Here is a 144,179-nt window from a genome sequence, read left to right as displayed (position 1 = left end):
CGATCGGCAAGGGCGCAGACATTTTTAGGGTGCAAGATTCTTACTTTCTTATGGAAAAATTATAAAGAATTTACCTTTTGTTTGAATAATGTATGTAAATAAAATATTTATATAATATTTATGAACAATTCTAAAAGGTATTTAATATTTATATATTAGAGATAGTACATATTGTTTTGCCGCCAATTAATGCACAATGAATACTAGGTATGGCAGGTTTAATCACTATAATATTGTCTTCAAAATATTTGAACCAAGTTCAATTTTATATATTTTATAAAAATAATTTGTTATTTGAACAATATCATAAAATTATTATCAATACACTTTTCAAGATAGATACTCAAAATGTTGGGCAATGAAAATAAAATAAAAATATAATATAACTCATCTGGCCAGCAGTGATTCCAGCTTGCAATCTAAAATATATTATATTCAATTAATGAAAAAACTAATGATCAATAATAATTAATACCACACAGATTTTAAACAATTAATACAAAATAAATATTTAATATTTATCAATCAAAAACTGTATTGAAACCAATAGTATGAGTACGTATTAAAATAACAAAGTATGCTATAAAAATTCTATTCATGTCAACTTGACACATAAAATGTTCATAATAAATCATAGATTCTTAACCTTTTCTGATCCATGGACCCCTTTGAAGTATAAAATATAATCACGGACCCCCCCCCCCCCAACAAAAAAAAATATATTTAAATAAATGTAAAAATGAAATTTTTATTTTTATTATTTTTTAATGATAAATCTAATACATAATACTACTAATAACGAAATCTATATTAGATTATTTTGAATAATCACTTTCTTATAGTCAAATACAATTTCTAATGTGACATTTGTTGTTGTTTTGATTGCAATATTGCCTTGAAATCTGGGACCGTATTGGACAGAGCAACGCGCATATCGTCCTTAATGTCCAATCGATTTCTTGATTTAGTTTTAATTGTGACCATTGTGGAAAATCCAGACTCACAAAGATAGGTAGTAGCGAATGGAATCAAAAATTTCATTGCCGTGGATACAGCTCGTGGATAAGCCATCGTCAACGAACACCAAAATTCGATTAGATTTTTTGTTTGAAAGTCGTGGCGTGCCATTTCTTTTGATCTTAAATCATTTAGTTCATCTTTAACGAGATCTGAATCATCAATTGTATTTAAGTCCACGAGAAAAGGATTGCGTAACCATATTTCTGATTTCGAAAATGTAAAATCGAAATAATTGCCAAATGAATTTTCGAGCACATCAAGATGTTCACAAATTTGCGCTTTCATGGAACTGGATAAAGCAATATTATTTTTTGATAGCTCCTGTTCAATTGTTGGAAAGTTCGGTAAATTTTCCGATTGAAGTCTTCTTTTCCACAGGGAAATTTTACTAACAAATGCGTTTATTTTTTCGGGCACGTCCATAATTGTTACTTCTTTTCCTTGAATCGATATATTTACTTCGTTCAAATGACTAAAAATGTCTGTTAAATAGGCCAATCCATGAACGAACTCAATACTATCAAAATATTTTGAGAGTGAACTTTGCCTTTCTATTAAAAAATAAGAAATTTATTCTCGAAGTTCATACAAACGTTTCATAACTTGTCCTCTGGAAAGCCAACGCACTTCTGTGTAATAAAGAAGAACTTCGTGTTCAGATCCCATTTCTTGACATAAAACTTTGAAAAGTCGGTGATGTAAGGCTCTAGCTCTGATGAAATTTACAACTTTGACTGCAGTCGTCATAACTTCTTTGAAATTGGTTGGTAGAGTTTTTGATGCCAAAGCGTGCCGATGAAGAAAACAATGAGTGATTATGATATCGGGAATTTCCTTCTTTATCAACGCTGTGAAACCAGATGATTTACCAAGCATCGAAGGAGCACCATCCGTGCACAGCGAACAGTTTTTTTTTTATAATTTAATTTATGTTTAGAAAAAAAATTAGTAATCATTTCAAACACGTCAATTGCCCTTGTAGTTTTCAAAAGTGGTTGACAAAATAAAAATTCTTCTTTACTAGTTCCAGAATATATGTAACGTACAAAAACTAATAATTGGCTGCATTGAGAGATATCTGTACTTTCGTCCAACTGCATACTGAATGGGAAAGGGGTTGAATCTAATTCCCGAATTACTTGTTCCAAAATGTTAGTGGACATATCAGAAATCCTAGAGTTAATAGTATAATTTGATAAAGGTATAGCTTCAATTTTTTTTCGTTGTTCCAAACCACATACTAATTCTACCATTTCTAATGCACATGGTTTTATTAGTGACTCGCCAATTGTATGTGGTTTTTTACTTCTATCAATGCGGTAAGCTACTTTGTAAGATGCTTCGAGACACGGTTTTTGCGGAGGTACAAATCCAAGTTTGGGTAATGTACCGGATTTTTCAAAACGTGCTTTTTTTATTTGAAATACTTCCAGACTATCTGACGCATGTTGAGGATGTACCGAAGCAAGATGTTCTTTAAGCTTTGTTGGTTTCATGCTGCCATTTGCTAGTATTTTTCCGCAGATAAAACATTGTGGTGTTTGTGTACCATCGCGTTCGGTAATAGATGTAAAACCAAACGACGTATAAGAGTCATCGTACTTTCTTTTTTTCGACATTGTAATAATTATTAAAATGTCAAAAATATAAAAATAAAATGGTGTGAAAACTAGAGTGACTATTATAACGACGGCTGAGACGGACAATGCACAACGCGACGGCGACAGGTCAACTGAAGTGATGGGTATTGGGTTTCCATGTTCAATTGAAATGCTCGTTAGATTGTATTGTTATATGCCCGTATATTATTTTACGATTCCGATAACTTTATCGTTTATATGACATAATATAAGATTATCTTAATCTAAATTATTTTTCATATGGCAGAATGCGGGCAAGACATTTTTATTGTTATCTTAAAAACACTATCAAAACAAATTTAGTTTTGGCTTTTTAATAAAAAAATTCACAGCCACTCCGTGGACCCCCGAGTAATCATCTACGGACCCCCGGTTAAGAACCTATGAAATAAATCATTCAAATACAATATTGAATAATGGATTACTTATTTTTTTTTTGTTTTACTTATTAGGCATTTTTATCTTATGAGTATTTATCCTATATTTTATACCGAAATCAACTCAATGTTGAATTACTACTCATAATTTTATCAAAATTTTTTTCATTGTATACAATCATTTATTCTCCTTAGCTTAATATTATGTTGGTTGCTAACACAAAGTAATAAATTAATAATAATTTGAGATATATAGTTGTATTAATCATAAACAAATGTTATGCACAAATATTTGTTATAACTTATAATCTAACATTTTTTAATTTCCAATTCTATATGTTTCACATAACTAACTTCCAAGTTTCATACAGAGAATTCAAAAAATAATAATATTATATTGAATTTTAAATGTGTGCTAATAAGCACAAATACAAGTTTAAAATTTTGTATGTATCAACATTTAATGAGTGTAAAAATACTTTTATTTGAATTAAAAATTTTATATTATAAAAATGTCTTATGATTTTAATTATAATATATATAAATATTTTTTAAAACAGTGTTCATATCTTAATATGTAGAATGGTATTATAGTTGTGTAAAGTTCTTTTGATGATAAACTTTCAAATAAAAAATAAAATGTTCAATAAATGAAAAAATTCTACATGAAACTGACATCTATTTATAACAATAAAAAAAATTAACAATTACGAAGAATAAATTAATAATAATAATAATAATAATAATAATAATACTATATAAACAAACATGGGAATAACAGAAGTAGTTTGTATCTACCCAAAAATAAATAATATACTATATAGGGTAATGTTTCAAAATAAGATTTAATTATATTATAAATATTTATTTTTTCATTGTCAGCATGTAATACAAGCTGAAGACATTTATGTAAACTAAAATAAAAGTGTATTAACATAAATTACTAGGAAGGTAGTTAATTTACTAAGATTTTGTCTTATACATTCATGAATTTGTCTTAACAATATTGAAAAAAACACTGCTTTCATTAAGACTAAAAATAAATTAATTTATATAAAAAAGAATAAGCACATATATATATCATAGTTATGTATAAATTTAAAATAATTTTAACCTCATGTTAATCACTTTATTAGTGCATATAATATAAAGATTTACTTTTAAGTTATAAAATAAATATATATCAATACTAGTTCAAATACTGGAATGTTTTTTCACTTAATAGTTTTTTTTTAAATTTAGGAATGTATTATTTAATTTATTTATGATAGGTGATCTTATATTAGTTTTAGTTTAACATGTTTGATATCACATAAATTAGTGGCTCTTAATTTCTTTACCTACAGCAATACATATTAAATTAGCTTTGTGAATTAGTAGAAACAAATTACTATTAATATAAAATTATTATGTTTTGACCATATTATAAACATAAACAAATAATATGTAACACAATTATTAATCATAATTAAATTGCTGCAGGTTGAACATAGTTAGCTGGTAGCATACCAGATTCACCTGTCCTCTGTACAACACCAGTCATCCAACCATCATCTATAGCGGCACAATTGACAATTAAATCTCCATCAGTAAATGAAACTTCATCCAGATCTTGAGCTTCATAATCGTACATAGCCCGGTACACTCTCTATAAATAAAATATATTAATTTAATTATTATTAAGTGTTGGTTAAAGAAATAATAAATACATACCCCAAGGTTATAGTTTTGACTTTCAGAATTGTTAGTATACTTAATACCACCATATGATGGTTGTTTTTTAATAGGATCATAGTCAGCTATTGAACCAATGTGATTGTTGTATGAACTGGTAACTGTAAATGTATTATATTATATAATATGGTATTAATAAGTTACTATATTTTTATAAAATTAATAATATATCATGTGTTACATAATGTATGTTGTGAGCAAATGGTACATGGATAAAATACATGGCTACATAGTTATACATTATAAATAATACAAAACTTAACTAACAGACAGTGACAACTTACTTAAATCTCCACTATCAGATGAATAAATTAAAGTAGAAGATTGACGATTTAAACATGCAGGAATTTTAGCTGAAGAGTCTTCTACTCTAGGGTGGTGTTGTGTATTTTCAACTTTTTGAGGCGCATACCTAGTGTTTCCACTGTTATAACTTTGCTGTACTTTATTTGGTTTAACAGTGTTACTATGATTGATTTCTTGAATTGTTTTGTTCACAATGACATTTTTTTCTATTTAATTTGAATACATAATAATATTATAATTTAAATCAACTAAATAACTTATATTTTATTTTATTACTTAGTGGTTCATTATTATTTGCTGCATTGTTCCCATTAGATAAATGCCTACGTTGTTCCATCTCTGCTTTCTTCAGAAAATCACCATGATACTCTGCATTACTAAATAATAATAAAATCATATGAATGATTAAAATAAATTATATTCATAACTAAAACTACCTATACTACCTTATGTTTTTTGAATTAGCTTTTATTCTCAATGTTTCTGGGTCATCTGCAACTTGCGTTAATTTTCCTTTAGTTTTTTCAAACTCAGCATGATATTGCGCCTACACAACATACAATTTATAGATAATAAAGTATTTTTAATTTTTAATTTGTAACACTAAAAATTTAAAAAATAAAATAAACACTTCTTTAATTACCTACTTATATTTACCTACATTATAATATAAATATAAATCAAGCGATTCTACATGTTCAGGCAAAATAAGATTCATTTAGTATTTAACTATTCAAACACAAGTAATTAATTAATATAATTACTTTTCATTTTTAAAAACATTACTACTCAATTACTTTTAAGCAAAACATATCTATACATTATTTAAAATACATTTTTAGACAACTAATTTTAAATCACTTACAGTAAGTTGTCTATCCATAAAGATGGCATGAAATAATTGTTTTCATAAAATAATGACTGAAACATTTTAATTCCAATAACATAAATTAAAAATATTTTATGTACTTACATTTGATTGTAATCTTGTATTTTCAGCAATTCTTTTTAACTCTGGTGTTTCAGCTACAGTTGTATGTTTTGCTTTTGGAATATGTCTGAAATATGTTATGCAATTTATTAATTAATAATGTAGAATAGAGACATTAGTCATACAGTAAATAGTATAAAATACAAAAGTCATAGGATTCCTTTTATTATTTTAGGATAGTTTTTAAAGAAAAAAAAAATGATGATTGTCTGACATAAACGTAGCGTGTTACTCAATATTTTCCACTTCGAAGAAAATGTATAAATCATAAATATGTATTAATAAGTAACCATTAATTGTATATAATGAGAATTAGGTAATTTTTACATTTTATTAGTTTCTATGGTGATAAACAAATAGTTACTCAAAATTGGTTAGAAAATAAAAATATCTGTACCCAGCCCAAAAACATATTTATGTTAAGATTATGGATCTATTTAATGTTGTAGTTTTTAAAACATGTTGACTTTAAATTAAGTACTGATACATTTGATTAAAATGTAAGAGTTATTGTAAAAGCCAGTAGATATTAAATATTAAGGGGATTCGATACTGTGATTTTCTGTTTTTATCTAACACACTCGTGACATGGTATTTTAGACGTGATTTTTGCCAAACATACCAATTGATCTAATAAAGCGATATGAATTCTGAAAACGATTTGAATTTGTCGTCAAGTCTACTTGAAATTGACTTTCCCAAATTTTTTATATTATCCCCCAAATTCCTAAAAATGTCATATTAAAAAAGATCATTTAAAAATTGTTGTATTTAATTTTCGGAGAAGTTAAAATCAAAATTTTGGGAAAGTCAATTTCAGGTATACTTGACGACAAATTCAAATCTGTTTTTAGAATTCTTATTGCTTCATTGGATCAGTTGGTATGTTTGGCAAAGAACCATTTAAAATCCTATGTCGTGCGTGTGTTCGACAAAAACAGAAAATCACGGTATCGAATCCCCTTAACGGTAAATTATATAAATTGAATGGTACACATTATGTTGTTGACAAGCTTATGAATATTAATGAAAAAGTATTGTATCATTTTTTTTTTTTGAGGGACACAGCCCTCAAAACTTGAATTGAATGTTTTGTAGCGTCATAGTTTGAAAAATTTTCCCGTCTCTTTGAATTATTTTTAGATCAGCTACTGATAGTCAGAATCACAAAATTATAGAAAGTGTTATAAATTATAATTTTTGAACTCCTTTTGCAATAAATTCTTTCATAATATTTTCCAAAAACGTCTAGCACTTAAATTTAATGTCAAAAACGCTATTAAAAAAAATATATATCTATGTCCGCTAATGAATATATGTTAGATATAATTTATTATAGGAACAGTTCTTAGTCTAGTATTATTTGAATATATTAATACATTTTCACTTTTAAATTTATTCCTGTCATAAAACAATAAGGTTTAATGTTGTATTATAATATATAAATACCATTTTTATTTACTTATATGGACATTGTTATAGATGAATAAATTTCATATGCTCATTAGTCATTTTGTTCAATGACGAAATGAAATTTACTAAATTTTAACTAGATCAAAATATATCCACTAAATAATACTTACATGTATGTTTAAAACAATATGAATATACATTTTAAAAACATATTATGCAAGAAACAAATAGCCCATAAATAAAATTGATAGGTGGTGTGGTATCAATATTACTGCTATTAAAATATTATGTGATTATAAGATTAGTGCACTAGTGCATGTTTTGATATCTTTATGACTAAAAAAATAACAGCATTCAGTTGTATTTATTATTTATACAATAATGAGCGTAGTTGTGTATTATATAACATGATCAATATACATTTAATTTGTTTTACTGTCAATTGTTCATTTAAAAGATAAAAATCAGTTCATTAAAACCACAGATTGAGAAATATTAAGTAAGTTTAATCATATAAGAACTATAAAAAGTAATATACCAATAACATTTTAATTTGAATAATTTAAGATTATTTTAAATCAAAAATCATCTACTTTTTAATTGTAATCTTTTTTATAGATAAAAGGTATTGGTAAAACATTTTTAAAAACTAAAATTTGACCACAATAATTTTGTCAAGAAAATATATAAGTAAATGCATTCATCAAAAATATTTTGTGTTATTGTATCTAATGCTATTTGTATGAATATACAATTACACAAGGTAACAAATTATTCAAACCTAACATACATATCATATAACATATCTATTAAATGTATCATTTATGACTACTAATATGAGAACACTAAATTATCAGAAAAAATTTCATATCATACTCTAAATTAATTTGGCTATGCAAATAATCGCTAACATTTACCTAGTTAAACTGATAATAATTTAATATTAAAATATTTATTTAATATATTGTAGTTATTCCTATTTAAATAAAAAAAAATTGTCAATACATCATATTCTAAAGAACCTAATGTTAAACAATTTAGTTATTAATTATATTTTAACTATTAAGTAATGCAATTATTTAAATATTTATTAATTTAACCGGTTATACTGTTTTTCTGCTAATCATTTTATCTTTGATAACATTATAAATAAGTTTAAGGTAATGATTTGCTATAGATTTGCTACGTTTAAAGTTTTTATTTTAATGACATATCACGTCCGGCTTTGTATAAAGCCTTAACATCAAGCAATGATGAATAAGTCTAAGACAGGACCAGATAATATGCTTGTAATTAAATTTAATAATTTATCAAATAAATCAGAACCTATACTTGAAACAGATTAAAGATTTTTCATATTATGCTTTAATTATATTTAAGAACTTAAAAAGTATTAAATAAGTGACTTCCCCTCTTCTAGATTAAATTAAACTTAAGTAATATTGTGTTGAATTAAGTTTATGTTAGCTATTTTATTATTTCTGAAACATAAATATAAAAATTGTATATCATAGGTACATTTTCAGCTGGATTTTGAAACGTCTGTTATTTTGCTTTAAATATTCTGACCTTCAGTATTAGGTTCATTCTATAATTTATTTGACAATATGTCTCTATGAATAGGTTGTTAAAATATGGTTTTTAATTGCTTAAAATATTTTTTTTAAATAAAATAAATAATTATAACAGATTAAATAAAAACAAATTAATAAGCATTACCTACATACCTAGGAATACATACATGTAGGTTATCTCTCAAGAAAAATATCAGGAAAACAAATTGATTTAAACATTAAAGATTAAACTAATTGTAATGTTTGTACACCTAATTGGAATATAGTCTTTATCTATTTGTTTTTAACTGTTTTACAGTCCATTTGAATTGGCTGTAGCTTAGTGATAATCTAATATTATAATTTATGATAGGTAATATATTATATTAATTATTTGAATATTTTATTGCAACCAAAAGTTCTATCTCCGTTAGCAGTCTATAAATAACTAAATAAGTCTAAGGACTATGATAAATAAAAATAAGCAACATATAGTACTCACGCTTCACAGTAAGGCTCTTTATTGAATCCTTTGTAATTTCTCATGTTTAATGTCATGCCACAGGACTGGCATTTGAAACATTGTTTGTGCCAAGCCTATTAATAAAATAAAATTAAGAAAAATTTAAAGTTAATTTAAGTCAGCACGCTAAAGTGTGTACAAGACTTTCTGAAATAATAGATAGAAATGGGTTGTTAAGTATGAAACAACTAATGTACCTTATCAAGACATTTGAGCTCTTCAATGGGATATACAATTTTCTCACATCTGGCACACTTTTTATTCATCTTCTAACCGTCGCCAATATTACGACACAACGACAATCGTTTAAGACGTTAATATGATAAACGTTGCAGCAGTATATTGTAGATGTATGGACATACACTACCACTACTGTAAGTGTCTGCTACACAACAAAACTTGCTGGATTCGATTTTCTCGTTCGCAATAAAGTACGGAGTATAGTACCTACACAGTAAACGAAAACTGTATGAAAAAAGAAAAATATAAGTACGTAAAACGTGTCAGACATGAAAGATCATATCGGCTGGAGTCCTGGCAAAAGTAGGCGGATAAAATGATGTAAGTACTCACCAGACGAACAATTATTCGAAACGTTTAATATTCGATGTTCTTTTGTGCGCGTCGGACACCGCTCTTTGGTGATTTCGTTAGCTAAACGCCCGAATACAACTGTTGAATCGAGAGCGGCGGAATATTTATTACCTACACGGCATTAACAATAATAATATTGATAATGGAACGGTGCGCCTACAGTGTCTGTACTACAGCGATGGACCAATATCGTTATATTATTATTATAGATATAGTTGAATAATGATGATAATAATAATATTAATAATACGATTTTCCCTTTCACTTCTCTTAGACACACCGTGCCCGATGATCTCATCCGGGCAATTGGGGGGGGGGAGCTGGGTGGTGTCGGTGACTGCAGCAGTGCAGCGACGGCGGCGGCGGCGATTGTGTGTACACATCAAAATTATCAAATACCTAAGCACGGGCCGCCGCCCGACGACCGCGACGTTGCTGCAGTCAGTACGGGGCCGGAGCGACGAAGGTACGCTCGTAGTCGTACTGAAACGCGTCCTGATTGGAGAGATCGGCGGCGGCGGCCGAGGAGAAACGGTGTCGACCGATTCGTTTTGAGCTAAACATTCTTGTCCATAAAATGTCAAAATGATTATAATATGTCCACTGCGGTCAAGTCTGAAAATGTCAACACTTGACGTCCATTTATCAATGACATCCTATTTTCATGTAAAATATTAATAACCTAATATGTTATATATATTTTTGTTCTATAGATTATGATAATAATAAACATATTATACGATCTTTATTCTATAGGTACCAACAGTGTTGGGAAGGAACGCAGCTTGAAACGCGTTCATTTTAAAATATTAGAACGAGGAACGGGAAAGAGTTCCTATTTTTAAAGAATTTGAACAAATATTTCCGTTCCTCGAATTTATTATGAAAAAAAAAAATGAAAATATTAAACATGTTGTATTTAATAATATTTTCTAGAATATATTTAGTATTTTAGGGTTGGTAATTTAGTATCACTTCATCAGTCACTAATAAATTACCATAGATATATTATAGAACAAAGGTATATGTCAGAAAAGGTAGCGAATATAAAAATGAGTCGATTATTTTTGGTTTAAAAGTTGTCCGCAAAAAACATCATCGACAACCGCTCAGATCGTAAGAAAAATTTAAAAGAACGGGAACGCGTTCCTTTTTTGTAACAGGAATGAGGAACGAGTAACGAGTTTCTTTTTAAAAGGATTTTTCCCAACACTGGCTGATAACATGCTTAAGTTGAAACGCTTTTAAATCCACGGGTACCCAATAATTGAGTTCCTACTAAATTAAATTATTCAAACATAAGTATGAAAGTGAGTATCTGCAGCTATATAGGTAGCCATCATAGATATAGAATGAGGTCCATACGATCAGTGGTGTATACAAAGGGGGGACGTGGGGATCAGATCCCCTCTCATTGGATCGGAGTGGATAATCTTCCATATTGTGTTTGATGTGAATTTTGAATAAATTCAAATTATATTCTTTGTTCCTTATTGTTAAATATTTTACTACCAAAGTAAAAAGTTTTGAGAGGGTGGGGGATTTTCCAATTTTCCCCTCCCATTTAGCCATGTCGTTTTCTTTTTTATCCCCCCCCTCCCACTTTCAGAAATCATGTCTACGCCACTGCATACGACCTGCATACTTACGTTTCAAACGTTTTGTAGCTATCACGATTGAATACATTTATTTTTATATTATCTTTTTTAATCTTTAATCGTGTTAAGGCTAACTATACATGCAGGTATTATTGTGAAAGTCTATGTACATTTTTATAATAAATTAATTTGATTGGAGGAAAGACTACGGTTATTGAATACCTAAGCATTTTGGTTTTTTGTATGTGGATTTTTGTTTGAGGTACTTTCCAGGGCCTAAAATTGTGTGCAGTAGCACACACTATGTGCAGCGTAGCTAATATTAAATGTGCAGTAGCAAATTTAAAAGTGTGTAGTAGGTACTTATTTTTGGCTTTTATAAATTTTTATTTGATTAATATTCAATATTGATTATTGAAAATTACTAATTAGCAAATTGTATTCGTTTAAAATTCATAACACTAAAAATAATACCGACTAAACCATATTCTGGGTGGCTTATAATATAATAAGTAATAACTAATAAGTATATTAACCCAAGCTATTTCGTTTTTAATTTTAAAATGTTTAAAGACTTTTATAGAAGATTGTCTTAGATTGTATTAATAACTATCAAAAACAATAATGCAATGAAGTTATATCACTTATATGTGGCATGTGCACCACTAGGTCTATGTTCATTATTTTAAAATTTTTTGGTGTTGAATTAAGCGATGATTGTAAACTGCGCCCGAGTTCTTATCGTGAGTAAAAAGGTGATATGTAAACTGCGCTCGAGTTTTATCAAATGTAAAAAGGTGACATAATATGTAAACTGCGCCCGGCTAAACTTTTAAAAATTGAATAGCTATATTTTTGCCAAATTAAACAAAATTACAGAATAACTTATCTAAAATTACAATCTTTAATACATTTAATTCGTTACATCCATAATATTATAGCATACATAATTAATAGAATAAAATTAAAAATTAAAAAAAATATATAATCTTAAAAAGTACAAAATGTTGTAACGTTTTGCGTTTATTATTTTTATTTTTTGTCTTAGAATTTTGGTATTTAAAGGGTACATTTATACTATTTAGTTTAATATATGTAACTCAGAGGCCGATTAGTTTTCCGAAATTTAAATTTTTCGATTATTTTCAAGCTTTTTTCGCGCTGCGAAACAAATTGTTCGGCCATCGTGACTTTACTGATTAAACTGAATACGAAATGTACTAAGTAGCCCCATGCCAGATGTAGTGATTGATAAGCCATCAGTAGATGCCGTATTACTGCAATAACTATTCGATAACGTGTTGGTATTTTTAGACAACAATATAATTTCTGTGATATAATTGCAAAAGTACACAATCATAGTAACTTTAATAATTCAAAAGTTTTATATATTTTACAAACGGCGCACAGCTTAAGTTGTAAGTACCTTTTAACATAGATAAAAATTCGGGCGCAGTTTACGTATGCCCGAATTAAGTGTGCAGTAGCAAAATATCTTAATTTTAGGCCCCGGTGCTTTCCAGTTACCTATTTGTTGGGCGTGAAATTCAATACCCACCTACGATATATTTTTTTACCTAAAGAAAACTATTCATACAATAATAAAGGTAGCAAACATTTTGAATTTCAATTGTCACTTTTCGACACCACCCCGCTGTTTTTTGCTAAGTATTTAGTTTTACCGTTTAACCAATGCCGTATCTGAGGGGAGCCAGCCCCCCCCCCCCCCCCCGAAATGTCTTCAATATGTCTTATTTTTAACCAAATATCAAAATATAAATTCAATAAAATTACAATATGCATGTTTTGACGTACGAACTTGAAATTTGAAATAGTGATTCCTCTAATAATCTAGATGTGCAGTCAAAAAGATTTTCCGATATTCACATTTTAAAGAGGTGGTCAAACAGGGATCTTGCCATCTTAGGATTCATTGAGAAATTTAAAATTTTTTTGTTTATAAATGGTTGTAATTGGTTACTCGGACAGATAAGGTACAAGCATGCATAAAATTGTTAAACTTATGGTCTCGAATGAAGAAACTACCTACTTATATTTTATAACCGAATGTACATGTGTAGCCTATATAGGAACTCAAAAACTACTCAATCAAATTTACCAAAAATCTCAGAGATTGTTTTTGGATATGTCAGAAAAGTTTAGAGAGTAAACTTTCTAGTGGTTTCATCACGTTAAAAAAATATACAAAGTGCTAAATCCAATCAGCGACTTGTAGTTGCCCATCTAGGTTGAATTAATCCACGAATCTAGGGTAAACTTACACCGATTTGTCTGTAAACTGAGCCACTACAGTTCACTAAAACCGAGATACACCTATTTCGGCAAAGTACAATTGGGCATAATATACCGTGTTGGCAACACTATTGAGCATAGAATATTATTTTATGCGACGTTGCCACATCATGCTATTCAATTTAATTCGTACCATATTTTGATTTTATAATAATTATAATAATTATTATTATTATTATAGTATTGTTATTATCAAACAGATGTATAAAATGTGGGTATTGACCATGAAATCATGTAATTTTTTAATTCGTACCATATTTTGAATTATTATAATTATTATTATTTAAATAAATATTTTTTGTATAATATAGTTCAAAATTGAAAATTACAACGTTGTAGAGTTTTTTATGCTTGATCGTGTAGGTTTTCTTTTGTATTTCTATATCCTTTGATAAGCCGACAAGTTTGCTCAATCGTGTCGTAGCTTATTGAGCGTATATATTATTTACTATAGTTTATAGGATTTTTTACAAAAAAATCCACACACGGGCGAAGCCGGGATATTTAGCTATAGTAGGTACAATGTGCATATAAATTATAATACATAATATTATTTTGTCATAGTTTCTATAAACATCATAATAATAATAATAATCATTTTTTTTTATGTAATTGTCAAGCTATCATAGTTTATACTAGATGCTTTAAAAATAATAATAATTCAAAAGTCAATTCTAAAGTTACTATTGTACATGAATACATAATATTTTGTTTATTTATTCATCGTAATTAAATGCAACACACTTAACATGCTAGTAACGCCATATAATATAATTTTCACTAATATCTTAAATAGTCCTAGGTAATAGGATACATTTTATTTTACTACCTACATTTTATTAAAGTGGAATTTATTTTTTTGAGTGTTTAGAATATATAAATTGTCGCTAATTATTTTAATGTAAGTGTCCGTCTGATAATTTTCAATCAACATTTTTAAAAATATATGTAGGTACTCATAGTTGGGCGTAATTTATAAAACAATTTATTTAAGTGCAAATGAAACGATTCACAATTGTTAGTAGTTCGATATAAACCTTATGCATCCCATATTTTTGGAGGAAATTTTATTCAAAACTTATATGTACCTACTTAAAAATTCAAAATGTCCAAATATTATAAATTTTCTTGTAGGTAGGTACATACGTTTCTAATAAATAATCAGTATATTGTAAACATGTTGTCTGGAATATTTCAAATTAAATCAAATACAAGACAATCGAATACATCTTCTGGATTTAAATATGTACATCAATCCAATGAGTGTTTTAACCAATTTTTTTTTTTATATAAGCTACAATTAAACCAAGTTCTTGAATTTGTTTCTACTTTATATACCATGACTGAATTAAATGAAATCTACTGCATTTGATGGCATAATTAAGCTATACTAATTTAACAGCATATGTTAAAGCATAATAATTAACAGCATAATATTATGAATCGCTATTTCAAAATCAATTACAATACTTTTTTGATTTTACCATAATAGATAGATTGGCCGAAATGATAATACACGCTTAACTTGGGACACAAATGTGAATTTGGAAATTTTCGCTATAAATTCTTTTGTTTTCACGATACGATAATATTTGATAAGGATAATTAATCAACACAATATTTGTCAAGCCATTAGATGATTATAAGTTTATTATATCTCCATTTATAAAAATTAGGATTTTATTAACATCTTAAACACCATCAAATCAATCACAATTTTCTAATGTAATAATTGACTTAACGTAAATTTTGTCAACAACTTATGAAACATATTTATTATCTAGTATCTACGTCAGTATATAAGCATAGAACAATTTTTTCTATGGTATAAGAGATTTAAAAAAAAAACACCATTGTATATAAAATATTTCAAAAGTTATCGATGTTTTTTTAATTTTAGGCGTTGGGCCTAACATAAAATAATATATGTATATTTGAAACTACCTCAAGTAACCCATAAAAATCAAATTTTGGACGAGTAGTTTATGATTTATAAGTATTTTAATTTTTAAGTTATAACTTGTGTAACTAATAAATTACTTCTCTGTATTGTAGTATATTATACATCAAAATACTCCGGAATAATATTCTACATATAGGAATATGAAATTAAAAATGGATGTTGACGTGATGTCATTCAAAAGAGTGAAACAATTTAAATACTTAAATACCTATGATAGTTTTCAAAAAACGTAGTATTATGGAATAACTTAAAATTATCTAAAACAAGTATTTCACAAACGTTATTTTTTGTATGAAATAATAAGTGTCATACGTTAAATATATCACTCCGTATATATTATAGTATTATACCCACGATTTTTCCCAGTTCAATATTGAACCTTCTGAGTACTATATATAATATATGTGTGTGCTTTATATAGCATTCGATGCCTCTGTAATAAAACAAAACTTTTAAATATTTATTAGAAATTAAAAAATATAGTAAAATTAATAAAGTAAAATAACATTTTAGGTTTAAAGTTTCTGGTAGAAAGGTTGGTAAGGGACAAATTTAAACCAAATTGATCCCAATCTCCGCGTAAATACGTAGATAGCTAATGTTGTAAACGAATATCAATGCTAAACTTTAAAACTACAAATAATGTAAAACTGTTTATAGAAAATTGCATTTTTTTAAATTTATATTGCAAAATTGAATTTTTCTGAAAATTTATTTGAGTGGTTCATTGCTTAAAAATAATAAAATGTCGTACCTATTCGGCTATACACTATGCAGCAGCGGTCGCCAAATAGCAGCCCGACGGCCCTCGGACAAATTTTATCCGGCCCGCAGATAATGAAAAAAAAGTAAAAACCTATAATTAAGCTAGTACATAGGTAGCTTGCCAGTTTGTTTGATTTGCCACCAGACAGTAGCTGCTTTTTAAGTTTTCAATATTAAACGTTATTATGAGACTTCACATAAATCATTTGCCGAAAATGTCCAGTAATTTGTGAACTTCGTAAATCAAAAATTGTGAACCTGTATATAAAATATTAAGTGCACGAATCATACACCAAATTGCATGCGGTTGAGAGCAAGACTTGCCATTTTTCCCAATAATTTCAACCCAATTTTCTATTTATATTAAAATTATTATAAATATGTATTTTATTTTAATTTTATTTATTATTATTTTATTTCCACTAGGCCACTATGTTACTTTTGCATTATAATATAATATGTTAAGAATATTTGCTTTGAATTTTGATGGCTCCATAAAGTTTTCAAAATTCCTAATGTGGCTCTCCAAAAGTATTAATTGGTAAGTGGTAACCCTTGCTAAACAGTATACAATATACATTTGTATAATATATTCATCGACGTTATTTTAATATAGGTTTAGGTACCAGCTACTTCCATCATATGATTTGTTTCAAACGGGACCATTAATCTTTTTTTACCATATTTATTATGATCATATCCTCTAAATTCGTCGTCGACAATTTTGTTGTCAAAAGTGTATGTTGTAAATGTGTCATGAGTATACATATTTATTCTACTCCGACGAATTCCAACTATATGCCCTTTGGCATACACACTGACACTGTCACCTGTTTCTATACTCCAACAAAACTTAACCTACATGTACATACTATATTATATAAATATCAAATACAATTAATGTAAACTAGAATACTGTGAACACTAGGCACACATAAATTATTATCATGACAAAATAATTATTCAACAATGCCGTTAAACTTGTACCTATAGTAACTAGGTACCTACTACCTACTATAAATGGTAGATAATTCTAAACTATTTGCTTCGACACTTCGTGAAATTTTAGGAATTTAGAAATGTGCTTCATATTTTATAGGCATATTGGACAATTTATAATACACTATTTCAATCACTTTATATCATAGTTACAACATACGTGTTAACTATATTAATTATTGTGCTGTAAACTTAATATCGAAATAACTAGTAAAACGAATAGGATTCAGCTATACATTCGAAAAACTACGAGTACCTATAGATATAATTGTATAGCTAAATATAACTACATAAGTATGTATGAAGGATATGCTTAAAACTTTAAACTTTGTGGTTGAAAATCACTAACTTGCACAGGGATATAAACTTATTTATAAAATATTTACAAAATACAAGAATATTTAAATTATGTACCTATGATCCATAACAATAAATTTACATTCGGAGAGACTGTCCGATTTATTATATTTTACATTATTATTGATGGACCAAAGACAGTTGGTCAAAAAATTGTCCTCAAAAAATAGTTCGTCGAAAGCAATTTGTCAATAACACTATTTGTTGAAGGACTGAATAATAAAAAATATTATTTAATCTAGGAACTTAATGTCGAATGAGGTTTATATTTATTTCACTAAAATTAATTATAGTAATAAAAATATTAATATTTTTATCAATTAAAACTGTTAACGTCAATATAGTTTTATATAAAAGTATACATTTAAAATGAATATAGTATAATTGTTTTCTGTAATTGTATAAAATAAATATCAATCTATTTATTTAAAAAAAAAATATAAATGTTTTTTTTAAATTTAGATATATAATTTTATAATTCTATACAAAACAACTGGTGACTACGTGGAAAACTTGGAATTTAAAAACAAACCAAAAGTAAGTATTATAATTTGATCATCTGCAGTAATTTTGATAAACTATAGATTTACCAATAAACATTTTTACGAATTGGCCTTTTTGACGAATATTCAATTAGTCGGGATACCATTATTGATAGATAATAGATCAAATAGGCAATAGATCAATAAATATACATTGGTCGGTATTAAACATTTTTACAATAGTAAATAATATGTTTTAAAATTAAAATTATAACTAAATTGTAAACATTTTAGACTGCTGCAGCTGAACATATAAATGATGGTAGACTTATCCATAAAGAGAGCAACTCCATGACAGTGTAGTTAAAAATTATACTGTCGACGGATAGCTCTCTTGATAGTTCAAGTCTTTGTTGTTCGACGATCGGGTGGACTGCAAATAAGGCTGACGCTGGTAATACTCTGCAAGACACTGGTTTTTCATAGATAGCTGTTTTTAAATCGATCCCACTGTAGGCATATCTACGTTAAAAGAACAATTTATTATTTTACTTCACTCAATTACGAATGGCAGGCGTCAATCATTATAAAATACTATCTTACGTGATATTTTAGTCAACTTCAGATTTTAAATACAGACATTTCTATATTATGTATCTAATATAACTCATAGAAATGTCTGGGCATAATTTGATTTCAAAAACTCCACCTTATTATACCTTATGGCTTATACTAGTAAATAGTAATAATTAGTAGCAAACTCATAAACTATATAATATAAATGGTACCTAAAGTAGATTTTGTGGAAAAAATTATGCCAGGTAGGGATTATAATGTTTGTAAAGTGACATTGAACTATAAAAATGAAGAAGATACAAGTTAATTGAGAAAATGGCGGTTAACCCGGTAAATCTTCCCTAGAATGAAATTCAAATATTTAAATTTAAATTATTTCTGTGCTCTTGTAAAATCATTCAAGTACGTGTTCATAGTCCCAGACTCGATTTTTAGAAGCCACTCATCTTTGAATAGGTAATTAATGTTAATTATATACGCGTTCCATTTAAACATATTACATGCATACGCATTATTGTATATGAGTTTACATAATTATAAAACGTTTATAATATGCGTGTACACATAATATAATATTATATAGCTACAATAATCATGCATAGAAACTCTTATTATTAAATCGGTAAAAATTGTTCATTAGGTATAGATAAACGGCAAATTCCAAAAGTAAAAAAAAGATTATTTATGACGATTAGAAAATTATCATATGACATAAGTACCTACATAATAATATAATATCGAATATTCATAAGGGTTTTCGTCGCAGTTCGTATTACAACGGGTGTAATAAATGTATTATTATTGAGACATCGAATCAAGGATGAGGCCTGATCTAAATACTATAGGTATACCTATTTTAAAATGAATAAGTGTCATATTCATATAATTTTAGATAATATGACACATGGTTATTAAAAATATCTAAGTACCTACCTATATATTAAATCGTCATCCACATTTTATGTCAACGTATATCCTTTATGAATAAGCAATTTAGTTTGTTCGTTTATCTTCAGGGTCGGAGGGACGTGTTCGGGCAGTGCTTGACGACTTTGAGAAGAAATAGTATAAGTTAATGATACGTACTTAAAAATGCTCACAAATTGCTTAAAATAAAAAAAAACCAAAGCATGACAATATGATAATAGGTCAATCCACTTGAATCAAAGCTAACAGTATAACATTGATTTTACTGAATACTGAACGAAATTTGTTATGTTTTACGTTGGTAAGACGGAGACAACATACGTTGTGGCCTTGTGAGTTGTTGGTATGGTTAACACGACACTAAATACTAAATATTATATTATTACACATTTTGGTTGTATATATTTTCAACCCGTAGGTATGCCGTTTATCTATGGAAGTACATTTTAATCTACATACGTAGCAATTAATAGCAATTCATTTAAATTTAGATCACTATACTTCCGTTATTATTTGTAAAATATGTAGTCAATTAATTACAAAAATATCAACTATTTTTCAAGTTAGCGCATCTATCTTTCTCAACTCCCTACGCAAAATATGACTAAAATACCAAATAAGCTTTAGAATAAGCCCTAACTCAGGTTAACACGGCAGCAAGCTGTTATACTGTTACTGTTAGTGTACGGTTTTAGTTTGTGGTGTTACCATTACATAATATAATATATAAATTATTATAAATGTATAAACGAAGAAAATATACGTAGCTTTATGATGAATGTGTTCTTTTCTTTCAACTCGAGCACTTAGTTCAAATATACTGATAATCAGCCCGTCCTCGCTGTAAATATTATATTTCCGCCTCTGAACTGTAGGTCTACAAAATAACACAATTATTTTGATTTATTTAAGTATAAAATAACTAACAAACTATGATAAAATTAAAAGTATTTATTTATATGTGTTAATATGTCATATCAAACGCGTAATCGGACAGCAGTAACTACCTAGTATAATAGTAGGTATATGTTTAGTTTTACTCTAATCTCTAGACTGTAATCAAATATTGAAATATCATCCAAATATACTAACTCATTTCTTTTAATATATATATATTATGCAAATCTACTGCAGGTAGGTTAATTGTATAGTTTACATTCTAAAAATAATTAAAATATCACCACGCTTCCGTGAAACTTAAACATTATCAAATAATGTTCTTAGATATCACATTACCAGTTTGTTTATAAGCTAAAACTAAATGACTAGTTAGTAAATTACGTGCTGGAATGCGAATGCCCTATTGTATACTATAAACAATTTATTTTATATTTTTATGCAATATTATAACAAAAAAGCTGATATGTTATATGCGTGATAAACTGATAAATTAACAATAATAATTTTATATTTTTGATTTTGAATAGGGGTTTAAATGATGGTATTGATTATAATGTGTTACAATTATGTGTGTTTATTTAAAAGGTTTAAATATTAGTTTTCGATTCAATATCAATTTTGTTAAAACATACTACAGTAAAATTCTTTGAATTCAAAAATGAATAACTGTAAAGAGACTTGTATATGCGATGAATATTGCGCTTGTATACTGCGATGGCCGATTAATGTATTGTTTTTACAATGATGTGTGTGTTTTTTTCTGTCTTACATCAAATTTTGGGGTAGTAAAAATGATCCGATTTGAAAATACCCAGTGGTTTTTGAAAGCTTCAGAAAAAAAAAAAATTCAGGAAATGTGAATTATTACCCAAACTCAATTTTTAACAAAATTGATATTATTTTTTTGGTTTAACTAGAAACTAATAAGTTATAACCATATGTAAAATAACCATAAAAAATTCTAGTTTCGACACTAGAATTTTTCACTAAATGTGCATAATACTATTTTCCATATCAAAATATTCTGACTCTTTTTGAGCCACGATTTATATTTAGTCATTTATAGCCATGAGAATTTTGTAAATTTTTTTTTAATTATCATCGATAAAAATGTTCTCATTTGATAAAAAATCTTGAAAATTAAATGCAAGGTTAAGTTTTTTTGGAAGTAGTTAAAAAAAATTAAAGATAAATAGGCATGATTATTTTGTATACCTATGCATTTAAAGTTAAAGTTTAAATTTTGACAAAATTCATCCCGAAAATTTGCAAATAATTTTTCAGTTTCAAGTTCATAAAAGTTTTTGTTTTTATAGCTAATATTAGAAATTTTGATGTAAGATTCCCCATAAGTTTTTCTAATTTTAACAAAAATAAAGTATACTGGAGAGTAACATTTATTTTTTATGAGCGTTTGAATTTAAAATGTTTACAATATTTGACATTTAACGGTAAATCAACGAATCGATATAATCAATTGTTGATATCTTGTAATTTATTCAAAAACAAATAACCGTAGAAACTTGAAATTTTGAAATTTGTTTTTAGTTAAAAATGTATTAAATTAATTGTTCAGTTTTTTTATGACTTATAAAAACTTAAATATGTTGAAAATACAAAATTACGATTATATTTTTCAAATTTACTTTTTGGAATATACCTATTATAATATGAAATTATTATCTTTAACTTGTATCTATATTATTTTTATTATATACACAATGAAACTTTCAATATATTTGGATTGAGTTCAAGCTATTGCCTATTTGTACGATAGGTTACGGCACGAACACCTACACTGTTATATGGTAAGTCGGTATTGACTTTAAAATTCAAAATGTATTAACAATAGTACTATTATTATAATAATTAATAATATAAAAAATGCTATATTTTTGGCAAACATTAATTTAACCTACCGTATTACTAATAGTAAAGTAAATTACTAATAGCAATATAAATAGATAACAAAATATATTTAATAATATAGGCCTCCACTCAGAATTATTTTTCATACGCAATGGTTATTAATTATTTTCATTGAATTTAAATTTAACACATCCACTAACGACTACAGTGACCTACTCAATGACGAGGTAATCTCGATATTTACTATATAATAGAGGAAGTTCACCGATTTCTTATTTTATTTTTTATAATACTAGTGGCTTTTGGCTACAGTAAATTTTGGACAAATCCATAGTATTAATTCGTATATTCCCGATTGTTCGTGCTCATATATATAGTAATTAATCATGACATATTATGAAATAAACTGATAATAATATAATAGTTGAGATTTAATATTTTTTCAATCATACATTGAAGATTGATAAGTTAACCATATAAATAGTATACAAAATATAGACATATTTAATACTATACACTTATTGCAGACCAAATTGTTTTTTCATATTTAATTTTTTTTTTCAAATCAAATCTATAATATAATTTATTATATAAAAATTACGGTTTTCTCTTACTGGTTTACTGTAACTAATAAGAATATTAAGAATTAACTATATTATTGTTTATAATGTTTTTATGTTTTATTTTTAGATGAATTAAATAAATATAAATTATGATCCACGATCACAATATTTATAAACAAGAAGTTGCCTTTTAAAATTTAATTTCCATACTAGCCATACTTATCTCATAAAATAAAAGTAATTAATAAATAATCTTCTAATACTTATATAATTTATATAGATACAATACGTTTTAGTTTACTTTACATAGGTACACTTCACACATTAAGTTCAAAATCGTTATGAATGAAATGAGGTTTCTTTTAAAATGTTGAATCGATCTTTTGAGAGTGAACTATGGAGTTTCGCCTTTCTAAAATAAAAAGGTATTCTTAAAAAATACATCTAAACATCAATCGATAGAAGACCTTTATAATATAAATTATTTGAAAATGGTCATATATGTATGAACATAATATTTATAAACTAAAATAGACATCTAATTGTATATAATTCAATATTTATGAATGGAAACATCACCTAATAGCTTCAAATCTGCTGAATTAAAAATTTGTTTTTATGAATTAATATATATTTAACTATATCAGTATATCCACATTGTTCTGAAACTTATTTTTATTTATAATTTATTTTATTTTATAGTATTGTTTTGTCTGTATAAATAGTGAAATAAATACACATGTACAATGTATAGGCACTTATAGCCTATTATAGATAAATTTATTGTATTAAATCATGATTTCCGTTTTATTCGAAAATTTTAGGTTTTGTTTGAATAATTCTAAATATTATTGTAATATCATTCAATACAAAATGGTTACAAAAACATTTTAAAAATAAAATAAACACCTATATTTTGGATCGAACATTTGAAAGTGCAGTGTATTATGATTTATCAAATGTATGGTCATGTACCATACAGATACAAAATGTAATAATAAAACAATTGATAAGTATGGTTTCGTTATTTTGATAGAAAAAAGATATTTTCTACATATTTATTTACACATTATTATATTTTTACCTATAGTCTCTTATAAAAACGTTAAACTTTTTTCTAATATTTTCCCAAATATTATACATACCTATATTTGAATCCAATCAAACAGCCAAGTATATGCAACGTCCAATAGTGTTCAACATTTAAAAAACATGTAAAAAATAATTTCAAATAAAAATATAAATTATGATAAAAACACTTTTTTCGTTCTAAAATTATGCATTTAATTTAAGACCAAACTATATAGCCGTTCCAAACGAAATTTAATTTGTCTTACTGTACAATTAAATTCTACGTAGGTACACAGCATGTACCTCTGCGTTCTCCGAATAACTTATTGCAACGAAAAACTGTCAGGACCACAAATGAAAATGAAATGAACCGTTTTCATAATTTACTGGGGCAGTTATAACAGCTTGCAGTAAAAGAAAAAAAATCATACCACGCCCATTTTTGTTTTTTTCGGCCTGTAAGGTTTGGTGCCACACGTCATGACTATGATCCACCTACCTTCAACAGTATTGAAACACAATACATATATAAATATTTAACTATATATTATGTATACGTTTACCTTAATGTCATATAAATATCGATTGCGACTATATAGTCAATTTTTTTAACATATTCCAAAATGCACCTAGATATGTACTTTATTCTAGAACATTGTTTACGTTCTGAGGGATTGTTAGTAGTCTACTATAGTTTATATGTGTAAACTACAAATTGTTCAATAAGCTATATATAGGTAACCATATTTTTGTTTCACAGTCAAGTCCTCCGCCAAGTCTACTTCAAAAGCTTTTTATAGTGGTCTTAAATAATTTTAAATCTCCAGGGAAAACGAGCTTTTAACAGTCTTGGACCTTGGTTATTAGTAAATACAGAAAGTACAAATGTTACGAAATTAAGTATAGAGATGTTATACCTACACATTATGTGTCTTACTGTAACCTAACGATTTTAACTGTTAAGTAAACCAAAAAAATAATCTAACATATCCAGCTTAGATATTTTGGTACACAGTGTGTGAATATTTATAAAACAAAAATCATACTGTTATAATAAATAAAAAAAGAAAACAATATTATAAGTATTTCTAAAAGTATTTGAAATGCTAGGAAAGTATTTATATATTATTTATTGAATAATTTAAGAAGAATATTTATTCCTAATACTTATAAATACATTTTAAAAGTATTTTACTCTTATATCATAATTTCATATATACATTAGACTGACATGATTCGTTATTAAAAATATTTATTATTTTACTATGTAACTTATACAATTATTTTATATTTCATAAAAATAAATCATGTTATTATTATACGTAGAAATATTAATCACAATAATTATTATATAACGGAAAATAATTTTATTGTTTATTTGCCAACCTGATAAGAGTAAAGTAATTTACACAACACTAGTGCCTTTATTCATGATTTACAGAACTATAATACCTATAGGCTATAACTAATTAATAAGTATTCAAACATTTTATTTTCAATAGAATGAAATAATATGGTTACGATATAAAAATAACAAATTTGAATAAGCGTATATGTAAAATAATACATTTTTTATTTGAGTGTCCCATTATAACTTACTGTAACTGTCATACACTCATACACGATTTGTTGGCTGAACTAGGTAATACAAAATATATATTAAATTATTTTAAAATACCATATTGTCCAATTTCTGTATACTTAGAAGCTAAGACATGCACCTGAAAATATCTAAAATTTTGGAGTTTATAATATTTCCATAAGTCCAGTTAATAATAATACAATTTTTGACGGCATATATTTTATTGTGTACCTATAACTATGTAAGCATTGCAAACGCATATTTACATTTCTTATAGGTACCAGTGGGTCACATAAACAATGACTTAAAATTTAATGAACCAATAATGAGCTTAATGATGATTTGGTGGCTAATGATTTGTCCATTAGGTATATTATTAGTGAACCATTAAATCCATAAATTTTGTATACTTCTGATAAGTATGGATTAATAATAAACATAGTGATAAGGTAATCACTATTGACACTAATAATTTCGATTTTTTAGTTTTGTCTCTTTCTCATAATCTTAATTTAATTTTCAAAGTCATTTATTTATCGTAATTTATTTTTAATATATTTTTTTGAACGACAACATACACTTTAAATTCAATATACCTAAGGAGAGTAATTTTCTGATTATTTTAGAATATTTGTTTTTTTACACAAAAATCAAATTTTGAACGAGTTATTAATAAGTCATTACCTACCTAGTATTTAATGTTCTGATAATCAATGTTGAGTGGTTGCCTCTCAAAATGTTGGTCCTCTACTTATAAAAATTGGCATTCCAAAAAATTATTTTGTTCTGTAGGTAAAATGAAATTAAAAGTATATATTATCTTTCAGTACATTTGAAGAATTTGAAAAGAAAATATAATTGTTTATCAAAAATGTTGTTTTGCCATGAAATAAGATCATTTGAAAAAATATTTTTAAAAATATTAAAACTTTTCAAAATAATGAGTGTAGAATGTGTATACAATATATAGAGGTACAATTTTAAATGGATCACTCTATATGACTGTATATAAATATTATTTAGTTACATAACAATAGGATTGTGTGCATACTATTGTACATTGTGGTGTCAGAAAATAATAATAATAAAATAATAAAAATATTTTAGTTTAAATAGTTTGATTCATTATGTTACAGAACAAATAACATAGAATAACCAGACATTTCTTAATTGTTTTTAAAGAACTTAAATACGTTTGAATATTTAATTGAATTAACTGAAACACACATTAAGTTGATAACACTACGTGGCCCATTTGCAAATTATGTGCGGCCGCACTAAAAAAACTGTAAGTACATTCTAAAGTGTGAAAAAATAAAAATATATATTTTTGCCAGTAGTATTATATGCGGCAATATGGTTTGCAAGAAACAGAAAGATTCTGTCCATCAACGTCAAAATAACATAAAATCAAATATTTAACAATAAACTAATACAATCGTACAATAATAATTTTTCTTATATGCTATAATAAATTTAATGATTACTTATTATAGTATACATTGTTTGTGAAATTGTAAATTTATTTTTAAATTGATTAGGTCAATTAATAAATTAATTTTAAATTTTGAATTTTAAAAAAAAGATTGTCAGTAAGTGTGTACAGTAGGTGTCGAGTGAGTCATCGCAGTAATGGATGTGTTAAATTTGAACTCAATGATAAATCATTGCAAACGAAAAACGATTTTGAGCGTAGTCTGTCAGCCTATAATCTATATTATTAAGTATATTTTATGATATTATTGCTATTAAAGTAATTTATTTTACTATTAGCTATGGGCATACTAGGCAGCTAAGCCTGTAGGTTAAATTATTTTTTGCCGAAAAAATTGTGCTTGAAAATGTTTTTGTATGTATAAATTATAATAGTATACTTCAAACGCTCATAAAAAATTAATGTCGACTTCCGGGAAATTTTCCTTTTGCTATAGGTAAGATAACTTATGAGGAAACTTGTTTTAAATTTTCAAATCTTAGATATAGAAAGAAAATTTTGTATAAATTCTAACTTCAAAACAATTTGTAAATTATCGTGATTTTTATCATTTTTGTCAAAATCCTATAATTAAACGTCTATAAAAAAATATTGTGACGATAATTCTAATTGGTATAAGAACTACTTTTAAGGAACCTTGTATTAAATTTTAAAACTTTTTGACCCATCAAATATTTTTTTATTCACAAAAAAACAAAATAAATGGAAAATTGAAAATATCTATAAATAGCTTAAAATGTTAACATGTAAATGAAATGCTAATCTAAACCTTTGGTAAAAATCGCAAGTATTTATACGGTTATTAATTTTTGTGTTAACCAATAAAACAAAATTGATTTTGTCAAAAACTAGTTTTGCATAAAAATTCCCGGTTTTCTTTCTTTATTTTTGTTTTTCCCGACGCTTTTGAAAAATACTAAGAATTCAAATTTGGTCTTTTTTAATATCCTAGCAATAACCGTGACTGGTGACTGTTGTTTGAATTTTCTATTTTGTTATGTAGGTACCCTACACTTTTTTCGTTACGAAATTTAAAGGTTTTGTTTTACACTTACCTGCACATGCCATTATGCCAATGAAAATATAATGTCAACACAGTTTTATTATTTAAAATTGTTCATAATATTACATCATGTCTTATGAACATGTTCACGCACTTATAATATATTATATAATAACGCATTTTGGCATCAATGAACACTGTTGACTGCAGTTATCCACGGTGAAATAATAATTTAGTATTGAACGTTGACTAAAATAAGCAACTATAGACTACCTAAATTATATTGGTATACCTACCTACCGCATGTTCAAGTACAATAACGTTTATGTATATATAATGTAATACGTAATATATAGGTACCTATAATATATTATTTATGTGTGAGTAGGTATTTTATGGTGAACCACTATGTTTATATATTTTTTTAATTGTACAAGTGTTTGAAAACACATTTTATGAACTATTAAACGTGTCTTCCGCAAGCTAGTAGGCTGCATGCCGGGAAATCTGTGTTTGACTAAAATATATTATGCATGTTCGTAAATCGCACCCTCTCTACACGATTTTGACGGTCTCATAAAAAAAAAAATAGTATAATATACTTGGCCAAATTTATAACTATATACCATGGCCATATTCTTCGATTAAGGGACATTATTAATATGATTTTTTTCTAAAAGTATAGTTGCTTAGTGCTTATCAAAACAAACTACTGTGACGTGGTTATTTTGTGAAGTTATTTAATAATTAATAGTCATTAGTCGTAATATATTCTGTTAAAAAAATTGTTATGAAAAATGATCATATTAGTTTTTAAGCCGTGACGGAAATATGTATTTTATTTGTATAAACAGGATAATTTTGTCAACAGTAAAATAGGTATCTACTACCTAGCTACTAGTGGTTTTTTATTACCCCACTATATTCTTACAATGTTTCGAACTAAAATTAATTTAAATGTACAACTATTATGTATGTGCTTGAAGTGCTGTGTTCTGTGGTTTAATATACGAATTTTTGTGTTAATCACTTTTAGCGTTTGACTATACATTTTGATTGGTTTTAATTCAATCAACAGTAGAAAAATATTGAATGAAATTTAAAAACAGCTCGTCCACTGCACGATAAATTTTCTACGGAACGTTACGCCATGTGACAACGCAAGCAGCAAAACGACAATCGACAGAGATCGTAAAAATTTCAACTATACCTATACAGATATTATTGTAATTTCAATAAATTTCTTGTTACACTTCGAAAATAAACCCAACCACCTAAATATGTTCCTATAAGTATTATATCTCTTTTTTTTTTTTTTTTGGTAACTGACAAGTGTCAACGTGGGCGTTATTCCAAGAAACCAAAAAGTATATATTATTATGTATAAAATTATAGCAACAAATTTTAAGGAATATTTCTTGGATAATGCTATCTGGATATTTCTATTATTATGTATAGTAATCATAATATATTGTAATATTTAGAACATGATCATTAGCTCAGGCTAATACAGTGTTTCTTGGGATGTATTATGTAATATGAATTAACTTAATAGGTACCTATCTAATTTCTCTAATTTACTTCACTCATAAATCAATCAAATGGCTAATATGTTAGTTGACTAAATATTAAATAACTATTATCAATAATTATTAATTATGATAGTTTTGCTGTGTGCATGTGACACATTACAAAGGCGTATTTTTCGATTTTTGCTAGAGCGCATTAGGTAGGGTATTTAGATCTGAATATCTGATCAATCAACACAACATGTACCAAAAATTATTTAGAAATTATGCATAAACCAAAATATGTAATACAATTTAACTATATAACGTCATGATACATATTATTTTGATTTCGTCAAATATTCGAAAAATGTTACGCGTTGGTAAAAAATTATTAAAACGTTGTGCAAATGTTGAATGTTTCATGAATTAAATAATCTATAAGACTACCTATAAGTAACGTGTGATAAAAGTCTACCATTTTTGATATTAAATATTGATACGATAACTATAAATACTAACTAATATACATTTTATTAATAATATTTATCATGAAAATTCAGCTCCATATATTTTTAGTCTAGGTAATTCATAATTCAGTGCGGTAAAATCATAATCCAAATACAATCGATTAATTATAAGTTTTACACTTTTATAAGGAAATTACATAATATTGTAGTGTTTATTGCTGGTGCCTATCCAAGTATGAAAAATATACTTAAATTATTATACTTGAAAAATATATGCAACTATAAAAGTATAATAAATAACATGCTAAAGCCTAACATGACCCTTTGTATGAAACATGTGCAAAATAAAATTTTTATGTGCAGTATAATTATTATGTAGTACACTATGCGTAAAACGTATTTTGACGAATTTTATTCCTTCTAGAAAAAATAGCATATATAGAAGCATATACGAATACATTGGATCACAGCCCCGACTGATCAGCTATAGTGGTACCTAACTATAGTGTTTTGTTTTTTTTTATAATATTATTGTTGCGGAATGCGGATAGAAGCAAAACGAAAAACGACAAACGACTATAACCGAGTGGTTGGTTACATAATGATATTACAACAATAAGAGTCGGTTTCGAATAGCCGTTATGAAATTTTATTGTATATATACAATACCTACCTACCTTGCTACTATTTTTTTGTAAATATATATATAGGTAGGTGCATACTAATTACTGATATGTATTATGCATCATTGTGCGTTAAGGATAAAACAAGAACCGAGTGGACTGTTTAGCATTTAGCCAGAATATTTATATATATGTATAGATTCATTAGGGTCTATTGTAGTTATTAATAATTGTTAAAATATATTTAAGCGTGTCGTATTCACAATTGTCTCATATTGTCAACGAACTCCCTTTGTCAACAGAATGTTTGTAATGAAAAAGACTCGCTTCCCGCATCGTCACAATTAAACAGTTATAATATGGGCCTATGTGTCCATAACATAATATATTATAGTTTCCACAAAACTTTTATATATTTGTTCGTGTTCGTGTTATTCTACTCCTTGACGGAAATAGGTACATATATCGTTAGAGAAATTTTTCACGCAGTACAAACTTCATTTAAATGTTTAAATACTGATCAAATAACTATAATAGTAGGTACCTACCCAATACACATTTATTATGTATGCCTGCAATGTCGGTGACAAATAACAATAATGGAAATGCACTCAAACCCTTAAACCGTACGAAATATAATAGTAATTATATACGACCAAACGGCTACCACTGCGACATGAGCGTGTGTGTTTTCACTTGTGAATAAAATTTCATTATCTAACTATCTGAAAAAGGCTACTAATTACTAAACACAAGTGTAGTTGAACAGTGTTATATAATATAATATGGCATTATAACAATCCTATCATGTAAATTAAATAATTATTGCTGATAATAAATGACACAAGAAAGAAAAATATTTAATGTAGGTACCTACCTTTAATATAGTTAACATTAAATCAGGCACGTAGCTAGAAAATTTCTATTAGGGGGGGGGGGGGCAATAATTTTGGACCCTTGTGACATTTTTTATAATTTGTTTTCTATGAGAAACTTGTAGAGCATGTTGACGGTTTCTATCTCCATACTCCCGCAGCCCCTTAGGCTGAATCCCATACCAAGAATTTTAATAATTTAAAATTTACCTTTGGTTGGTTATAAAAATTAATTTTCATATTTAAATAGGTACTGATCAATAGTAGTTTTTAAGCAAAGTTAAATTTATTTCAACCAAACGGGATGGAACTTATATTTTCAGTGTCGGTAGCATCAGATTATGTTGAACGATTTCTTTTTAGTTTACGAGGTTTACAATGTCACTTGTCGGAATATCTAAAATCGTAATGCAATCTAATATTAATGTGTGATCAAGTTGTATACCTACCAATATGTATATCATATTATCATATACATATAATAATTATTCGATGAATTGATAAATAATGTAAATAAATAAATAGATATATAGCTGGTGTTGTAAATCAGGTGTCTCCAACCTAATCCGGATCCGGGCCACCAAAGGTTTTAGCCCGCCAAGCTAATTAATGTTTTGAAAATAATATAGGTTGTCCTCTAAATGGTGCAAAAAAAAACATAGAGGTCCGGTTCGTCAACATCTAGACAGTTTTTTTATATTTTAGTATTTTACCTATGTCAATAAACATAATTTTGCTTTTTATACTATATTACTAGCTGATCCCGTGCACTTTGTTGCCCGTAAAAAATTTCAACTCTTAAAAAAATTATGATCGTTCAACTTCTTTTGAGTGTAACTCGCTGAAGTAAGTGCAACTCGGCCACCCTGGTGGCTGGTATAGGCTATATCTGACTACGTCGGATCGCGGACAAAGTGGAACTCATCCACCTTGGTATAGGCAATATTCGAAAATTCGATTTGATGCAACCTTGTGCCTGATCTGCTCGAATAACCAATGGCAACCAATAATAAATAAATACTAATTTCTACTAACTATTTCTACTATAGCCAATATAGCAACCATTACGTCTATTTAAGACTATTAGGTATAACTTATTGGGAGAGAACATTGTCACTTGTTGTGGTCTATATGATGGATCTTGTTTTCGTAATATCTGCGTGTTATTTTTAATATTATCACTACATATTATTATATTGTCATATTACAGCCGCTGAGCTGTAACCTACTGGCTACTACTAGTTACTACGACTATGTAGCTTACTGTTCGATTGTAAATTTTAATATTGTTTAGGCTGTTGAGAGCGAACCATATTTAAGGGGTCCGATTTAGGCAATACCCATCGTGAGTGTGATTGTGTGTGTAGTGACTGATTATTAGTGTGCGTGTGTAACGCTTTATGTAATTAAATAATATATAATATAAAAGACAATATGTGTAGGAAAACTAGATGACAGATAAGTAAGTTGTAATGATATAGGTTTTTTGTAAGTAAAATGTATGTGTAAAATATATGTTCGAGCTTAGCGATAACATTTTTTTTTTTTTTGGTTATTCACTTGCAAAAGATGGCGTATACTGAATTAGGGGCGTCATATTTATGTTTGCTCCCCCAAACATTGTTTCTTAATACGGTACTGGGCTTTGGGGGAGGGAATTGGTAAGCTCTGGATAAATACACTACCAATATTATCACTCTCCGAGATAAAACCTAATTTACGATTTACACCACTGATAATATTGTGTGGCACTAGGGTCAAAATAAAATATTATATCGGATATGACTGCAATAGGGCTCGTTGCACGTGCAGCTATAAACGTGTAGATAAATCATATGCTTTGAGCACACCCTTAAACACAAAAATGTCATAGTTGGGATAAACTGATAAAGAGACATGATCAATTCATTTGAATTTGAGAAAATAACTTTGAGTGTTTGAGTATTTTAGAGCGTTAAAAAATAGCAGCCACTACTACTACCGATACGAGAATGTCGGGAACTATACCTAAACGGTCTAAATATTAAGGACATTTCATCGCTTTGTGACACCTTGTAAAGGATTACGATTACATCCTGTGGTTTCCTTAGGTCTTCAATTATTTTAAATTTGCATTATCTGGTATAGTGGACAGTGGTATACCTTTGTAAAGTGATATCGATCCAATCAGTCATATTACTTAGTTACCTATAACTTATTAGTTATTAGTTATTACTTAACATTAAAGTCACACAATGTGTTCTGTTTTACCGAACAACGACAGAAAAAAATCCAATTAAGTAATATTAATTTTCTATTTTCCACTTACGTCAATATCGTGATCGGCAACACCGCAGCTAGGTGTATAATATAACATGCCTATAATAGCACTATAAATAATGTCTTATGCTATTGACGCAGGAAATCGTGGGCTTACTTTGTTTATATACATATTATGTTTCAACAGGATATAATGGACGCGCACAAATGCACAATGATGATGATATAATATATCATTATGCCCATATAATATATAATATTATATTTTATATTAGATTAGTATTTTCTATTTTCCTCGTACTTCTTTTCTCGCAATCCATTAAATTACTTAAAAAAATTAGAGTAAGTAAAATATCAAATAATTGAATTACTTAGGTACCTACTGAATTATTCGAAAACATACACTGTAAATGTATCTAATTTTTTTTCAAACTACAATTATACTACCGCCATTATCGTATAGAGGTATACCTACTAGCGTTGGCATTTTGAAATCTTAAAATTAAAACGCTCATTTTTCGACTTTATTCAAGGATTTATATTTTCCACTTATTTATTGCAGAACGTGCATTTAGATAATGTCACAATAATTGTCACTCCGAAATATATTATTGTATATAATTCACAGTTATATTTGCATCGTATCCGTGGTATACAACAATACAAATACCTGTATAATTTGTTATCATAATATTATACTATTAAATATATATTTTTAAATACCCGAAAGGTACAACTTATGAGGAATCTTGTACTCAATGTTCAAGTGTTTTGACTGAGCATACAATAATACAAAATTTATAAAAATAAAAGTTTCAAAATTTCAAAATTTCAAATAATTAGAAATAGCTAAAAAAAAATCAAAATATTTTGGAAATTAAATATGTATAGAAAATTCTAATGTAAATAGGTACCTAGCTGTTCAAAGTTTTAAGTATCTACGGTTATTTGTTTTTGAATTACAACAAAATAACGAAATCAATTTGGTTAAAAACCATAGTAGGTATTCATGAATATTCCGTAATTTTGTATTTTCGTTTTTCTCGATTGTTAAAAAAAGAACGGAGTATTTTTTATATATTTATACATAGTAAAATAATAGTAATTTAGTAATTTTTATATATTATATATTTTTTATAGTTGTGCAATTTATGTAAAATGTTCGGAGAAATAGGTAGATCTAAGAATATAGTGTGAAGGTATAGGTACAATGATATATTATGAGCAAGTTGGTTAAGTACCAAGGTAGATGGACATTATTGATACCGTTTAAATTATAATAACATTTTTCAACCGTGAGAATGTGACAGAGCGAGTGTGTTTTGTTATTATTTTATGTATTAGGTAAGTATATTATATGTTTATTATAAACGTATTATAGTATGTAGACTAAACTCGTACCTACGCATTCTATAATATTTATCTGTAATATATAATCTATTACCTAAGACACAACTATTGGCATATGCCAAGCAATAGCCATACTTAGTGCTGTATCAACGTTCATAAATATATATTTTGTTTTTTATTTTTAATTTTTATTACGGCTCCAACAATAAAGTCATTAGTTGGGAGAACAATTTACATTCTATATTTTATGTTATAATATATAATATATTCATAATAATAATAATAATACAAAGGTAGGTAACTAAGTTATAGGTAAGAATAATAATAATACCTATAATAGAATATTATATTTCTATTTTGTGAAATATTTAAATACAGTTGTACATATTGTTTTTTTTAAAGAAATACATAATAAATTAAAGGTTTATTGTAGATTCGTTGGATGTGGAAAGATTTTTCTCTCTTCGGCTAAGCATGGTCATCCAAGGCGGAGGTGTTTTATGGATATTAAAGATATGTCGCAGAATCCGCATGTGGTTCTCGGTTCTTATTTCACTAGATGTACGCGAGTGATGTTTATGAGGATAGAACTAAGGGAATCACTGGCTATTAAAAATGACTCAGTATTTTTCCAATTCCGTTCGATTAATTCAAGCGCTGTCGGGATAGCATTCAAGTGTAATTTGAATACTTCTTCACCTGAAATTATAGCTAGTCCTGATTTGTCTTTGGATATCGTACATATTGTTTTTTTTTCTAATATCGTATACTATAATATACCTATTCATGTCCGACTAAAATGCATCTTATAACCTGAATGTAGTAACATTATGTATACGCGTATACTCTTATAGACGTACCTATATATTACTTTTCTGTACCTATGTTGCATTATATGTATATGCATGGTTTTTACTCATTCGGTGAAATTTTTATGTATAGGTACGATAATATTATAGAAAGGTACTATCGCCGTATTTGTATTAACGCGAGTTTCTACCAAGAAATTTTAATTACGCATCGTATATGGTATCGTCCTATTATTATATAGGACAACGTATCGTCGTCTTTGTTTGTGCGATTGTCAATAGTTGTTATAATATGTACCTACACTTTTAAGACAACTACATGCAGCTCAAGGCATTTTGACTTGAGCCCAATTACAATATTTCTATATTATATTATGATTGTATTTGTGATCGACGGTTATCGTATTATAAAATACCTTTGATGGGATACGTGTTACAACTATACCATTTCTAATAATTAGGTATTTAGTCATACCTAAATTCAAATTCTATAAGATGAATATATTGGCTTAACAATGATGTGTACCTATGTTCTGTATGTGTCCGTTTGAATCAGTAAAAATATTTCGATCATTGACTTGAAAAATATGAGAAAACGTGATTTTGACAAAATGTGTAAAAATCACGAAAATGTGATAAACTTAATATTATAATTTATAGATATACGATATACCTACCTACTATTCAAAATTGAAAGAATTATTTAATTTGTATATAGGTTGAACATTACTTATAGTTATTTCCTCGTAAGATTTTCTTACTGGGATTAAAAATAAAAGTTTGGCGTAAAGTTACGTTATAATTTTATATGACCGTTTGAAGTTTTAATATGATGAAATATTTTAAATATTTTAATTTTAAACATATAACAACTATTTATCCTCAAATTATTTTTATTATTTTGTTGAAGTTCAAAAATATTAAAACTTGAAGAATTCGACTATTACTTAAATCCTATACTTAAGAAAATGTTCGAAACATTGAGACAAGTTCTATGCTACCTATAATAGACATTTGACATTTTTAACTTTTTTAGTTTTTATTTTCATAAATAATTATAAGAATATTTGTCTAATCAAAAAACTTGACAATAAAGTACAATTTTCCTCATAAGTTGTTTTTACAGCAACCAAGAAGTATCAAAAACACATATTATTATGCAGAGTTTTTTTTTATAGACATTTTAAGTTCAAAATTTGACAAAATAAGATATAAAACGAAAAATACTGAGCTATCGGGCTATCCCTTAAGAAACTATCAAGAGTAACACTTTCTTGTTGTAATTCAAAAATATTAATCATCATAGGGACTTATGGTTTGTTCTAATTTTGAATTTTTTATTGAATCTTACCTACTTATGTATTACTCGTGCATTAAGTATATAAAAGGAAGTTAAAATGTATATATTTTATTTATCACAATATATATCTTAACGATTCAAGCATTTATTTTTTTTTGTTAGTTTACATTTATTACATATTTATTTTCTCTTATAAATAAATTATACTGTACATAGGTTGGTGTACAAGTTATTTCGATACAATTAAGTTCAAGTTATTGTTTTAAATGTATTAATATTTACATGAATATTGCAAATATTCATTGGCCATCGTAAAATTTACTTTTTACTGTTTTATTTCTTAGGAACTCAAAAATAACGTTATAGCAAGTATCTCATGTTAATATGAATTTACGTATTATTAGTTTTTAGAATCATATATAGTTATATCTTAGAAGAATTTAGTCGTATACAAATTTAGCGTCCCTGTTTTTCCCCTGGTTCCCTTTAGCTACATCCTATACGTATATGTATTTTATTATTTTTTGTTCACAATGCATTTTTAAAAATATTTAGACTAATTTATAGCTATACGGCCTATACTTATCTATGAACCTATTTACACTTCTGTTGTAGGTATACATCTCGCGTCGGTATTAACTTATAACTTAATAACAATACAGGTATATGGTACGATATAATATTATAATAAAAAAAGTTATAATTAGACCATTTAGACCATGTTTTTGAAATAAATTCAACCTAGGTACCTACTGGTTACTACTTACTATAGTACCTATAATATAAGCAAATTATAAAATTTTGTCTCTGCTCAAAATAGTTTTTCGTATGTAAAGATTTGTCCTTGGATTCAAATTTAACACATCGATTATAGTAACCTACTCAATGATGACAGGTACACTCGGAACCTACTAGGTACTACCTACCTACCTATTATACTACAGCACGCAGCAGACAGACTTTCCCGGTTTTTGTTCTACACCTGATACATCGGTGGAGTTTAAATTTTTTATAAGTACACTTGGGGTTATCCAAGGATATTTTAAAACAAAAGAAAGTAGGTTCCCATGTTTGAATTCACATACAATGATAACTTTATAAAAAAAATCATAGTTATATTATAGGCTTATAGGCATGGTTTGGACACATACGGTATTCGGTTTTGCTTCATTCGCCTCGTCGCGAGCCAATATAATTATATTGCTTGTTATTATATAATATTATTGCTCTGTGTTGAAGAATTTCACTGCTGCTTGAATATTGTATTTGTCTTTTAACGTTTTCCCGACATTTTACGATAGGTAGGAGGTACCTACGATCTGTGTTCCATTAAAATTATAGAGAATTACAAGTACATGTGTATTGGGTATAGGTACTAACATGTGAATAAAATATACACGTTATTATACACATAGCCATAATATAACAGTAATTTTTTTATTTGAAATCTTGATTTAATATTATTTTATCTCCAAATTTTTCTGGACCACCTTGAAACGCTGATGTCTAAAGTAATAACAATACGCAACTTGTGTGCTTTATAAACATAAGATAATATATTATTATACTAATGAGACCTAATATAAATAATCTTAATGAAACAAATATATTTTCCGCGTCACGTCAGTTAACCAGAAATGCATAACGAACAATATGAACGTGTGTCGTTATTAAGGATATTCAAAAAAAAAAAAATGTCATAGGAACTTACATTTTGAATATTCATTTCTCATTATGTACAAGCCAGAAAACAAAAACTAAACAATTAAGTATTGAAACGTCTAAGCATTACATGATATGTATACATATACACATACAATATAGTATATACATTATACATATTATATATAAGGTACGTATTATATTATTATGTGCATACTTACTCGTACACGTGAATAGATTTTTGTATGAAATTTAGAAACTGTTTTTAGTTTCAATTATACATGGAACGAAACTACCAAAGGACTTTACCAAGAGAATAGATCATTATTATAATTAACCTGGACATTTAAAAAAATATGTGAAGTTTAATCACGCTAAACATTAACTTTCGGTTAAACTAAGCCGAATATATATTATATATTATATAAATATAATATAAGTTATGTATGATAAATAATTATAATGTTATCAAGCAATAAGCACACGAGTTTTATTAATCGGCAATATTATGTACAAATGTATATAATTAGGTAAGTTGAAGAATATCAGATTTAGTGATGTAAAATATTTAACAGACTTAAATCGACCTATAGAGGGGGGGGGGGGTGCAAGAACGTGTCATTTTTGAGGAAAGCAGCTTGAGTGCTGTTAAATATATCATATTCAAAGAAGTAACCAAAATTGTTCATATTATAATATGTAGGTACATATTTTTAAATAGTTTTTGTTAACTATAATAACCGTAGTCCCTTAAGTACCCTCTTGTTTCGATTGCTGAAAATGTTTTTAATATTATTTATTATCTATATACATATAAATATCCTTTTAAATATTAAGGGCCAGCTGGCTATGTCGCGTTATTAACTGTTATTATAAATACAAGGCATATAGGAAATTTGGGAAACCACCCTAGCTCCGTTGACATAATATAACACCATATATGTAAATATTGACGAGCGTAACCTTAATCTGGTCTATATTTTATATTTTTATGGTGTATAAAAATCAGCTGCACACTATCCTAAACACATAATATAATGTCAAAGTTTATTGATATATTCGACAAGCTTATAGATAAACTAAGTAACTAAACCATACTTGATAAATTTACTGTCACTGAATATAAAAATAAAATAATTTAGATTTTAGGAAACAAGTAACAGTAAACTGTAATAAGTGTATAATTATTCGTGTTGTATAATTGTGTATTATTATACGAACCATGAATTAAGCGGCAATCTACCTATGCTGTGACCAACTGCAGTACAATAATTATTGTTGTCTTAATAATAAAACACAATATTTGAAAAAAAAAACATTTGAAGCTATAAATGAAAAAACGGGAGAAATCATTTTTCAATGTCCATGAATTTGACCCACCCACTTTCTATGATAAGACCCAAACCAATACCAAAAGTTAGCAAATAATAGCAAATTTACTATAGAAGTTAGCAAATCATTATTGAGGCAGTTATAAGCATTATTTATTTGGGTGGGCCAAGTTCAGGTAACCCACCCACTTTGTCCGATCGTCTCCAAACAAACGACGTTAGTTAGCAAACAGTTAGCAAATAATAGCAAATCATTTTTTGAAGTTAGCAAATCAAGATTCTATTTTTGGCCGATTTTAGAAAAAAAAATTCCAGCCCACCCACTTTGTCCGATCGTCTCCAAACAAACGCCGTTAGTTAGCAAACAGTTAGCAAATAATAGCAAATCAATTTTTAAAGTTAGCAAATCAAAATTCTATTTTTAGCCGATTTTAGAAAAAAAAATTCCAGCACACCCACTTCGTCCGATCGTCTCCAAACAAACGCCGGTAGTTAGCAAACAGTTAGCAAATAATAGCAAATCAATTTTTGAAGTTAGCAAATCAAAATTCTATTTTTGGCCGATTTTAGAAAAAAAAATTCCAGCCCACCCACTTTGTCCGAACGTCTCCAAACAAACGCCGGTAGTTAGCAAATAGTTAGCGAAATAATAGCAAATTATTAATTATTATTTTTGCATTACTCTTTTATATTATTTTTAGATTATGAATTACGATAATATCCATAATAAAACTCATATACTCATATACGATATTAGTTATTACTTATTAGGTGTAATTTTTAGTGTTTTATAAAATAGATACGTGTATGAGTATGATTTTTCGTATCCTTGGTGATATGACAACTTCTAAAATATTCTCAATCTGCTTGAGTAGCGTACATAAACCTTTTTTATGGGTGGGGCGTTACAAAAATATTTTCATATCTACATTATATGGGATTTGACCATGTTATAAATAGTATAGTTAATACCTACATCACTTTCACGAAATTCATGCCTGTGTATTATTTGGCTGTAATAATATTATATACTAATTAGTGACATAAAGCAAATAAACGTGTTGTGTTATTTTACCACCTCAATCCAAACTAACACTACGACCGGATCATGATCAACCAGTGTTCAATCATCGTGTATGCATCCCACTCTGTAGTCTGTGTTTTTTTCACACGATTAATGTCTTCTGGTATCATCACATATCGTGGTTACTGCTAATAAGATGAACACGACAAATGTAAATCTATTAACGGACTAAGATATTAATATTAAACAGGATTATGGAACACAAATAATATTTGTTGGGGACTTCAGCACTTCACCACTAGTTTGGATTGAGGTGGTAAAATAACACAACACGTTTACTCATACTCATATACTCATACACGTATCTATTTTATAAAACACTAACAATTACACCTAATAAGTAATAACTAATATCGTATATGAGTATATGAGTTTTATTATGGATACTATCGTAATTCATAATCTAAAAATAATAATATAAAAGAGTAATGCAAAAATAATAATTAATAATTTGCTATTATTTCGCTAACTATTTGCTAACTACCGGCGTTTGTTTGGAGACGTTCGGACAAAGTGGGTGGGCTGGAATTTTTTTTTCTAAAATCGGCCAAAAATAGAATTTTGATTTGCTAACTTCAAAAATTGATTTGCTATTATTTGCTAACTGTTTGCTAACTACCGGCGTTTGTTTGGAGACGATCGGACGAAGTGGGTGTGCTGGAATTTTTTTTTCTAAAATCGGCTAAAAATAGAATTTTGATTTGCTAACTTTAAAAATTGATTTGCTATTATTTGCTAACTGTTTGCTAACTAACGGCGTTTGTTTGGAGACGATCGGACAAAGTGGGTGGGCTGGAATTTTTTTTTCTAAAATCGGCCAAAAATAGAATCTTGATTTGCTAACTTCAAAAATTGATTTGCTATTATTTGCTAACTGTTTGCTAACTACCGGCGTTTGTTTGGAGACGATCGGACAAAGTGGGTGGGCTGGAATTTTTTTTTCTGAAATCGGCCAAAAATAGAATTTTGATTTGCTAACTTCAAAAATTGATTTGCTATTATTTGCTAACTGTTTGCTAACTACCGGCGTTTGTTTGGAGATGATCGGACAAAGTGGGTGGGCTGGAATTTTTTTTTCTAAAATCGGCCAAAAATAGAATCTTGATTTGCTAACTTCAAAAAATGATTTGCTATTATTTGCTAACTGTTTGCTAACTAACGGCGTTTGTTTGGAGACGATCGGACAAAGTGGGTGGGCTGGAATTTTTTTTTCTAAAATCTGCCAAAAATAGAATTTTGATTTGCTAACTTCAAAAATTGATTTGCTATTATTTGCTAACTGTTTGCTAACTACCGGCGTTTGTTTGGAGACGATCGGACAAAGTGGGTGGGTTACCTGAACTTGGCCCACCCAAATAAATAATGCTTATAACTGCCTCAATAATGATTTGCTAACTTCTATAGTAAATTTGCTATTATTTGCTAACTATTTGCTAACTTTTGGTATTGGTTTGGGTCTTATCATAGAAAGTGGGTGGGTCAAATTCATGGACATCATTTTTCATTCACTTTAAGTGTACTTACCTATAGGAATTGAGTCACTGGCCACTGCAAGGATGTGTTACATTTATTTTTAATTGAATTATAAATCATTGTATACAAAAAATGATTCTGATTAGAAAGGACGTGAGCCTATAATATTACAAAATACCTTCCTATATTTTGTAATACATTTATATTGCTATTAACTATTATAGTAATTTATTTCAATTGGTAGTTTGCAGTTTAGTTTAGCTTGTAGGTATATATTATATTAAAGTATTCACTGATCACATCAATATCAAAGAACCCAGTTGTATTAATTAAGGGTACTTTAAAATTATTTGTATTATTCGTAATTTTTTTTCAAAATTATATTCTAAATTGTTGAGAAAAAAAATCGTTAAATCAGTTGAATTTTAAATGAATGAAAGTAACGTGTTTTCAAAAATGCAGCATATTACCTATGATTGTATACTATAGTAAAATTGTATGGTACCCGTTGGTTCCCACACTTAATAACTAATGCTAATCCAATAGGTAATAAAGGAATTCCTTGAAATTGTATGTATTATTTAGTTATTTTGTTTTTATAATGCTGTACAATATTGAACGTTCAATATGGCAATATAATATACCTAATCCACCATCCTGAACTACTGTACACAAGTTAATTGTATAGACCCATGATGACATGATTTTTGTAACGAAATTATAGAGGTAAAATAACCTATATTAGGTATTATATTTATTTTAATTTTGTATACATTTAACCATTAAAACAGTATAATATATTTTTTACCAAAACAATTGTCAAACTGTGAAATTATATTTTGTAAAGGCTGTACCTATACATTATTTAATTTATATTAACTTAAATAAATTGGCACAAAATAATTCTATCTACTAGTTAATAACATAATACGTTTACGAGATTGGAGTCATGATGTTAATTGTACACGGAAAATAAAATTACCAATGTAAAAATCTTTATTTTTATTTGTAAAAGGGCCCATTAAAAATTATTGTGTGGGGGGCCCAATCACTAGCCATAACGACGCTATGGTCAATCAGGGGCCTTTCGGAGTGGTTTTCTTGAGAGCTGACTTGGCATCCATTGAAGTTGGCAGATGCAGATCCTTGATGCATAGGGCACATTTGGCGAGACTGTTACGGTCTCTGCTGTACCTACATATCCGTATGGTGATTGTCACTGCAAATTTTGGCGCATAGAGACTCTCGTATAGTGGAAATTTAATAGTTGTACGTGTGATTGGCAATTATGACACTGTGATGGGCTGCGACTGTTCTTATGTGGTTTCTCAATTAAAATTTACTAGGTACTCTATAGGCTTTGAAGTTTTAAAATAATCCAAAAATAAATTATGAAAATTAGGTTATTTAGTTCTTCATCTCACAATAAACTAAAAAATAGATACATTTCAATACATATTTTTACTTTCAAACATCAACGTACCCAGTTATTCTATATCCCCCTATTATTTCCTTCATTAATAAATATAGTCGGTATCATCTATAACAATGGAAAAGGGATCATTAAAATTATGTTATTATACTCAACATTTATATTTTTTTTATGTATATGTAAACAATTGATTTGTTAATTTTTACCCAAAAAGTTTATTATTTTATTTAGATTTTGTAAATTTACAATTTGTTTACCTTCCAAAAACTGAAAAAATCACATTCTTTACTGATTAAATGTATCAATTAATAACATACATTTTATACAATAACACACCTGAACCATACTAAATAGTAAATACCATTAACACGGCACCGTTAATACTAAAATATCCTAACAAATATTTCGCAATGCTCGACGAATAAAGCAGTAACTAATTTCATAGATAATAAATATATTATTTTTATTTCAATACATATATGATATATAATATAAATCTTAAATAGTGACAAACATTATAAAATAACTAATAAATAGGGGGTTATTTTGGAAACAGAAAATTATTAAAGTACCTAGCTCCATCCATTATATTATATGTATAAGATTGTGACACTGTAATTTTAGTAATTTTATACATACAGATATAAGAATATATTTTTCCATAACCTTGAAATTAAAATTGTCACAGAATCACGACCGATGTGGTGGAGTTGGAAAGTACAGACTGTATACAATTAAATACATACAACACATTTTTAAGTTTAATACTAGCTTTTATTTATTTATTTTTTTTTAAATTACAAATAAAAATTACAAATCATATACTTAAATATTTAGTCTTAGGTAATTTTTTATTAGTAGAGTCTTCAAGTTCTTTGTCTTCATAGAAATCAGACGTAGCCATCTACTTTCAATCTCAGTGACTTGAATCAAATATTCTTTAGTTGTTAATACCAACTCATGGCATAAAATCTATCTTGGAAGTTCTTCAAATAAACTGATATTTGGATGAATAATAACGGTTTGATTATGTTTAACAGTGCGATAATCACCTTTTGACAATCTTACAATGTGATAAAAATAACCAGCAGTTATGGCCTTAAACAAATAAAATATATTTATGTAAAAAATTCAAATTTCTCATGTAATTTGTAAACATAATATTGTCATACTTTTCAAATATTAAGTTTCGGATGGATTTGATACTATATCCATTTCAACACGTTGCAGTAAATCAACTAATTGATCTCTGCTATCCCGAGCTCTGCACATTGATCTATATTGAATATAATTTTCATAACAAAAATTTGGTTAATTGACCCTTGTGATTCGATGCTCCCAATGCATAAAGTTGTTCCAATGCAAGCACCTTTAAAAATAGGGATTTTAAAAAAAAAATTTAGATTTTATAAATTAAATTAACTTACTAAGGTTTCATGCGGTGGTGGATCTAAAAAATCAAAATGTATCAAGTTGTGAATACCAAGAGCCTTTAACACATCAACACAGCATTGCCCAAATTAATTCTTTGAATTTCTGGAACTGTATTGTCTTCAGGTTCACTTTTATAAGCCCATGATGTATATAAGCGAAAACATTTACCAGCAGCTACTCGACTAGCTACTCGACCAGCTCTTCCAGCTCTTTGATTAGCACTTGCCTAAAGTATTAACATCAATGAAAAATAGCATAAATGCAAATCCATTTTTACAAATAATTTACCTTTAATATTGGTACAACTATTAAAGATTCCATGCCAGTACGTGAATTGAAATTATTTTATTTACAAAAACCTGGGTCAATAACATAATTAATATTGTAAATTGTTAAAGAAGTTTCTGCTATATTCATGGCTAAAACAACCTAAAGTATAATTCATAATATTATTATTTTTGATTAAATTTATTATTAAGAAAAAAAATTAAGAATTACTTTTCTAGCGTTGGGAGGTGTAGGCTCAAACATTTTGGCTTGCATCTCAGTAGGTAAATTACTATAAACTGGTAATAAAATCAGTTCTTTGATTTTTGAACCAAGTCCACGAACACACTCCTGAAGTAGTTAGTTACAAGTTTCAATTTCTTCCTGGCCAGTTAAAAAGACAAGTATATCTACGAAGGGCTGTGTTACTTGTATCTGTAATATAGATACAACACAGGCATCAATATAATCTGCTTCAGGCGCTATTGTGTAGTATATATCTACAGGGAAACATCTTCCTATAACAGACAACCAAAATAGATTTAGTATTTACCCAAAGAAATTATAAAATTTAAACAATGTTTACCAGGTATTCTAAATATAGGTGCACCATCAAAAAATGCAGAAAACTTCTGGGTGTTTAAAGTGGCACTTGATATTAATAATTTCAAATCAGGTCTGAATCGTATAACATCTTTTACTGAACCAAAAAAAATATCAGTATAGAGGGTTCATGAGCTTCATCTACAATCATCATACTATAAGACTGTAAATCTGGTTCAGACAAAAACTTTCTATGCAATGTTCCATCAGTCATGTATTTGATTATAGTACGCTCTGAAGTGCAATCTTTAAAACGTATACTGTAACTAACCTAAAATTGTATCAAGTGTCAATATATTAATTTGTATTTCTTTTTAAAATATAATTAGATTGTTTACTTCATTTCCAAGTCTAACAGACATCTCTTCGGCTACACGAGCTGCAATTGACTTAGCAGCAACTCTTCTAGGTTGAGTGCATCCAACTATTTTATTATTTTCTGTGAAACCAGCTTCGTGTAAATATTGAAGAATTTGTGTTGTTTTACCAGAACCAGTTTAACCTTCTATGATAAGTATCTAAGTAAAATAAAAAATGTATATTTTAAGGCTTAATTAAATTAAGTGTTAATTCAAATAAAATTATTACCTGATGGTCTTTAATAGCTCTAATTAGATCTTTTTTAAATTTATATATAGGCAAACTCTTTTTTGTATCTACTATGTTAAGTTTTTTCTTTTGTTTTTCAGTAATTTCCGGTTTTTTCTTAAAAGCAAAAAAAAAAAACATTAAATATAAATTATTTTTTCAAAGGGTATAACATACATCTTCATGAGTGCCAGGTAAATTTGCAGTTTGAATAAAATCTATTTGATTATCAATCAATAATTCATATTTTTCTTTTTCTTGTTTTTACCACCAAATTTATAAACAGCAGAAGACATTTGTTCTTCTTCCCATTTTTGTTGTTCAGTAATTATGGTGCCACTTTCACCTCATACTCCATCTGGTCATCTATGATATCTTGAGGCATCCGATAACGTTGAACATTTTCAAGTTCTCCGGCTATTTCGTGTTCTTTGGCGAGATTTAATAACGTCTTTTTGTGTTAACGATGAAAAATTTCACGTTGCGATAAACTAAATAAAATAGATTAATTTAATAGCATATTTTACAGTATAAACCATGTTAAATTATAACAAAAACTTACACTTCAGCATCAAATAAATATTCATCGTCTATAATATCGGCTTCAAGTTCAGTAACCGTGTCATCTTTTCTTTTTTCGAGATATTTACGACGAGACTCAATACGCAGTCGATGAATGACCATTTCTTTCTCATATTCATTTTCTAATTTTAATTGTTTGGCTGCTTCTTTGTAAGCTTTCTTATCTAACCAATTAATCAATGAATTATACATTTTTTCATTAACCATAAAAACCATGATATTTATCTAGTAAATATAAAATAGGTTATTGTATTATTATAATTTATATGTAAATTATACATCGAAAATTATTTGTACATACAGAATACCTACCATTATTTTAAGCTTTCATTAAATGTATTATATTCTATTAAAATAATTTGTGTGTATTTCTAAGCTTAGCGAATGAATGCATTGTGTTTACAATGACGTGTGTTTTTTTTTTGTCTATCATCAACATTTGAGTTAGTAAAAATTATTGTGTTTTATTTCTTATTCCTTACAGTTTCTATTATTCATTATATCTGTCTGTTAACTATCTATGTTCATTATTTAATATACGTCGTAGTAAACGGATATGATCCGTTACAGATGCATAAATCATGAGATAAATCATAAATTTTTTATTTTGTCTAATAGTTTTATTTGTGTAATATTGACATATGGACTTTTAATACAATTTTAATGTTATCTATAAGACTTACAAGATCGAGGAATAGCAATATTACGAGTTCTGTCTTTGTCTTTTCTTTTGAGCCTTTCGGCCAATTTATCACGTTCTCTACGATCCTCATCAGTGTCACTAGAAGCCATCGTAAATCTAAATGGTTAATAAAAATAAATAAATGCTAAGCCAATTGTTTTGTGAAAAATTAAAATTTATAACGTACGATATTGTAATTTGTATGTTTATTGTTTACACTTTACAGTTTATACAGTCATACAGATAACTTCGGCGGCCAAAATTGTTATCCTCTTTTTCAGTTTAAACGTCGTACAGTGATAACGTTGATGGCGGGCGCGCGCTTATACTATTCAAAATTATAATATTTTACTGATACCTGCAGCCCCTATGACAGCCCTAATACAGTGGTTACCAGTGGTTAGAATAGTACCTATAGAAAACTAATAAAACCTAACCTCGGTGATTCAAGGTTGCTACGGACACTGGACAACGGACGACTTCGGCACTTCGCAGCGGATTTGGTAAATTGAGTCCTATATTATTATTTTTAGGTAAACTGAGTCCCCTGTAAAAAAATTAAATCGGTGAATTGAGTCCCCTGTAGAAAAGTTAAAGAGGTGAATTGAGTCCCTTGTGAAAAAAAATGAAAGTGGTGAATTGAGTCCCTTATAAAATATTTATTCTAGTAAATTAATAATGCTTATTAAATAGGTAATCAATGTCAACTTTTAAATGAATAATAAATACCTAATACATATAATAATAATAATAATAATAGGTAATCAATGTCAACTTTTAAATGAATAATACATAATACATATAATAATTAATATTTTCAATAATAATAATAATAATAATAATAATAATAGGTAATCAATGTCAACTTTTAAATGAATAATACATAATACATATAATAATTAATATTTTCAATACCTAATAATAATAATAAATAATACTCTTGATACTAAACGGGTAAATATTTTAATGATACGAGCTTAATAAATTGAAGTCTACTAATTTCATTATTTTTGTACTTCGTCATTTGTTCTCTTAATATATTCTACTTTTCTATGTTTTGTTTTGATTTTTTGCATAGCTCTTTACTTCTTATTTGAATATATGTATTAGATTGGATTTCTTTGAGTGCATCAATAAAAATATAAATATTTGGATGTGAAGTATAATTTGTAACCATTAGAAATAAAAATTGTTTTATTACGTTCACTTTTCATTACGTCCATTATTAATGTTGATATAGATGTGCTTTATACTCGCAATAACTAATGGTGCACGACTGTTGACTGTATGTATAGGTAGTTTTGAAAACTAGTCTACAGTAATCGCGTCTAAATACGATAAGATAAGTATCTTATTAATTGGTGTGCTTATATGCTTGCAATAACTAATGGTGCACGCGCGATTACACGTATAGGTAATTTTGAAAAACTAGTCTAATAATATACGAGGGACTCAATTCACCGCTTTCATTTTTTTACAGGGGACTCAATTCGCCGCTTTAACTTTTATACAAGGGACTCAATTCACCGCTTTTGAAAAACAGTAATTTTGTTTGGGACTCAATTTACCTACGCCCCTTCGCAGGACACCAATGCGTTGTTGTTTCAATTTAACCATCGTTTTTATTCAGATTGTGCCAAAAATTGCACAAACAGCATTCGAAAATGGCGAAACCGAAAACAAACAGGGATATTAAATACGCACGACGCCTTAAGGAATTGAAAAAAGTACGTACCTATTATACTGCAGTATATAATAAACGAGATAGGTATCTTACGCCGTGTCCTAGGTGAATCCGACAAATGCGATAATCGTTATACGACGTGATCGATACGATTCGCGTTGTCGTCCGTCAATCCGACTGTCGCGATGGTGTCCAATGTAAATACGACGAATACGATAATATTATTGCGGTGGCCGGCGGACACTAGTGGAATATGCAGCAGCGCAGTAAACGGTCGTGTCCTAATATTCTAAAGTTGTATTATTGATATATACATTATACCTATATATATACATATATATACAGACTACAGTGTTGGTTAAATATGTCGTCTCTGCCATTAACTTTCTTAAATAAAATGGTTCTAACTTAAAATACAGCACTTAAGTATTTATTATATAAAAGGTATGTTACAAATTACAAAAATGTATATCAAATAAATGTGAAATTATAAATATTAATATGTTCAGGTACAAAAAAATGAAAATATCGTTTCATACCAATTCAGACATTTTAAAAAACCGTTTTGTTTTTTGAGAGTTTTACCATTTATATAATCAACTCCGGAATAATGACGTTTTGTTTCGATCGTATACCAGGATGACCGTTGAAACATTTGACTACTTAGTAGAAATGATAAGACAAGAATTTAACCTTAAACATACAAATTTTCAAGATCCCGTACCAATCGAAGAAAGATTAATTGTAACGATCAGGTAAAAAAGTAATGCCATTTTTAATTAAATTACAAGTTTATAAACCTATACATTAAAAAAAAAACAAAAAACTCAGTATAGGTATATAACAGAAATAGTTAAACAATGTGATTGTCAAATATGCAAATTTAAACAAATAATAATAATTCAGTGTACTTTCACTGAAAATGATTATAATTATAAGAATAATAATAAAACAAATTCTTAAAAAAATAAACAATACTTTTACCTTCAATAACAAATTATAAGTTATAACCTATATAATATTTTAAAAAAACAAAAACCCAATATAGGTATATAATAGGAATAGTTAATAAACAATATGATTGTCAAATATGCAAATTTAAACAAATAATAACAATTCTGTGTACCTTCACTGAAAATGATTATAATAATAAAAAATTAAACAAATTTTTATTGAATATTAGATGAATGAATGTAATGATAACCTGGTTCTTGTGAAGTATATTGTTCAGCGTTGTAAGTTGCTGAAGCTGATATTTGAGGATCTGGAGTAGATTCTGCGATGTTTGGTGGTATTAAACGTATATTTGAAACATTTAATGTTCTCGAATCAGAGATAGTTATTCTATTAAAATATTTTGAAACTTATTTCTAACTCGAAGCTTTTGGATTGAATCTAATTTTTTAAAATATGGATTAAGACACTGAAAAAATAACATGTCTTCATCGATTTCTGAAGTGGTAACATTATTATTAGACTGCTGTAATAATGCCACTTTTTGGCTCTCGATGTTTAATAAATCTTCTAAATATTTATCTTCATTTTTTTTTTCTTGCGAGGAAGTGAGTGATCAGCAGTATTGGTAAATAAGTTTGTTGTTGACATTGATATTGATGGTGAACTGCATGATTCAAATGTTGGAATACATTCAATTCTTTGAGTAGTTCCTGTTTCAGTTTCCAACACATTTAATATATTCATAGTATTTGAGTCATCGTTATCAATATGGTCTATATCACTATCATGGTCTTCATAAGTGGCAGGACATTCTTGAAGTGTATCTTCTTCGTCCGAAATATTTCCATCTGAAATTCTCGGATTAGTTGTGTCTTTTAAAAACATCATCGTTTTATAATAGGACCATTTTCCCAAATACACCTCAGCCCCTTCTTGCGAATCTCCGGAACGACTTTATTTAATTTTTTTTTTCTCTCAAAAATGTGTCCCGTAAACTTCTCCATTTTTTTTTTTACTTCTTCCTCTAAAATTTAAATTATTTAAGAAATTAATAAACTAACGCGACTAGAAGCAACGAAAAATAAATAAACACACACATCATTATAAAATCAATACATCCATCACTCCGTTCAGAATCTAAAATAATACATTTTTTTATTATTTTTTTTATGTAGGTACTTGGCAACAGGATTGGCATTTCGACAATTAGCGCTAACATTTCGAATTTCAAAGACTGCAGTATCAAACATAGTCATCGAAGTATGTATCGCTATTTGGAATGCATTAAAAAAAAAACATATGCCTATTCCTACAGTTGATGATTTTAAAAGTGTCGCTAACGAATTTTTCACACAATGGAATTTTCCAAATTACGTTGGAAGTGTTGACGGGAAACATATAAGAATAAAATGTCCTCACAATTCCGGTATTATGTTTTATAATTATAAATAGTACTTTTCTATTGTTTTAATGGCTGTCGCTGATGCCAATTCTAAATTTTTAATGATCGACGTTGGTTCATTCGGCAAAGATAGTGATGGCAGTGTTTTGTGTAATGCATCGTTTTACAAACGTCTTGAAAATGGTACTCTTAAGCTACCGAGTCCATGTAATTTACCGAATTCATATCAGAAAGTTCCATATGTATTTATCGGCGACGAAGCTTTTCCGTTGAGAAATAATATTATGAGACCGTTTCCAAGAAAGCAGTTGGACGACCACAAATCATATTATAATTATCGACTCTCAAGAGCAAGGATGACGATCGAATGTGTTTTTGGTATTGCATCTTCGAAATTTAGACTTCTTCTAAAAGCAATAGAAACTAAAGTCGAAAATGCAGATCACATCGTTAAAGCCATTTGCATAGTACACAATGTGATAGTTGATAAGGAAAAAGAAATACCTTCATGTCAAAATCACTTGTCAGACTATTTGTATAAAAATGTACGTGAAAAAAATAATGCTATGTTGGGACTTCATGGTGGTAGATCCAATAACCGTGCTTCGCGTACTGCAATTGACGTAAGAAATACGTTTGTAGATTTTTTTTAAATTAATAAATTAGCGTAAAAATAAGTGTTTATAATAATTGCAAGGTATGTAACTTATTATTTATATTAGTTTATCTTATATTAATTTATTGCATTTTATTATTATTTATTAAGTATAATTTTGCATATAATTTCTATCAGTTTCGTCTTTCTTATGTTAAAGTTTCAATTGATACGTATTTTATATTTAAGATTATTTTTCCTAAACAATCATATTAATATTAGTTAATTGTATTTTTTATTTTATTTATTCTAGCCTCTATGTCTATATCTAGATACCTACCTATATTATAAAGTAGTCAATCAAAGTTATTATAAAATATACAATACGTACTTTTCATTTTTGTTATTTTGGCTACTTCGTCCCATTCCTTGTCAGAAATTACCCTGTCTTTATAATTTTTGTCCCATTTATTCCATAAAACTTTTCTTTTTTGAACTTCCGCAATTAATAATTCCATGATTACGATACGTATGAATCGCACGACGCAACGACCAAAAACAAACTATTTTGTTTTTCAATTCGTAAGACTAAACGCATACGAAAAATCGGACCGTTTGTTTGGGTTATTTTGTTTATTTTAAGAATCGCATCGGTCGCGTCGTATTACGATTATCGAATTTGTCGGCGTTAGAGATATCGAATGGTCTCGTCTTGCGGTCTACAGATAAATTTCGTTTTAAAACACAATAATTATTATTGTGTCATTTGAAAGTGTGACTAATTTTCTACTACTTTTTTAATTTATTTTAACCTTTTTTTACTGTCTCCATTTTACAGAAGTTTAAACCGTACCGCGATAGCCGGTCTGTAAACCTACTCCGGGTGATCACAGGTAAATTTTTGAAGAAGTACTGGGAAAGCCTAGAAAGTGTGTTGACTGGGCAATACAGTCTTGGTGTTGTCAAACGGAGAATTCAGAGGGTAGTTAACTTGGTTCTTAAGAATGGAGAGTACACAGTGAGAGAAGCCCCCTCCAACTCGATAGAACACAGTATGGTGAGCAAACAATTTATACACCTTCATATCGACTCTAAAGCCAACGTATCTGACAATGTGATACATGTGGAAATTGACTCCAAAGCAAATGAGTTTGACAATGTGAAACATGTTAACAATGACTCAAGATCCGGCATGTTTGCAAGAGACAATGTGCTTGGCAATGAGACACATGGTAACATCAACTCAAATTTAAATGTGTTCGACAATGCAAACGTGATCAACAGTTTAAGACACTTACACATTTGAAAGTTGTAATTCAGCTTATTATAATAAATTATAGAAGAATGTATTTAATATAATATATATATATTTGAGTTTAAATTGTTTCTTAAAGGCTCAATTAACAGAGAGCGGGCTGCCATGGTGTACGGGTACACTGACCGCAGCAGGCAGCCGTCCGGTTGTATTATTTTACAGGACCCACGCGGGCAGACCGCTTTCTGTTTGACTGAGCCTTTAAAATGCTTATGAATAAATTAATAAATGTTCTAGTACTGCTATGGCAGTAGAGCTATTTTATTTTTATTTTTTGCATAAATTTATTTTTTGTACAAACAACATCCTAATTAACTAAAACGGCGACGACGACGTGTGCTGTAATTTACAGCACGAGGACACACGTTTTGTATCGATTAGTATCGTTCATCAAACGTTTTCGTCACGCGCAGCTATAAATATATGATAGTGTGTTGTAGGCAAGTCTCGATAATATTAATAATTACTACGCGTTCATGCATACAGTAGTAAGTATAGTGATTGATATATTTTGATTTGTATACCTACGTGCCGGGTACATAGGTTACCCAATCCGTATAACATCATATAAACGCGTTGTCAGCGGACAGAGCCGCGGTAACAGCGTTGTCGTTTTTACGGTTGAATCATACGTTATTGGTATGGTGTATAAATATTTTCAATATAGAATACGTATTAAATAATTAACGATGTATTGAATTATACACTGCTGCGTACAATTATCTTCGATGTCAGATTAAGGTACATCAGTCGTACAGCACCATTTACACAACACTACAACGGGCGAACACAAAAGTGCGGGAACAGCGAAACTGTGAAAGATAAACGAAACTTCCGTTCAGAGTTCGCGGCGTTCACGAGTCACGATCGCCGAGCACAGCTACGCCGCGCTGACGGCGAAGACGACGCACAACGTCCGTACTCGTTTGGGGGGGGGGGGGGGGGGGCGGGATAGATATGGGATGGTCGGCCGCCGGGTTTATGACGACCAAAATGTATTTCCGTACTTTTATCGTGAAAACAACGACGCCGTGGCGGCTCGTAGATTTATTTATTTTTACTTTTTATAGAGTTCAATCAAATAATATTGAAAATTTACTGTTAAGTATTTATATCCATCGTTCTTAAAAAAAAAACACTAAAAAGTAAAAATGATTTGAAATTTCTTATAAAAACTTTTATATAGTTTTTCTATTTTGTTTACTGAAGAACCACCGCAACGTATAATATAACTCAATAGTAATAATTTATCATGTAAATAAGATTAAAATTTATATTAATATTATAGTTATAATTAATATAAATAAATTATAATTGAGAAACATCAATAACAAAAGTTAAAATGAAATTATTAATAATCTAAAAATGTTACGTTCGGGTGCAAAGCCCTGGGTTTTACTACATTTTTATTCAAACACTATAGAAAATATAATATACTTAATAATTTGAGTTTTAATACAACATAAATATATGAAAATACGTCACACATATTTTATAAATCGATAAAATATATTATGATAGAAATATTTGTTTTAGTAAGGAATTTATATTTCATTTCACTCTTTATACAATTATACTGTGCTTAGGTCCTCTTAAACATTATTTAATTATTACCAATGACCACAATCTTCATTCTTCAGTTGTTAATTTTCATTAATCCATCATAGACCTATTAACAAAATAAGTTAATAGCTATATTATGCTGTATGTGCATTAATCATGCCGACTTTTTATAATATTTTAAATTCATAGTTGAATACCAACCATTGAGCTATTATTGTTCAATGATACCGATTACTGACTTAACTACATAATATTATAATCACCGTGATTATAATGTATACCTAATGTATATATTTTAGCCATGACGTACATACCGATGTTTTAATATTCACTATTATTTATTAATATGTAATACAGTGTGTCCCGTTTTAAATGTATCACTAAATATCTCAGTCCTACGATAATCTTAGATTGAAATACGGTTTGCTGCGATAGCTAAGGGGTACTGAAGTACACATTTAAGGACAAATTTCAATTTTTTAACTCTTGTAGTATGCGCATGCGTGATACAATTTTTTTTTTTAATTGCAACACCTATTTTTGTTACCGGATATGGATAGATTATTTTTTTCTAAGTAATTTTGATCCATTGACCATAGTTCTAAACCTAAAATTGAATGAGTTACAGCTTTTGGAAATTTTAAAATAATTAAATTTTTTCAATTTCACCTAAAACATTACACGCTTGAATTTCATACAAAAGTAAATCATTTTTGAACTAAAATGAAATGCATTTAAATAATTTAATACAAAATTACCTAAAAAAAAATTTATAGCTAATTAAAATTTAATTAATTTAAAAATAAATTTACCAACTAAATTGACAATGACGTTGTAATTTGCGTTATTATTGTGCGATAAAAGTTATTGAATTATTTCCAGTTTTATTATTAGTACTTTGATAATAGTACATTATTTCTAATTTTATTCTTAGTACTTCGATAATTATTGTAGATATCGTTTGATTATCAAAAATTAACTAATGCACGTTCACTCAGTATTGTACGTTCATCGATGACACTTATAACTTTTAACATAATACTTTGAAAGATTTTTCTTTTTTTCTTCTTTAAAATGTTAAACAATAGTGAAAAAGTTGACACTCACCATAAATTAAAATCATATCAACTTTTTCACTATTGTTTAACATTTTAAAGAAGAAAAAAAGAAAATTCTTTCCAAGTATTATGTTAAAAGTTATAAGTGTCATCGATGAACGTACAATACTGAGTGAACGTGCATTAGTTAATTTTTGATAATCAAACGATATCTACAATAATTATCGAAGTACTAAGAATAAAATTAGAAATAATGTACTATTATCAAAGTACTAATAATAAAACTGGAAATAATTCAATAACTTTTATCGCACAATAATAACGCAAATTACAACGTCATTGTCAATTTAGTTGGTAAATTTATTTTTAAATTAATTAAATTTTAATTAGCTATAAATTTTTTTTTAGGTAATTTTGTATTAAATTATTTAAATGCATTTCATTTTAGTTCAAAAATGATTTACTTTTGTATGAAATTCAAGCGTGTAATGTTTTAGGTAAAATCGAAAAAATGTAATTATTTTAAAATTTCCATCAGCTGTAACTCATTCAATTTTAGGTTTAGAACTATGGTCAATGGATCAAAATTACTTAGAATAAAATAATCTATCCATATCCGGTAACAAAAATAGGTGTTGCAATTTAAAAAAAAAATTGTATTGCGCATGCGCATACTACAAGAGTTAAAAATTTGAAATTTGTCCTTAAATGTGTAATTCAGTACCCCTTAGCTATTGCAGCAAACTGCAAACCGTATTTCAATCTAAGATTATCGTCGGGCTGAGATATTTAGTGGTACATTTAAAACGGGACACACTGTATACCACTTTGTATAATATTTAATTTACAATCTCTATTATATTTTGTACGTAGGATTCGCTAAACTAGGCCGGCTTAAAATTATTTAATTATCCCACGTAAATGAACCATGTTAAATGTTAATGATATGGTTCAAACATGAAACATCCCGGTGCATTATTTTTCACACCGGCTTAGCGAAGTCTATATCGAATTTCTAGATTTAAGATTACATATCAAATTGATAACGACATTATCATGACGGCATTATCAAATTTTGAATTCCATAGAATATAAGGCTTGCGAATCGCGCGTAGCGCACAACTAGAGTTAAATATTGAATATATTATAAAATTTAATGTGTAACGATTTTTAGATTCGTTGATTTTTGTAAGCTATGATATAAATCATTGCCTAGTATGATATTAATATATCGTCTAACAATACTTAGCTTTTAATTTCAACAACAGAGTTATGCATTAATCATTAATTGTTTGTGCTCAGTTATTAGAGTGGCATATGTATTAGGTAACTGAAATAATTGATGTCGCATGATATACTACCGATAAAATGCATTTACTGTTAGAAAAACCTCGTAAGTATAAGAAAAATATTCAACTCTTCTTTTTGTTTTGATATAATATGTTTTGTTTTATTTCTTTGTTTGATTATTAAGCCTACGGGCATCACCAGAGTCCAAATTCTGGGGTATCTTATTATTTGTAATTTCGCCATAATTATTTAAATTTCATTTAGTTAGTATTTATTGGGAGTAGCAAAAGTTCCCCTAAATACCCCCTAATGATACCTATGATTTAAACCCATAATGTGTGTTATGAATTATGATCAAATCATTCATTTGATAAGAGAAATATGTACGTTCTCATTAACTCGTACATAAACGTACAAGTATAATACTACAATATTAGTCATCAAATAGAGGATATTTGATTTAACTATTATTAGTTGAAAAATATCTATACAATTGATAGTAAATAAAAATAGCTGTCTGTTCTCTAGAATAAAATATACAACAACCTGTGATAATAAAACTTAATTTTTGTTTTAGGTTTGGATTTTCAAGTTGCAATTCAAAATAAAGAAAGCTAGAATCTCTAATATTTTTTAAACTATTTCATACTGAATAAATGTCAAAATCTCATATTTTTTTCTCAGTTAAAAAAATTTAGAATATAAATTATTTTTATAACAATTTTAAAAATATTATTAATTTAAAATGTTGTGCTGGCCATATTTAAAAAGAAATATAATTTTTCGTATTATATTTTTACTACTTATTTCTTTAGTAATTGTGTATAATTTAAATTTTCTTAGTAGTATTGACCAATTCTTAAATTCATCACAAAAACATTTAATTTCTTGTTACTTTGAAGAAAAACATGATAATTCTTTACTTGAATTAAATCCTGAAGAAGTAACAAAGAATAGTATATTTTTTGTTGAAACATCATGTAACCATAAAAAAGGAATTAATTTAAGTCTGAGACAAGGCTGTGCTATAGAATCTGCAGCAAATTTAAATCCTAATTTAAATATATTTGTTTTATTTGTTGCTCCTAGTTTCATAAGCGATGAATCTGAAATTATTAATAGATTTAAAATTTATTCAAATGTTAATTTAAGGTACATAAATTTTGTAAAATATTCTCATAATACTCCTTTACAAGACTTTGTGGCCTCAAACACCATAGCCACAAGTCAATGGCCAGTTTCTCATGCAAGTGACTTATTGAGATTCTTAACATTGTGGAAATTTGGAGGGACTTATTTGGACCTAGATGTAGTTCTGATGAAGTGAATATCTTATTTTGTTGTAAGTATATTATAAAGGATTTAATTATTTATTTATTGATTAGATCTTTGGAGGGCCTATCAAATTTCGCAAGTATTGAATCAAACACATCAGTTGCCTCACTTGTATTGAACTTTGATGTCGATAAAATTGGAAGAACAGTTTCAAATACTTCAATCAGTGATTTTGCTTCTAATTATTATGCAAATGATTGGGGGTATAATGGTCCTGGTGTTATTACCAGAACACTTGAAAAAATCTGTAATACAAATCTGGTTAGTAAAAATTCTTTATTTGATATTATAATTCAAAACTAGTTTAGGTACCTATAAGCTATATATTATATTTATATAGTTTCTCCAACTAGTAAAATAAGATATACTTACCAGTTACTACCCCTACCAACTTGAAATTCTTTTTCACTGAGTACAATATGTTTGTGGTATTATATATTTGTACATTTTATATTATGTCCATCCTACAACTGAGAATTTTTTTGTTCTGTTCAAATTAATTTTGCTTGGATGATAAAAATTGTAGAATACAGTTCCTTGATATAGTTTTACCATTTCAAATTGTCAATAGGACTCACATAGGCGCAATTTGAGATTTTTAATTAGTGATTTGGGGGGGAAGGAGGGGTCATTGAGGGGAGATAAAACTTTTTAAACACAAGCAATTCAAATTAATATTCTATGACTTTTATTAAAAAAAAATTCACAATCAATATTACACTCGTAAAAATAAGGCAGTGGGAATGGGAAAATTAGTTAAAATAATAAATTAGGCTGATGTTGACCGTCGATCAAATTTAGCGAGCGATATATGCCATGCAGGTGCCTATATAGTATTTAGTAATAATAGTTACTTCAGCTCAGTGCTACAACTACCGCCGGTAATACATAATCTGTGAAAATTTCAACTTTCTAACTTTCATGGTTCATGAGATACAGCCTGGTGACAGATGGACAGCAGAGCTTTAGTAATTGGGTCCTGTTTTACCGTACAGAACCCTATAAATGACCGATGATACATGCAATTTTTACTGAATGTGTATATTACCATTTTCTATAAATCATGACATTTTCAAAATATTTTGACTCATTTGAGCTGTTTACAGAGATTTTCAGTATCCAATTTTTTTAATTTTTTATTCTATAATTATTAATAAAATTTGTTGGTCAAAAAAGCTTGAAAATTTAATAAAAGGCTCCTAATATATTGTTTCAAAGACAGATGAAAAATATTAAAAATCCATACTATTTTTTTATTTAAATCTAAGATTTTAAAATGTAATACAAGATTCCTCATCAGTTTGTTTACCTTTATCAAAAAAAAAATGTCTACAAACAACTCAAATAAAATTTTATGAGCGTTCGAAGTTCATATTTTTACAAGATTGAATATTTACTCGATTTCTCATGTAGTGATTTTGCTATTTTGTTGTAATTTAAAAAACGAATTTCTGTAAATACATGAAAATTTCACTGAATGTTAATATTTTTATTTTCTATACACCACCAAATTTTGACTCTTTTTAAACTGTTTACAGACATAGTCAGTTTTAAATTTGTTTTGATTTTTTTTCTAGAATTGTCAATAAAATTTTATTTGTTTGGTAAAAATGCGTGAAAATTTAATATAAGGCTCCTGATATATTGTTACAATGGCAGTTGAAAAATATTAAAAATACATAGGCACAATTTTCTTTTATAAGTATTTAAAGTTTAAATTTTGACAAAATTTAATAATTATTTTGTAGTTAAAAATATATAAAATGATCAACTTTTATATATTAAGGATTAAAAATGTAAAACAAGGTTCCGCATAAATAGGTTAATATAAATTACTTTATCTACAATAACATCATTGAATATACTTAGTAATATTATATGCTGACTGAGCGTCTTCGCTAAGAATCGTTTTTCTTATACAATGATATTATATCATTGAATTCAAATTTAACACCATACATTATATTGACCCATTTGTAACTTACCTACTGTACAGCAGAGTGACACCCATTTCTCTCATCTTTTTCTAATTCTACAGTGGTTTTTCCTATTCGAATGTATTTTAAGGATTCATTCATTTGTATATATCTTCAATTTTACCAACTTTATCGGTCATGGAATTTACTGATTAATTTAAATAATATTCAATTCCTAAGATAAAAAGATGTATGCCATTTATAAATGTAATAAATGTACCTATAATAAGTGAATTTATTTTGTTATTAGTATTTACTATTTTTAATCAAATATTTAAGATATAATATTATAATGATATATTATTTGAATATTATAGTTAAGTGCAGTTAGAAATTTTTTTATTACATAAGTTACAATTACTAAAGAAACATGACAAGTGGGTAGGACATTTTTGTTGGATACATGAACTCTCAAAATGCCTGTAGGTAATAATGTTATAATAAAATACAGTAGAAATCACTATAAAGAGCATTGCTTAGAACGAGATACTGCTTCCAACAAGCAAAACGTTACGTCCCGGCACGAACCCATATGATTGTTTGTTAAAATATACGTTTACAACAGGTATGGTTATTACGAGTTATTAGCTATAACGAGTAAAATACATCAAATTATAAAATAAGTGTTCGGTTACAACGAGCCAGTTGTCATCTTTTTCCCATTATATTTGTATTTAGGTCAACCTGTTATATTTTATTTATTTATTGATGTATACATTTTATCTTTAATTTTAAAGCACAACATATGTATTGGCAATAATATCTCAGGTGAGTCATCAGCAGTTAATACTGAATTGTGTTTTGATTGTCTCACAAATGCCATCCCTCCGAGCCTATTACTATGATGATTGACCGGTTACAACAAACGCTAGTTATAATGTATATAACGAGCTACTGGTTACGATGAGAAAAACTAGCTGGCCCTTGAAACTCGTTCTAACCGATTTCTACTGTATATTATTTTAAATAATAACATGTTTATTTTTATTTATAATCATGTTGTTGATTAGGAACATGCCAAGCCCCCTGCCCTTCTGCCCTGAAATTGTGCTCATGGAGCATCGTTTCTACAATCAATATCCATTATACATTAAAAACAAATAAGATAAACATACGTAGCTATAAATTATTTTATAGTGTTGAGTATCAGTACATTTTATTATGAGCTTAATATGTGACTAGTTATATCGTCTATGCAACATTTGATTAGTATATGCTGTTTTAAGCTGTTATGTTACCTGTCTAAAATAGTCTATATTAATTTTTTATTTTATTTACTAATTTGTAGAGGTGTTTGGATATCAGTTTTATTAATTCCTTACTTTAATGATAAATTGATAACATTTGTGTTTATTCGTAATATGTTGAAAAATTATTCAAAATTAAACTTTTATTCACATGAACTAATACCAATAATTTAAAGCAAAACAAATCCAAGTAAATGGATTTAACAATTTAAATTTCCACACGAGTCACCTCTATTAATTTGAATTTAGATTAAAGCAATTTACACTAAATAGTATTGACTGTAAAATAAAATATTTATTATTAGGATTTAAATTATATTGTTGTTTAACTTGTATACAATTTTTATTTTTATAGGTAACTGATATGAATAAGCAAAAGTGTCAAGGATTTATGGTTTTTGGGACAGAAGCATTTTGTCCAATAGGTTGGACTGATTGGAGGCTATACTTTAATACAAACACTAGCGATGAAGTAATGGTTAAACTTAAAGATAGTATTGGTATTCATGTATGGAATTTACATAGTAAACACACAGCTATTAATATAGGTTCAAAACAGCCATATGGTTTAGTTGCAGAAAAATATTGTCCAGTTATTTTTTCTATGGCAAAGTCTGTATTTTAATTAATTATAAGTAGTAATTAAACAAAAGCAAATCCAGAATTGTCTAATTTTTTTCTATAGCAAACTTTGTATTATAATTAATTTTAGGCAGAAATTGAACAAAACAAAACCCAGATCTGTCCAGTTATTTTATTTTGGAAGAGTCTGTATTTACTATGTTAACTATACTATATTCAACTTTAGAGTACATCGGGCGTTCGACAATAATACGTCATGTTCGCGCATGGCTCCCCACCACTGATACACAGCGATGGTGGCAGTAATAATGACACCGTACAGTCGGTAAATTATCATACTTTTGATCGTTTCCGAATGATCAATCATAGTGATCTGGCAACATATGGCAGTCAGTAGCATATGTGCAAACTGGTGTACTCTCAACTTGAATAGAGTATAATGTGAAGCAGTAATTGAACAAAAATTAATCCATAATCTCTTAATTTTAATTTTTATACTAGGCCATTAAGACTTAATGAACGAAAGTTCACATAAACATGTAAACATTGTTTTTAATTTTAATGTTGTTATAGCTATCTATATAAATTGAAAATTGAGTGCAATGTCTTGATTTGGTAAATAAAAAAAATATATTTTATGTTCTGTTTTTGCCTTAAACTACTTAAATTGTAACATATATTTTATTATTAATACTATAAGATTGAAAATTTTTCTTAGTTTGGTATTTTAACCAGTAATTATAATGTCTCTTTGATTTTTTTGTGGATTCTTAAAACTGGGTATCCTGGAGTATAATAAAATATGATCTTACTTACTTAGGTTTTTAAGAAATCTAGTATTCCAAACACCATATTCAGTCAAAATTAATACATTTTACGGATTAAGGAAAGTGTTTTTATACTAATAATATGTATATTTTTGAGTTATATATTGTATTATATATTGAATCAATATATTATAATTTATTTTAATACGTACTCAGTACATAGGTTAGCTGGAGTGTATCCCAAGATTTCTATATACTGAGTAATAAATATTAAATTTATACTGACAATAAAGTCAAGTCAAAATGTTTGTTTTAACATAAATATTATGTTTCTGGGCTGGGTACGGATATTTGTATTTTCTTACCAATTTCGATTGTATCACCATATAAACGATTAAAATGTATAAATGTCCACTAAGTATATATTTAATTAATGGCTACTTATTAATACATATTTATGATCATAGACTAGTATAATAAACCCGTTTATAATTCATACATTTTCTTTTGAAGTAGAAAATATTGAGTAGTTTTTTAGTTCAGTATTGTCATTTTTTCTCCAGATAGTGTTTCTACTTCTAACTTTAATGTATTCCATTAGATTTCTTTGAGTACATCAATAAAAATATAAATATTTGTGTGAGATGCATAAAATGAAAACCATTAAGGTTTGCTTATGAAAAATAATAATAGCATCAATTAAATCATATTAGTTGATAACACAGAATAAGATATAAAGGACAGGTATCGAAAACATTATCAGTGATAAAATGTTTTTAGACGCACATGTATAGTAACGAGTGCCATTTACGTTAATTAGTTAAGTCACTTAAGTCTGATAACACGTGTACAAAATATACTAGCCACTTAGGACTAGTTTACTAAAATACAATTTCAACAATTAAAATATATTAATATTTGAAAAATAATTATTTTAGTATGTTGCAAAAGACTTGATCAATTTAGTAACAACACCTATACCATTAGAAACATTTGAGGACAAGCGTACTACTACCCCCCGGTCTTGTCGATTCTGGTCCTGCTTATCTTAGTCCGTGGATGATACTATTATTATTTGCCATTATACGTGGTAGCTATTTATAAGAAACTATAGATCATTTCCACCTTTGTAAGCAAAAAATCTTAAATTAGCGGCAATTTGTATTTTCCAACTTAACATCAATAACCAAGTATTCCATGTTGGAAATTAAAATAATTATCTGATCAAAAAATATTCATAGTTCATTTATAACCAATTTATTATACTATATTAACATTCATATGTTAAAAATTACTACATAAGCACAATAAGTTGAAATGTAGGGATAATTTGATCTTACATTAAACAAATATATTAAGAGATTGATACACATTAAAACTGAAAATATTATGATTAATTCTCTAGTTATTTTGCCTTGGATGTGTATAATCTTGTAAATGCTATTAGATTTATTGCATTTTTTTGTTGGACAAATTATCAACAATCTTATTGCTCAATTGTGGTAATATTGTAATGTATTTTGTAAAACATTGTGATGTACATCCTTCTGCTTCTTTTATATATTTATTCAACTAAAAACAATAAATAGCCTATTAAATATTATACTAAGATAAACAGTTTATAAGTACATTTTGTTAACCAGGTGTTATTATATTTTTAATGAAAAGTTTAAAAATAAATTTAAAACAAATTAACATTTTTTGCTCTATAAAAATGTGGAAAATATTTTATGTGTATGGACTCTTAATATCTTAATATTTTAAAATATACTTTTATAGGGCTTGACTTAAAGATGATATTTTATTTTACCTTATCTACATATTATATCAAATATAAGATCATTTGCCAGAGCTAAAGGAATATGAAAAGTATAACATAGTATGTACCTTGTACAAAAATATCTATACAAATGTATTATATTTTGTTATATGATATTAATCATATATGAAATTGTAAGATATTATTAGATTAACATGAATAAAAAAACATTTATACTGAGCATTTTGAAAACAAAAATTTATAAATTAAATTTAAAACAAAGAATTGTATTAAATGTTGTAAAAAAATTTGAATAGATAGAACAATAATAAAAGTGAAAATTCAGTTTAATGGTAAATACATTTTTAATTAATATATGTACTTTATAAACATAACACTTATTTAATGATTCAAACTTAACTATATGAGTTTTACAAACCTCATTTTCACTCCGATTTCTCTCACTGGGCATTTTGTCCATAGCAGCATCACCGCAATCTTGAACACAACGTTGTATTCTATGCTGAAATAAAAATAAACATAATATACATTATTAAAAATCCTATGAACTACTATGAAGATTCAATGGTAAAATGCTATTCAGTTAAATTTATTTAGTATTCGTTTTGAAAATTGAAAGATAAGAAGGCAAAAAGAAGCTAAATACACTAATACAATCAAATTAAGTTATTGCTATCATTGATGCTTTACCGTGTGAATTTTATTATTGAAAACTCATTAATTTAAAAAGTATAAATGGTTTTGGAAAAAAATTTTACATGATTGCCAGTCGCTAAAATACAAATTTATTTTTAAGTTTTTTACTTTTTGAATGACTACATAGTTTTATTCCAAAGCAGAATATTTTTCTAAGTATTTAGATTTTAAAAATCAAATTTAGGATTAGTAGATTATGAGTTATAGGTATTTAAGTTTTAAATGAATAGAATGGAGTAATACGTGGTTAGTGGTTACCCTGCAAAATGTTGCACCACACTCCGCTCATCTAAACTTTTAAATATTTATAGTTATAACTCAAAAACTTAATTTTAAATTTGATTTTGAAGTATCAAAATACTCAGAAAAATATTATGCTTTCAATAATAAAATTAAAACTGTATAATTAAAAAATATAATTTTTTAATAAAAATGTTTTGTAACTTGAAACCATGTAAAAAAAAATGAATACTTTTTGAATAATGAGTGTTCTATGTTAAATTAATCACCTGGTGGCTGGTATATTATAAAATATAAAATCAGTGCCATTGATCAACAATACTAACAATATAATATACTGAAAATAATATTAGTTAAATAAAATTTAACATAAACTAATAATTTCATTCATATTACAAATTACCTGCCACTTGTTAAATTCATTTTGAACATAGTTGCGAGCAGCTGTTACTTCCTTAGCACAATTTTCATTACACACTTCCAATGATTCAATGTTTTTTGAAGGGTCCTTACAACATTCAATAGCGCATTGATGCATCTGAATCTGTGGAAATAAATTATTATTATTATTATTTTTTAAATATTATCATATATGGATACAGTTTTGGATTTTAATATTAAAATTTGTAATGTAAATCTAAATATTAGTATATTAATATTAAGAGGACGCTACAACCGCATGTCTTGTCTCCGTCTTACAAATGTATGACATAGAAAAAAGTGTTTTGCGCTGGAAAGAACCGAGAAGGCTACAGTCCTAACTAGGGCTGGGATTTCGATGCATTTTGCATTGATTTCCAAAGCTTACTGTGCGATGCTCGTCTTGTCACAAATTTGTTTTAGGTTCTTTTCAATAAGAATAAGAAAGTTTATTTTGGAATTTTTTAGTTTTGAAGTCATTTTAGATGTTTTTGAATTTAAAATTAAAGATTATAGATTATAGATTTATATTATTTAATATATATTAAGGCAAATTTTAGTACTTTGGCAACATCTATTATTCAATTAGAAACTTCTGGATTATCTTTGATTGAATTCATTAACATTGTTAATAAAATTAAAGATGAAATTCAAAAAGCGCCAAATGAAATTGGAAAAATAAAGGGAATGAAAATAGATCTAAATCCCAATTAACTTAATCTTCTAATATTCACTAACAATTATATACAAAGTGATTCATTAAGCGTAAAACACTCATTATCTCAAAAACTATTAATGTTTTTGAAAATATTTTTTTACATGGTTTCAAGTTGTTAAAAATTCATATTTTGAAATATTTTTTATCCTTATATTTTTTTAAGTTTTTTTTCTTTTTTAAATGACAACATAGAGTTTTAATTTCATTTTCCAAAGCAGAATATTTTTTAAAGTATTTTGATACATAAAAATTGAATTTAGGATGAGTAGTTTATGAGTTATAAGTAATTAAAGTTTAGACAAGCGGAGTAGTGGACAAACATTTTGCGGGGTAACCCCATACCACTCTACTCCGCCCATCTAAACTTTAAATACTTATAACTCATAAACTACTCATCCTTAATTCAATTTTTATGAATAAAAATACTTAGAAAAATATTCTGCTTTGGAATATGAAATTAAAACTATGCGGTCGTTCAAAAAAGTAAAAACTTAAAAATTATAAGGATAAGAAATATGATTTTTTAATAAAAACGTTGTATTTTTAACAACTTGAAACCATGTGAAAAAATATTTTCAAAAACATTAATACTTTTTGAGATAATGAGTGTTTTACGATTAATGAATCACCCTGTATAACCAGTGGTGGATCTATACTGTCCTACGAGAGAACATGCCGGTTCTCCGTAATCACCTGAGTCACACTGCTAAAAAATCGGTTCCCCTATGGCAGAATATTGTGTGGGGTTGAGCTGAGAAACTAATATTGGTCGGACCGCAACATGTTAACTTGTGGGACGGAGTATAGGATTTTTTTATGGTGGGGGCTATTGATAATAAAGAATAATAAAATACTTTTCATGACAACCTCAGGGTAAAAACAAAAATCAACCTATTTTTTGGTAGTAGGTACTCAACATGTGGTCTACAATGAATACATTTAGTTCTACATGATAACTGATATCTTTAATTTATAATTTAAAAATAAGTTTACTTGCAAAGTCCTTAAGCATTTTCTATCAATGACATTTAAAACATCATATACAGCACTCTGCATGCGACGTTGTTCTTCTTCCATTGTAGAATTCTGAAAAGTAAAACAAATACAAATAATATTACCAATGCCCTGTATTTTTTATTTCAAATTTAAAATGTATGCGCTAAATTATAATTTATTTAATTAGGAACAATTTATGTTTTAAACCATTAATAATAGGTATCTTACTTATTATTCTTTATTTCAACTAATTTATAAATGTCTCAAAATTGTATTTCTTCTAGGTATGTAATTCTAAGTATCAGTATTTGCTATTAATTTGTTTATTTCTACAGCATTCTTATATAATGTTTACATTTATTTATGTATTTACATATTATGATATTATATTTTATAATTTAAGTGAGTGTCAGAGGCGATGTGAATAGTTAATCATATATAATATTATTTTATAACTATAGATATAAATCTACGATATAAGAAGTGGATTCTGCTTAATGTGGCATGTTGAGACTAGATCCATTTGCCAACAATAACTGATTGGTGTTTGCCTATTTAAACCGAAATAAGTATTTTATAATTTAAAATGTTATAAAACATAATACAACCAAATATAGCACTTAAAGCTCTAAATGAAAAATTCAAATATTTGATTGTGTATTTAACAGAACAGTGATAGGTACTATAGTAGATTATTATGTAGTTAAAAAGATATAATTTTGAGGTTCCTAAACAGAAAGGTACACGGAAAAGCCATAAACCAAGTTGGTAAGAATTGGACGTTCGTAACTTACGTAGATGGTTTAATAAATCAGTCACAGAAAAACCTCCACAGCACAGGTATCGAAAAGAAAATCTAGTCAAGAACAAGCATAAATAATATTAAATACGATTGAATGGTCAGAATGGCGGAGACACCATAGACAAGTATACTACACCGGCCGGCAAATAAATGATCTGTTTCTCGACAGTTTTTACATGTCTGTGCCACAGATATCAATTATTAAAGAATGGATAGACCATTGATTGTGCTCATCATACGGGAACGAACATGAAAATATTTTGTGGTTATAGAGGTCTTAACACAAATATAATACCAATTTATGATAAAAGACCCTCTGTTAGAATGAGAGGCAAATAGGCAATGATAAAAAACAGTCTTTCTCTCTTCCCCATTCCGGCAAACTTCCCTCTATTTCATTAATACAGCCATGGCCTATCCATTTTTTAATATCTATGGTCCATGATCGATACTACGGATTAACTTATGCCCGTGCTCGATTCCGTGCTCACTACCCGGTACAGAATTCTGATATAGATAATAAACAATATTGCTAACTAGTGATATGGAGTTATTTTCCGCCATTTTCAGTAGGTTAAATGCACGCTGAATCCCATCAAAATTGAAATTCTTGTTTAAAATATTTGAAATGCAAATTTTTTATTGACATTCATTACGATTGCAGTGTTCTACCACGGACCGTGGATTGTTCTCCGTTTATTATCTATATATTATTATATACTTCAATGGGTTTCGACAACTCTTTCGACCGTTATCACTTATCACCAGTTAACTCTTAATTCTTATCCATAGACCTTCCAGTCCAGTGTAGTAGTCCGTGACACAGACTATAATACTATATGGAAAATATCACGGACTTTCACGGAGCTATTATATGGAGATATCTTGGTCCGTGGAAAATATCCATGTACCGCGCTATAAAGACGTAACAATATTATCAAGGTGGATTTATAAATGTATAAATATAATATATAATTAATATTTATACTCTATAATGTACCGTACTACCGTGATCACGGTTTAAAATAATTATCTCGTCATAATTTTTGTCGTTTTGAATCTTATCAGTTATCACCGTAGCAAGGGGGATTTACATAATTCTTCGACCTTAGGATTTTTGATAACAATTGAATCATGTTATCTGATCGTTGCGTATTATTTCCATATTCTATTGTCTACTATGATTATTTCCCCACACATTATTTTTTTTTAATTTACATTGTGTTATCAATTATCACTATATAATTTAATATTTATGCTGTAGTAGGTGTTTATACTTTATTTTTATTTTGTATTAAAATAGTAAATTGGTCTGGTGTAACAGCGAATTAATTACTGAAATATAATAGTATATTTATTCAAATTTATGATGAATGTACAGCTAGTGATTTTGGTTGATGAATTTAACCAGGTAAGGTCAATTTGGAACAAGCTAATTTTTCACTCCATATTTTCTTCTTTTGTTTTTGAATCAACGTGAATAGATATACGTAAACAACGGTGACGTTAAAATTCAACACCAAAACATTAGTTTTTCAAAATTATTAAGTAAAAACGATTTTCAGAAATAATTTGTTACAAATTTAAAAAATGTACCCTTCATTTATCCTAAATACCTCCACATACCTGCATCGCAATTCGAAAATAAGGTCATCAATTGGAAACAAAATGGACGAATGTGTGTAAAACAAAATATAGTTTAACTTTAAATACATTCCTACATCAAAAGTAACCATAATTATAAATTATACCCTTATCAAGTCAATTACACAATTTTTTATTAGTAATAGCTAAATAATAACATTTATATTATTTTCTTGTAGATATGACATTCGGCATAATATCAATGATAAAATATAGAATTCAGCATAGTATAAAGATTAATAATAATACTAAGTAAACAATTTTGTTTCCGTTAGTTCCCACTGCATAGTTTTTTTTTTTTGTTAATAGAGTTAAATATGTTATTTTGTTTAATGTTGGTTTTATATTATTTATAATTAATTATTCAACAATGTTTTATATTTGTATACATTCAGATTAATCTGTAGTAGTGAGTAACAAAAATGAAACATTTATTGTAAGTAACATATTTAAAACTTAATATTTCAATATCTATTATTATTGGACCTATAGTTTTAATTTGTTGAAAAAAATGCATGCACTTTTTAAAACTACAGTAGAATCTGCCGATAAAGTTGATCAAAGAACCTAGACTCTAGAGAATCCGACCATTATCTCCGGATGTCAAAAACATACTGCATGTGAGATTGTGATATATATAACCAATCAAGTACATGGCTGTGAATTGTTTTATGTGGAACATATTTATATATTGCATCGTAATAAGCAGATTCTACTGTATATTTTTGAAATTAAATTTTACTTTTCTTTATTCTAGTTTTAACATTTTATTTGATAAGAAAATGGTGTATTTTTTATTTTATTTTTTGATAAAATTAGCTTAGCTAATTAAAAGTTTGTTGTTTTACACTTAATGTTATATGGACATCTAATAAATGTTGTACCTATTACATTCAGTCATTGTAATATATTATCCATTTTATTAGTTACATAATAAGTTGACTTCCTTGAGTATCATAATATGTGATACACTCAAAACTTTCCACTATTGCCCTTAATATTTTACCCGTACTTGCCAATTTCGTCTTGAGTATCATATATGATACTCAACATTTTTTAAGATTATTTTTTATATCTTAGGAAATTTCTCACGCCAGAAACAATTAACAAAAAACTGAATATCATATATGATACTAAGCCCAGTTTTGTCGTTTTCTGAGTGCACATAATATAATAATGATACTCAAGGTGTTTGTGGTAAGATCAGTGAAATTGGTAGTGCAGTCAACTTGATAAGTGTTTATATGCATGTGTGTGTGCTTGTTATGTGTTATTTACCTATTGTTTTTAACCTTTGTTTTATCTATTTTACTACCTTAGTCAATTAAATTACTACTATATTTTGGGAAATTTGTATACATTCAAAAAAAAATTCTCTTATATCAGAAACTGCAAAACAAATGAAGAACATTAACTAACTCAAATACTCTTATTCTTTTATTAGATGATTTGAACTATTTTAATAGGTATTTTTAGAAAAGGTATTACATGTCTTACTATTTATAACTTATGTACCTACAGTAAACTCTTGATTATCTGTTGTCTTCCGTGGAACTATATCTACAGCAAAATGAATAGTGTTAATATATATGTTATATGCATCTTAAATTAATATTTAAATTAAAATACAACGTGTACATAACTAATTTTCTTGAAATACTATTTAATATTAAATAATATCATTTTTTTTTTTTAATAATATAACAATAACATTTTTGTGTTAATTTATATTTTGTGGATTAACCATGGAATTTGCTCATTTGTGGTTGCCTTGCTACTCTATTCCGTGGATAATCAAGAGCTTACTGTATATTTGTTATTTGTAAATAAAATAATAAAATATTTGGTAATATTATGTTTCAGAAGAGTTAAAAGTGGACACCTATAACATTTTTGAAACCCAACGTTAATAGTATAATGTAAATAATTTTGAATTAAAATATTTTGTACTTGAAAATTTTCTTTACTACATCATGGCTACTGTTGAAGAAATTGATGAAGCTGAACAACTTAGATTCTTAGCATTAAAATCTATGGTGAGAAGGTCCAGCAAAAAAACTAGTTCTAACACTGATACTGATGATCAAGATATATTGTTATTAAGAGCAGCTGCGCTTAAGACAATTAACAATAAAAGTTCTCTAGGTAATAAAGACGAAAAGCTTGGTAAAAATACATTAATAAATGAAAAAAAAAGAAGTATAAGTAGCCAGGTGTCTCCATTAGCAAGTAAAAAAACCATCAAACTGACTGATAAGAAAAATAATAATTTGGTTAACAATTTTACCAACAATATTAGTATAGGAAATACCATAAGAGTTTCGAAACATGATCCTCAACAAGAATGTAAAAGTAAGCATAAGCTTGAATCAAACATTGAATCCCAAAGTAATCCTGAAGTTATCAATAAAGATGATATAAAAAAAGTTATAAGAAATGGTAGTATTCAGCTTTCAAATTTGGATTCAGAAAAATTTAATGAAACTATGATATTACGTATAACGTTTAGTTCATCAGAAAGTGATGATTCATCAAGTGAATGTGATGTAGTTAAAAATAAGGTATATTAAATATTAATTATGTTAAGAACATATTGTTTTGTTATATAACATTTATGTTTCTAAATATTTTTAAGGTAATAACGCAGAAGAAGGATATTAACAATGGTGCATTAAAATCACCAGTTCCAATAATAAATGTTGTAGATAACCATGTTGAGGCTACTGACGCTAAATCATTAGAAGATAATAAGTATGAATTGTAAATTTTATACTAAAAATAGTTGTTATTAATGTATATATTAACCGTGTTACACAATTTTTGTCTTGTGTTAAATTATAATGTTATTGCTGGTTGAAGATCTAGATATTGCTACAGATTTATGGAATTAAACTATTTAAATATCATTTTAACATAGTTATTATAGCTTAACATTGTCAATAAGTAAATAACTACTTTTTTATTTTTTTGCCATTAGTTGTTTATTCAAATCTGAATAATCTAGAAATATTTTTTCCATCTAGTTTTTATTTTGTGTGATAGACAATAGCCGACCAATATTATTTATATATGTGATTTGAAAGCATTTCATATTAACTTTTTTTTTATTTGTTTAACTTGTATTGACATTTTTTTGGTTGCTTTATTTTAGAAAAATAATAGTAAAATACCTTTGATAACAATTAATAATATATACACATTTTAGTTATTCTATTATAATGCCAGTTATATAACATATTTAATTTTATATTTATACACTGAGCACGCACTCTTTGTTTATTGGTTTTAAACATTATTTTTTTCTTTGTTATTGGGTGTAGTCAAAGTACTTAAAAATGTGTTGTTTTATTAAGAAACAGCTCAATATTCATATTGATCATAATCATAACAATTTGACTGTGTATGCTAGTAGTTGACGATCAAAATAATATATACTTGTTAATAGTATGGCAAAAGCAATAGTCTTAAATAGTTTCCAATGGGGTATTTTTACTGATTTTTTAAGGTGTTAATTATGAACTTAAAATATTTTAAAACAATTTATATGGTTCAAAGTTATGTATCAATATGTTATATTACTTTACAACAATAAATAAAAATCCTTACTTTTGTTAAATATTTTCCCATTTCATAGTGTATTTATTATAAATCAATTTTTAGACCTTATTTTTTGAAATGTGTTTAGATTGTAGATTACTATTGTAGCGATAAATCAATATTATATATTTTCATGAAGATTCACTAATTTTTAAGTGCCACATACAAAAAATCCACTATTTATCCCTTCTATTTAAAAGATACCAATATTTAATAAATAACACAACAATTATACTTAGATGTAATTAAACATATAAAGAATAAATTGTGGCTTGGTGCGGCGCGGTGGTTGCATTCAGTCACAAAACATATTCACTAGTTCCTGGGTGGGTGACCACACAGGTTTTTAATGACAAATCCTTGCCACACATACACATACATGTTCCAATCCAACTGAACCCCTCTGCCCTACAAACAGCTAATTTCGGGTTTAAGATCAGTGTAATATACTATTATAATATATAAAAAAAAAGAATAAATTGCAGTTTTTATGTAAGAAAATGCATATATTAAGATAAACAGGATTTGTAATGAAAATTAAGGTTGAAAGGGATTGTCATTTTAATCCCTAACATCATCTACAGAGTAACAAAGCATTTTGTTCTGACCAAATGAAAGCATCAGAACTTGTAAAACTTAATATACGTATTTCGTTTATAAAAGTTAATTTTAAATGTTTTCATAATTATATTTTTAAAACTAATTTTTCAAGCCATTTTATTTTTATTGATTTTAGTTCTATTTAATTCTGTCTATGTAAAATAGAATTGTTTGTAACTTTGTAATCAAAAATTGATATTATTTGAATCTGTTCGTACATAAATTATGTTTTAATATCATAAAGTTGAGTAGTGACTAGAGTTTAAATATTGTTGCTAACATAGAATCAAGTTAGTTATTATAATTGTTAATTTGCCAGATGTGCATTATTTTTATAAAACCAAATACTGTTATTTGTACATGATAAAATAACATAGTATGATGGCAATTTAATAACACTCATACTCTTTACCCCGCCAACTATCAGTAACCGCTTTTAATTGGTTGCCATGATTAATATGCATAGAGCATTATGAGGCAACTGTAAACAATGATGTTTGCAGGACCCTACAATATTTCAGATTGTTGTCATTATACCATGTTATTTTATCATAATTTCAGAATAATTGAATAATTATAATTAATAATAGTGATTAAAACATACACAAATGATTGGGCACAAGGATAACACACATTTTACAATAATGGATAATTTGTATATCAAAATACAATAAAATTGTTTAAATTAACTATTTTTCAGATTAAAAGTGAATAATTGTATGCAACAAATATGTGTACTTATGAGACATTGTGAATCAGAAATTGAAAAACGTAACCAACAAGTAGAAATATTACTACAAGCATATGAAAAATATCAAAACTATAGTGAGTCATTGCGTTCTATACTTCGGTCAATGAAAACAGTTCGTGATGAATTGTCGTTATATAGCTCTGCTGACCATTAGTATCATTGAAGCCCAAGTTCAAAATCTTACTAACTAAAAATTATTTTATGGTTATTATTTGTATTTGTTTTTATTGGGTATGTATCTTAAAATATACTACTTGTTTTTATCCAATTATATACAAATTCTGTATGGCTGGGTATTGTGGTTAGCAATATAATTGTCATTGTAAATAGCTATTTTTATTACAATAAATAATGTATAGATTCCAAGTTAAAAAATATGTTATTGTCATTGCCATAATGCCATAAGTGTATAATATTTAGTGTATCTTATAATGGTTAGGATTTTGAATATTTTAAATATTGTATATAATATATTAAATAAATATTGAACTTGTAATATATCGATGACCATTGTTTGTGAATAAATTAACATTAGTCAAATTATTTTACACTTTATAAATGTTTTTTTAATTCATTAAATGGTAACTGAAAAACTAACAAATTTAGAAAAAAATTAACCAGTATACCATATTACCAATTTTTAAATCATAGAAAAATACTATAACAATTTATAATAATTACCTAAACCATTTAGAATACTATCATAATCAACTATGTGCCGTTTGGGATACTTGTGCTATTTAACACTTAAGACTGGATTCTTATGTTCTAATAAATGGTGAAATAAGGTGTTTATATACAGTAAAAATATAGAGAAATATTCTTTAACCGTTAAAATATATACTTTTACAAAAAAAAAATAAAAAGTTTTTTGTTATACTATGATTGAAGTGTTCAAAATTAAATCTTGGATAATCAAACTACAAGAAAAACAATTCAACAAAATTTTTATGTATTAAATGTGTAAAAAAAAACTAATTAAAATAAACAATAACTAGAACAAATATATTTCATAAGAAATCAAACAAATGAGAACCATTAATGACAATATAGCATAGGTAAATCTCTATATTTAATCAATGAGCACAGATTGTTATAGAAGAAAAAATGTACCGCACTAATACTGTTAATACTAACAGTATATTAAAACATAATAAACAATTTCCATTTCCCGTTTGCTATTTTTTTCTAATTGCCTTATTATGTATTGTTTGAAAAGAAGAAATATTTCTAAAATATGTCATTATGTATAAATATTATCTAATAATGTATTTTTATGCAAAATATAATTGTGTAGGTATATTTGTTGTTAAATGAATAGTCGAGAAACCGCATCCAAATGATATTGCATAGCCTCAGTAAACAAAAATCCGGTCTCTGTAATTATTACACAAAATAATATTACAATTTGTAAATCTATTAGCGACTGGTATACAAGGTGAGTAACAATGGTACGTGTTCGGGCAATCAATAAATCAGTTTAATCATATTATTTCTTTACAAGTTTCATTACATTACTATTAATCTGTTTCAGTTTGTAAATTTGACTTTTATGCTACAATTGTGCTATATGTACATACTAACCAATAAATACAGCTTTCTATTATCTATAGTCAAGCTTCATTTATTTTCTTACAGTGTCAGTTGTTTAACTCTCACAAAATCCTTTGTTTTTGTTCACATCAAGGGCTAACATAAATACTTTGTTCAAAATAACAATCATACCTCGACAGCTTACTAGTGTGCATGGGTCATGGGTGTGGCTTCATTCCAGTTAAGTGGTTTTACTGGTTGACTCAGAGGATAAGAGTCTGACAGTTGTGGATAAAAAATGCTCGCTGTCGAGATTGCAATCTCATTTCAAAGAGTGTATGGAACTTTTTTGTTTGATTTGGCGGTCCGACTTAGTTTTGAAGTTACAGCTAATTGAAATTTATAGTATTTTCATATACAAATGTCATCACTAACGTGCACGTAAAACATACCTAGACCTGTTATGTAAAATTAGATGAGTCTCGGACTTCAAAAATAAGTCCGACTGCCAAAGCCTGACTTCACCATTGTTTTCAGTATTCTAAACTACATACGATACAAAAAAAGTCCCCAATATAACAGAAATATACAGTGTCAAAACTTAACAATGTACACTGTAACATTACACCCATTGAAAATTGTTGCATTAGAATTTAAAGCCTGACCATAATCCAAAGCCAAACAAATGTTTATTCTATTATCATATTTCAATAAAAAAAATGTCCAAATATTGCATCTATTTGTAGACTGTTGTTTGTTGGTCTACATAAAAATGTAAGTAATTTATTGACTTACCTGTTTAGTGAAATTTCTGTAATACTATTAAATGTAACACAAGCATAGTGTAAATACACTTATACACAAGTAGAAACTGTTAACTTTCACTGGAGAATTTTTTTCGATGCTACGCATACGATTAAAATATATTATTTTATTAAATTACATTTTAAAAATGTATCTTTATAAATAATCAATAAAGTAGTTACAAATTGTCTTTAACTTATTTTTAATCTGTAGATCATATTATTATAATAGTTGAAATTCAAATCAATGAAACATAAATTTGAAAATACTTCTATTTTTATTTTTTATTAATCATTTTTTTATCAAAATTTAGGTAATAAATAAATAATTAATAATTAAAAAAATATGTTATATTATATATTAGCCATTAAACGGTCATAAATAGTGAACTATACCACTTAATATAATACAGTTAATCTATTGATATATTTGCATTTAAAATGTATTATTTATTATATCAAGTTTCTAAAAGTATAAGTGGTATTTTCCTGAACACAATTTTGTCCTTGTTCTATAAAAACATGAAATGTTTTCACTGAAATATGCTATATTAATAGAATATAGTTCCAAAAAAAATGTATTGAATATTATTAGGTAGTATAAGACAGGTTTATAAGAATAGAAACAGAAAGATACACAAATAATTATTATAAAGGATATCAATTATATTTTTGATTACTACATAAATTACACAAAAGATTAACTTACTGGATTACGGTTTACTTAATAGAGCAATACATTAAAGGATGGCTGGAGGATTATCTAAATATTAAATAAATATATTACTATAACATTATACATTAGATTTAGTATATCATTATGCATTGATTTATATGTAATATATTTTTAATTACACGAAAATTTAATTTTGATTTTATTATTGTTATTTTATGAAAAAGAGCGGTTTTTTTTTTATAAAAATTACAATTATGTTATTTTATTAATTTATTTGTACAATTAGAGCTCTAATAGTTAAAATAAAATCCCCAGGACTAGAAAATTTAACAATTAAAAATGTTATATTAATTAAATGAGCAGATCGAAAATTTATAGTATAAATGTAGATAATATTATTAAATTTCTTTATTAAAAATATAAAAATGTATATATAATATATGGAAAGCCAATGAGAAAAAATGTTGTTGTTTTATTCTTACATACAGTATTTTTCAATAATCGATTGTATCTATTAAGTATAAATACAATAAAGATGTAAAATCAAAACTTGTTGACATGAAATATTATTATTAACATACAAAGCTTAAGAATAACATTACAGTTTATTATAGTTTATATACATATTAATATCATTTGATTTTTTTTTTAATAATCATAATAATTTAGAGTAAAATAATTTTGATCTTAAAAATTAACTGATAAATATTCAATTCTCCTTAATCAAAATGATAATATAATATGCATATTTATTACAGTACTTACTAATTTAAAAAACATACTCAAAATAAAATATTGTTTATTTAGAATAATAATTTCATGACTTATTATTTAAAATGATAGTTAAAAATAAAGTAATTACTAAGTTAAATACAAATTTTAAAAATGCTTATTACTGGGGATATATTTTCTTCATTTTCTTACAAGAACAAGACTTAAAATTTTAACATGGCTTCAGTACAGTACAATTTGAGAATTATTTAAATCTATTGATTTTAATCATAATAAAATTATTTAATAGAATCAATTTATCATAGTTTAATATTAATAAAAATTAATAAATATTGCATGGTAGTCTTGTTCTTGGCGAACTCCGTGTTATATTTTTCGTTGCACTGTAAATAATTACTTTAATGTAAAAATTTAAATGAGCAATTATTTATAAACAATGAAAATAAATAATTATAACAGCTAATCACATTTTATGAGTAAAGGGCATGGGAATATTTCATTCTATAAATCTACCTACTCGATTGTTATTTTAAAATTGATAGCAAGATTTATAAATAATAGTTATAGGAAAATTAATTTATCATTACAATATGATGGTTTACTTGAGAATATTAGAATTAAGTTAGGTATAAGTAGAAAAATTATTAAAGCGAACTGTATTCTAAACTAGTTAGTTTAAATCCATATTTGAATAAGTTTATGTAAATGTAACATAAATATAATATATTAAAAGAAGTTGGTTTAAGTAGTATCACATCTGTCTTTTATTATCATAATTGAAAATGTGGTTCCACTTACATTCTTTTAATAACCATGGGCAACTAAATGATCTCCAAGTTTTTCAACTACCAATGCAGCCTGTTGTGGTTGAACCGGATCTTCATATAATGAAACAACAATCGCTGAAAATTAAAAAAAAAAATATTAAGATTAACTAGATTACAGACGGCAAAAATGTCAATACAATTAATTTAATACTTAGAAATATTATTTTAATTCTCATATAATTGTATTGTTTATAGCATAAAAGTTATGATAAATTAAAATAACTTTCCTTGGAAATAATTATTTAAACATTTTTCCATATTATTTAATAATATTTATATATCCTGACTTCTAAAATAACATCTAATTATCCATGAAAACTTATAGGTAGAGATAATGGGCTAAATTATTGGTCATCTAGACAATTTGAGTGTACAATATAAAAATGTAGCAGCCACAATAGTAAGGATGAAAATTGTTAATGAAAGTTAAGCATCAAAAGGGTAATACACAATGTTAAGAAAAAAAAACACATTAAATACAACATATGGAAAAGTAAGGTAAACAGTAAACAAATTATAACAGGGGAACAAATGTGCTAGCAGTACCAATGTTGTCAGTGATGACACAATTAATTGAAAAATACAAATATATATTCAATACAAGATCTGAATACAATATTTTATTAAATTAGAACTTACTTTGTTGAGTCTTCACACAATGAGCTCCAACTTTTCCTTGTTTAGCTCTTATAACTTTGTCAGTGCCCGATAAATAAATATAGCGAACGCTTGCCAATGTAATGCCTGAAGATGTTAATGTATCTTGATTTTCAAAGCCCAGAGCTATTTTGCTCAATTCCTCTTTTGATACCTATAAAAACAAAAAAAAATCATTAATAAATAAGTTTTAATAATCAGAACATCTATTAGTATCTATTTGACTTTCAGCGGGTATACATACTTAAATCTTGAAATTAACGAAAAAAAAAAAAGGTAAATAGATTTATACTATATTTTTTCATACTTAAAACTTAAAGATTTATATTGTTAGAATTGTATTAAGTATATTTTATTTGTACCTAAAAACTTGTTATAATTTTAACATACCTAACTTTAAAAAATTATGATTGAATCAGATCATACTTTGAAACTATGTTTATTAGCTGTCATAACTGGTATACAGTGTGTCCAACCCAAAACCATATTACATTTTACTTTTAGGTGTTGAAAATGTTGGGGGAAGTAATGGTAAGACGGCCCACTTTACATAATGGTTAAAAAAGGAAAATTGGGGATAATAAAAATGTAATTTTTATTTACCTATTCGATAGAAAATAACATTCTGTTAGATACATTTATTATACTAGTTCCACAAAGAGTTTGGTTTTTGTTTTGTTTCTGCTTTAAAAACAATTTAAATTGTCCTGTCTTTGTTTGAAAAAGTTTCGAGTTTATGTTTTATTTTGTTTTCTTGTCCTATGTAGACCTAGCGTTAGATAGTTATTTCTCCTTAAATTATTTCATAACTAAGGAAATTAAATTAAAATGTTAAATGTTGTGCTAAATATGAACAGATGGCAATAATGAAAAAACAAAAATATTATACACAAAGACCGGTCTCGAGGTAATAGGTAGATATTTGGTATATCACATAATATAAAATTAATTAATCATATTATTAATCTTCTAATTCATTGTAACAATATTCTAAGCAGTTTGGCAAGAACCGTGCGTCCTGAAATGTTTTCAAAATTTCTTGACGTCTTGATAGATACCTACAATGTTAAATGAATACTATTTTCCTTGAACGAATCCAAGCTACACCATAGATATAATATGAAATAAGTTTAATAAATGCAGATTTAAAATGTGTAACATTATATTCAGTCGACACCTCGGTAGCAGTATGGACGTAACTAAATGAGGGCTATCAATCTGTTGGTAAGTTAGGAGGAAAATTAGTGCGTCCAATGTACCTATGAGTTGGATATACGACACCGCTTTGAAAGACTTAAAGTGAACAGAAAAACCAATGTACCGCACCAAGGTCTGCACACACTCCAATGGTAGTGGCTTAACCAGTGCTGCTACCGCCATAGTGTGTGCGGGCGTTCAATCAGAACGCAGTGGCAGCGTTAAGGTAATTTTTTGAAGCACAGGAGTCAAGGCCAGTATAGAGTTAGTATAGGGTGGATAAGTAGGATGAGTCGGATGTAAAATATTTAATATTAATAATTTATGCGGGTAGAGGTACATATTAGAATTCTATTTTATTATAAGTATGGTCATGGGGTGGGTGTTAATAATAAATATTCTGCCTGAAAAAAAAATTGTAATGAATGGCGCCGCCATAGGCTAACCTACAACAACTGTTCATACTCACGTCGAATCCGTCGGACTTGGCCCACACGTTGCCGTCATGGCCGGCGATCGCGGCTTTGGTGACGCACCTGGATGCCAGCAAATGTTTGTCGACGTAATCTTGCCAGGACGACATGTTGAAGAAAGTAAGGGCGGTTGTTTGTACGTCGTTTACTGATGTGTGCGCGAATTTGCGGGGGGCGGTGGCCGGAAAGCGCGTGGTAACCGGTGGTGCGAAAAGTGTGCGGAGAAGAAGACGGTCGGGAAAGGAGAAAAAAATAGGACAGAAAAGAGAAATGGGTAGTAGTCGTCTCGCACCGGACGGTGATGGCAGTGTGGTGATGCGTCCGTGTTAGTGTGTCAGTGTGCGTACGCGTTTGTATACACGCGCGTGTGTGTGTGTTTGCCTGCGCAAGTGTGTACGTGCGTGTGAGTGTGTGCGTGTACTTGAGTTGGTCACTAATTGGTCCGTCTGCGCGTGCGTCGACTATCGCGTTGTCGTGTGCGTGTGCGTGCGAGCGACACCCGGCGTATACATTATATAACACTTTATACACATAAAAGATTATTGGATGACGGGCAGAAAAATCTACAACGACATATTACATTGTCCAACACACCGCGTCATCGGTGCGTACCGGTGCGCGCACCGCATAACGTCACCGCTCACCGTTTCTACCTCCATGACGTTATGGCGCCTAAATCAAACGATCGACCGGCCGCTTATTGTTACCGAAGAAAACAATTTCTAATAATTTGACTATTAGGACGCCACTTACGTGGTATGCGGCGTTTGTCTTACAAACGTACACCATAGCAAATCCGTGTTGAGTAGCTCAATTTTGTGTAGGCAGTTACAGGCGCGTATTTAGGGGGGGGGGGGGGGGGCAAGTCAAGTGTACCCTGTTGCCAGGGCGGAACATTTTACAGTCAATTTAGGGGGCGGCAAATTTATATTGACATATTATTATTGTGTATTAATAGTATTAAAAAATAAATACATTTATATTATATATTATTATTTTTATTATATATACTACCGTCAAAAGCAAATATTACAGATCAAAAATGCATACTGCTTTCATCAATTAGTCGGAAAATAATATTAATAATTATAAAAAGGTGGGTACGTGGATGTCGCTCTGCTGTACAGTAGGTTACAAGTGGGTCACTGTAATGGATGGTGTTAAATTTGAATTCAATGATATAATATCATTGTATAAGAAAAACGATTCTGAGCGAAAACGGTCAGTCAGCCTATGATCTTTTTCACGTCGCTTTTGAAAATTACTGGGAACGCTTACAAAGAAATCATTTATTTTTGTTTTACTTATATTTTTTTTATAAAAACTATAGTATGATTATTTAACATTGCTTTTCCTAGAGATTTAAGAGATAATTAATAAATTAAAATATGAATAAAAGAAAGAATATGAAAGAATTTGATGTACCTCCAAATCGATTTTTTAAAATTTTTTTTCTTTAAAATGTGTGTTTTTAATGGTACTTTAAAAACAAGTTAGTCAAATTTTCTGTAGAAGTTAATGTTAAAAAAACTTAAAAATCTTGTTATTAAATAAAACACTAAAAATAACATTTGTGATTTTTTTTGTAAATGTGAGTTTTTCATTTTTATTGTTTTAGTAGAATCAGAAATTACCTATTGTACCTACGCCTTTATTTTATTGTTAACAGAAAAATTAAAAAAAAAACCTCCGACGTGTGGAAATTCGTAAACTTGCGGACTGAAAAAGTGTATAGGTAAGTTTGAAACTAAATCCGACCGAAAAATTCTGTTTGCATCACTGATTGTTCATAACTCATTAAAATAGAAATATTTCAAAAAAAAAAAAATTCAAAATCTAACCTTATTTATGCCACAAAATAATAGTTACCTTACATTTTAAGAAATAACTTTTTTTTTTGATGGTGGGTGAAGTGGTAAAATATGTTGCCCCCGCGGAGCACAAAATGTTTAAACACGGCCCTGCAGGCTAGTTATTTAGTTCTATTTTAATATGTTATTATATATGACGTGTTGTGTCATTATTATGCCCTACCCTGGAAAATATTGAAATTACGCCTTTGGGTGAGCTTTAAGATTAGAGTGAATTGATCTGTTTTAAATCTGGTATAATAGTATCATAAATCATAATCTATGTTTCCTCATGAGCTGTTTACGATATTTTCATTTCTAAGCGAGTTATACCTATTACCTATCTACCCATAATTTGCTAAAAAATTAAAATATCATAAAAAACCCATGAAAATACACATAGATAAATGATAATGTCCTTGATGGTGTGTCAATGCCTACTCAATTCATTTCTTTATTATAGATAACTAGGTATACAAAATTTTAACTTCTGATCACGAATTTGCTATGTTATAGCCTATAGGTACGTTAAGGACGGTGATAAAACATCCTGGAGTCATCATATAGTCACGTACCTATTATTTTTAATTTTATTAAAAACTGTTAAACATTAGGTATTCATCTCTATGAATCGACATCATAGTCATGAAGTCACAGCATGAAGCTATTCAATCTAGCTTGAAATTTAAATTTAAATATAGTAATAGGTTTGATTATTGGCTTAATTTTGCCTTTCCGGTATCTAATCGTTGTTCAATAGACGTTTATAGATTTTTTAGGACTTTGAAAAATTTCTAGCATAACGAAAACATTTTTTTGTGATATTCGAGGGATAAGTGTTTGGTAAATGTTTCAACCGAATGTTTCCAGTGATTATACATTGTTTTAACATAAAGCTATAGCATATAGGTAACACTTGAGAATGGAGCACACCACTTACCTATGAATTATGAATCAGGGCTCGGGACTTATAGCACTTAAAATCATTAAAATAAGCGCTTAAAAACATCATTATAAGCACTCAAATAAGCATTTAAAAAACTGAAATTCAAGCAAAAATATTTCATCAAACAAAAAAAAATCTTTCTTTTTACATGATGAAGAAGGTACTATAGACATAATTTGTATAACTGTGCTAAAAATAATGATTAGGAAAAGTAAGTTTCTAACTAAAAAATTAATAAATAAAATCAAACTTCACTTTCAAGACAATTTGCATTACTATTTATAGATTTTCCGAGCGATTTTCTGAAAATTAAAATGTAAACGATATTTACAATTAGTTAAAAAAAAATTAGTTAATTAAATCTTACCGTCATTATTGCATCAAATGATTAAATTTTAATTCTTTCAAAAACAACTTTGTAGTAAAAAACCATAAAAAGTAGAAAAACTGATCAAAAAAGCAAAAATAAACTAAAAACAAGCATTTTTTTTTAAATCCATGAAAAAAGCATAAAAAGCACTTTCAAATTTCATAATTGAACGTGTCGTAATACGACATACACTTCCATAGCACTCTGCTATATATTAAGTCAATCCATAAAAATAAGCAAATGCTTTAAGTCCCGAGCCCTGATTATGATACTTCGAAAACGTTGCCTACACAAAATTTGCAAAATGCACCATCTTGTAGGTATATTACTTAATATGCAATTATGCAAGGCTGGGTAAGTTAATTTTTTTTTTTAACTTGTTAAGTAAAGTTAACATAGAAAAAGGTGGATAAGTAGATGTCGCTCTGCTGTACAGTAGGTTACAAGTGGGTCATTGTAATGGATGGTGTTAAATTTGAATTCAATGATATAATATCATTGTATAAGAAAAACGATTCTGAGCGAAAACGGTCAGTCAGCCTATGATATTACCAAGTATATTTGATGATATTATTGTGAATAAAGTAATTTATATATAACCTATTTACGTGGAGCCTTGTTTTAAATTTTCAATCCTTAGCCATAAAAGTTAAACATTTTATGCATTTTTAACTACAAAATAATTAATAAATTATAAATTTGATAAATGTTGTTAACATTTGAATTTAAATGCTTATAAAAAAAAATTGTGCCTATGTATTTTTAATATTTTTCAACTGCTATTAGAACGATATATCAGAAGCCTTATATTAAATTTTCACGCTTTTTTACCCAACAAAAATTTTTTTATTGATATTTATAGAAAAAAAAACAAAAAATTGAAAACTGACAATGTCCGTAAACCGCTCAAAAAGAGTCAAAATATTTTCAAAATTGTATGGTGTATAGAAAATGCTAATATAAACATTCAGTGAAATTTTCAAGTATTTACAGTCATTCGTTTTTCAATTACAATAAAATAAGAAAATTGTTACATGAGAAATCAAGTGAATATCAAATATTGTAAAAATATAAATTTCAGACGCTTATAAAAATTTAATTTAAGTTTCTTGTAGATATTTTTTTTTTTGATAAAGGTAGACAAACTTATGAGTAATCTTATATTACATTTGCAAATCTTAGATTTAAAAAGAAAAATTTTTATGAATTCTCAACTCAAAATAATTTGCTAATTTTCGTGATTTTTCAGTATTTTGTCAAAATTTGAACTGCTTATGAATAAAAACTGTGATAAAGGATTTTTATTAGCGTCTGAAATTTATATTTTTACAACATTTGATATTCACTCGATTTCTCATGTAACAATTTTCTTATTTTATTGTAATCAAAAAACGAATGACATAGATTACCTAAATTGAGGGTGAAAAAATTTTTCATAGTATTTCGGCATTCGGATGGCCCCCAAACAACAGCTGCCCGAGGCAAGTGCCCTTAAAACTTTCTGTAAAATCTGGCCCTGCCCTGACACAGACACACAGTCGACCTTATGTCTACTATTAAAATTTATACGTAGTACATAATATTATAGTTTTTGCAAAGACAATTTCAAACTTTGTTTTCTGCTTATTACGGACCAGATACTTCGGGTGGTTTATTTAAAAATAAAAAGTAACGAGCGTCCCGCAGTCTTGTTAAGAGGACGCCACACCCGCATGTGTTGTCTCCGTCTTACAATCGCGTAACATAGGTACTAAATGTACGCTCAGAAATTCATGTTCTATGCCGTTAGCTTAAAAATTAGAGTGTAATTCAAATCAAAGTATAATAAAAGTAAATTAAAAATGCTCATAATTCACTTAAAAACTGAATTATCGTAAAACAACTTCCAACAAAACACAGATAATATTCCTATTACCTCATGTTTCATAATAGGTCGATTCACTCTAATTGTTAAGCTAACGGCATAAAACTTGAAATTCTGAACGTACATTTGGTATGTTTCGCGTTTGTAAGACGGAGACAACACATGCGGGTGTGGCCTCTTAAGATGATGTCAGCGTACTATGTGTTTTACCTCTCTTTAAACATAATTCAAATGTACAACATTTTTTAGTTTATTTTGAAAGTCAAATAAGAATAAAATATAAAAGCGATATTGCATACCCTCAAAAATATTATCCTCTATAATTTTTGCAATAGTTGATTAATGATTTTACTCTAAATCATAAAAAAATGATTTTATTTGAAAACGTTTTATCTACGTTGTGAGTGGGTGGTGGGTCTGAGAGAGAAAACAAATATTACGCTGGAATCCTCTTAAATGGCTTGTTCATTTATTAAAATAGGTAAATTGTAAAACGATGAACTATACGTCTATACGCTACTAAGGGTTTGCATTATTTGTAAGTATAAGACGTATTATATTGTCACGGTTTTACTTTTACCTGAACGAAATACACAACAATAATACTGGGTGGGGGCTAATATTCACATAAATCCCTTCTAGATACACCTATGTTGACACGTTAAAAAATAATTAAAATCTTAAGCATTTAAATATTTAAAAAAAATAATCTAAACAATCGTATATTTTTATCTTCCTAATATCATTATATTAATACACCTAAAATAAAATAATAAAAAAAAATTTAAAAAAGCATTATTTTTTCCCTCATAAAAAATATAGTTTCATTAAAAATAATGGAAACTTAAATAATTATAAAGAAAATTGTAACTGAATTTTTAATATTTTTAAACTGTTACTATAACAGCTTATGAGGAACCTTGTAATTATTTTCAAGTTTTTGACAAAGCAAAAAATTATTTATTAACATAAGTTTTAAAAAAAAACTTAAAAATAGAAAAAATATCATAGCTGTAAAAAAGCTAGTTTGACTAAATTTACCGTCGGATGCTTACTGACAGCAGTTGGCAAAACCAGTATTTGTACTTTTACCATACAATATATATAGTTAATAATTATACTTTAACAAATGTTAATTATTTATAGAAAAGTTAACTTTTTTAAAAAAAAATATGATTTAAATAGTATTTACATTTAAATTGAAAAATTAAACGAATACAACTGTATCATTGAGATATTAATAAATAACTATTCATTTTAAATATTTTTAATAGACTTTTGACGAAATAATGAAGTTACCGATTATATACAATTATATCACAAGATGTGATAAAATAAATTAAAGAAAATCAGACTTAAATTAAACATTTTTTAAATGTCTAGTTTAAGATGACTGAGAACAAATTAAAAATTTATCCATGTATGCAAAAACAGGTAAATAGTTTTTTTAAAACTACTTAAACAACCTAGAAATTTTTTATTTAAATGATTTATTATTTATTAATTACTATAGTTGCAATTTGCAAATAAAATTAATAATTCCAATAATCAAATTACTCAATGTAAAAAAAAATAATGTATCTTATAAGGTATAAAAGTGTTTAATATAATTCTTACATCTCCAATTACATACATGAATAAATTTAATGTACATGATTACATGAACTTATAGTTATAGTAATAGTACTAAAAATTATACTATGGAATAATATTGTATGAGTTTTAAATAGGTACAACACATTTTAACAAGCAATAAACCAATGAATCATTGAATATTATTTTGATTTTCTCAATAATCGATAAATCTAAATAATATTTAAATATTTAAGTGAAAGGTGATATTAATATTAAAATAGTCAAAACAATTTAAAAAAAAATCACAAAAACATTGTATTTAAATTTGAATTTTATATAGATTGAAATCTATAATCTTTAACAGTTTTAATGTCAAAAATGATTCAGTTATTTAGGATCATTGTATTGTTTTTATAACATTTAAATAACTATAATTATTTTAATCTTATAATACATTATCTTAATAAATCAATCAATTAATAACTGAGAAAGTATAAAATAATGTATTTTAATTCCTAAAATATGGTAATAATTATGATATATACACAGAAAAAAAAAATCAACAGTTAATAATAAAATGTTATGATAAAGGAAAAAAACGTAAGAAATATGTAATAATTATTTTAAATGTTCAAAAGTTTGCAAATCTGAGCTGTTGCGTAGATGTCAGAGTCAAAACACTTTTGACATTTAGAGCCAATACTCCAAGTAGGCCGCGTCGAAGGTAACACCATTGTTTTTTTGTCCACTTTTGATGTTATGTACCTCTTTTTCAAAGTATCCATCATGCATTTTAAGTCCACCATGGCGGATGGAATTTTTTTGATGTACTGTAACAAATGAACCAACTATTTTAAACTAAAATTAGGGACGAATTTTTTAAAGTGTATAATTTCTCAGATGACATTTCTCTACATTTTAGTACAAGGTAGGAGTAATTTTAGGAATGGCATACTTCTAAGAGCATAATTTGTTTATTCAAAAATCATTGTTTAAGTATTGCGATGATAAAAAAAAAGGAATTTTTATAATTAATATAATAATCTAGTGCTAGTTAAATAGTTAATCAAGTTAGATAACAATTTATCATTATTAAAATTAATCTTCTACAATAATATTTTTTTAATATTACAGTGTATAAAATAAACAAATTATTTTAATATAAAAAAATGTGTTTTATAATGGAATATTTTTAACCTATTTAATATTAATGAAATAGTAATATTTTGTCATGACACAATTATTAATGTTAGTTTTGTGTGTTCTATAATAAAATATATTTACATCCAATGAGCAATATGTGAGTCAGTAATAATTATAAACAAATAGGACAACTTTAAAAAATGTTTGCGTGGCAAAACCAGCTTTATGTTGTTAGATTTAGACATATAGTATTAGAGTGAATGACCTATTATTGAGCTTGAAGTTAGAGAAATTATCTATGTTCTTACGCTGGATTTATTACAAAATGTATTTTAATACGAGATATGAGTGTTTTTAATTTAAAAGATTTTATATACTCAACTCGCCTAAAAATTTTAATATCAAATAAAAGTTAACGCAAGAATATAGATAATTCAATCTGAAATTTACTTAAGCTAACAAGACAAAGTTGGTTGTACTAAACACAAATTTGTTTTGTAATTTGCGGGTCAGAGAGAGCTATGACATCTTCTTAATAATAGAGCTGAATTGACGAATTATGAAATTTAAAAGTAATAATATTGAGAATAATTTTAAAATTGCCATAAACTTATCTCATTTAAAAATTTAAAAAAAAAATTGATAATACATATTCTCACATTTAAATTTGATTATAGATCAATCTACTCTAATATAAAGTACTCAAAATATTAATAGATGGAATAACCAGGTGGGGTGTGGGTGAGTAGTGAGGTCTTTCCTAGCAGCACACCAGTGATTCCATTCCTTGTGAACATAAACATTGTTATTAACGGTTATTATATTCTCTATACAATAAAATGTATAACGCATAGATATATTAAATTTTTAAATCATGCTTACTGCATAATATACATTATTATTCCATTCTGACAATGGTTGATGGATTTAGTAGAAACAGTAAAAAACCTAAATAGGAAAAAAAAAGCGCATGGTAAAATTTAAAATAATTGTAGAACCCCATAGTTGTGCGCATGTATTACATGTATTACTGTGTACTACCTTCATCAGCGCAACCCGCGTGGCTGCTGGAACTAATACTATGTTCTATCTATTAGTATAAGGTCCATTAAAATATTAAAAAAACGGAGTTAAATTGATTATTCATAAGTCATAACATACAATTTGTTATGTAATGCGTTTAGAAAACTAATGCATGCAGATTGCAGGTGTAGTGACCTCTATTATATATAAATAGAAATACTAACAAGTTTTTTTTCTGGGTCTTGTAGGGCTATCCAAATCCAAGTAGCAATTGAACAGTACAATTTTTTTGAGCTGATTTTTCCACAACACGTCTTCATCATTTTGATTAGGTCTTTCACCATATCAGCATTAACGGTTCTCTACAACAATATAATTTTAGGGGGATGTTGAGTCTTATGTTTAATAAAAATAAATACTATAAAAAATCAGAGATTACTGAATTTATAACAATCTTATTTTTAATGATTTATAATAACAAAATATTGATGGCTATTCAAGGTCTCACCATCCAGATGTGCCAAGAGGTTTCATGGTACTTAAGTAAATTTGTCAGCACACGGATTGCTGGCTCCCTTGCTTCGATACTTGGTTGCGACTGGTTGGAATAATGCAAAAAGTGAAACATGTAGTCCACAATCATACCTTCTGACGTCTTCAAGCATAGCTCTTTAGATAAGGTTGTACATGTATCTAAAAAACAAAACATTGCACTAAAAAAACCATATGTATGATATATTGTAAAAGGTAAAATAAATATTGAATTACTCTATATTAGCTTAGCTTTAACATAAAAGATTTTGTACATGAATGATTTAATAATCATCAACACAACTTAAAAATTGTTAACTAATTACTTCTAAACATAAAAAAATTCTACAAGACCTAATAAGAAAAATACTTATTTTTTTCTCTCAAATTAAATAACATGAGTGTTTCAAAAATAAAAATGTATAACCATCTTAGTCTGCATAATATGTAGTAATATACACTAGATTATGTAGAATATACATATAATCTAAGAAAATGTATTTATTAAAAGTTTCGAGTTATCTCATATTATACATCTTTTTAAGGTTTTAGTATTAAGAAGACAATATTATTAACATAAGTTTGACAATATAGTTTATATTCAACCATTTAAATTTTAGCTATAATTTGCTTGTCTACAGTATATTTCTATAATACAGCAAAGATATACTACCTAAGTTCCAGAAAACCGTAGCAAGTTCCCGATATGAATATTCATTTCTTCTTTGCTTGTTTAATACATCAACCACTTCATTGTGTCGTTTGCCCAATGTGAGGGCACCTTTTTGAGGAATTCTAATTGTTTCTCGTCTACACTGATATCTCTTTCTTACAATATAACCTCTCCATATGGCCTGTTAAATAATTTAATCACACAAATTATTTATACTCGGTTGTAAGATTGTATGAGTAATATTGACAATTTACCTGTATTAAAGTTGCAGCCCGCACAAGTTTTTGATTGTGTAATTCTTCTTTGATCTTGGGTAATTTCTTTCTTATCAAAAATCCTCTAACAATAGCCTGTATTCTAGATGCTGCGACATTCTCTTTCTGTAAATGTTTACGATTTAACATTACATTTCTGGTCCAAATTTGTAACTGAACGGCAGCTCGCATTTCCATTTTCAACTCAAATAAGAACGCATGGCCAACTAACAACCTTTTGCACTGTGTATGTTTAAATCTTATAGTATACAATATTTAGACAAGATTGGAAAGAACAGAACATTTTTCTTTAAGATAAAATGCGATATGCGTGAAAAGCAGAATAGAACAAAATACTCAATTACTTGGAGAAATAGCTATTATACGAGCTGCCGTGTTAATTTGCACCAAGCTGCACATAGTAAAGAAAATTGTTTTAAGAATAAATTATAAAATATTAAAAACTTACCTCTAAAGTTTCAAATGCTAGTCTATGTTTAGCTTCCATACTATATTTTAACTGTGGCCAACGTCTACGCGCCAAGTATCCTCTAACATGAGTCTGCAATACAATTGTGGACTTCTTCAGAAGCTCATATCGCTTTTTTTGTACCAACATGGCTTTGTGTGCTCTGTAATGTCTTTGCAGTATGATCACACTATCTTTTAATAATAAATATTCTCGTTCTGCTGATTTCATCGCAACAATGGCTCGGTATCTTGCCTGGATGTTCATTACAGACTGTCTCAGTTTGATAAATCTTAAACGATCAGGAGTGGGCGACAAGCAAAGGCGCAAGAACTTTTTTATTGTATTACTAGCAGATATTAATTGTTTCTTACTAGCTTCTAATTCATATTTAGTCTCTGGCCATTTTTTGAGAACCAAATGTCCTCTGAAAAATGCTTGCAGTCTAATAACTTTGGCTCTGGTGTCTTCATAAATTAATTTTTGTTGTTTCATAGCCACATTAGCCCTGAACCTTCTTTGAATCACAATAACATTGCTACGTAACATCCGATATTCTTTTACTTGTCTATTAGTTCTGAATCTACTTTGGATAAGAATTGTGGCTTTTTTAATCTCAAGAAATCTTAAACGGTTCTTATTAGCTGGAAGATTTTTTCTTAGAACCCTTTTAATTATATTACTACAATTGATCAAACGTTGACGTTTTACCATCAACTCATTTTTTAGTGACGGCCATTGTTTTCTTAGTATATATCCTCTAGCTAAACTCTGCAGTTTAAGGGTTACAGTTTTTAGTTGTAGATATTTTTGTCTTTGTAGCTTCATTTCTTTCAAAGCACGGAATCGGTTTTGTACAATAATGACAGATCTTTTTAAATCAAGAAATTGAATGCGGTCTTCTGTTAACGAGAGATTATTTCTTAGAACTCTTTTAATTATATTACTACAATTGATCAAACGTTGACGGTTTACCATCAGCTGATTTCTTAGAGACGGCCATTGTTTTCTTAGTATATATCCTCTAGCCAAACTCTGCAGTTTAAGGGTTACAGTTTTTAGTTGTAGATATTTTTGTCTTTGTAGCTTCATTTCTTTCAAAGCACGGAATCGGTTTTGTACAATAATGACAGATCTTTTTAAATCAAGAAATTGAATGCGGTCTTCTGTTAATGGAAGATTACTTCTGAGCGCTCTCTTAATCATATTACTACAGTTTGTTAAATGTGTTCTATTAGCTTTTAACTCTGTGTGTAACGCAGACCATTGTTTCCGCACAATGTAACCTCTAGTTACAGCCTGCAATTTAAGGGTACACATTTTAAGTTTTAAATAGTGATTTTTTTGTTTTACCATAGCTTGTTTTGCTCTAAATCTTTGTTGTATGACTACTGCACTATTTTTTAACATAATAAATGCTTTCATCTGTACTTTCATCAAATTATTTGCCCTTAATCTTCTTTGAATGGTCAATGTTATATGCAATAATTTTTTATAATACAATTCGTCTTCAGTGGGTGGTAAGTTCTTTCTTAGAGAGCGTTTGATAACATTAATGGCATTAATTCTATTCATTTTTTCTATTAATAGGGCATTTTTTATTTGCGGCCAGTTTTTTCTGATTATAAAACCGCGGTACACTTTTTGAATAAGTAAAGCTGATTGTTTAGCTTTTATAAATTGTTGTCTATCTCTTTCCATTGCAATTTTGGATCTAAATGTTCTTTGAACAAACACTGCAGTTCTTCTTAAGATTATAAACTGTTTTCGGTCTTCAGTTAAAAGTTTAAGTTTATTTTGTAGGTATTGTTTGATTTTAGTTGATGCTAGATGTAACTTTTCACGGTTTTCAATCAATTCAGCTTGTTTATGTGGCCAATGTTTTCTGGTCAAATAACCCCGCACATAAGCTTGTATTTTAGTAGCAGCCAAGTGACGTTTAAACGTTTGCTTAGCTCTAATCCTTTTTATTATAACTAATTTGAGGTTATTGTTTCGCCACCAGTGTTGAATTGTTTTTGCTGCTTTATTGTATCGAGGAGTTAAATACTTATAAATTAATTGCCAAAATAGTGATAACATTTTTTCTCTGTGACCATTTACAATGTCACGAGTACTTATATTTCCTTCAATGGTAATATGTTCCGATATCCTTGTTAATGCCAAATTTACATTGTGAATTTTCTGCAGTTTCGATATAGCGGGAAGTCTTAGCTTCTGCGACAGTGGTTCTCCTTTGAACAAGAGTTCAACGATTCTAGTGATTCTGGTGCCATCCCTAAGGTCATTTAATGATTTAACAGCATAATTAACTTCGTCCAAATGGGTTTGTTTATGGGTCAAATTATAGTCAATACTACGTAGCCGACGATTTATGTCTCCATTTGATGTTACCATGTCAGCACAAAATCCCATCAAGAAATCATGGCTACTCTGTAAATAAAAAAAATATTTACTTTGTGATGAAGTATATTACTCACATCAAACATGATTAAGAGTATAGCAAATTTACACTCAAGAAAATCACTTTTAGCTTTGATAGTTTAAAAATTAGAGTGAATCGACTTATTATGAAACTTGATGCTAAGAACATTATCTGTGTTTGTGTGTGGTTTTTTTTTTTGGATAATTCTGTTTTAAGTGAGTTATGACCATTTTTAATTTATGCTGTATTGTACACGCTAAACTTGCTAAAAATTAAACTATTGTAAAAAACCCACATACAAACACAGATAAAATTGTTAATATCAAGTTTCATAATAGGTTGATACACTCATATTTTTAAGTTAATGAAGCGAAACGTGATCTGCTGAGCGTAAATTACATGTAAGATGAAGACAACAAATGCCAGTGTTATGTCCCTTTAATAAGCTCACTTTATAAGGAGAATCTATTTTGAAAAGACATGGATTATGTCTGATAAGTTGTTGTTCTTTAGCACGGTCCAAAAAATATACAAGCATAAATATTTTTTTCAAGATAAATTTTTTCATGGCAATCTGCAATATAAAACATTTTTTTTTCAATAAAAAATAAATTATATTTTTAATATTTTTCTTTACATTGTACGTGGGAAGGTTCACTTGCAGAACAGTAGCTTTGGTGAACTTTTGTTTAATGAAATCGTTATTAAACAAATTTTTACGTATAAACCATCCAAGACCATCTAAGTCATGAGATCCAGAATTTATGTGAATTATTTGACCATACACTGCTTCCAAACCAATTCGTAACCACAGTGGATTAAAACATTTTAACAAATCCATAATTTTTTTCTTTAAATCTAACAAAATACAATATAATTATTAACTATATACAAACAATTTTAAATTTAAACAAAATCTCACTTAAATCCAAATGTATTTGACGATCATCTCGTACTGTTATGAAATCTTTTTCTATTGATACAGTTAATTTTGATAAAACAGTCGCCACATTTGTGGATGTAAGAAGATTTGATGTTGCTTTCCGCAACGCACTCCATTGTTGTGGACACTGCTTGTATATTTGTGACACAAACAGATCTTTTTGAGTAGCAAATTGCATAGGCTTATTTTTATGGCTTGTCTTGGATGCCTCTTCCCACGCCACCGCTGCTTGTTCCAAGTCATCTAGTTGTTCTTCATCTGCCAATTTATCAGTAGGCATAAGTAGTGCATTTAACCATCGAATCATATCAGATTCTTGGCGATCCAACCATTCAGCTTCATAATATTGAGACCTAAAATAAAAATATCTACTGTATTTATATTCATAATTAATATTTATATTTCAACATACATTTTTAAAAACGGATCTTCAGCATTATTGTGATATACAAGTTCTGGATTTGCCAAGCACTTGAGGTACTGATCACACTTATCCAATTTTGGAGTCCTCAAATTTTTAGTCCGTGGACTAAGAATGCCTAGGAAAATAATTACAAGTAGATACATTTTTTTTAATAATAGTGTTATAAATGATATTATAAATCATAATAACTTACTGTATTGTTTCAATCTATTCTTAGAAATCATTGATGATTTTGGGCTACATTTATAATAAGGAGAATTTTTAATAACAAATGATGGTCGTTTGGGCTTAGTGCTTTTTGAAATAATCCCTATAACATGAAAAATAATAAATTATTATAATTAATTCTAACGTATAGGTATTGAGTAATTATGTTAAGTTACTTGTATGTTGCATGGGTGTAAAAGTGGTAGTAAATTCATGATTTTGCGATATGTTGAAGGATTGTTCAACATTTAGAGGCAATGCAAATTTTTTCGGGATAGTATTTTTGATAAAAGTTTCACTATCTATATTCTTTGGTATTTCTTCAAATTTCTCACAAAGGTTTACAGATACTCTGGTTGGTTTTCTATTGTCAGGAGTGTAGATCTTAGCTGCAGTTGAAGCATCTATTGGCTTAAATGGCGATGTGGTGAATGAAGTAAAAGCCATGTTTTTATCAGCTATATCGAAACTAATACTTTTTTTTGTGGTACTGAATGGAGAAATTAAGTTTTCAGTACTTTTCAATGGGGTTAAAAAAAAGTCGTTAAATGGAGAACTAGTGTTGATTAATTTATTGAGTGATTCATCTAGTGAATCATCAGTCATTATGTCACAATTTGTATTTTGGGTATTAATGTGATTACTGAATGTGGTGTTTTGATGATTTTTATCTGAACGTTTAAAACAGTGTTCAAAACTAGTGAAGGTTGTATCATAGTCAATCATGTTGTTTTTCAAATTTGGAATATTTTCTTTTTCTTCAACTAAATAGGTTTGCCGTCTCATAGGAGATTCTAAAGTTTCTGATTGAATATGTTCAGATATTTTTGAGGCATTATCAACTAAAACAACTCTTTCTGATGTAGAATTAAAAAATCTGGTTTTATTTAAAATTATTTTGTTCTGACCACCATTAAATTTATTTTTAGCCAAATTTGAATTTTTGGACTTGGCTAATGTCACAGAAGCACCCTGAAAAATATTAATCATAGATTAAACTTATAAAATATTGAGTTAATAAAATAAAAAACAAATATTGAGATAAAGCCAATATACTTCCGCCCATGAGAGATCGACCATAAAAACTCATCAGTAGCTACGCATTGCCTTCCCCGTAATAAACTAAACCATACCAGTCGGCCACGATCACCGATGAGCATTATTGACATTTATATATACATAGCGATAGCTGTCACAATGGGACACAGCTGTTACATTTATGTTATAACTTATTTTTTTATTTTGTTATTCAATATATAACAAAAAACATTGCTTATCTACTATACAATGTAAGCAATGTATTTGTCCTGTGTTTTTGTCAACTGCTGTGTACACGCCATCGAGTAGTGGGAATGGAACTATGGTGGGAGAGCAGCACTCACGACCATCAGTATCGATGCAAGGATTACGGACGTTCTCTAAAGGGCGGTAGTATAGACTAGGTACAGAAAAATTACATAGTTGGCTTACTCTTAATTTCTTGTGTAAAGGGTCAATACAATTTCCAAAAATAACAAAATCATATTTTCTGTTGTTATCTACTTGTTCTATTTTAATCAATTTTCGCATGTTTCCATATACAGAAGGTTGCCACGTAATTGATAGCTTACGTTGTGACTTTGGTTGTAAGGTGAATTCATAAACATCAAAATGTATACCATCATTTGAAGAAGGTAAAACAAACTGTAAAAATTGAATTTGAATACAATCAATAAGATTTTCATTAAATTATATTAACTATAAAAATTGGAGTATTCAGTATTAATAACCTGTCTAGGTTTGTCAAGCAAATTAACAACTGTCAGAAATCTAATAGCTGTTTCTTTAATCCTTATGTTTGAAAATTCTACTTGAGTCTGCTTTTGAAATGGTGATAATACTAAATAATACTCAAGTACTGTATTTGCTTCATCTTCGTGCTTTGATTTAAATTTCACGGGAGGTGAAAATTCAGTCTAAAAACAATTAAATAGTTAAGATAATTTTATCAAATTTAATTTCAAATATGACTTATTTAACTAAAAATTATTTAAATTTAGTACAAAACTATTAAGTTATGTAATTTATATACAAATAGTTTATTTTTAATTATTATACTAAACTCCTGACAAAAATCATTATACAAGCCTGTTCAATTCTAGATTTATTTTGGTGGCTAGGATTAGATAACAAACCTTTAATGTTAGAAGGCTTTTTATATGCTTAACATAATAGTGATCAGTAGGATCCAGATTTTTAAGTTTTACATATTACTTAGTGTGTACAGTTTAAAGACAGTAAAACATGTAGACAATTTATTCAATACAGAATATACAGGAAACAGTTTTTTTAATGTTTCAGGGATTAGGGAGTATTTAGTTTCCTTAGCATATCTTGGAATATTTTGTAAAATGTTAGATATTTTAATTTTTGATTAAAAGGGAATATAAGGTTGTAGTCTTTTTTTGGAAAATAATAGTACACATCAAATTTCAACTTATTTTGTACTTATAAACCTGAACCTTAGAGATAAGTAAGTCTTTTTGGAGGGAAACATAATATCTTAATCACTTTAAACTCATTACTTAAATTAATTTTCAATAAACCTAAATTATTTTCTATGGTTGACTTATATAAAGAATTAAAATTATAAAGCTTTAAATTGTTGTACCTATGCAAAAAAAGTTTGCTTAGTATTATATAATATGTAACTACTAACTATGCACTGATATTTCATGTCATAACTTCAATATCCATTTTAAGACTAACACTTATGTTATCGTAACTAAGATGAATAAGAACAGTATTAGGGCAACAAAAACATTTGTTTCAACTTGAAAATATGTAAAAAAATTATTGCTGTTTCCAATAACCCGATACAATCATTGGTAAGTTTGGTTGCTTCAAGTACAACTAAATAAATAGTTGTAAATAAGTTTACTATGAGTTACCTACTTAAACAATTAATTATTCATATTTAAAATTCCCAGTAGTTTTCAAAAGCGGTGGGAAAAAAAATTAAAAATTAAGTAAAAACGGGAACTAACTCTAAAAAAAAATACAGTAAATAAATGAAATTTTCACTGAAATGTTTATATTAGTATTTTATATAAATCATACAAATTTTTTTTTTTTTTTTTTTTCCGTTTGAACCGACAGCAGAGGAGGATCTGTGTGAACACTACTACTCCTCTGCTGCCATCGTTTATTAATGTTTAATAAAAACGTTTATACATGCACATTCTTAACACATAACTAATTATGGTTGCTTCACCTTGAAAATCATACAAATTTAAAATATTTTGACTTGCGTTGATCTAAATTTTAAATTTTTGATTATTTTTTTTAAAATTAATGTCGATAAAAAAAAATTCACCAAATCAAAAAACATGAAAATGTAATATATTGTAAGTTATTGTTAGTGGAAATTAAAAAAAGTTGGGAGTAAATCAAAGAAAATCAAAAAAATGTACAAATTACTTTAGGGTTACAAATTCATAAAATTGTTTCTTTTTATATCTAAGATTTTAAAACTGAATACAAAATTACTCATACGTTTTACTTTTATAAAAAAAAAAAAATTTCTACCGGTAAGTTAAATTACATTTTCTATCATTATTTGAAGTTCAAATTTTTACAACATTGGATATTCACTCGATTTCTTATTGTGTTGTAATTCAAAAACGAACTGTAGATACTTGAAATTTACACCATATGTTTATTTTATAATTTTTTTGTCTTGAGCTGTTTGAGAACATTTTCAATTTGTTTTTGTTTTTTTTTTTTCCATAAATGTCAATAACATTTTATTCGTTGGGTCAAAAAGCTTAAATATTTAATACAAGGCTCCCCACACATTGTTACAATATCAGTTTAGAAATATTAAAAATACATAGGCACGATTTTTCTTTATAATCATTTAAATTTCAAATTTTGACAACATTTATCAAATTGATACCTAATTGAAAATAGATCTTGTAGTTAAAAATAAAAATGTTTAAAATTTTCAATAGTTATTTAAGTTATATAAAAGTTCAAGTTTGGACAAAATTAGATATTTAAACTAGGAAGAACAATATTTTAATTTTGAGTTGTAAATTAAAAATATTATTCGTGGGTACTTCAAACCCTTAAAGTATATTATTAATATTATTATATAAAAATATTATAATATACAAATAATATTAATATAACTTACTGCCTACTAGATTAATATAAATATAATATAAAATATCCTAGGCTTCCAAACTGTCTTTGCTCAGAATTGTTTTTTGTTTACAAGATGCCCCTTGAACTTTTTTTTCATATTTAAGATCTCGTAACCATAAATTATATTTTCAATAATCAAATAGTGCATGTTAAAATAACAATTTAACATGAATTGGTTTTATCTATCTTGTGTGTGTGTGTAGGTATGCGAGAAAACAAATTTCGTGCTGACATCTTTTTAAATTTCATGAATAAATAACAGCAAGTCAGTGCTATTGCTGGGCAGAAAATATGAATAAACAATAGAAGTCTATATTTGAAGAAACGTTTCTAATACAGTATCCTAGTCTTATTAAGTATATTATTCAATTTCTTCAACAATGGTGAAATCATTGAATTATAGTGACATGCCTACCCGACTACTGAAGGAAGGTACATCAATATTCTGTAGATAGTTAGGGAAATCCTTACTATTCAATAGGAAATTATACTCCATTAACAATAAATTAAAAAATTCATTCTCAGTACCATTCTTTCCGCTATATAAATATAAGCTCCATAGAATTAATGAGTGTTTAAATCATCTGATATTGGAATATACCGTCCTTTCACATTTGTAAACAGGCATTAACTTTAATGGAACTGATTTTATACAAATCTGTTTATTAAACTATATGGTTAATTATACTAGTATTACAGTGGTAGTTGATAGAATTGTATTTATCGCCGTGAAAGACACGTTGAACACTAATACAATAATTATTTAATGAGGTCGTATGTTCGTTGTTATCTTGAGTCATTGTTGTTGAGAAAGATAGGTAAATAATTATAAACACTTTTTAGACTGTTTAAATATAACAATAATATAACACTTTATTATTACAAGTTCAAATATAAAATAATTATAAGCACTGTCGTAAGCTTGGCCTACCACGAGGGCTGACTATCTTCTAAGTTATGGTAGGCGCTCTACCCGTATTTATGTGGGTTCTAACAATGACGTATTGGTGGCGTGATATCTATATTCTAATTTTATTTTCCTAGTAATGTTGAATTGCATTATTGTGTGACTAGGTAAAACAACTTGTTGTTTTCGCCTTTGATCTACGCTTCCTGTTATTTAGGCTTATATTAATACCTACCTTACCACTCATAAATTATAATACATATATAATTTATTATTCTACGTTATTTTATTTAAAATAATATTATAGTTTTTGGGTTTACTACAGAATGGTATTTAGTCTGAACCAGTAAGCAGCCCGTAGACAAATCGTGATAAATTGTATAAAAATTACTAAGCACAGATCATAATACTTACAACAAATTGAGACATCTTGAAGGTCAGCGGATGCGAATAGAATCAAATTTCAGCAGAAATATTGATGGTGAGTTGTCTTACGACTGGTTGCCCGGTCGTTCTAAATACATTGACACAAAATTAATAAAAACACAAGACCAGAGTTAATAATTATAACAGAAAACGATCTATATCAACACGAAATGCGAGTTACGGACTCTATGCCGTCGTTGGGTCAAATACTGAAGAGACCATTAGTTATACGATTAGAAGTTAGAGCGGAAAGAAATAAAATCCATAATGATCCCGAGCTGCCGAAAAAAAACCGTTAAAATAACGCAGTTGTAATTGTTGTTGTTACTTGTTGTCGTCGAGAGTTGTAGTTGAGGCCAAATCATCGTCCAATCACCGTCCAATTCACCGATCCGACAGATAGATGCCGCATTGCCACAGTGCCACCAACGAGTTTTTCCGTGTGGGCATTATCAGTTGTCCAGTTCGTGTTATCACGAGGACATCATTCGTGATAACGGGACAGTTGATACCCCGACGATAGTGCGCGTCCTTATCATATCAAATGCTCTTGATGTACTAAACTGTACTCGAATGATTTAAATTATAAATGTCTAAATTAATTTTTTGCGCACTTTGAGACTTACCGATTCCTCAACGATTACGACTATTCAGTATTCAGAAATCGTGGGATTCTTCGTGACCCACTGGTTAAAGCATAGAACAATACTGTTAAGAAGTATGCGTTGTTTGTCAACAACATAATGTAATATTCTATCAATCTAATTTTGTTACATTACACTCATTTTCCTAACAGGTTAGGGACTATCTGCCCAAGTTCATGGTTATAAGGTAGTACTATAAGGATATCAGTTGTCTAAAGGATTTATTTAGACGCAAAATCTGTCTGTTTGTAAAATTGTTTAGCCACAGTCAATTATAATCGGTCATATCAATTATGTTCAAAAACGAATTTCGCATCAAATCGAATGCTGCACTAAAAGGCGCGGATCAGTAAGTACCCCATTTATTGCGAAAAGCAGGTTATTGTTGGTATTATTTTAATTAATTTTTGTATTATGATTTTAGAAAAAAACTCAAATCAACCATTTGCAAATGTTTTAACTTAACCAATGAAATGCTGGATGAATTTTTAAATCATAAACAATTGTCACTATTGAAAGTTATAACCTGCACCAATGACATAGTCAAGATTTATTGTGCCCAAGAAGTTGCGTTAGTTTTTGATTTTAAAGGCAAATATTATCCAACATTATTTATGGTTTGGTCATTTCCTCACATAGTCCCCAGATTAATATTACATGAGAATTTCAAATCCAAACTCAGTTCACCATCAGAACTAACTATAAAAGATTTAACTTTTGTAAATAATGATCATACACTAGTCCCGTTGCTTGTTGATCAGTGTGTGAGTATATGTACCAACTCATGTGAAAAAATTGTTGCAATTGGATACTTGATACTTGATGGAAATAGTATAATAAACCATGAAAAGAACAAAGATATCTGTTTAAAAGTGTTACATTATCACAAAGATGAACTTTTTAAATCTAACATATTAAACATTATGCCTGATGTAGTTTTAATGATTGAACGTTCTTTTAAAAATGCTCCTGAATTAAATGATGATATACCAACTCAGTTAGAAGATACCCGAACTGTTACTGAAAAAATGGATGAATTGCTAATGACATGTTCACTAAAAGCATTAAAACATTGTATTAAAAAAGAAATGCTGCCAATTTTAGCTAGTACATTCTATAAGAAATATGTATTGTCATTTTGTCCTGAAGGAATAGAACTTGATATTAAAAAAACTAGTTTTAAAAAGTTAACAACGTTTTTACAGTTATTGGATGTAGAAGGTATAATCAAATTTAATGTTGGTAGTAATGGTATTGCTGAAATAACCCAGGTCATTCATAGTAATAGAAAATTTCAAGAAATAAATATAGAAGAAAATTCTGAGTTGAAAGAAAATGATGATCAATATACACCTCCAGTAAAAGAGATTTATATAGTCACACCAGGATTATATCCTATATTTTCAGAATTTCTTTGTCGGTTTGTTAATATTTTTAAAACTCAATTGATAATATTACTAGTAAACTAATATTTCTAAATAAAACTTTTTTAGGAAAGGAGATGAATTACCATTATCATCTATTCGAAGATATATTACAGAATATATTAAGAAATATGAACTACAAGATAAAACGGACCCTTCGTATGTATTTCTTTCATTTTTATGACCTAAGTCAGTGTCAAATTTAGGGGAAGGGGTTGGTCGAAGGGGACGAATGCCCCCAGCTGCCAAATTTTAACTGTTTTAATGGTGGCCATTATATACAGTGTATTAATTTTTTTTATCTCAAAATATATAACATTTAATAGCATCATTGATTAATCAATGGTTTTATTTTTCTGAGTAATAGGTAATTGTTATTAGCGCTGTTGTATAAAAGAACCATGAGTGATTTTATGTCGAGTACCGTAGCCTTTTATGTAGACTTTTTACGACAGAATGTTGCCCTGGGCACACTATCTGGGAAGATGTCTTCACTTTGTACCCCAAGCAGTGGCGTATTTAGTATTTTTTGTAGGGAGCGGATGACAAGAATTTTAGCTTACAGATTATGATGTAATAATTATAATATAATAATAGTATAATACACATGTATTTAAAGAGCCATGTGGGCAGATTTGTCCTCATATCCGCCTCCGCAAATATGCCCCTGCCCCCAAATAATAAGTGGTAACAGATTATCGTACCAAATCATTTTGAGTTGAATGTGATATGAGTGAAACGACTGATCTACAACCAATGACCATTGACAGGAGTATCTAGTTTATGCACAAACACATAAAAGTCAGTTTTATAGTAATTGAGATTAAAGAGGGAATGTATGAGGTTGTATAGAGTAGTGGGTGAAAATTGGCGGGAGGGGCGGCGATAAAATTATTTCACTGCAAGGAGCATATATTTTAAATGCATCACTGACCTAAGTTAATGATATAATTAATAATAATTTTCCTAATTTTTCAAGATTATTTTAAAATGTTGTGTTGATATTGACATAATACTGTAATAACGTAGAAAAATACGATAAATATAAAAACGACTCCTGTCAATAGTTATATTAAGATAGTAAAATTACACTATTACCTTCCTCCAGGTGTTCGGAGGGCTCTCGAGATTGTGTATTCGAGAATTAGATCAAACACACCGTACAGTATAATTTTATGTAAAAATCACTAATAATGTAATAACTGCAATCAATATAAGATATTATATTAAATGCCTTACCTGATTCGCAGTCGTTTGTGGATAATGTTGTAGGGGTTTTAGGTGACACAAAGTAATACAAATATACAAATTGAAATAAAGAACGCACTAATTATGGCTTATCATAAGAAGTCCAGTTGTCGCTTGTTGAAATCGGTATTGAGATTTGAGTTACTCGGTGGCTGGTGCTCATGCACTGATTTAAGGGGCGACAAAGATATGCTGACCAAAGAGTGGTAGGCGGTTTTATCAAAGGTTTTTGTACTTCCCCTTCTCTTGTCGGTGACAATGGTTTTATTGGGGATAGCCGATTTCTACGAACGACAGTCTGGCCGTTATTTATTATTCTGTAAAGTTTTAGTTTATTTATTATAATGGTGTGTGAGCATATCATTACAATACTATGAATATTTAAAAGATAAAACTATATATTATTTAAATTTAAATGGTTAAATAGTTAGGTATGTAAGGGCGCACCGTCGCTCCTTGGCTTTGGGCGGAATTTTTCTCCGGGCAGAGAACTGTTTGGAGAAAGATGCCGCCATCCTCTGACCGGGGCATAGCAAAAACCTACAAGTGCCCCATTAAAAATTCTGCCAAACACAACACACAAGTGTAAAAACCCTACCGTTACAAACCCTACTACCTACAATCATAAAAACCCCACAATCAGCTAATGGCCATAGTCGCCGTGCTTAAAGATCAATAAAAAAAAAAAAGTTAGGTATGTTTTGTGAATATGAATTTTATTTTTGAATATATAATTGAAAATACGAACAAGTAATGTTATTAATAGTGCCAATATCAATGTATTAGTATAAACTTCATTGAACCATTTTTTTTTCAAGTTCAATAATTGTATTTTAATTTAGATCAACGCTTATTTCTGACAAAATTCTTACGACCAAATCAAACAGTCTTATCTAATGCATTTTTTTTAGATAATACTGATAGAATATTAACCATGGAGCCTTTAAATATAAATTTAATAGACGTTTAAATAAGAAGTATAATGTTCTCATTTATGTGTATATATTGTTTTATTATATCTGGTAACCAAAAACATTTTCAGTAGTTTGAATATATTATTAACTTGTGTATACTGGGATGACAAGTACTATTATTCTTTTTTTATAAAACAATATAATATCTTATATAGTTATATCTAATAAAATATCACATGCTGGCACAATGTTAGTATTTAATGTACTATAATAATTCAAACTATATATTTTCTTATTTTAAATGTTGTTCTTGTATTTTTGTGGCTGCTGCTTAATCTGGAAAAAAAACACCGCCTGATTTCTTCACATTAAGCAATAGCTAATACATTTTATTTTATTTTAGGGTAGTAAATACAAATGATGTCTTAAAAAAAATATTATCTCAAAGAAAAGAAAAATCTTCAATAACCTTCAAAGATTTAATTGAAGAAGTGACAAACATAATGCATCGGACTGAAATATCAGTTCTGAATACTGAAACAAAAAAAAACTTAAAGAAAAAAATTAATAATATTGAAATGACTGTTAATAATCGAAGTGGTAACAAAAAGGTTTGTTTATGAGCATAATAAAATAAACTATGATCCAATATAAATATTAATTTATTTTGCAATATTATTTCAGGTGACTCTAGTTAATAATTTAGAACTATATGGTGTCGATGTTTTAAAATTTAGTAAAGAATGTCAACATGGTGTAGCTGCCAGTACAACTATTAATGATATACCAAATGCACAAAATAGACAAGTCCAAATTCAAGGCTCTCAAGTTCTTTTTGTGTATAAATTATTAACAGGCAAGTTAATAATATTATAAGTGTTTAAATTATATATGTAAAACTATCTGACCCGGTGCTATTGTTTCCCTTAAAAATGCCAACTCTATATGATTCAAACTTTGTTTAACTTGTTATTTAATATTGGGTGTAATGGTGTTCAAAATTTAAAAATGTTCATCGATCATCTTGAATCTCAAAATACTTTATTTATTTAAAGCAGGGGTCGGCAACCTTTTTACCTACACGGGCCATAATTTGTTTCAGTTTTTAATGGAGGGCCGCATACAAAATTAAAATATTAAAAAATATAATTTTAACAAATAATACTAATATATTTACAGATAGCAACAAACATATTATGAATTTAACATTGCAGTTGTGCTTATTAACTAATTTTTAATTAAATACATTAGTAGAGACAATTTAAAAGTTTAAAAATAATTATTAATTAATTCTTGAATGCAATTTAGTATACAAATATTAAGTTACTAGTGTGATTTTTGAGGTTGAATTTTTCCCGCCAAATTATTTATATCCGCTTTTAAATTGGATGTTCATATCCTTAAAACAGCGTTCAAGTGTTCATCGCTTAACCGTGAACAATATTTATTTTTTCGGAATTTAAGTATTGAGAATGTCAGCTCACAAATATATGTGCTACCAAAAGCAGTAATCATTTTTTTAGCAAAACTTTTAATGCCTTTAAAATCTATTTCAGAAAGACTTGAATAAAATATTTTTAGGTCATTACTTTCTTTAAAAGCATTTTTAAGAATATTGTTGTTTTGCAATTCTATGACTTCCATCTGTAAATTAGATTCAACATCGTCAATGTCGACAGAAAAAGGGTTTTGAAACAATTTGATTTTATTCTCTTGTACGTAAAAATCAGAAAATCGTATTGAAAATTCATTTTGTAGGTTTTCTATTATATTTAAAAAATTAATTTTTGTAGTTTCCCAATTTAAAGTTGATTTGGTTGATTCTAATACAGTTTTACAGCATACGAAATGATCCAAGTGCTGTTCATTAATATGTTTGTGTAATAATTTTAATTTCACTTGAAATGATTTTATATTTGAATACATATCTGACAACAATTTGTCTTTACCTTGCAGTTTTGTATTCAGCTCATTTAATAAAGTTGTTTTATCAGTTAAAAATGCCAGATTAAGAACCCACTTTTCATTTGATAATTCTGGTACAATTTTTCCTTTTTCTGACATAAAAATATTTATTTCATTTCGTAAAATAAAAAACCGTTTCAAAACCACACCTCTACTCATCCACCTTACTTCGGAAAAATATATTACATCCCCATATTCAGCATCGCATTCTTCCAAAAATATTTTGAATTGACGATGTGCCAAAGCATTTTTGTGTATGTAGTTAACCGTCGATACTACAATATTCATTACATCTTTCCATGCTAAAACTTTGCAACATAATGCCTCTTGATGTATGATGCAATGAAATATCATAGGTGCTTCATGTCTTTCTTCCACCATTTTCGCATTTATTCTCCCAATTAATCCTTTATTAATTCCACTCATATTTCTACCATCGTCTGTAGTAACACTAACTAGTTTGTTCCAACTTAATCCAAGTTTTTTAAATGTTTTGTCAATTTCGATAAATAAGTCTTCTCCCGTTGTAGTTCCCTTCAAACTACATAATTCAGCTAATTCTTCAGAAATATTGAAATTAAAATCAATTCCTCGAATAAATATTAATAACTGAGCAGTATCACAAACATCAGTACTTTCGTCAGTTGCGATAGAAAAACAATCAAATTTAGAAACTTTTTCTTTCAGTTTGAATATTAAATTTGTTCCTAACTCTTCGGTACGTCTAACACAGGTCCTAGCTGAGAGACTGATGTCTTCAAATTGTTTTTTTTTTTCTCAGGGCATATTTCATTTACAACGGCTAACATACATTTTTTTATAAACTCAGAGTCATTGAATGGACGATTACACTTGGCTATCATTTCAGCAACTACGAAACTAGCTCGTACTCCTGATTCGTTTTGATTATGTTGTAATTTAAAACTATTTTGTTGATTAGTTAATGAACTTTTAAAATTGTTTATTTTAATCTGTTTAAGATCACCAGTGAGTGTCAAATTTTAATTTATGCTCTGTTTCATAGTGACGTTTAACATTATACTCTTTTACAGTTAAAATGGTTTTTTTGCAAATTAAACATAATAGTTTACCTTTATTTTCGATAAAAAAATATAAATCCGTCCATGATTCGTTGAATGTACGATGTTCATCACTAATCTTACGTTTTTTTGACATTGAATTGATAGGTTATTATAAAACAGTTGAAATTTAAACTTCACGTTGGAATGTTTCGAAACGAACTGCACTAAGCCACTAAGGCCATAACCAATACGTATTTGTCATAATCGACGATATATACATTACATAAGATTAGATTACGTTTTCGATCATAGCTTATCTCGCATTGATTAAATATTATTTATATATTTATAACAATTTAAGCTACAAAATTAAAATTTTAAACACCATGAATTATATTTGGAGGGCCTCAGCAAAAAGTTCCGAGGGCCGCGGGTTGCCGGTGCCTGATTTAAAGTATAGGTTTATTTATGTAAAGATTATACTTATTATTTTTTTTTTTAATTACATATGGTAACATTAATAAGATTTATAACTATGTTATACAATAAAGTGAACATTCTTCTCACTGTTGCTTCCCACAGTTTGAATGTTGACCTTCAATTTTATAACTCTATTCTAAATGACTAAGAAGCCATAGGGGCATTGGATGCTCCTGACCTTATATCCAGAATAAAATATTGAGTTTCTGCATACTTCTCTAAGAACCATTCCATATTTATTAGTTAAAGCTCAGTTTTACATTACGCTAGTTCTATGAATTTAATTTTTAACCCAGTCCTGTGGTCCTATTTACTATATATTTTATTTTATTTCATATGATGCTCTACCAATATTTTGTATATCATCATCATTAGCAATATGTAAAAATGTCTGTTAATTAACAAATTATTATTGAAAACCAACTGCAAACTTCCACAAAGAAAAGATTCCATAAAATAAAGTGCAATTTAAACTGATCAGTATTTTTTTCTGTTAAATTAGTCAAATTTCATTTTTATTAATATTGATAATAATATAACTATATATATATATATATATATATATGACTATGATGTATTAAAATAAAACTAAATGAACCTAGTGTTAAATTGTGAATAATTCATAACAAAAAATACACAAATTATCAATTAAATATAAGGTTGAGAAATGGGGCACATGAAATATAATGAAGTTTTATAGTTATTATTATTATCATCAATATTTAAATATATTTAGGCACTGGACAGTAATTATTCTGCTGTGGGACAATGTTAAGACAGCTATACATTTATTGATAAATTAATAATAATATTTATTTAACGCCCCTAAGGCAAATAGTACCTTAAATACAGTAGGTAATGAAATAATAGATAATACTTAAACACTAGTACAAAATATAGCAATAAACAATAAATTTACTTAAATATAATTGATTTTGACAATTAATGCCATGGTAAAAGAAATCAAAATCTTTAATATTATTAGTTCTTTTAATTTATTAACATTCTGTATGGTACAAACTCAATGGCTGTAACTTTGACGATGTTGAGTAATTTAAAAAAAGAACGTTGTTCCTAGAGTTTCACAGATGGCACATTAACATATTATATACCTTTTAATAATTCAGAATTATCTATATATTATTGATAAGATTATAGATAAAACAAATATAAAAAAAATTATTTTAAATAATTAATTGTTAACAAGACAAGATGTAGTATTTAGTACACAATTATTATAATATTTTGCTGATTTTTCATTTTAAATAGTTTAAGTTTAAGCCATTAGTTTGCGGCAAGCAAAAAAATATTAAATATCTAAATTAGACTAATAAATACATAATAGGATTCATAATATAAAAACAATAATATATATTTCCTTTGTAATTACATTTTTAAACATTTAAACTATATTTTTGAGGTATTTTAATAGATATTTTCTAAGTTCTGGACAATACCAAAATTACACATTAAAAGTACCATATATGATCAATTTTGATTTTATAGAAAGTGTAACATGTTATTAGTGGCGCCGAAGTCCAAAATTTTACCTGTGACATTAGACACCAGCATATAAAATGTTGACACCCACCTATTTTTAATAACTACCTTACCATACACCAAATTATAGTTTTTAAGTTGTCTATTAAACAAATTTTCATAAAATAACTATAGAATGACAAAGGTGACCCCCTACCTACTAAAATCATAAGTAAATATATATTTTGGCGCCACTGCATTATTAGTATATATAATGTATATACTATATACCATGTTTAAGTTATAAGTTTTGCAAACATGATCTGACAACTATTTTATAATATTTTGTTTAATAAATGGAGTTATCTCTTTTAATGAAATATATATTATTTTTTTTCAGATCAATATAAAATTCCTGTTAAATTTATAAGAGGACATGAAACTTATATCAAGAAACAAAAAAAATAATTATTTTCTTTTAAATTCAATAAAAAAAAATGTATAAACAACCGTTTTCTTATTAATTTATTTTCTACTTTTAAAACTATGAAATGAGTTATTGATTACTAATAATATTAGTTACCTTTTACTTGTATTATAATAATATTAATTACAATTCTAAAAATAACCAGTCACTATATTTATTAAGCATTAAACATATTATAATGTTAATAATTAAATTATTAAATATATATAATTATTTCTCCTAACACTAAACTTTACCAATAAAAAACAATTTTAAAAGTACTAGGTTCTTCATTTTTTTCTGTTTTCAGTTTATTTTTTTTTTTATATAATTATTATTTATAATTAGTCTGTTATAAAAAAATCAATATTCAAACTACTGTGCCACATTTAGAAAATGGAATAAAACAAATTCAATACGTAGATAACTAACGTAATGAACACATCAAAACAAGTTTCTTACATACTATAGTATTTAGTAAAATAAAGGAAAATTAAATTGGGTTGATGTAATCAGTATAATATATAAATGCATGTACAGGAAATTGTATTGTATTCATCATAATATTATTATGTAATTCATATGTTTGTTTGATAGTTTAATATTATTTTATACACTACCACTTACCAATAGAATTATAACCATGCTAATAACTTTTAAATAAAAAATAAAACTTTAACATAGGTACTTGATTATTTAAAATATATTTTAGACTGTGCGGTGAATCTAAAGAGCAGCAATGAATGTTCTTTTTTGTTTTGTATCTGTCATTACTTATCACTTTTTGGTGAAGAAAAGTGCTTAAATCTTCAACATTTTTCTGATTACTGGTGGGAAATTGGATCTATTTGGTACTTTGTGGGAATGTGGTATTGGGTGGAAGCTAAAATTAAAAATTCTTAATACTTATCAAAGTAGTAGTGGAAAACTAAATAAAATGAAGGAAAAACAGGAGTCTTATTTTAGGTACTCAATACCGGTTTTTGACAAAATTATTTTTGTAATTCTTGGAAGTAGGTACTGGAAATTGTTATTAAATATATGACATATATATTTATAGACATAATATAAGTTTAATAACTTGCAGCCCTTTTTATGTTGTTTGTTATAAACTATTACTACATTCTATTTTTCTCTATCGATTTATGTTGATAACATTTTTCTGAGTCAACTTAATACTTGGTTCCTCTCAAAGATTTTTTAATTAACCTAAACTAAAATAATTATTTATTAAAAATAAATTTTAATTTCTCTTCAAAATTAAAACTATTATATTTATTTATATTATATTATGGACTGTCTAAAATTATCAGAACATATTTTTTGTATCACTAGATAGGTAGTATATACTGTCATTGTAAATTTATACTGTGGTGTAAATAAGAATAAAGTAAATAAATTGACAACAAAGATTATTATTATCAAAAATGAGTCAATTAATGAAAAAAATTAATTTTAGTTACCTACCTATTTAAGTTTAGGCAACATTTAGAATGTTAAGCTACAGGTAGTTAATAAACAATATATTTAACGTTTAAAGTTAATGTTTTATTTTTCTATATTATATTCTTTAAAACGATAATGGGCCTCACTATAAATGCTCATGAGTGAACAATTTGAAATACAAATTCATTTTAAATATAAGTTGTGTAAAAAATTATTTAAAGTAGGTACAATAATTAAGAAAAACAATAGTTTGTAAATTGAGGTACTAGAGGCAAGATAGCCCTATTGGGGAAACAGATTAACAAAACGTGCTCGGGTGGAAACAATTTGAACCTTCCAATTCGGGATGTATAGATATAGTTTTATATTGGTTATTTTACTTTTTATAATAAATGAATTCTGGTATCGAAACTTTATACGCTTTTATAGCTAACTGCATACGTTGGTAAGTACAATTATTTCTACTAATATTTTCAAATAGACTTCACTTAAAGCAAAATATATGCGAAATGTCGGGAAAATACATACAATCTCCCGACTCGAGTCCCGGCTCCACGTAGGGGGGAACCCGCCTAACCATCAGTAGTCAGTACGATAGGCGTCGACAGCTCTCCCAGTGTCTTCCCAATTCAAAAAAAATTATCATGGAACATTATTATGCATTTAGTGTATCTAGATACAAGATACATGTATCAAATATACATGATACCTTTGTATTTCCAATTTAATTTTATTAACTATTACATTTTATAATTATTTTACTGACAGTTACACAGACACAGCCACACACAAGACAGAACGAAAAACATTGTACAACTATGCAAATAGTAATTACACTGTAATTTATTGCTTATCTGTACTTTTAATTTAATTTTTATATTATGTGGAAAGACCTACACGGTGGCACTCATATCTAGGGTGTGGATTCATATTTTATGAAAACGAAAATTTCAGCTTAGTGCTTATCTGTGTGACTGTAAATAGATATTATAGATAGCCGGTAATTTAATTTAATTTAATGTTTTTCAATTTATCTTACAAGTTATAACATCGTATGGTACATTTTTTCATTATCGTTCATTTCGGCTCGATTGTGCCTGATCAATTTTTCGTAAAAATACAATGCGCGACGAAATTATATACCACAATACAATATTAATAATAGGTACCTACACACACAAAAAAATTACCACAATATTGTTACATTTATTTGAGTTTTCCTTCAAATCGAATTCAATTTTCTTGATACTATTCAGTAAAAATGTTTATAGTAATAGAATCTTGAATCTTTTGGCAAAAAAAGATACTTGTCACATGATACTAGTATAAAATGTATCATAATAGGTACTTGATACTTCAAAATTATGTATCATGATACTATACAAGATCTTTAATACTGCCCATTGCCCAACCCTACCCTGCTTACAAGTTTACAACCACTATTTTTCACTTAAGTGGTTGATTGTAATATGCCAGAAACCTTTGCTGGTGTGTACTCAAAAACTTCTCAAAAATGTCATGGCGATCTGGTGAATAGTGTAGCCGTGTAGGAAATAGGAATGCATAAAGGACAAACAGACATTGTCTTACATTTGCTTTTAAAATATATAATACTGATTAAAAATTGGTGTATTTACTGCATGTTTGATTTTATTTTAATTCTGCACCAAATATGAAAGTAATGATATTAATCAAAATGTTATCTAGGTATTCAAAACCCAAAAGGCCCGAAAATAATTTAATTGTTTTTAATAATCCCTTACGATTTTTTACCGCTTTGTCTCATTTTATTGGTCGTTAAATTAGGTATGTTGGTATACCCACTCAAGTCCAAAATACAATACCAATTATTCATTAGAGGTACATTATTAAGGGCGTCGTTCAAAATCGCAGACTTCCCATTTATAACTGCGCATTTACACCGTTCAATAGCGCACACATTTTGTCTATTGTTAAAGATGGACATTTGGAATGTCGATAATATTCAAAATCATGCACGTTTGATTGACAATTAAAAATTAAACATTCATTGATATTAAATAAATCGTTGTAAAAATAACTTAATACATAAGATATTATAATTTTAATATTAACTTAAAATATATTTTATTAATAATTAATTCAATATAAAATATAATGAAAAAAGGTGGGCGTCACTCTGCTGTACAGTGGGTTACAAGTTGGTCACTGTAATGGATGGCGTTAAATTTGAAATCAATGATATAATAATATCATTGTATAAGAAAAACGATTCTGAGCGAAGACTGACAGTCAGCCTAGGGTATTACTAAGTAATAAGTATATTTGATGATATTATTGTGAATAAAGTAATTTATATATAACATATTTATTATTTATATGTGGAACCTTGTTTTGAATTTTCAATCATTAGCTATAAAATTTGAAAATTGTATACGTTTTTAACTACAAAATCATTATTAAACTTTGAATTTGATACATTTTGTCAAAATTTAAATGCTTGTAAAAAAAAATTGTGCCAATGTATTTTTAGTATTTTTCAACTGATATGGTAACAATATAGCAAGAGCAATGTATTAAATTTTCAAACTTTTTGACCAAATAAATACAATTTTATTGATATTTAAAGAAATAAAAACTAAAAAATTAAAAATTGAAAATTTCATTAAACTCAAAACGAACAAAATTTTTTCAAGTATAGGAATTGATAAAATAAATATATAGTGTAAATTTCAAGTATCCTTAGACTATGGTAATTCGTTTTTAAATTCCAGCAAAATAAGAAAATTGCTACTTGAGAAATCGAGTGAATATCCAATGTTGTAAACATTTTAACTTCAAATGTTCATAAAAATTTAATTTGACTTTTAGGTAGACAAACTTATGAGGAGTCTAGAATTAAATTTTAAAATCTTAGATTTAAAAATCTATATTATATATATAATATTATGAATTTCTAACTCAAAATAATTTGTACATTTTCGTCATTTTGTCAAAATTTAAACTTTAAATGCTTTTAAAAAAAATTGTGACTATGTATTTTTATATTTTTTAATGGCCATTGTAACAATATATTAGAAGTCTTGTATTAATTTTTCAAGCTTTTTGACCCAACAAATAAAATTGTATTTCATATATGGAGTTAAAAATCTTATTTCGACTACTTACGTCTTACCGTGTACAGACACAAAAATAAATTTAAAAAAACACACATCATTGTAAAATCAAAACATTCCTCCAGTTCGCGTGTTCAGCTTATCTGTCACACAAGCAATGACAAACACTATAAATTGAAGGTACGTAAAAATATTATTATGTAACAAACTTCAAACAAATTCAAAACCATGAGTATCATAGTAAAATCGCCCCTTAGAATAGGGGACCCTGTAACACTCTCAAACACAAACCCAAGAAATCAAACACTATCAACAATTAAAAAACCACAACATTAAAGACCAATACACTCCAAAAAACAAATAGTATTAACCAAAACATTAATCCCAATCCACCGCCAAACAACAAAAAAACTCCACACCAACCAACCCAAAAATAGACTAAATAAAACAAATACATTCACGAAAATTGCATCTAAAAATGCGTGTCTAAAAAAAGAACAAGCCCTAATCATCGAGATCACTGACAACATTCAACAACAAGGTTATATTTTTAACGAAAATACGAAATAACGAAACCAGAAAATATTATTTTTATCTTCCGTATATTTAAATTTTGCATATTACTGTCCAGTGTCAAACTGGTCGAAAAAGTACTTAACCAACCATAGCAAATCGAAATCAACAACATTCCAATCAAAGTAAGAAAATATTTTAATCCCGACAAAAGAATAATAATATCTAACGTGTGTCCGACAATCCCACACGACGTAATCGAAAAGGAAGTCATAAATATAGGTGCAATACCAACCAGTCAAATCGTATCTCTTAGAGCAGGCATCTCGAAAGAAGGATCCATCCACATACTAAATTTTCGACGCCAATTATACATAAAGGCCGAAGACGTCAACAAAATACCAAGTTATAAAACACTACTTATAAAACACGAAAATATCAATCACAAAATTTTCTTCACAGACTCCTTAACTTGCTACAGATGCAAAAAAATGGTCATACTTCATCAAGCTGTACACAAAACATGAACAAATTTATACCTCTAAATTTTACCTAATTAAGACGCTGGAAGCAAATGAAAAATAAAATACAACAAAAAATCCTAACCAAGAAGAAAATCCCGAAATAAATTACACACAAGAAACACATCTGATAAACCAAACTAACAATAGAGAAACAGTCCACACAGATATATCAATTAGTGAAGGCCCCTACGAATCTACATCCAATTCAACTAAATTAATGGCCGTAGATAACAACAAAGAAGATAACGAACGAGCAACCGAAATATCATAAACACACGGCGACCGAGTAATTAAAAAATATAAAATAAACTCAAGATCGAACTCCCGGGACAACGAAAACACAGATAGCACACTAGAAGTCACAACACCAGTTTTCAACGAAAAGAACCAACTACCGATAACCCACGTCACTTTCAAAGTTTCAAAGCGATAATCAAAAATGCACAAGGAAAAGCAGACATAAGAAAATTATGTGTTCAATAGTCAATACAACATTGAACCAATTATTCTTATAAATATTATAGAACTATGTCACCCTTACTGGCCTTACTTAAAAAACTCTTCACGTTCCATCAAAACTAGGTTTACAAAATTATCAAACTCACTACCCTTCTATTATAGAAGAAATACAATAAAATAAAAAATCGAATCAAAAACAAATAAATCTGTCTGGACAATAATTATTACTCAAAATCCTGGGACACGACGAAGATGCGAACAACAAAAAAAAAAATTTTTTTAAAAATGTCTGATTTGTACAAACTTATTTAGCCAAATATCTATATAATAATACTGTTTAAAAAAAAAATGTAATCCCACGCTAATAACCTTTGTCGTTGAAGCGTTTATTGTCTATTGATCAATAAAAAAAAAAAAACATTCATCGCTTGGAATTTAAAATTAATTGTTTAATGAAAAAAATTAATGTTTCGATTGGAATAAATTTACATCATATTGTTTTCAATTACTTAATATTCTATCAAAGTTATTGCTTATAAAGTTATGAGTTATGAAACGATCATATAAATTAAAAACAAAATTTCTTTACATGTAAGTCCCTTTTTTTATAAGTCGAAGTTTGGTTTCTGTAATAATCTACTAATCTTCTGTTGTTTTAACATATCTATCTATCAAATAAAAACTATAATATAAGTATATTATCTGGTATCTGGGGAAACAAGAAATGTTTAATATAGCAATCAGTGGATAATCCCGAAAGTTTTGTTTCAGTATAATATACATTTTTAATATTTTGTCATTAAATATGATTAACTAGCGTATGGTTCTAAATGATAATGTGATATTAGATAAATGTGTTTGTTATTGTTAAAATGATAAATATCAGTGTGTGTGTGGTATTGAACGGTATAATTTTGGGAAAATTGTGCAGTATTTATATATATATAAAAATGTGCTGTTTTGAACGACGACCTTTTTTTTAAAGTGTACGGTTATTAAAAAGATGTCAGCGTACTATAAATTATAATACCTGTTTCCTCTTTTTGGCCCACCCGCAACAGTAAATATTTTATGTACGTTCAGCCGAACCAAACTTAGAAGTTAGCACTTATAGTTTAATATTACAATGATTTGACTTATAATCAAACTTAAATTAGTGAAGAATATTATCAGTGTTTCTAACCTATTACCTATATGAGAAGCCTTGTATTAAATTTGACAAAGCAAAAACATTTTAATGGACAATAATTAAATAAAAATAATAAAAATCGATAATTGTTATACCTATAAATAAATAGCTCACAGTCAAAAAATTAAAAAAAAATTATAGTTTATAGACAATTTTAAGCAAGTATCTACAGTTATTCATTTATTAATTACAACAAAACAAAAAAAAAATCAATTTTTTGTAAATATTCCTGCATTATATTTTCGGAGCATGTACCTATTTTTTTTTATTTTTTTAAACTTCTAGGACTTTTGAATTTTGACCTCTGAAAAATTCCAACTAGATTCACTTTCCTACCACAAAAATACTGAAGTGGAAAATTGAAGCATTATTTCGATTACTCATCGTGAGTATACAATTGACTGCGTTGTTGACATTAACAAATTTTACAGTAGACAAATATTTTTGCTCTTCAACCTCAAAAGGGGTTTCTAGTAGAAAATTGGATTTAATTGGTAGTCTATACATAAAAGGGCAAAACAGAAATCCTTGTACTTTTCATGAAAATCGGGAATTCGGGAAAAACTAAAATAATTATTAAGAAAAAACGGGAAATGTTATATAAAAACTGTTTTTGACTAAATCGATGTTTTTTACAATTCGATAATGAATAAAATGTGTAGACTAACTTGAAATTTTCACTAAATATGTTTTATACTAGCATTTTAAGGATATAATTTTCAAAATATTTTGACTGTTTTTATGTCATTTATAGTTATTTGAAATTAATTCTACTTTTATCAATTTATGAATGATAACTGTTTTGATTTCAAGTAAGTATGCCTAAGCTTAAACATTTAATACAAGGTTCCTCATAAGTTTATCTTACACAAATTAGACGTGTAGATGACTTGTGGATGGGTGATGAATGTATCTTATGTATTTACTGATTTTTCAATGGCGTGTGCTTTTTTTTGTCTGTACCTATACACAGAAAGTAATAGAAAAAATGCTTTGATTTTCAACTCTCAGAGTGGTTATTGATAGTAAATTAAATCTAACTGGTAGTTGCATAGGTTAAAATTAAAATTCTCAGTACCTACTTATAAAATAAATGAGAAAACAAAAAAAACGCTTGACAAGTCATGGTCGGCATATAAGTAGGTACGCTTTCGTCTTTCTTGATTTTTAATTTTTCGAGAATTATTAACTATATGTATTTATTTTATTATAATAGGTTTAAATCAAATTATATTTGAGACAGTGCACAAACATTACACGTAAACATTATTTTCATAACAGTTAAAAGGCTGGTTAATTTTTATATTTTTAAATTTGACATTTTGAATTTACTTGACAAGCCCTTGTAATGAAATATTAACCAACTCTTTAGGTCTCGTAGTTTAAGAGAAAAGTTATGGCTGAACATTTCACTCTGACGTTTTTCTGGATTCGAAATATCATACATCAATACTGTTTGGGTACGATATTGGATCTATCCCATTAATACTTTATATTATATTAATAAGCTAACTTAATTACCCTTCTACAACCTACCTACTCATTTTTATTATTTACCTATTGACTACAAATTTGTAAGTTTTAAAAATCTACATTTTCCATTTTAATTAACATAATTTCTTCATTAGAAATCATGAAAGTAAAAATAAAAAAACGGGAATCTTTTCGCAAAACCAGTTTTTGACGAAATTGATTTTGTTTTTTTTTTGGTGTAGGTAATTCAAAAACGAATATCCGCAGATACTTAAAATTAAGAGGTATACTCAACTACTACTGACAGCAGAACTAGCTGTTACCTACTTTCCTTATTTCATAATATTTTACCTATGTTTTGCATAGTAGGATAAAAATCAAAGTTACAAATAACTAGTTTTTGACAAATCCAATAAAGATTTTTCACTCGGTCAAAAAAAAATTAAAATGTAATACAAGGTTCCTCATATGTTGTTGTTAGTAGAGTAAGGAATTAAAAAAAATAGTTGAGTGTAGTAATTTCATATAAATATTTTTTTGTGATTATCTATAGTTAACATTTTGACGAAATTGGACGGGTTAAATAATAAATTCTTATCAAACAATTTTCGTAATTCATATGACTGTGGATACATAAATATTTCACCAAATTTGTATATTAACATTTTCTATACATGGTGTAGTTTTCAAAAATGTTTGACTCTTTTTTGAGCTATTTATAGACATTTAATTTTTTGATTTTCTTTAATTTTTTATCTATAAATGTTGATAAAAAATTTTCGATTGGTAAAAAAGCTTGAAAATTTAAAACAAGGTTACACATGAGATGTTATTATAGTTATTTCAAAATATTAAAGATCGCTTCACTCAGAATCTAAAATGTGTTTTAATTTTTGTGAAAATTAACTATATTAAGCCCTTTAAAAACGCGACGGTGAAATTTTTTATATATATGGTCTTATATGTCCTATATATTTATACAGACTAGTTATCTTTTGGTGCCTATTTATTTACTACAGTCCAAAATCCAAATTTCTAATATGTCCATGTGACCATGAGCGTCACTAGAAACAAAATTCTAGAGTAGCAATAATAATTATCTGCAAAAAATTTGTTATTTAGTTACTTTTTTTGTCTAATAAGTATAATATTTTTTCGGGTTAGCAAAAGTACCCTGCAATACCTCTTAGTGAAGCCTATGCATGTGACCGTATAATGTGTCACACACGTCACTCTGTAACGGTGGTAGTACTATCACTCAAGCATAACATGTAATTAATAAATTATAATTATAGTAAAGAAATTATGTATTGTAGGTCGGTAGGTAATAGGTTACGGATATTATAATAGAGTCAGCTGCAGCTGCAGGTGCCTGGTTGAAGTACCTCTACGTAGGTATATAATATCACAATAATGTAACATATTTTGTATCGTAACGCGGCCGCTCACCGCCAGGTAGATAGGTACTAACCAGTAACCAGAGTCGAACGTGCTACGACGACAACAATGCTGGTAGGGAGGGCGGACGGGCACCTGTTCTCGCCGGTTGCGTATCGCGCACTGTTGTTGGTACCTATATACGTATTATTATTATTATTGATCATCGTCATCATCATCACTACCATCATTATCATCATCATCATCGTCGTCGTCGTCATCATCGCACTTACTTGGAGGAGCCATACAGGTATATACTAAACACACTCCGACGACGACGGTCGCGAGCGGCTTTCACAACCGCTGCAACAGCGAGCACACGCGCATGCACACGCCGACGGTCGACGTTTCGCGTTTCGCGTTTTTGTGTTTTCTCCGCCGCCGCCGTGCGTGTTTCTCTTTTCCCGTGTCAGTACAGTCGCCGAATCCGTCGGAATCTCTCGCGTTGTACGCCACCCATACTTGGTACATTCGTCTTGCCCATATCGTCCTCGTCGTCGATCGTTTGTAACAATAATTGTTATACCAGTATCACTACGGATAGAGAGATCCGTGCTATTATTATTACAGCGGCGCGTACCTTTATCGATCGTCATTATTCGTCGACAATCGACTGCAGTCGATATAATATTATATTATTGATCGTGTACCTATTATAATATTGTAGGTAGTCTCAGTAAGGTAGGTATTATATAGTTATTATAAACAATACAGCCGCGCGCGCGCTCTCTCTCTCACACACTATTTCTCTCTCTATCTCTGTCTCTCTCACCCATCCGCGCCGTCCATCTGCCGAGGAGGACAAACGATAAATTTTATATTAAATAATAGTGTTGCAAATTGTGTACCGCAGTCCTCCGCAGTCGTCGGGGAAATTCGTGGACCGAAAAGACCTGAGGAGAACATCGCACATCATCATCAGCGTCAACGGCGTAACGACGACAACGAATTGGCACTGCACGCACATATACCTGTGGACACAAAAAAAAATTATATATAATTGTTACAACTGTCGTAGCAGTTCGAGGTGCCTGCGTCTTCACAGCCAGACAATTCAGCCAGATTTATAGATATCTCACCTGTTCACACATGTTCGTCTCGTCACCGCTGCCGGTCGTTGTTATCGAGGTACGTAAAACTCGCGATTCTGACGAAATCATCAGTGACAGATTTAATGGTTGTATAGGCTTATATATTTATTGTGTCAGAATAGTTGCAGGCAAACTTATTATAACTATTATAATATACCAAATTTGTTATACTTAAATAAATCCCAAATAGCAAATCTAAATGTTAGATCCGCCATTGATTGCGAAAAGTATCATAATTTACATTATGTACCTACAGTGTAATCGATATAAATCATTTATAAATATAATATTATATGGATAGTCGGAAAGACCAATAGCTAGGTAGTTACTATGTACCATAGGTAAATATAATCCGTCTCGATAGACTACGTCTGCTGTACCACGGATATTTCTGCAACAACAGTATTGTAGCAGCAATGTTCCTTTCACTGGAGTATGTCAGTATACGATCATAATATATTTTATATCTATATACCTATACACCGATATATATATATTCACCAAGATTAGACGTAGGTACCTACAATACAATTGGTCCAACACCTATTATTATTAATCCGGTAGGTACCTACCTATATTATCTATGCATAATATTGGTGTGATATATGTGATGAAAACCTCTTCAAGCCGAATGGAAATCGCAATCGCGTTTATTGCCACAACGCCGATATTAGTCATAAATATCATATTCATTTTATATTATTATAATAATAAATAGTCCATACGAGTATGCGTGTTCGCGAAATTTACTCGGAGACTTCAACAGTGTTATTATTATTATTATTATTTCATATACGTGTCTGCTCGGCGATGCTTCGAAATTCCAACGATTCGGCTTGTTTGATTCTGGTTCAAGAGGTTGTTGAATACTATATATTATGGTGTCCCAGATCTAATATGTACCTACCTATATTTTTACTTATAAGTTATAAGTTACTTAACCCTTAACGTGCTGCACTGGCTGTGACGGTACAATAATCGATTTTTGTCTGCTCGGAATAATCAAAATTAATTTGGGTGTACGCGATATGGTATATGCTTATATATAAACAAAGAACCGATTATAATACATACATAATACATTATATATTTAACGTACACACTGCAAATATTTATGTGAAAACGTGACGTAGGCCCTAATGGCACGGATTGCATAGTAAATACCTAATAGTTAATACGCATATTATTGTTATCACTAATTAATACGATACTAAATATTATATACCTATTTATATTATATATCCAGCTACATGTTGATGTATACCCATATGGCCGTACAATGTAATATTGTATTCACGCATTCAGGTTGAGATGTATATATACATATAGATATATTATATAGGTATGCATTATGTGGTGGTGAAAAACGTTCTGGAATGTCAAAACGATCCGCGCACATATAGGTGTGGCATTTTGATGACCTTCGGTATCCATTATTATGTTGTTATTTACTCATTCCGTGTGGCATAATAATAAAAATTTTCATAATATGTCACTATATTTAATATTTATTGTTCGATATTATGTATGTAGGTACGTACTTGTAGCTTGTACTTATATAGGTAGGCATTCGTTGTGATGTATACTTGCCTATATAATATTAAATACCTATATTCCCATTTCTATGTGTGTACCCTCGTATGGCCGATATAGGAAATGGTTCAACTGTTATATAAACTATGTATTACATATCTATTAAATACTAATATTATTAAATTTTAAAACTATTATTATATATATACCTGGTACCTACTAAAAATATATAAAAATTATAAAATATTGATATAAAAATAACAGCAAATAACCACCTATTATCTTTTTAGTTCCTCCGATAGTTAGGTACTGACATAAACTATTTAAATACCAATTAAAAAATAATCGTTTTATATAGATAGATTAATCTATGATCTACTGGACAATTTTTTACAATTTTAGATAATTATTGGTCAAATTTTGATTTTTTTTCCGTATCTAATCTGTTTTTGGCACTATATTATATTTCTATTAGTATTATAGTATGAAGATTGAAGACCATTTGTGTTGGAATTTATATATAATATATTGTATCACGAGACATCAATAAATTTAATTACCATTCGTGGATATGCTACATATCTGCATATTATAATATGTTAAAGTATACGTATAAATGTATTATAATATATACTAATCGGTCCAAATAGCCCTCGGATGTAGATAAATAAATCTACTCGGGTGAATGTGAATGTGTCTGTATACCGTATGGGTTCATTATCATATTATCCCGCAGTATGTCGAGGATAAAATGGAAATATTTACCTTTACTAAGCTGTACCTACTATATTATAATATACTATATAGCGTGAAGAGCTGTATAATATTATGAATTATGATGTTCATTTCACTCTCGCACTTTATTGACTAGGGCTCGGCATGGTCTGTTGAATTAATGAGACGATTGAATTTATTATAAACAATAGTACCCATCTATTTTATAAAAACCGTATTAATATCAAAATGTACATAATATAGGCACCTACCTATTAGCTGAATAAAATAAGATTTAAATTTAATGACTGCGACTATAAAAAAAAATTAACACTGGTGTTTTACTCATATTCCTTAATATAAACCCTATTTTAACCACATGACGTGTAAAACTAAGTCGACCGAAAGTCTTAAGTTACCATATTTATACGTAATTCACTCTAAAAGTCTCAACATTTCATACTAATCAGCGATTAGGTCATAACTTATAAGTCATAAGCATAATATAGTATACCTGCTAAAAATATGCAAAATAAATTGTTTTTAGTTTTTACACTTTTTCATTCGAGACTTATCGCATTATTTTCAGTGATTTGCTGTATATTATTTTAAAAGTAATTTTGATTTTAGATTATACAAGACACAAGTATTGAAGAACTTTTAGATAATTAACTACTAACTCGTATAATAATATAATATTATAATATGAAATCATAATTAATTGATAATTTATAAATGTAAATGTACCAAAGATTCAAAAGTGAAAACATACGAAATTTAATTCTAATTAAAAATATAGGTACATAATAGGTACATAAAATATAAAAGAATGAGCTGTTAAATATTTCAATTGTATAATAAAATTATTAAAATTATTTTTAACAATAGAAGTTTTTTTTATGATAAAAAGAACAATAATTGATTTTTGAGATAAAAAAATAAACGCATAACATTTAGCATTATACTATACTACGAGTACTACAGCATGATAAATAATTTTAGTTAAAATGTTAAATGGTAAATGATACTAACTACAAAATACTTAATACATTTTTAGTATAGTCTTCAATATTTAAGAAACAATTATCTAACTTGATAATTTGAAATATTTAGAAATTTAAAAGTGTACCTACTTATAACAAACATTTTTATAATAATACCAAATGCAATCAACAATCTTAAAATTAATTTAGGCCCTCAAACACCAATCAATTAAATGCAATTGAAAATGAAAGTTAGTTTTTCAAAATGTATAATATAGCATTAACTACCTATATATTATTATTAATTGCTAATTTATGCTATTCGACAAAAAATCCAAGAACCGAAAAATTAGCTGTCGGGTGGGGAGACGAATAAATTTCGATAAGAAACACTTTTACGATAACGATTTCTCTTTATGATTTACTCTAGTCTCTATCCTCCACCATCCTCGTCAATATCATCCATTCGGCGGTCGTTCACACTTCTCAACTTTCAATTAATTTCATATTAATCGAATATAAAATATAAAATTCATATAATCATATTAATCGAATACTGACGGATAAAATATTAGATAACTGATAAGCTAGGCTATAGTTATGTTATTATACATGTTAACATTCGAAATATAATACGTAAACATTAAAAAATTAAAATATATAAAACTGGATATAAATCACATGTAAAGACCACAAACGTTGGTTAACTCGAAATGTGTAACGTACCTACATAATATAGCCTTATAGGTAAGTCACAAGTCACACCTCGCTGATCAATTTTATTCATAATACTCTCATTTAGTAATATACTGTACCTATCTATACGACACATTTTACTATACCTATTTTAACATTTTATAAAATTGTCTTCCTCAAGTAAGTATTCCCGTACCTATTATGAGTTTCCGTAACTTTTACCGAAAGGTTAGTTTGGTCGTAGGTAGGTAGTAGGTACCTACTCGATTAAAATATATAATGAAATGATAATGACCTCTGATTTAATACGACCGCACAGGAATCTGTTGGCAACGTATTCAGAAAATAATATCACATTGGCACAACGCACTGTATGAGAATACATGAGTGTTGTAAAGTATTCAAACAAACGGTTAAACTATTATGTTTCATATAGGTAATATATTATATTAGTTACCAGTGAACATTTTGCACATTAATTTGTTTCATCGGAATCACGTTGACATTAATACTTGCTATATTATGCTATATGTATAGTTTTTGAAAATAAAAACGCCATAAACACAAAAAAGAACAATATGTTTGTAATAGTGTAACTGAAAAATAAACACAATATAGGTGTATATTGTTTCTCATAAATGTGAATTTACGATTTTATTTAGGAAAAAAATTAAACAGAAAGAATTTATAGTTATATTCTTATATTACCTCTATACGAGTGCGTTAGAACAAAACTAATATATGTATGTGCATGTACAATATACCCACATATGTATAATACGACATTTAAAATATAATATTTAATGTGTAATTTTTACATATTTATGTTGGTTTAAAATACACGAGCCTGTTTTTATATATTGTTGACCCACCTCTTGGAGTAGGTAGGTATCTACAGACTACCTATATAACTATATACCAATACGGCAATATGCTACGATTAGGTATACAGTAACATCCGTTGCATACTTTTAAAAATGTTATTCATAACACTATACCTTTTAACAGAACACTGTGACTACCGTTATATTTATATTTTATCAATCAATATTCAGTTGCATGCCTGTTTTAAATTTGTACGTGACAAATGCGAGCTAATCCGTGAAGAACATTTATTAGCATCTGTTTTTTTTTCGTGTTCAATAAATTTCCATCAACTCAAAAAGACTATAAGTCTATAATGACGTGGAGTACAAATATATTTTTAAAGTGTTGTTTACATGCCGTTAGTTGTTTCATTTTTGTTTAAAACAATATAATTTAAATCGCCGTGATAGGTATTATATTTTGATGTTTATATGAAGTACTTAATAGGTAATAGAATTAAATCATAAATTTAAACTATAACTATACCTATGTATTATTATGAACTACCATAATTAGGTATTGCATTAGTTTAAAATATGTCATCATATAATTCAAAATGTATATGAATATCAAATAAATAATAGTATTATTATATTACATACTACAATTATATTATACTTGGGGCTCATTGTAATTTGTAGTTTAAAATAAGCTTTATATATCGTAAAGTATTTTACAGAAAATATATTATTACAGATTTTATAGGCGAGATTTTGAAAGAAAATCGCATTTCAAAATATTATTATCATAAACTAGATGCATAGGTACGCAGACATATACGTAGATAACCTGCATGGCACAGCGTCCAACTGGTTATTATATACCTACTGCAGAGTGCAGATAGGTATAATAATATTATGTATTCCAGGTCTAGAGTTGAACCGTGTCAAGCATAGCTACATTCCGGATGGGTGACGATAGTAAACGGCATGCCAATTACACATTCTCTTAGATATACGAATACGATTACGATAGGTAGGTACAATATAACAGTGTTAATGGGCGTTGGAATACTAAATAGTAAATACCTACATATGCATTTGAAAAAAAAAATATGAACGTTTTTATTAATGAAAGACCGAGATGGCTGTACCGCATATTTACATTTTTAAACATTGAATTTATAACAGTTTGTCCCAAAATAGTTGTTGTAGAATAATATATCAAATTTATATGTTTCAAGGCAACCTATGAGTGTTGCAATGTCAAAGAAAGTGAAAGAATTAGATACTATAGTTAGTATTAATGTATTATCATTGGAGTTTCAGTTAAATGTATAATTATCGTTAATATATTATTAATGTAACGAATTGTTTCGAACAATAAAGAATGCCGGCTGTCTGAATAATGCGAAAGTAATATCCCCGAGTGCCGCGGCCGGTGTTTTATGAAAAACAAAATAATAATATAGTAGGTATAGTGCCTGTATGGTAGGTATAACTGATAAATCGATTTTATATAATATGTAAGGGTCTATATTGATTATAAAATAATTAAAGTTTAACAATTAAAATATAAAACCTGTTTATTTTGTGGTTTGTAGCGGAGCAAGGGAAGTATAGTGGTTTTACGATTATGTTTTTTTTCTCTGCGAACAACTTTTTGATCAGAAGTCTTGATCCTATCGGTATTTGTGTACCCACTTTCCAATAGGAAATCATTTATCTTATTGGTACTTTTGAGAAGTAGCTAATTGCTTAATTTTTTAACATTGTCGATAAACGCATATGAAATATATTTAAATATTAATCTTATTAGAAAAAACTGTCTAAAACGATAATTAATTCGTCATATAAAAAATAAAAGATTGAATTCTGAAATGTACGCCGAATACATAATTTAGTACCTACTTAATATATTATTGAAGCTGATAGTGTTAAATATTATTTTTTGAGATTGTACTAAATTATATTTTTGATCAATGTTAAACATAGGTACTGAAAACATAATTAAATAAGAATGATTAATCATTGCTTTCAAACGAAAAATCCCCATATATTGTAGATACCTCTAATCAATGAAGAGGTACACTCAAAACATACAAAAGAGCGATTCCCCCGGTTTTTTCATATCATTGAACGTAAAAAAAATGTACCCACATACTGTACTACCTATAACTGTAGGTATAGGGTTTGTTTTGTATTATTTATAATTTTATTAATTATATTTATATATTATTAAACTGATATTTTTCTTCTTCTATATAGTTGAACATTTAAATGATTATTATTGAACTATATATATTATATTATATTATATTAGGTTCAAACTTTATATTTTTCGGAAAAGTAATAATTTTATTGTTGCTTATTGATCTATTGAACATTGTTTTCTTACATAAATACAGCTGAATAGCTGATAAACAAAATATTACTACATGTCTAAAATAATGTCTCAAAGAAAAAAATTAGTTAAATACTTTTAAAAATTGTATTTTATAATATACCTACCTATTTGTTGTAATAATCGAAATTATATATATAGAGGTAATTACTCACATATTACGAGGTAATATAATTTCTTTCGTAGTATTACCTTATCTTACCCTATCTCGAAAATCGAAACTCTACCTTCTATTCTAAATTATAGAAGGCCAGGTATCGGGAGTGATAGGTCCCAGGATTGCACGACAATATAATATAATATAAATACTATGTTAATAGCAAATCATATTCACGGATCCAGAGCATAGATCAGGGGACGAGGCAACAATTTTGTTACTACACAAATACAATATACATTGGTTATAACTTATAAATACAGTATTTATAACTAATTGTAGTATCCAGTAGTACTGTAGTGGGAACTCATATTATGTCTTGTGGGGAGGGGTGATAAGGATTATTATATTGTATAACATATTTACATATTACATAACTATAATAATCTATATTCTATAGTAATCTATAATCTATAGTAATAATTCAAGTGCGTACCTATATAATTGTAATCATGATGATAGCTGATTTTATTAGTTATTTATTATTATTATATTATGATCTATGCTAGGTAGCCACTAGCCACTATACCATAATATTGTTGTATTTTATATAAAGAAATTCGTAAAACTTTAAATGTTTGTGGCCAAACGAATGATTGTACTTGCGATAAACCTGAGCCTGTGCCCTGTAGGTGTTTAATAAGTTGGTTATTTTGAGTACCTATTACATTTGAAACACAATCTAAGTATGTTGCCTAACAAATTTTACTCAAATTTACTAATATTGTGTTTTATGTATCAAATGTGTATATCTTCTTTAAGATTAGTAAATATAGATTAAATTATAAGACATCCACTTAAAATAATATAATTATATTATATAATTATATTATTTACTAGTAATAATCCTATAGGTATTCCTATACCTTTGAATAATTGTATTTAGAAGTCATTTAAAAAACTTAAAAAAATAAAATAAAAAGTTTTGTTAGTTTTGCTTTGGTATAAATACATAATGGTAACAAAATATTATATATTTAGTAATACAGATGGGTATATTATATTCCGATATTCGTGTACGATATAAATGTCAATATGTCATACGTTATCATTAGTAATTATAATCAAATATATACTTCCAAAAATCCTAAAAACAATACAAAAACAAAATATTAAGCAATAAATGGAATGATATAGATATAGATATGAATCTATAAATTCCTATAGATTGAAAAAGTAAAGTTGGCATTTTTTAAACAAATCATGGGTCTTTCAATAATTGATTTAATTTTACCTTACCGTCATCAAAATTTAAAACATCGACAATATTATTTTGACATAATGCTAATCTAATACATGCTAACAATATTATGTCGACTTTTAATACTCTCCAACCAGTCATCCATTTGAGTCTTTAAATTCGGTATTTGACAGTTTTCAGCGATTTGACGTGCTTTAGCCTATATAAAAACAGTCCAGACACTCTAGAAGTAGTGAAATTTTTGCTCTAGCACTTAGTTAACTTTTGAACAAGTCAGATTATTTTTTGATAATAATAACTAATTTTCACCACATATTAATAAATTATCATATCCTTGATACTAGTTGAATTATATATGAATTACAAAATATTGTTTCCATTTCTATGTTAGACAGGCTCCATGTCCCATTTTATTCGACGTAGTATCCTATTTCAAAATATATTAGGCTTGCCAGGATCGTAACATTTTCTCTTAAAATATAGGTTCCATATAACACAGGTTATACTACTGTATAATAATATTTTACCCGTGTATTATATTTAAGCAATTGTAAAAATATTTTAAGTGTAACCAACAGCCATGTTTATAAAACTATAACAATAAACATTTCATTTTGATAACATGATGTTTGAATATAATTATAATTAATTGAGAATTATATGAATCCAAAAAAATATTCATAACCTACCTACCTTATCGTAATCAATCATATAAATACATAATTATAATGTGCATATTTTTATTTTAGGCTTAGATGTTGCCTCAATTTACTGCCTTAAGAAATGCCTGGATTGAAAGATATGTCGATGCAACAACCAGGAAATAATAACAAAAGGTATATTTCATAATATTATGTATTTTTAACAAATATCAAAATTGAACATTTATATTACAGAGAGCTTAACGAAAAACCAATAATGCCTTACCACCGAAACAGCGTCAATTCAAATGGATACTCAACAGGTACACGATCATTCTAGTCATTTAAAAATTTAGTATTTAGACCACTGTAATTAATTATTTTTGTTTAAATTTCGAAGATGGAGGCCAACAAAGTATCGCTGGCGAGGAGAGGAACAGCGATGAAAATAATTCAGCCCCAACTTATGTTATCGAACATTTAGCCACATTTACAGTCTCAAAAAGTACTGGTATAGTTTACCCAGCAGATGGAATGAGGAGACTATTACACCTTGAAAAATCGAATGGTATTTGGTCACAAAAAATGCAACTGCGTCTCGATCAATCTTGGGTGTTGATAATGGATTTTGAAACGGGTGTAAGTGAAATCACATTGATGTCGAATTATGTTTATATTATTTTGTACTATATTTTTGGTTTAGGCTGTAATGGAACGATTTCCAATTTCATTAGTGAAGGAACCGACTGCTTTTACGAGTAACGATCCAATGGAAATTTATAACAATATTCTAGTATTCGTAGTTGGTCAAGTTGATTCACGATCGGAGATGCACATATTTCAAGTAAGAGAAAAGAGGTTATGGATTTAATACACTTTACATGTGCTTTATAGAACTTCTATAGAAAAAATATAATTATATAGGGTAATGTAGGAACTAGATAAATAGATAATACATTGAAAGTTTTTATTAAGAGTCTTGTCCTATGTTATGTTTAACTCTTTAGGAATGAAATTACTGAAAGTGCGCCTTAAAATACACAGATAGGCAAGATACACGCGATAACTGTCCGACCATAATTACAAGAAGCAACACGATTAACGAAAACAATTTCTTGAGAAAACATATCAAATTTATAGTTAAATAATCAAATTTGCAATACAATAATCTAATTGGACATTTTACGTAAAAATGCATGGTGTAGTTTTCAAATCATTTTGAACAATATCAACAGAGTTATAGCCAATTTAATAAGAAATTATTGTAGCGTATTTTCAACATTTTATTAGATAATATTCACCACGGCCCACATTACAATGCACTATCCGACATCTATGACAATCAATAAATAAAAAAAAATAAATAATACTTTACTCCTTTTTAAGAGAGAATATACCGCTTTCGCGCATGTCGAATGATTTGATTGATGCGTCGAGAACCACGTGATCACGCTAACAATGGGAAATTGGTGGGGAATGCGCGCCGCCGGACATAAATTGGTCGTCGACCGGTATATTTTCTTTTGAAAAGGAGTATAATGCAAAAAAAAAAGAAAAAAAGATCATTGTAAAACCAATATGTTCCCGAAATAATAAGGTGTCAGCAAAAAATGAGTGATATCCCAACAAAATCACTCCAACAAACACCATGTAAAAAGAAAGGCTCTAAAAGTTGTAATATCATTTTATAGGTAGCTAAGTCTTTAAACTATAGATATCATTTATGTTAATAATCTGCTAAAAAATTGATTTTATTGAATATTATATTTTATTTTATTTATTAATTTATTTTATTTTAATTTTATTTGAACAATAATGATATCTAAAGTTCAAAGACTTACCTACCTATAAAATTATATCACAACTTTTACAGCCATTTTTTTCTACTTAGCGTTTTTTGACATGGAGTATGGCGGAGTGTTTTTATTGGGTACATGTATCAAAAATAACAATACAAATATTATGATAATTATTCTTGCAATAACAATTAGGTTCTACCAAATTGTTAATTTATAATTCTAATTTGAAAATATACGTATTTTAAGATGGGGATTGCCTGTTGGTAATTACAATTTACATCGTTTTTTTTATTTCTTTTATTGAAGGTGATTCGTTAATATTTATTCCATTTTAAGAAATAGTACTAGATGGATTTAAATTAGATCGTTTAAATTTTTCTAATCGAAGATTGGCTCTATAATTACTATATGTTTCAATGTTAATTATTAGTATTTTTACAGTATAAGTTATAACACTGTCAATTGTCATTATCGGAAATAGATAATTATTTTATTGAATAAAGAAATATCTTAATGAAATAGTAATGTTTATAAAATAAAAATAAAAATTGATAAATTAAATAATAATTTGAATCTTAATATTACACCTTTACATAAACGAATAAAATAACTGAAAAAATTCAAAAAAAAATTTTAATTCTTTTCATTAAAAAATAACTATTTCTAAAAATTGGAAATATATCAACTTTTAACTCATGATATTCAAGAATTGCAATACAAATACTGAAATATCTATACCTAAATAGGCATTCCTAAATGAGCTAATAGGTCACTACCAATATGTCTTTGTTTTAAAAATATATTAACTATTTGATTATTGTGGTTGAAAATAAATTATCAGATATGCAAATACTAAGAAAAAAGGAATTGCCATGATAAAAATAGAAATAAAAAATTATTTTAAGATATTGGCTGATTCAGGTTTAGTTATTATTCACATTTAATAAATATAATATACATTTAACATGTTTATGGGTTTGTAATAGATTAATCATGTCATACAATATCAGGTTAGTTTTAAATTTTTTGATCATTGCATTTTTTAGAGCCAAAGCGTACCCGCTCAAGAATTAGTCGATGACCTAAAGTTGCTGAGGTCCGGAAAAGGAATTAATAGAAAGTCAAGACATGTACCACCTCCTCCCCCAACACCACCTCCAAATCCGCCACCAAATGGAGTCAGTGTACGAGAACAAGTGTCTGTTTTTAACGCTGTTGCTCATCGTTAGTTTTTTTCCTAATGTTTATATGACTTTATAAATTAAAGTATTTTATAATTAGTATAATTTATATTTAATTATTAAATGTTTCATATTCAATTAATGTTTAGTTTTAATTAATCATTTATTTCATATTTTAGACTCTGATAATATCACTAGAGTTGATGATGAAACAAGTTCAACGTCTAGTGAAAAATATGAGAGAGATGTTATAGTACTGAATCACTGCTTTGATGATATTGAGAAATTCATTGCAAGGTTACAACATGCAGCCGCTGCATCTCGAGAACTGGAACGTCGAAGAAGGTAATCTAATAATAATTATTTATTTATATTGTTTGATTTGTAATCTTACTAATCATAGTGCTATTTTGTTTAAAGGAATCGTAAATCCAAAAAGAAGGACATAGGAGACGGAATGCTTACAATGAGAGCTAAACCACCTCCAGAAATTGAGTTCATTGATATCTTTCAAAAATTCAAACTGTCGTTTAATCTTTTGGTAAAAGCGTGTTTATAATATAGATGCATTTTCTAATAATATTACGTCTAATTATTGAAAATCTACTATTATTAACAACTGTTACTTTCTAGGCCAAATTAAAAGCTCACATTCACGACCCAAATGCTCCAGAACTTGTACATTTCTTGTTCACTCCATTGGCATTGATTGTTGACGCTTCTCATGACACTCAATATAAACCGAATATCCCATCTAGAGTTGTATCACCTTTACTTACAAGAGACGCAATTAATCTCTTGATGAACTGTGTAACCAGTAAAGAAACAGAATTATGGCATTCTTTAGGCGATGCTTGGCTTATACCAAGGTATTTATAACATTTTTAGCATTTAAATTACCAATATTATTTTGTCATTCCCTTACTATTTCATCATGGCATTTTTCAAACATTTTACAATCTTATAATTAATTATAAAAATGATAGAGAGCAATGGAAAGGCTATGCGGCTCCTTACCATCCAATTTTTATGGATGGGTGGTCACCAGAGTATCCAATTCCAGTTTCTGATGACCATTTAATCAATGTTCCGACTACCGGTGCAATTGAATCAAAGAAATCAAGAGACGAAATTAAAAATTCAAATCCTGAGGTACACATTTAACGAAATTATTAAAACAATTGTATTTAAATATTATATTAATTATTTATTCGTATCCAATTCATAATCTGTTTTAGGGAGAATTGCGAGATACTTTATATCATCATCGTGATCGAGTACACGCTGGTGTAGGTGATGATAGCAGTGACTATTTTGAATATGAACACGAACAGTCAGCTATGATGGGCATCAGACCACAGTATACATTTAATACTGGTGGTAACTATTCTGGCCATCATCAAGAACAATTTGGACCAGATGATAGGTAAGTTTAATTGTTAATTTATAGAGAGATTTAAGTTGTTAAATAATTAAATTATTAGTAGTTGCCAGTTGGTGTCCAATTCAGGGGAAGTCAAAGTGTTTTTTTCCTGGGATCACATTGGCACAATTGAGTAGAGACTAGGAAGGAGAGGCTAGGCCTAAAATATTTTCATAGATCCCTCTCCAATCAAAATATATGTCACAAAAAATGTTTGCTTTATGAGCCAAAAAATTGGGTATGAGCAAGGCTGTTTCTCAAATTTGGCTATTTTCAATATGCAATAGATGCTGTCAATTTATTAAAGAAACTCAATATATTGGAAATGTATAATTTAAGGCAAACAATTTTCATTAAAATTAAATTAAATTTTAATTTGTTGATTATAATGTAAATTAATATTTATTATAAACCATTTTCAAATAATATACAAACTTATAGTAAAAGGCATCAGAGTATACAAAAATGATCACACAGATTAATAAATACAAAATATGAATGGTCCTCTTTTCATTTTGTATTAAAAGGCATGTAAAATAAGTACTTAAATAAGATTTGAAGATTTGCTACTGGTCAGTAGTTAATAATATAAATGCATTTAGGTCTGAATAAATGCCTTTTATCTGTCACTATTGAGATCAAACTTTTTTTTCAGAGATGATGCACATAGTTTGGAAGGCGAATCTGAACCCGATTTTAACACACTGTCGCTTCATAGTCCACCAAGAATGGATAAAGAACGTGCAGATAATATGGCGGCACGCAGTGACATATCTGCCGATTCAATTGAGCGTAATAATGCAAGTGGACCGGGAAGTGAGAGATTTGAAAGAGCTCAAGCTAGGTGGTTGGAAGACATGCGAGCTCGAGGTGTAAAAATAGTTCAAGTAACCTATCCGAGAACAGCAAATAATGACAAAGAACTATCTGTTGTACGTGGTGAATTGTTAGAAGTAAGTCCATTATAGTAATTAATAACATTTTAAGATTTAAATATTTAGTCAAGTATATTCTGACAATATTTTGCAGTGGAAATAAAGATACATATTTAAGAGACTCATAGTTTAAATATTTGTGTCTATGGTCTATCTGCTAATATCACTACAGATTATTTTCAATATTATTTAATTTATAAAAAAAATTAAATTTAAACAAAGTATTTTCTAGTAGGAATAGGTATCTAAGTACCCGTTTATTCTTAGAAAAATCATTAACACATTAACTGTATTTATTTATTTATTTTATTTATATTCTATATGACACGGATTACAAAATATTAGATGAATAATGAAGTAGATGTAAGCAAATGATAAATAAGGAATAAGTGAATTAAAAGTTTTTAAAATAACTTTGAATTTCAAATAATTAAGGACTTTAAATATATTTCTTAATTTTCATCTTTCTGGTAACATGTATCAGTATGAAATTATATTTAAATATGCAGCATTAATGTTTGAATATTGAATCTTACATTAAGATTAGTGTTAACTATAAAGAAAAATGTTTGAAAAAAGTTTTATTAAAAAAAAAAAACTATCTAGGCTATAATAGTCATGTTTATGAAAGTATATGAAATCAAACTCATACATACACATTATAGAAAGCAATATTTCCTATGTCATAGTGTTTGCATCATATCATTAATTCAAAAAAAGTTATACAAGTATGAAAAACATAACAGGATTTTAATACATTATGGTCTACGTCTTACGACCCAGAAAAAAATTTTTTTGTATAGTGTATAAACTAGGTTTCTTAACTATGAATATAGCATGACTAGTTTTTTTCGCTAGTACATTTTTTACAAACCCTAAAGGGTATGGAAGTGTCCTTTTTAAATCTTAAGAATATAAATATAAGTTAAAAATAAATGTTATATTGAAAATAATTTACATTTATCCATTGTAAATATTTATGTAAGTCTTACACTTTCATTGACTTTAGATTTTGGATGACAGTAGAAAGTGGTGGAAAGCTCGAAATAACCGTTCACAGGTAGCTCATGTACCACATACCATTGTTACGCCATTTAATCCAATGCTGGACTCAAACGATATATTTACAAATCCAGTGTACGCTAAAGGATATGATAAGAGATCAGCTTCACAATCACAAAATTATACACAAGTAAGTAACTTTTACTGCTCAATAATGTTATGAGTAATATTGTTTATGTGTATGACAAATTAATAATATAAACCTTGGGATATATAGATAGGTACTAGATATGGGTATCTTAGTTATTAAATTGGTATACCAATCACCTTTTATTAGTTTGATTTGAATTTATTCCATTTGGCAGCATCATTCAACCTATATTGTATGATTTCTGTACATTAATAATAATTTCCTGATGTTATTAGTTTTTTAAATATTTGTCTGTTAAGAGTTTCCTAGATTAGGAATTCTATTATCTAAAATAATACTTTGAAGTTTGTTGTAACTATATAATTCATACTTTTTTACAGGAGTCTATAAAAAGTGAATTTGCTGATCAAAGCATGAGTTCTGATCCATCCAGAAATACTTCTGTACCACCACCAGTTCCAGCACCAGCTGATTGGGTACGAAAAGAACGAATTGGTAAAAAAGGAGAATTCCGTTATTTTTAGTTAGTTAAAATTTATAAATATACTCCAATAAACCTTGATTGACAGTAATTTATATTATTATTTTTTATTTTTAAGGAGCATTTTTTTTTGTTTTTATTTGTTATAAAATTTGTTTTGTGAATATATCATTATAATAATTTATAATGCATGTTCTAGTTATGTAAGACATTTTGATGATTTTTAAAATTGTTGAGTTTATGTTTTTAATCAATTTTGTTGTCTTTTATACTATTATACCATTCTTGAATATAATATAATTAATAAATAATCCAAAAAATCATTTTAAACATTAAGAAAAATATTATTCAAGTTTTGGGTTCTTTTCATTTTAAATGAAACAATTTTTTTATATTTATCTATATACCAAAGTCACATGTTTTAAAACAGAAGAATGTATTATAGAGTTTTCTTTTCTTCTTGATGTCGAAATACGCAAAAAATATGTGCTAAATATATTAATTAATTGTATTGTATTCTAATGGGAAACATTATTGTAATATTGAAACTGTAAAAAGCATTATGTACATCATTTTATTATTATTATCCTATAACATTTTATGTAAATAACACACTTTTTTAAAAAGTGTATTAGTCTATAAAATATTATAATTTTTTTTAGGCAATTTATTAAAAATATTATTATTCAATTATTAAAATTATCATAACAATATATATTACTAAAACATTAATTTTTACTAATTTTATTTTAAAGCCAATTCAAAAAATTGATTAAAAACCATTTAATTATTTAAAAATCATATTATTTTTTATAAAGTTATTCTACTATATATGATAGATATAATTGTCTACTTCTATTTGTGACAAATGTTGTATATTTATATTTGTCATTTAGTTTTGGTTATTTAAATACTTCATTTATATACATTTAAACACAATATTAAGTCCAATTAAGTTGTTAACGTAAACTTATCAGATTTCATTTTTATAACTTAGTGTTTAATGATCATTATTAGTGTAAATATTAAATGTAGGCATCAATATGTTAGTGAATTATTTTATTATTAATATGCCTACAAAAAGTTTAATTTTTTCACTTAATAATCATTAAAATGTGTAAAATTAATAAATAAACATAATTATTTTTATTTCAGTATCCAATTGTACCTACTTAATATTAGTGAATTATTTACATAATACTGTTATTAGAACAAATTTAAATGTTTTATTTTTGTTATGCATTCGTATATTATATTTATACTTATTATATTATTTTTAATTTAAATACCATATATATTACAAAATATATTAACTCCAATACCTTTATATTATATATGTTTATTATTATATCTGTAGGTCATGGTTTTAACAAACATATTGTTAAATTAGAAAATTAAGCATTTTTAACATTGCATGAAAATAATATTGATACATTTATTTTGTCATTTACATTTATTGAACCAATCACTAATGAAAATAAATCAACATTGTTTTTTTTTTTTTTTACAAAAAATACCAAAGATATTAATATAACTTGTATAATGAAGTAATAAATGTCATGGTCTTCTTATTATTTATTAGACTTCTTTTACTAGTGTCAAATCTGCATCACTTGTCTGTTGTTACTTGGTATTCTTCACATGTACCTATATCAGTAAGACAGATGGGAACCTATTTTTTTTGGTATTACTACCTAATTACCAATTAATTGTTCCTGTCTCCTGTGTAATCAACTTTTTAAGGTTCTAATTAAGTATGTATACATAGCCACATGTGTAGGTATACATATATGATGTTTGTTTATTACTTTATTTGTATTCTACAGTAATATAATTTATAGTATTTAAATTGAATCAATACCTAGTTTATATTGTCATTTAATTGTAATATAACTAATGCTTTAATAATATTTGCAGCTGGTTGTTGCACAATATGGTAGGAAAACATGTCTCAAAGAAAAATAACTGGAAAAGGTCTCTGAAAAGCATTTTAATAACGTAGGTATTAAGTATAGTTATAAGTTATAAGTTATAACATGACACCTAATGTTATAACTTAATGAAGTAATTGCACTGTAGGTATTAAAAGTATCATTTGAATCATAAATAATTATCATAATACGAAAAAATTAAATTTAAATTAAAAAAAGGTGGGCATGTGTGTGTCACTCTTCTGTACAGAAGGTTACAAGTGGGTCACTGTAATGGATGGTGTTAAATTTGAATTCAATGATATAATATCATTGTATAAGAAAAACGATTCTGAGCGAAAACGGTCAGTTAGCTTATGATATTAATAAGTATATTTGATGATATTTTTGTGAATAAAGTAATTTATATAGGTATAACCTATTTACGTGGAACCTTGTTTTAAATTTTCAATCCTTAGCTATAAAAGTTGAACATTTCATACATTTTTAACTACAAAATAATTATTAAATTTTAAATTTGATACATTTTGTCAAAATTCAAAGTTTAAATGCTTATAAAAAAAAATTGTACCTATGTATTTTTAATATTTTTCAACAGCTATTGTAACAATATATGAGGAGCCTTGCATTAAATTTTCACGCTTTTTTAATCCAACAAATACAATTTTATTGAAATTTATAGAAAAAAAAATTGAAAACTGACAATGTTCGTAAACAGCTCAAAAAGAGTCAAATTATTTTCAAAATTGTATGGTGTATAGAAAATGCTAATATAAACATTCAGTGAAATTTTTAAGTACCTATCTACAGTCATTCGTTTTTTAATTACAATAAAATAAGAAAATTGTTACATGATAAATCGAGTGAATATCAAATGTTGTGAAAATATGAATTTCAAACTCTCATAAAAATTTAATTTGACGTTCTTCTAGAATTTTTTTTTTTTTGACAAAGGTAGACAAACTTATGAGGAATCTCGTATTATATTTTAAAATCTTAGATTTATAAAGAACATATTTTATGAATATTTAACTCAAAATTTTTTGCAAATTTTCGTCATTTTTACGTATTTTGTCAATATTTGAACTTTAAATGCTTATAAAAAAAATTGTGACTATGAATTTTTAATTTTTTTCATCTACCTTTTAAACAACAATATACTAGGAGTTTTCTTTTAAATTTTCACGCTTTTTTA

General features: G+C 27.7%; 10 protein-coding genes and 2 pseudogenes across 17 annotated transcripts; 5 read left to right on the top strand and 7 right to left on the bottom strand.

Annotated features, from left to right (window-relative positions):
• Window positions 1–855: 855 nt before the first annotated feature.
• LOC132943667 (protein FAM200C-like) lies at window positions 856–1,896 on the bottom strand. The gene is made up of 2 exons (XM_061012700.1): window positions 1,614–1,896; window positions 856–1,571 (listed from the first exon to the last, which is right to left on the bottom strand). Exons 1-2 carry the CDS (start codon window positions 1,894–1,896, stop codon window positions 856–858), a joined length of 999 nt encoding a protein of 332 aa, XP_060868683.1.
• Window positions 1,897–3,798: 1,902 nt separating this feature from the next.
• LOC132935257 (LIM and SH3 domain protein F42H10.3) lies at window positions 3,799–10,526 on the bottom strand. Of its 2 annotated transcripts, none has more exons than XM_061001743.1 (9): window positions 10,131–10,526; window positions 9,755–10,022; window positions 9,537–9,631; window positions 6,051–6,135; window positions 5,524–5,624; window positions 5,354–5,454; window positions 5,056–5,283; window positions 4,751–4,872; window positions 3,799–4,685 (listed from the first exon to the last, which is right to left on the bottom strand). In XM_061001743.1, exons 2-9 carry the CDS (start codon window positions 9,821–9,823, stop codon window positions 4,506–4,508), a joined length of 981 nt encoding a protein of 326 aa, XP_060857726.1. In that variant the 5' UTR covers window positions 9,824–10,022; window positions 10,131–10,526; the 3' UTR covers window positions 3,799–4,505. The 2 variants fall into 2 exon arrangements, with proteins under 2 accessions (XP_060857726.1, XP_060857725.1); XM_061001742.1 differs by having other exon boundaries at window positions 9,755–10,004.
• A 34,628-nt stretch (window positions 10,527–45,154) lies between these two features.
• On the bottom strand, window positions 45,155–55,473 carry LOC132935256 (pre-mRNA-splicing factor ATP-dependent RNA helicase DHX16-like; annotated as a pseudogene).
• Window positions 50,611–54,890, top strand: LOC132935260 (uncharacterized). The gene is made up of 2 exons (XM_061001744.1): window positions 50,611–50,673; window positions 54,423–54,890. The coding sequence occupies exons 1-2, from the start codon at window positions 50,611–50,613 to the stop codon at window positions 54,888–54,890; spliced, it is 531 nt and encodes a 176-aa protein (XP_060857727.1).
• On the bottom strand, window positions 51,915–54,120 carry LOC132935259 (transcription factor Adf-1-like; annotated as a pseudogene).
• A 3,137-nt stretch (window positions 55,474–58,610) lies between the features above and the next one.
• Window positions 58,611–64,032, top strand: LOC132937369 (lactosylceramide 4-alpha-galactosyltransferase-like). The gene is made up of 4 exons (XM_061004183.1): window positions 58,611–58,913; window positions 59,388–60,133; window positions 60,196–60,406; window positions 63,724–64,032. Exons 2-4 carry the CDS (start codon window positions 59,556–59,558, stop codon window positions 63,991–63,993), a joined length of 1,059 nt encoding a protein of 352 aa, XP_060860166.1. The 5' UTR covers window positions 58,611–58,913; window positions 59,388–59,555; the 3' UTR covers window positions 63,994–64,032.
• A 1,926-nt stretch (window positions 64,033–65,958) lies between these two features.
• On the bottom strand, window positions 65,959–70,648 carry LOC132937371 (protein FAM136A-like). The gene is made up of 5 exons (XM_061004190.1): window positions 70,362–70,648; window positions 69,565–69,657; window positions 67,837–67,977; window positions 66,916–66,999; window positions 65,959–66,289 (listed from the first exon to the last, which is right to left on the bottom strand). The coding sequence occupies exons 2-5, from the start codon at window positions 69,646–69,648 to the stop codon at window positions 66,167–66,169; spliced, it is 432 nt and encodes a 143-aa protein (XP_060860173.1). The 5' UTR covers window positions 69,649–69,657; window positions 70,362–70,648; the 3' UTR covers window positions 65,959–66,166.
• An 847-nt stretch (window positions 70,649–71,495) lies between these two features.
• LOC132937370 (uncharacterized) lies at window positions 71,496–77,661 on the top strand. 5 transcript variants are annotated; one of them, XM_061004189.1, is made up of 5 exons: window positions 71,496–71,780; window positions 72,409–72,449; window positions 73,877–74,574; window positions 74,649–74,764; window positions 76,911–77,661. In XM_061004189.1, exons 3-5 carry the CDS (start codon window positions 73,987–73,989, stop codon window positions 77,113–77,115), a joined length of 909 nt encoding a protein of 302 aa, XP_060860172.1. In that variant the 5' UTR covers window positions 71,496–71,780; window positions 72,409–72,449; window positions 73,877–73,986; the 3' UTR covers window positions 77,116–77,661. The 5 variants fall into 5 exon arrangements, with proteins under 5 accessions (XP_060860172.1, XP_060860170.1, XP_060860171.1 ...); XM_061004187.1 differs by having other exon boundaries at window positions 72,193–74,574; XM_061004188.1 differs by having other exon boundaries at window positions 71,496–73,494.
• Window positions 77,662–80,752: 3,091 nt separating this feature from the next.
• LOC132937372 (profilin-like) lies at window positions 80,753–84,242 on the bottom strand. Of its 2 annotated transcripts, none has more exons than XM_061004192.1 (4): window positions 83,856–84,242; window positions 82,172–82,343; window positions 81,504–81,607; window positions 80,753–81,101 (listed from the first exon to the last, which is right to left on the bottom strand). In XM_061004192.1, exons 1-3 carry the CDS (start codon window positions 83,967–83,969, stop codon window positions 81,510–81,512), a joined length of 384 nt encoding a protein of 127 aa, XP_060860175.1. In that variant the 5' UTR covers window positions 83,970–84,242; the 3' UTR covers window positions 80,753–81,101; window positions 81,504–81,509. The 2 variants fall into 2 exon arrangements, with proteins under 2 accessions (XP_060860175.1, XP_060860174.1); XM_061004191.1 differs by having other exon boundaries at window positions 80,753–81,088; window positions 83,856–84,240.
• A 5,229-nt stretch (window positions 84,243–89,471) lies between these two features.
• Window positions 89,472–104,450, bottom strand: LOC132933638 (protein abnormal spindle-like). The gene is made up of 15 exons (XM_060999904.1): window positions 104,066–104,450; window positions 100,326–100,511; window positions 100,027–100,239; window positions 98,733–99,528; window positions 98,543–98,659; window positions 98,338–98,464; window positions 97,905–98,278; window positions 97,620–97,840; window positions 97,434–97,556; window positions 94,558–96,990; window positions 94,089–94,214; window positions 93,835–94,015; window positions 93,139–93,323; window positions 92,855–92,992; window positions 89,472–91,294 (listed from the first exon to the last, which is right to left on the bottom strand). Exons 1-15 carry the CDS (start codon window positions 104,078–104,080, stop codon window positions 91,088–91,090), a joined length of 5,442 nt encoding a protein of 1,813 aa, XP_060855887.1. The 5' UTR covers window positions 104,081–104,450; the 3' UTR covers window positions 89,472–91,087.
• A 161-nt stretch (window positions 104,451–104,611) lies between these two features.
• On the top strand, window positions 104,612–115,120 carry LOC132933639 (eukaryotic translation initiation factor 2D). The gene is made up of 7 exons (XM_060999905.1): window positions 104,612–104,795; window positions 104,874–105,070; window positions 105,146–106,141; window positions 106,215–106,304; window positions 108,711–108,918; window positions 108,992–109,163; window positions 113,654–115,120. Exons 2-7 carry the CDS (start codon window positions 105,015–105,017, stop codon window positions 113,719–113,721), a joined length of 1,590 nt encoding a protein of 529 aa, XP_060855888.1. The 5' UTR covers window positions 104,612–104,795; window positions 104,874–105,014; the 3' UTR covers window positions 113,722–115,120.
• Window positions 115,121–123,981: 8,861 nt separating this feature from the next.
• LOC132935554 (epidermal growth factor receptor kinase substrate 8-like) lies at window positions 123,982–141,805 on the top strand. Of its 2 annotated transcripts, none has more exons than XM_061002150.1 (15): window positions 123,982–124,105; window positions 124,709–124,983; window positions 134,190–134,276; window positions 134,337–134,404; window positions 134,482–134,720; window positions 134,785–134,925; window positions 136,927–137,104; window positions 137,241–137,406; window positions 137,482–137,602; window positions 137,695–137,930; window positions 138,048–138,213; window positions 138,300–138,487; window positions 139,140–139,437; window positions 140,429–140,611; window positions 140,953–141,805. In XM_061002150.1, exons 3-15 carry the CDS (start codon window positions 134,224–134,226, stop codon window positions 141,094–141,096), a joined length of 2,181 nt encoding a protein of 726 aa, XP_060858133.1. In that variant the 5' UTR covers window positions 123,982–124,105; window positions 124,709–124,983; window positions 134,190–134,223; the 3' UTR covers window positions 141,097–141,805. The 2 variants fall into 2 exon arrangements, with proteins under 2 accessions (XP_060858133.1, XP_060858132.1); XM_061002149.1 differs by lacking the exon at window positions 123,982–124,105 and adding an exon at window positions 124,121–124,536.
• Window positions 141,806–144,179: the final 2,374 nt, after the last annotated feature.

Source organism: Metopolophium dirhodum, chromosome 1, assembly GCF_019925205.1.
Source record: "Metopolophium dirhodum isolate CAU chromosome 1, ASM1992520v1, whole genome shotgun sequence".
Lineage (NCBI taxonomy): Eukaryota > Metazoa > Arthropoda > Insecta > Hemiptera > Aphididae > Metopolophium > Metopolophium dirhodum.
Note: the sequence above shows the minus strand (reverse complement) of the source record. Positions and strands in the feature narration are given on the sequence as shown.

Coding starts and splice junctions, on each gene's coding strand:
- LOC132943667 (XM_061012700.1), bottom strand. CDS start 1,896: ATGCTTGGTAAATCATCTGGTTTCACAGCGTTGATAAAGAAGGAAATT. Junction 1,572..1,613: donor CAGAGGACAAGTTATGAAAC/GTTTGTATGAAC, acceptor ATTTTTTAATAG/AAAGGCAAAGTTCACTCTCA.
- LOC132935257 (XM_061001743.1), bottom strand. CDS start 9,823: ATGAATAAAAAGTGTGCCAGATGTGAGAAAATTGTATATCCCATTGAA. Junction 5,284..5,353: donor AAATAATAATGAACCACTAA/GTAATAAAATAA, acceptor CAAATTAAATAG/AAAAAAATGTCATTGTGAAC. Junction 4,873..5,055: donor ATCTGATAGTGGAGATTTAA/GTAAGTTGTCAC, acceptor ATACATTTACAG/TTACCAGTTCATACAACAAT.
- LOC132935260 (XM_061001744.1), top strand. CDS start 50,611: ATGGCGAAACCGAAAACAAACAGGGATATTAAATACGCACGACGCCTT. Junction 50,674..54,422: donor GCCTTAAGGAATTGAAAAAA/GTACGTACCTAT, acceptor TCCATTTTACAG/AAGTTTAAACCGTACCGCGA.
- LOC132937369 (XM_061004183.1), top strand. CDS start 59,556: ATGTTGTGCTGGCCATATTTAAAAAGAAATATAATTTTTCGTATTATA. Junction 60,134..60,195: donor CTAGATGTAGTTCTGATGAA/GTGAATATCTTA, acceptor TTTATTGATTAG/ATCTTTGGAGGGCCTATCAA. Junction 60,407..63,723: donor AAATCTGTAATACAAATCTG/GTTAGTAAAAAT, acceptor TTATTTTTATAG/GTAACTGATATGAATAAGCA.
- LOC132937371 (XM_061004190.1), bottom strand. CDS start 69,648: ATGGAAGAAGAACAACGTCGCATGCAGAGTGCTGTATATGATGTTTTA. Junction 67,978..69,564: donor AATGCTTAAGGACTTTGCAA/GTAAACTTATTT, acceptor TTATTTCCACAG/ATTCAGATGCATCAATGCGC. Junction 66,290..66,915: donor GAAATCGGAGTGAAAATGAG/GTTTGTAAAACT, acceptor TATTGTTTTTAG/TTGAATAAATATATAAAAGA.
- LOC132937370 (XM_061004189.1), top strand. CDS start 73,987: ATGGCTACTGTTGAAGAAATTGATGAAGCTGAACAACTTAGATTCTTA. Junction 74,575..74,648: donor GTGATGTAGTTAAAAATAAG/GTATATTAAATA, acceptor AATATTTTTAAG/GTAATAACGCAGAAGAAGGA. Junction 74,765..76,910: donor AAATCATTAGAAGATAATAA/GTATGAATTGTA, acceptor ACTATTTTTCAG/ATTAAAAGTGAATAATTGTA.
- LOC132937372 (XM_061004192.1), bottom strand. CDS start 83,969: ATGTCGTCCTGGCAAGATTACGTCGACAAACATTTGCTGGCATCCAGG. Junction 82,344..83,855: donor CCAAGTCCGACGGATTCGAC/GTGAGTATGAAC, acceptor TTGTTTTTATAG/GTATCAAAAGAGGAATTGAG. Junction 81,608..82,171: donor TTGTGTGAAGACTCAACAAA/GTAAGTTCTAAT, acceptor TTTAATTTTCAG/CGATTGTTGTTTCATTATAT.
- LOC132933638 (XM_060999904.1), bottom strand. Junction 93,324..93,834: donor TACGGTTTTCTGGAACTTAG/GTAGTATATCTT, acceptor TTTGTTTTTTAG/ATACATGTACAACCTTATCT. Junction 91,295..92,854: donor AAGACCCAGAAAAAAAACTT/GTTAGTATTTCT, acceptor CATTTGTTACAG/TACATCAAAAAAATTCCATC.
- LOC132933639 (XM_060999905.1), top strand. CDS start 105,015: ATGTTCAAAAACGAATTTCGCATCAAATCGAATGCTGCACTAAAAGGC. Junction 106,142..106,214: donor TTTTCAGAATTTCTTTGTCG/GTTTGTTAATAT, acceptor AAACTTTTTTAG/GAAAGGAGATGAATTACCAT. Junction 109,164..113,653: donor TGTGTATAAATTATTAACAG/GCAAGTTAATAA, acceptor ATTTTTTTTCAG/ATCAATATAAAATTCCTGTT.
- LOC132935554 (XM_061002150.1), top strand. CDS start 134,224: ATGCCTGGATTGAAAGATATGTCGATGCAACAACCAGGAAATAATAAC. Junction 138,488..139,139: donor CAATTTGGACCAGATGATAG/GTAAGTTTAATT, acceptor CTTTTTTTTCAG/AGATGATGCACATAGTTTGG. Junction 140,612..140,952: donor AATCACAAAATTATACACAA/GTAAGTAACTTT, acceptor ACTTTTTTACAG/GAGTCTATAAAAAGTGAATT.